This window comes from Scomber japonicus, chromosome 8 (genome assembly GCF_027409825.1).
Source record: "Scomber japonicus isolate fScoJap1 chromosome 8, fScoJap1.pri, whole genome shotgun sequence".
Lineage (NCBI taxonomy): Eukaryota > Metazoa > Chordata > Actinopteri > Scombriformes > Scombridae > Scomber > Scomber japonicus.
In genome coordinates, this window is record NC_070585.1 from 13296006 (window position 1) to 13440184 (window position 144179).

At 41.0% G+C, this 144179-nt stretch overlaps 1 protein-coding gene across 7 annotated transcripts; it reads right to left on the reverse strand.

The window, feature by feature from the left end:
* Positions 1-5400: 5400 nt before the first annotated feature.
* nlgn3a (neuroligin 3a) lies at positions 5401-95878 on the reverse strand. 7 transcript variants are annotated; one of them, XM_053323248.1, is made up of 8 exons: positions 95758-95878; positions 86362-86421; positions 78281-78430; positions 45768-45953; positions 41893-41908; positions 27943-27953; positions 15670-16459; positions 5401-6349 (listed from the first exon to the last, which is right to left on the reverse strand). In XM_053323248.1, the coding sequence occupies exons 1-8, from the start codon at positions 95861-95863 to the stop codon at positions 5491-5493; spliced, it is 2178 nt and encodes a 725-aa protein (XP_053179223.1). In that variant the 5' UTR covers positions 95864-95878; the 3' UTR covers positions 5401-5490. The 7 variants fall into 7 exon arrangements, with proteins under 7 accessions (XP_053179223.1, XP_053179224.1, XP_053179226.1 ...); XM_053323249.1 differs by lacking the exon at positions 86362-86421 and adding an exon at positions 94628-94687; XM_053323251.1 differs by lacking the exon at positions 86362-86421.
* Between the last annotated feature and the right edge of the window lie 48301 nt (positions 95879-144179).

Below are 144179 nucleotides of genomic sequence, written 5' to 3' on the forward strand. Positions count from 1 at the left end.
TCTCATTTTGCAGGATGAAAAATATACAAAACACTATTATCAGCACCAAACGTCTTGGTCTCACACCCACTGAAAATGGATGTCATGTTCTATATTCATGAGAACCACAATAAGATACAGAAAGAATAGATATTTTATTTTGATTACTCCAGTTTGCGCGATTATAAATACATTCTATGGACATAAACATAGAAGTAACAGGGTATCTTTAGTAATCTGTACAATGACACTGAGATTACAGATCTATCATGACGTATTTGGCCTCAAAGACCATTGGTTTTGTTGACTTCAGTCCTAGTTGCTAGTGAAAAATGTGTTACAATATCTGGGTTTGATGCCACCACAAAGCTCCAGTGCATGATGCTCCTCGTTAGGAAAACCTGAAAAATATGCCAGTGATTTGTCTATGCTCTGTGGCTACAAAAGAAAACTATCAAGAATGTTTTGTTCACATGGAAATAATAGATTATTGATGTTTTGACAAAATGCAGTATGATTGCCCTTTGGAGAAAAACAGGCTATTTAAATTTAATGTACAATAATTTTGGTTCAGTAACTGGTTCTACTCTGCTTCACAATAAGTAATATTTATTAGCTCAGTCAGCAGAGAAACACAGTTACTCTAGAAAATTAGACCTTAAATGATGGGTAATGAGTGAGTCGTCCAAATTATGACACTCACAAAGTAGAAGAAAGAGAAAATGGGGTAGTCATGTCTGTGTGAGACAGAGGTAGAGCTGCTCAGATTGCATTTTTTTGTGAGGGAGAAGAGAAGAAAAAACAACTGTGCACAAAACAAGAAAAGAGCAAAGACAAATGAGACACACAGGAAGAGAGAGATGAGGGTGAGGGACAGGGTTAGAAGAAATATGGGTAACAACACATTCACTGTAGTAGAAATCAAATTCTCAATATCTGCACACACATACTGCACACGCACACACACACACACACACACACACACACACACAAACACACAGCTGCAGCTCTCTCCCAGCGGGTGGCACTGTGTAATTTGGCACATCCATTTCCTAGCCTGGGTTTGTCTTCGGTCCTGTCGAGGCAGTCACAAACCCCATCGGGGTATTCCAGCCAACCCTTGAATGATGTCACATTGGAAACACACTCACTGAACTGCAAACAAATCTCGACTGTGGAAGTGTCTCGCTCATAACTGTCCCGTTTTTCTGATGCTGGTGATTCTTGTCATAGGAAGTTTGGACTTATTTCATCGAGCCTTCAGGTGTCTGATTGCAGAAGAAGTTTGACCCCATTTTTCTCTCTTGCTGCACCAAACGACTGCAGTTTCCATGGTCTTTCCCTTTGGTCAGCCACTTAATTATGTGGCTCTTCACAGGCACATATATCCCAAAACGTGTCCCAGGGGCCACCAGGTCTGCCCAAGCCAATACAGTGACATCTGCCCTGCTTTAACAGCATATGGGAAAATTACATGGCAAAAAACAAGTTGCCCTCCCATGACATTTCTTTCCTTTGATAGTTCACTCTCAACTCCACCACTCAATTTTAGCCCTGTGCCACTGATCTGTGTGTGTGTGTGTGTGTGTGTGTGTGTGTGTGTGTGTATGTTGGAGCCAAGGGGAACTGACCTCCCACCACTGCAGACGGATCAGATAAGGGGACAGTCTACTCCGATTCATGAATTAAAGGCTCAGTTCACCCAAAGTACACACACAAAAAAACAAGACTGTGTCAAGCAAACACCTGATGTAATAAATAATGATTCAATCATAATCCATTACCTAATAAACCTAAAGAGACAATGTTTGATTTTGTTTGCCTAGGTTTTGAGACATCTGTCTTTGAGGTTTTTGATGTCTTAAATTTTGTTTGCGGTGACAAAAGTGCCACAAAAGTTATTTTCTGGCCAATTGGAAGCTGCAGAAACAAACTGTGAGTGCAACACTGACATAAGTTGATAAGCCTTTTAAACATCTGGCAGAAAAGTAATTTAGAGTCAAGTTTGTGTTCACCTGATACATGGAAGTCCAATTTTCACTCATCCTTTTAGTTCCGTTTTACTATCCACCAACTGAATATCTGTTTAAATGCTAAATGCTAAATGCTCTGCTATGTTCAACAGCTAGCTGCTAACTGTGCTTGTTGTTTGGTGCTGGGCAGTGCGTTTTTAGAGCTTTTCAGAGCTCCATACACCTGCTATAATCATTTGGGAGTGACCCAAAACAAAAAGCTGAAAAATGCTAAAATGCTCACTTGGGCTGAGGATAACTTCAGAGTATGTGAGTTTGACACTCTCCTGTCATTTAATCTGTTGTTAATATGAAAATAATGATTATAGCAGCTTTAAAGAGTTTAACAGCAACTTATTGTCTGAAAAATGTCCCTGTTTCTTTGAATAATATAGACATTCCTGAGTCTGTAATTTATCCTGAAAAAAATGAAGAATTTTCTGGAAATAGATGTTGAATTCCTTGACTTTTCTTATAACTGACTGTCACATTGAAATGCTTTGAGCACCACAAACAAATCTCCATTGTATTGGGGTGGCAGCTGGAATCTCAAAACCTTGGCAAATAAAATCAGCATGGCTTAATGCCACAAGAGGCCAGTTATAAAATATATTTTAATTTGGGTGAACCAAACCTTTAAGGACATATTCTATTATGAGTCCACATCCGTTCTGCAGTCTGGAGTGTTTAAATATAATATAGTATTTTTGCTCATCGAAATATCATTCAGCCATGTTTATCCATTGTATGCCAGAAAATAAGGTACAGCTGATATTATTGCTACTGGAACAAGTCTGACTATTTACATAGTCAATCCCTTATTTCATTATGAGCACAGAGACATTATTAAATGTTTCTGTATATATGAGACAGTTCCAGGTAGAAACCAACTGCATGTTTCTTTCCTAGTGGCTGCAGCTCAGTTGAAGACTGAGGCTGATTAGGAGGTGAGCCCCATATAAGGCAGATAGAGAAAAAAACAAGATGACTCATATAGATCAGTCTCCAAGCAATTTCCCTGAAATAACCCCTTCTCTCTTTCTGCTACTGGCAGGATCAGTGATGAGCTGACCAGACTGTGATTCTCGCTCTGCTGCGTTTCCTATCATTAAATACGAGGGGAAGTTTAAATGGAATACTTCATAAAAATGTTGAGGTCTATGTGCATGAAGTATCTAAGAACTGCAACACTGATCTAGGATCACTGGTCAGGTCATATTACTGCACTTTGCTGTAACACGAGAGACAATCTGTGCTACGCCAAGATACTTAATGAAAATTGTCACTTTTACTAGCAGAATCAATAACTCTAGTCTTCTCCTCGAGAATAACATATAATAGGATGCTATGTGAGTACATCAAGGCAATCTTTTCACAATCTCCCTTTGCTGCAGCACTACTTTGCATGAATTACAGTAAAAGCTGGAGTTATGCACACAGATAGGCCCCAAGCTGTTAGCCTGTTTTTCTCAAAGGTTTCAGTGAGAGAAAGGAGAGAGGGGAGACAAGGAGGAGGGGAGAGAGAGGGAGAGGAGGTAGAGAGGAAGTCCTGGGGGTAGACTTGCACTTGCTGCAAGAATATTTCTTTTTAACTCATTCAAAATGGAAATAATAAAAAATCATAAAAGGAAGGAAAAGAACTTTGATCAAGAGAGAAGAAAAAGTTTAGTGAAACTTTATATTCTTCATTTTTTACAGTTTTAATTTGGCACATGGCACAATCAGCATGTATGCATCTGGTATACATAAATAAATATTAAATATTTTATACATAAATATACATATAGAGCTCTTACAAAGACACCTCTTGGCTTAGGGTGTTTCCAATGACAACAATAGTAAGTGAAAAATATTTGTGTTGATGCTTTTCAGTCTGAACAGTGTTTTAATCGTTTTGTAAGTGGGAGCGATATCTCCATAGGAGCCCTATACATATATGTATGTATGCCCATATTTATATATATATTCAAAGAAATACAAGTGTGCACTGATGTAGGTTTATTCAGTGCAAACAGGCCACTGTCTGCTTTTGAAGAGGAACTCTTACAAAGTCAATGGAATCATGTCAGTTAGTTCAGTTGAATCTTTAGCTATTTTTTTCTCTTACACGTAAAATAATAGATTTATTTTGTAATCTTTAAGCAAAATTAGACATATATAACTTTGAAAATAACAAAAGTGCTATTTCGCAAAGACAGACACCCAGAGACGCAGCAGAAACACTACTGGTGGTGAAACAAAAATCAACAACATGAGAAAGTACTCAGCCCCAAACACCCCCTCCCCAAAACCACATTATACAACCTACAAACAAAAAAACAGGTGCACGGACACACACACACACACACACACACACACACACACACACACACACACACACACACACACACACACACCCACGCTGACACACACTCTTGCTCATTCGCTGCCTTGCATGTATACCAGACTCACTCACTCACCACCCTTGCTTTTGCACGTTCTGACAATGTGTCTCTTCCTTTATCTCAACCTCTTAACCACGCTTGCACGTTAGGAAACAGAAATCATTTTCACATGCACACAAACACACAGGTGCTCAAAGCAGCATGTGTACGTGCACACTTTGTGGAGATAATATCAGATAGCTTAACAGATAAATTGGCTGTAAAAGATGCACTTTTTTTCTTAACAAAACAATCACAGTAACATAGTATTTATCTCTGCCTTCTCATCTCCCGGCAAGAGCTGTCCCAGACAAATCATTTCTATACGAGCTAAAAAAAGATAACACCATTTGTGTGGCTGTTGTGTTGGTATGCAACAGAAAAAAAATGAGTTGCCCAAAATGGGTTTAAAATCTCTACATCTGCATATCCTCTAGGTTCCCATCCTGGATTCAGTCTCTCGTCTTTGAGTCTCATCGGCTTGTAACACACTCCACTTGGAATAGTCTCAGGGAATAGAAATAATGACAAAAAAGAACAAGCTTTGTAAGGCATTGAAACATAAAACAAAACAAAGAAGCAATTAAAAACATTTTGCGAATATTGACGTAGAGGCCATTGTTCTAGATGTGTCTCCCGCAGGAGGAGGGGATGGGAAATAAAAAGCACTTCTCTTTGTTTTTGTTATGAATTCAAGAAAAAAAGTGTTGATATCTCCTCAGTCTGCTTAAAAAGGCTTTTAAAATGATTATTTTAGAAAAAAACACCGCAGAAAGACCCCCTCCCCGATCAGGAGAAGGGAAGCAGTTTGATTTTGGCAGCTCTGCACAACTTGACATCCATAGAGAGCTCTCAGCAACTCTCCTCGTAGTAAAAGTCTAGTTAAATCTCTTCACGTTTTAATCCGACTCCTGCCCTTCCCCTCCCCTCCCCCTCACAGCCCTCCCCCTCCCTGTGATATTTATAAAACACAATCCTCTCCTCCGTTCAGCCATCCCCCTGCTCTTCTTCATCCACCACCACTACTGGCTTTCCTCCTCCCCCGCCTGCACTGGCTGCCCCTGGCCTCCTTAAAGCTATACGCGGGTGGTTGAGTGGGAGTGTGGCAGGCCGGTTGAGTTGAAGCCGGTTGTGAAGGTGTTGTAGGGGTGCAGGTTGGGCATGCCCACCAGGGAATTTGGGATCATAGTGATGGTGTTGGGGGTCATGAGGGGAATGTCATCCGGAGAGCGCCGCAGTGTGAGCGTGTAGTCTGGCAGGGAGGCTAAGCGGAGTGCCCCCTCGTTGCTGTTCCCCGCCTCGCACTCATGGTGAGTCTGGTTCATCTGCAGCGACATGATCTCCTCCTCGGGCGCGTGGTGGCCAATGTCGTTGGAGGTGCTCTGGCGCTGCGGGCTGGGCTGCCTGTGGCCTGAGTCCTGCCGCCGTTTGTCCTTGCGGTAGTAGAGGGCTGCGAAAGCCAGCACGTTGAGGAACAGTAGCGAAGCCCCCACAGCGATAGTGACGCTGAGCTCTGTGGAGTAATCCCGTGGGTTCTCCACTACTAGAGGCCCCGTCTCCTCCTCGTCGTTCCAAGAGTCTTTGTCTTCACTATTGTAGGCCGGGGACATGGGAGGCCTCTTGGTGTTGAACGGCCAGGAGGTTTTCCCGTTGGGCCTCTTGGTGGACAGGCTGTTCTGAGTGGTCTCCGGCGGGGGCACTTTGGTGGTGGTGGAGGTGTAGTGGAACATGTCATGGAGGTTGTACAGGTGTGGCACTAGGTGTTTCCAGAAGGCCACTTTGGTGGCGCGGTAGTGGTCGCGCACGCGTGGCTTCAGACCGATATGCAGGTACAGCTGGTCCTGGGGATTGTACTTGGACCAGGCCACCTCTTCAAAGCGGTTGGCCTTGGTGTGGATGAACTTGGTGTCTTGAGGAACCGGTTTGTTGGGATCCCTGCAGACAGACAAGACGTGATAGGGTATTAAATAAGATTCTGACAGTATGTTTAATTATTCATGCTTTGACCTTCATGTGGGGATAGGAAGCACATACAAATACTAAAAGGAAAACACAACACTTTCAGACACAGCTTATACTTTGGCGTGAGAAGGGTTTAGTTACTTCTGGAGAATTTATTGATCTTGCTCAGCGAAACCCGCAATGGTGAAATCAAAAACCCTCAAAACCTACCACCTGACTGCAGTTAATAATTGATCAAGGTGTGTATGGTGTGATCACACCTTCAGTAGCTGTACCAACTAGCACAGATGTCTACTATTTACTTATTTTCTCAAGGCATGTACAATCTTATTTATACCACAAGATCTCCACATAGCATTTGTGCCGCCTCTCTGTGGGCACAGTACGCTTGCCTCTCTCACCCCCATTGCCTCTCTCTCCCCAGATGTTGTTCTTAATTCAGTTGATGCAGCCCACCCACAAAAACCAGGGCAGAGGCTTTTAAAGTAAACACATATGAATAAGTCAGCAGGCTTTAGGGCTCGCGTCAGGAGGCATCTTGTTGTTGATAATCCAACACTGGTGGAGCCCCTCTGCTAATTGCTCAGGGAAGGCGGCACAGTGTGCATTGGCATCCAGTGTACTGATGTAAAGTGGACCATATTAATCAAGACACTAAGAGGGAACTGCAGAGCTGTGTGTGTGCATGCACAGATATTAGTATGTATGTGTGTGAGAGACTGAGACAAAAGGAACGTGAGAGAGTGAGAGACTGAGAGTGAGAGAGAGTTTTTTTCTGGATGCAGTACCTCTTTTGATCTACAGAGTTCACTGTTCCACTTTTCAGTGTTCGACACCTTGGCATCAATACTGAATGGCCACCCATTTCAATTATAGTAAAGCTATTGCTTTATTGAATGAATTAACATATCACAGTCTCCCTCAATCACACAACTCCTTGTTGCCTTGTTGCTGTCCAATGTCAAGAGTAGGAGTTCTGTGGTTTAAGCTATTGCTTTTGGTACCAGTGAAATTAAATGACACATAACACAATAATTGATGCTGGAGCAGAGAAGTTAAAACTGTTGTTGTTTCAAGAAAGAAGCAAGGATCTGCGCAACATTTCTCTAAATGTCATGAAATATCCCTTTGCGGGTCTGATTGCCATGTCAGTGGCAGGCAAAGTTCAAATTTAGTTGGGGATTTAGGGATATGGTGGCTACAGTGTTTTTTTGGCACTGGCTTAAAACCTCCAAACACGGCCAAGAGAATTAAAAACCATGCCAGAAGAATTCACCCTCCATCCTCTCTCCTGTTCGTTTCTCTGCTGTCAATTTTTCTTTTTCAGGTCAGTGCTTCTGGGAGAGGTGAGTGAGAGAGAGAGAGAGAGAGAGAGGGAGAGAGAGAGAGAGAGAGAGAGAGAGAGAGAGAGAGAGAGAGAGGGAGAGAGAGATAGAGAGAGGAGAGAGAGAGAGAGAGAGAGAGAGGGGAGGTAAAGCAAATTGAGATGGCTGAAGCTGTATCTCTGGACCTGGGCTGGTGTCAGCCGAGCAGCCCGTAAATAACCTCTTTTATTAGGCCCGTAATGATCCCCAATGAATATTGACAGCCAGACTATGATGACTTTGTAGCTGAATATCAGTAATTAAGTTTCAAAGGAGCGGGTGGTGGAGGTAAGGTCATATTGATCTCCCTGAGTGCAACATGCCAGAGAACAGGATGTCAATGAAGCAGCCTGAGACGTGGTTGTCTGCAGCCTGCGTGCTTCATGAATTCTTGCAGCAGTCTTATGCGTGCAGTCACAAACACACACACACACACACACACACACACACACACACACACACACACACACACACACACACACACACACACACGTAAGCAAGTTTTCTCCCCCTCTCTCCCTCTAACTCTCTCACACGAATATGTTCATACACGCACATGACAACGCTGATGGAGGTCATAGCTATCTCAGTTAATGGGAATTCCGGGCATTTCCATAAAACTGAAAACGCTCTCTTCTCCGTAGGGTCAATTTGCTGAGATGTGATGGCAAAAAAAGGTAAAAGGTACTTGGAGGGATCTCACAAAACAATCAGTGTTTGCACGAAGCAAGGGAGTGGTGGTGCAGAGGAGTTAGAAAAGCTCTTTGGTGGCTGGCTGGTTCAGTGCAAGTGAAGATGAATAATTTAGGGAACACAAAGAAATCAATGTGGCATCTTTAGTTAATTTGATTTGCCGCATTAGAGAACAACTGGCTGCCTTATCTAATTACACACATATGCTTGGGTAATTGTTGCAAAGTCAATAGTAAACAGGCTACATTCCTTTGAACAATTTCTACCACTGCTGCCCCTACTTTGGGCTGTACGCTGGCTTTGAAGTCCCTCTCTGAACTGTAGAGTCAGAGGGAGTGGTCTGTGCTCGGTTGCTGCTATTCAAAGTGTATAGGGCTACTAGGTTACTCTGCTCTATTTGTACTGGGGCATGCTGGGTGCTGGATGATGCAATGTAGTCAGAACATCTTTATAATATTTCATGAGTGCTGTGCTGCTGCATTTTCCAACTTAACTTTGTAATAGAGTGCTGCAATTTTTGCCCCAATTTTATTTTTAACACACAAGTGGCAACATGTATGACTTCTGTAAAGAAAGGGGTGTTCCACTATATAACACATGCAGAATATAATCCTATAAATTATAAAGCCATTCTTGAACTAATGATAAGCACTTTTTGTTCACCCTACTGTATATGCATGAGGATAAAATAACCCAGAAAAAACATAACCAGACATACAGAACCAGTAAAATGTTTGGATACACTTTCCTCTTCACCTGAATGAGATAATGTGTCCAAACCTGTGTATAATGCAGCACAAAACACAGCACAGTGTGTCTGACAGAAACGCAAGAGAAAATTCTAAGCTTGACAAACCATTATCCTTTGTAAATAATAAATAAATAAACTTTTCAGTCTGTATACTTTGCAGGAAGCCTTAATCTCTGCAGTGAGTGCCATGAGTGTCTAAGCAAAGACATTTTTTTTTAAAACTCTGTGCTTTTATTAGTTTGTATGTGAAACAATGTAATGACTATGAAATCAGCTGAGACTAGTCACAGCTGAATACTCTGCGATACAGACAGAACAAAATCAAATTAAAAAGGCTGGAAAGAGAAGATGACTATAAGATATCAACAGTCTGCTTAACTTGATGGGCCCAGCACTTTCAGAAGTCACCTCGCAGTGAGGATTTTTCATTAAAGATAAAAAATGAAAACACTTATTGAACATTATCTTAACCTGTCATAAAAACGTCTTGCAAGTACAAAAAAGGGCTGTGCTGCTTTGTCTGTTCATTTCATGTGTCTTAATAGCTTCAAATTAAAGCTGACACTCTGCACTCAAACCTTGTGGTCACCGTATCATTTCACTTTCAAATATTATAACAATCTGGCATTAAAACGCTGAACAGTGCATTGTTGTCCAAACACTTCCTGAGCTCGTTGTAGGTGTCCATCTCTACAGCAAACGCCTCGTTGTGACTTGTATGAACAGCCTTGGCATAATTTGATGTTTGTGGTCCTGTTGGGCTCTCAGAGCTCCCCTGCATTAGCTGATAGCTTGCCTCCTGTCAGACCTCCCACTTAATCCGGATGGTCATTGGAGCTGTGGCTGGACTCCCAGGCAGAGGAGAGGGATTATTACACCCATAAAAGCAGGCGTTTTAATGGCCTTTCAGATTTCCTCTGATGTGTTCATATGGCTGTGGTACTATAAACCATTGCCTTCATCCACTCCTTAGTTCCACCTCCCCTCTCCATGACCTGCTGACCCTTGCTAACCTTGGTCAGCCATGCGTGTTTAAGTGCTCCCGTGTGTTTGTATCTGTGATTGACTGGGAGTTTGCGTGTGCATGCTTCATCTCTCATCTGTCAGTTTGTGTACCTATGCATCTGCATGTGTGCACGTTTGCACTTGTGATGCATCCTGGTATAATGACCTCTGGGGCAGCACAAGTGCCGCACTTAAACACAAGACATGTCACATTCCACAAAGCCATACATGCCGTGCAGTGGTGACAACGAGCCTCTCCAGGCTGATAAAGGAAAAGCCTTCTGTAAGTGTTAAACAGCTCTTCTATAAGATGTCGTGCCACCTGGATGACAGACACAAGTCCCAGCTCTACCTACACATGTGGCAGAACGGGCGCCCTAGCTCATTACTTATTCCAAGTTCTGTCTTCAAGCACTGATGTAAAAGGTAGATAAGGGGAAAGAATGAATTTCATTTTCTTTCTTTTTTTCATCTCCCATGTACCTCCTTCCCCTTTTCATCCTGATGTAATTTGAAGCGCTTGAATGATCATAGACCTAGCCATCACCAAATCTGAAAAGACACATTTAGGCGCCCTAAGGCAGACGACAAGGATCTATTTTCACTACACTCAAGGTCTCTGAATCCTGCACTGAGAATAGCTTCTCAATATAAAACAAGGAGCACGCATTAATTCAGTGACACTGATGCTCATTTTGCTAAGCTGCTAAAATATGCAAAGTTGAAACCTGTTTTTTTTTTTTTAGTTAGTTATTGTTGTTACTGTTGTGTAACAAATTCATCCCCTGCAGTTGTTTATCTACTTACCAGGTAACACAAAGTAAGCACCTAATTGTAATTTTCTCTTCCACAGAAGGTTTCCAACACCTTTTCCCTGCATTCTGTGTAAATTTTTAATATATACACTCGATCTAACTCTGTTTGTCGACTTTGTCTTGGTGTGGCGTGGGGGGCAACTTCAAGCACTGAGCAGGCAAATTACCAGGCTGTGCTCTTTTACCCTTCATGTGGTTGCACGCTGGGACACAGGGCTGAGTGATGCGTGGTTCATATTTAATGGCAGCCTTCAGTTCAGCAGGCTAAGTGATGCAGGGCGAGGTGCTTTGACTTTGGGGCGTGCAGAAGTGTTGGAGGACACAGCTCCCTGACCACTCCTTAATATGGATACTATTGATTTGTTTGATTAGATGAGTGGGAGCAAAAAACCTCCCCAACACCTTCCCTAAATTCCCCTCTCTTTCTTTTAACCAATTAGCAGCTTTTTAATCGTCTATTTTTATCATGTTGCATCATTATTTTTAGTATTTATCTCCCTCTTTAATAAGACAACCACTTATTTATGGATGTACACATGCAGATCTACTTCCTCTGCTCCTCCTCCCCCTGCTGCCTTCCTCTCATTACATTCAGCCCACAGCATGGACACTGATCAATGGAATCCAGGCCCCTTAACAAGCCACACCACTTCCTTACCTTCTCTAATGCAAATCAGGATATTGGCTACAAATCTCCTATCAAGTGAGTGCCTATTTAATGGAGTAGGTAGGTGGCTGTGCTGGTCCACAATGCCGACCATTCACAGACTCCTGGTACAGGTTGAGTTGGCCTTAATGAAGGAAGCTGAAAGGAACAGAGGATAATCCGGAGAAAGGACAAGGAGGGGGATCAGGGATGAGTGATGTAACTACTAGACAGCTGGGGTAAAAGGAAAAGGCTGAAGCAGTGCGTGAATGAGGTCAGACGGGAGAAAGAGTTGATGTATATGTGTCGTTAACCCAGCAGAGGAGGGTTTCATTGACAAGTGGGAGGAAAACAAAAAAAACCCTGAACAGGGTTGTAAATCAAAGTGCTGGATGTTAAACTGCAATATAGACAGACTGTAGTTGCTTCTATCTACATTTGTTTGGTCGGCAGCCGTTGTCACTAAAGACAAAGCAATCAATACTGCATATTTTAGCTAATGTTGTGACTGTAATACATGAGTAGACCTTTTTTTCTATAGAATAATGAGAGAGAGGAGGGGTGGAGGAGCAGTGAAGGAAGGGAAAAAAAGTCAGCACATGACAGTGCTCTGCTCTTTAACTACCTAGCAAGGCCCTGCACAGCATGTGGCACAGCCTGCACATAGAACAGGGAAAATGAGCACCAGCCGGCAAAAAAAAAAGAAAAAAGAAAAAGAAAAACACAAATAGTGGGAAGATGGACGAAAATATTTATAGCACTAATGATATATAACGATTGATCTTTTTGAGCTTTTCATCATTCTGTCTTTTTCTGAAGTGCTCTGCCAGTTTCTATTGGTGTAGAGTCAGGTTGTGCACGGATGCCGCGCTTGCATTTGTTATTTGAGCAGGGTGTGGAAATTGCAGCGTGTGGACTGGTGGCAAAAGTTTTGGAGGCAATACAACACAGGCCAATTTTGCCTGTCAATAGTAAAACAAATGTTGCAGCCGGAAAAAATAACTCAGAGCTGAGTAAATCCCCAGCTTCTGAAACATCCCTAACTCTCAGGATAGAACAGCCTCATAGTGTAAACACACACACTCTCACAATCACACTCAACACACATGCACACACACACTAAGAAGATTTGACAGCGTGCACTCTCTGTATGCTTTTATGCTTCGCTGACACTGATAGAGGAGAAAAAAAGGCGCATGGGCAGGGATTTGCCCTGTAAAGATGACACATGAGAGCCAGGGACAGGAAGAGCTTTGGGGGCAATGCTGCTATGATACACACTGTTGACATGCAGCCCAAGTGTCTCAACATCATGTCACACATGTTTCAACAGCCGATTTAGAGACGAGGGCAGGAAGTGCAATCTGGGTCAGTTCATTACGAACATCTGGAAGGGGAGAGAGAGCTGCTTTACAGATATAAGGAAGATGGCTGTTGGACAGGCCGGGAAGGCAGAGGGAATTCAACTGGGTCTTAATTAAAAGGATGTCCTCTAACGCTGCATTGGGATTGGTCGGTGTTGGAGGAGAGAGCTATATCCCCCAGTGTGGTGTAAATAAGGGGGACGAACTCCCCCTCACCCTTCCCCCGAAGAGTTGATGGTAGAGTCCGTCACTTGGGCTGGAGTAAAATTACCCTTTGGAACAGCACAGTGAGTTTTTCTATTATCCTGGCATGTAATCCCGGGCTTTTTACCATCTGAGTGCCTTGTGGTCTGCCTGTAATCCCTCTGTCTGGAGTTACGCCAAGGTGACACACCATAGGGTGGATAGTAGCCATAACATGGCGAGGATGGATGTAGGACCAGTTTACCCTCCCACTGCTTTGCTCCTAATCTCAACTACAAAACCTGATACTGGGTCAGCATTAAAGTACAATTTGTTGTTTCGGAATCAGCTGCTTGCTAAGGTGAAGGCCAGGTTAGGGTTGCAGGATTACTGCCAATGGCATTGTGCTGAATCTGGTCGTAGGTAAGCCAGGCAGGCTGTCATCATCCATCAGAATTAATTTCACTGCAAGATCCAAGTTCAGCTGGCACTGTTATCTCCAGGCCTCTAACTTCACTCTTTTAAATAAAACACATCCTCTTTCCTTATAATAACAGATAATATCCTTGGAAGGACAAGTAATAAATGCCATCTGTATCTACAAATTGCCACTTTGTATGTGCCGACACAAGATGGCTGCCAGGCAGAGGAGACAGCTGTTTAGTCCGAGCATCACTGATGGACCTCAGTGCTTTCCTTGAGGAGCCAAAACAGCCGACATCAGTCCATCTGCACTCGTCTGCCATTAGCAGTTCAAGGATCTAGCAGAGCCGGCGGCCTGTGAGCCCAGCCTATCAGCCAGACGGCTGGATGTAAATGCCACCTGATAGGACAGCAGATGATATAGAGGCAGATAAAAAAACAGAACAAGATTTCAGGCTGCAGCCCATTCAGGATGGGATCAATACCTCTCTGGTAACAGCGATTGTCAAATTAAATTTAAGTTGTTAGAAATGATAACTAGTAGTCATACAAAATGACCATGCTTTGTGATGGGTGGGGGTGAAATTGAGCATGGTGGAGAACGGGAGTCACCCAGGGCACAAGTGATCGACTGGGTCCAGGCTGAGGAAATCGATACCGCAGAGGGCAAGAGTTTGATATGCCTCTCTGATAAGTCTCTGTGTCTTTTGGGCATCAGTATAACAGAGCATATATAGTGTTTCCAGTCAAACACACACATGCACACAAACACAACAGTTGTATACAGAAATGCAGGCGACCGTGTACACATACTCAACCCAAACAGTCAGCCAAGCACGAATAGCACAGCACACAATCTGGAGGAACATTTAATCTTCCTCAGATTCAATATGTCTCAGGTTTTCAGACTGAGAACCAGGATGTCCAGGCAAAAAACACCTCTGAAAAAAATGGCTCTGTTGAAAAACGCCTTTTCTGTCCTATACTATCCATTGTCAACCTTTTTCCTGCAGCCTCTTTCATGCAGTACAGAAGTCCTTTTAATAAGACTGAAATAGGATTTCTGTCTCTGCTACTTTCTATTAAAGACAGTAAGTTTGTTATTGTGTGGTTTTACTCATTTACAAGTAGTGTCACCGAACTTGTTTAAAAGACAAATGTTTTGTTGCTACTATTATTAGACCCCTGATGCATCTGTCTGATCTAAATTGGGATTAGCGAATGTCATGCAGACAACTGATCTTGAATTTTCACTGGTTTCTGATTGGTCAGAACTGGAATACTGATAAACTCCTGCAGCTGTTGGTACTGCTCTGTGTATTTGAATGTCATTTATTCATTTAACTGTCAGTATTTTTTGATTGTTTACTGTAAAATAAACTTTTTCTAAATGTGTAGCTGATGTGCTCCTTATGTTGTGGGCTTGTTTACATTCTGTGCATAGTGCAACAGGTAGGCTAAAATGCTATGAAGAATGGAATAGCTGTAGCAAAGTGAAGGAAAAAACCCATAACGAAAGCTACATGTACAGCAGTTCTTGTGTTTAATGAGGCTAACACTGGTGAGCTAATGGGACAATATGCTACAGTACATATTCCCAGTGTTTTGGATTTGCTGAGCAAAGTGGCTCCTGCTCCACTGTCCCTGCAGCCAGTCTCTCAGCATGAGCTGGCAAGCAGTTCTGAGCTGACCTTAAGTCAAGATAACACTTGTTATCAGATAAAACAACTCCACAGTTGTTACTGTAAAGTAAGGGGAAAAAGATTTAACACTAGGTTAGGCGGTGCAGACAAAACAAAGCCACTCTTTGCCCCTAAATATATGCCATTTATTTTCAAATGCTTCCTTACATCTGATGTGTTACCTGTTTTATGAGTGAGCTAACTACCTGAAGAGTTGTTGTTTGTTGTTTTTCCTGTACAAACCATGTGTAAGCTACACAACCAGTCAGTGGTCTAGATTTCACAACCTTCTCATTTTACTAATATTAGTAAAATCCCTAATTGGGATAATGGTTGAAATAAAAGGTCAAACAGTTATTTTACTCACCCAGTCTTGGCAAAGTTGGTCCAGTAGGTCATGACCACAGCACTGAGCATGACATCATTTTTTGAGAAGTTACAGGGGAAAAGATCAGTGGGACCAATCATGGGAATTCCAAAAACATAGGGCACCTCGTCCCCATGAGCGGCGTCAGACCAGGCGGGCTTCATTAGGCTCTGGCAGTGGTGGTAGAAGGCGTAAAAGTAGGTGGGGGAGCCATAGCGAGCGTGGAGATCCGCTGTCAACACTGAAGGCTCTACCCACTGATGGTCGGTGAACAGAGCCACCAGTGTCTTGCGCCTGGTCTCTGGATTGTCCCTGTCTGCCCAGTCTGTGTACATGAACTTAATGGTTTCCCTCAGTGTGTCCTTGCCTTCAGGGTATCCATACAGACTGTCCACAAAGTCCGACACGGAGAAATCAAAGTCATTTCCAGAGACGCCGTCCTCTGAATCTACCACGTTCTCCACAAACCGCAGCCCCTCACCTTGATTGACCCCCAGCATGATATCATAGTTGAGGAACTCGCCCTGCTCCATCAGGATCTCGGGGTCATCAGGGATAACATCACCATCGATTACAGGTCCAAAGGCCACATAGTACCTGGCGGGTTGTATGTCCTGCTCCACTAGCTCCCTGGAACTCTTCTTCCTCAGACAATCCACCATGTCTAAGGTGTCCAAGACATTACAACCCACCTTCTCTGCCAGGAGACGTGTGTACTTGACCGGCTGGTAGTTAACCGCCCAGCTGGAGAGAGCTGACCCACTCTGGATGATGGCTCTGTGGAACAGACCTGCACAAGGACACAGGAAAAAGAGACAGGATCGTGTTTAGTGTGTCACAAGGATAATTCAGTTATGTACTCTACTACGTGATAGTTGTTAATTTTGAAACTGCCATGATCAAAAGGGGACTGTCAGCTACACAGTTGATAAGAATAACAAAGGCCAGACAGAACAAGTCCTTGTTGCCATACAGAACAATAATGGAATCACGGCAGTGATAATGAATGTGCAGATGGCCCGTTCTCACAGACAGCTCGCAGACAGAGGAGGGAATCAGCACTCTGTCTGTCATCTTCTTTCCATCCATTCGGCTCTATATGTTATCCTAGTAATAACATCCATGTTTGTCACAAACAGATGCTGGCAGTATGGCTCTATAGGCTTTGTTACAAATAGAAGATGCATCAAAATTGGCTGTACCATACCTTACAAAATTTTAATTCCTGCCCTAGTATAAGACGCAGAAATGCAGCAGAGTGCAATTTAAGTGTTCCCATTTATATATGAACTCTTTGCCCGTGCCCTCCTCCTGTTAATGTACTTTTCAAGGTAGCTTAAATTGGATGAACCTCAAACATCGCAATTATACACACAGATGTTCCTTTCTGCAGTAATCAGCACACACATACACACACACGCACACACACACACGCACGCACACGCACACACACACACACACACACATATTGATATTAATAAAACTACACTCTTAATCCCTACATTTGTGGTATAGAGCTGCACACATTCACCTGGCAACACAATAAAACATGGCACACACAATGAAATAAGACCAAACTGAACTGAACACCACGGTCTCCTGCATGTCATATACAGAAATAAACTCATGCCGTACGCAGAGTCAACAGATCGCCTATAATGTGAAACTACACAGCAGTTTGATGTATGTATGTGGGTGGATGGGTGGTCTTCAAAGAGGGTGGACGGGGTTTGAAAGCTGAAGAGAACAAATCTACTGTCTCACGGGGTCCTTTCACAAATTACAGTCAATTACATTTTGGTTGCAGTGCAGTATGAATGAAATCTAAAATGACTTGTCAGGAACAGATCCAAAATAACAAACATAATTTCCTCAGAAATAATTGAATTGCGCTCCTTTTGAAAAAGTTCTCCTTACAGACAGTAGAGTGAAAGTGACATGACATCCTTTCTATCTCCGGTAGACCTCCCTCACATCATCGCCTATGCCTCGCAATCTCTGTCTTGACAGCACCACTCATCCGTTCTGATACAGTTTTGAATTCACGAGTGCTATTTTTTTTTCCGACCTCAAAGAAAAACATTAACAAAGCTCCTACCACTTGACCATGTCGCTTTATTGCTTATAGCACTATCACTGCCAGAGTCATTGAATTCCATGTTAAAAGCCACAGCAGATGAAATGCTCCAGAAATGGCATATATTGGAAAATAAAATAAAAAAAATAAATGTCATTAGACAATTCCACATTTAAGCCACGAAGATAAGCAGAGAAACCTACAGGCCCGCAGACTCTGATATTTCAGAGCCAGTGTAGGTGGCTCTGTTGAAGTCTTTGTGTTTATGAGGTTAACAGCAGACTTAAGTGCCAGATATATCACTTTGGTTGTCTTAATCAGAGGCGGCGGGGGGCTTATTTCTTCTTGGCGAAGATAAAGTGTTTATTTACGGAGCTATTTACATTTATTTGTTCACAAGTAGTAAGTAGAATTAATGTGTCTGGGCGAGTGAACTGTGAAATGTTTCTGTGGTGAGTGTGTTTACCAGTATAAACTACCATTTGTGTATTTGACAATGATTTGTAGGTGTGAATGTAAAGATTTCAATACATGTTGGCCAACAAGGTTTTTGATTAAACCTCAGTGCAAGAAGTCATGCTAGTTTTCCTGTTTCTGCACCACGTGCCTCGCTCTACGTGGATGAGACCATCACCTTTCTGTGGCCTTGCCCTGATGCTGCCCTTCGAGCTGTCCTGTGGATGTGTGTCTCTGCAGGACGGTGGCCTGTGCTGTGTCCCAGGGAGCAGAAGCAGATGTCGAGGGTTTCACCCACTTGAAAGCATTAGAGGGGCGGCCGCGAGATGAAAGATGGCTGCTTGGAGGCAGAGAGGGGGGGCTGGGGCTTAATCCTTCCATCCCTCCCTTCTCCTCCTCCTCTCCCCTCCCTTCCCCTCCCCTCGCTCTTTAGTGGTATTGCCTCTCTTCACATCTCGACTCGATTGCGCTGTGCAAACAGAGGCAGTCATGGTGCAGGGAGTCTGTCCTGAATCCCAATGCTGCCAGCCATGCCACAGCCACTTTCTAAATGTCTTTGATCAGAAGTTGCTGTAGGAAAACGTTTGCCAGCAGAGCAGTTCCTATGATTGCCAAGGCGATTTGACAGACATACGTATATCAAATCTGTTTTGCTGTAATTGAGGAGAGCGGCTTGAATGCAACAAGGCTTGGTCTCATATCTGTCAGCGACTAAACCTACAGATGGCCAGCTGCTGAAGAGGAGGATGGAGCCAGGTTGACATTACTAGATTTATCTACTGCTTTGGTTGATGAAAGAGAGGAAGAATGACGGAGGCTCTACTATTGTTTGTCGAGAATCATATAAATCCAGCCCACATGAGCTGTCACTGGACCAATAAATATGTATTAGAGCTGCATGTGATGAGCCCCACTGTGGTAGGAGGCTCGCTGGGGAAGGTCAGAGAGAGAGGGAAGAAAAGCACAGGCTCTATCACCCACTGAGGGAATCCACTAATTATCAACACTGGGAGGTGAACTGTGTGTGTGTGTGTGTCTGTGAGCATGCGCATGTGTGTGTATGTGAATGCATATGTATTTGTGCTGACTTTGATTGATAAGAGGCAGGGATGATGAATAGACTGTCGGACGACAGGCATCATCAAGACGGGGGTTAACCATTTGTGACATTGTTTTGTCTTCAGCATTTATAGTGACGTCTACACAAAGAACGCCTCTTCACTCAGCGTCCTGAGGAATTAAACAGAAAAGAGTATGATGACGATCAACACGTGTGTCACATTCATATCTAGCATGTTTTACTTTGTAAAAGCAACAGATAGCCCTATCGTTATCTGTCTGTGTTTGACATGTGAGAACCCGACACCCAAACTGTGAGCAGATCCATCAAGCCATAGCGTTGCTGGCAGATTGAGGTCACACTGAATTATGACTGGAGCTCTGAGGTAATCACTCATTGGGCCCCAGCTAAAATGCTGTCGCTTAGCTCTGTGCTGCGGTTTGCCGACCTCGACCGTGCTGCCCCCTCACTAGATGCCCGTTAAATGGGCATGTGGTTCAAGCCACAGATTGGTGGAGTGGCTTGTGGAGATAATTCACAGCTGATAGGAAGAGAGAGAGAAAAAAAAAGAAGCTTGACCTTGTGGTTATGATGACCACCGGATAGGTTAGATAGCCATAACCCACACATACACACACACACAATTAAACACATCCACAGGCTTAAACAAACACGCACACACGCGCACACACGCACACACACACACACACACACACACACACACGCACACGCACACACACACATTTAGGCTATGTTTTGACACCAGCAATATGGATGAAATGCTGATTTTAATGAGCCAATGCTGCATCACTGGAGAGAAAGAGAGTAACATGACGTGGCTGTGCTTTGGATCACTGCTGATGTATTACGTGGCTTGTATAGGCATGTGTGAGTGCTCAGTCCACGTTAATGGACAAGGATGTTCTGTCGGTGATGACGGCTGTAAGCACTATAAATGACTGTACTTTGTAATCTGGAACAGCTGGCAAAAGTCACTGAAGCATCAGCGGTGAGTTTTATCAGTCTGGCCCTAAGATATATGCAACTGTAAAATGCATCCTGCGAAAACCACTACAACCTTAAACAATGTCATCCAAAACAACCAATGTTAATGGGACGTCAATCAGATGGCCTTGGAAGTTTTGGACTGTCCAAGTATCATTTTATAGGTCAGTGATTCATTTTCACAACAAAAATCCACATGATGTTAAAAGAGCTAATAGGGGTGAAAAGATGTAAAGCAGTAGTCTTATCAAAATTTTCTCATACACATAAAAGCCATCACAAGGGAGAAATAACACAGCCACAGGGAAATGTCATTTTCTCTCCTCCTGCATCATGTACTTGCTTTTCCCCTCGCCTTCAATCTTCCCTTTGCTGTTTCTCTCTCTCTCTCTCCATAGTACTCTCTCTGTCTCCTTTTCTGAGGGACCACGCTGAGTCCCTTCCTGCTGATTATTAGACATAAGCCTGCGTTCAGCGAAGCCTGAATCCCCTGAGCCATCTTACCTCCACCATCTCTTCACTGTAAGCAAATCTCCACAGACCCGTGGACTATGCAGGGCCCCCTGTGTTGCAAAAACATCCTCTCTGTCTACAGTCAAACTAGGCTAGCACTCAGTTGGACACACTCAATAAATGTTGCTCACCCTCTATTGCAGCATTTCACTCTGGCTCTTGTTTTGTTTCTCATTCTCAGTTCTGTTTTATTTTTCACTCTTCTGAAAACTCTCATCTCCTACCAGAAATTCACAATATTATTGTCCCCCCCCCCCCAAATGATTAAGACATATGAATCATTTAATCCCACCTGAAATATTTAAAGTCTGTTTTGGAGATGAGTACTTTATTTACTTTTTTACTTTCTAAAATTTGCCTAATTGTGGCCTACATCCTTGGCCACTTGCAGTCTAAAAACACAGGGTTAAAGCTGCTGTCTCCATGGCTACAGCCTACAGTACCACAGGCTGCATCCACTTAATCACAAGTGCCTCTGGTCTGATCATGCATTAGTCCATGGATAATTTCACATTGGTCTGGCAGCCCTGAAACAACACCTACATTGTTTCATTTTCCATTAAAAATTCTGTCTAGCATCGAACTTGTCAACTACAAAACGAGTACTGACGGAATCAGGAAAAAGGGAAAGCCTTAGATTTCTGAGATCGTAGTTTCACTGAATACACTTCCTGGATTCCTAGCACAGAAGTATCCAGGCCATCTGTGTGTACGCGTGAGCATTAATCCATGCGAGACTGTTATTTGTAGTACTTGCTTGCTTATACATTAAAAATGAAACATGACATAAAATGGCCCAAATAGGTCTTACTACCCATGATTCACTGCGTGCATTTGCTCTTTTATGGCTGCAACTATTCTTATTACCTGGGTTCACGTGTTTTCCCTCTAAACCAGATTTATTCTGATTTCATAGGAGATTATCCAACAGAAGAGCTGCCAAAGAAAATGCATCTTCCTCTCAGAGACTGACGGATTTGTTTTGCATGGATCAGAACACAAAAGTGTGATGTTGCCTAATTCTGGCACAATTTAAGTCTGTCTCTCATCCTGGGAGGTGCTGTGGCAATATTTAAGTGAAGAGCAGTGGACTTTGAAACAGAAGGACTGCTTGTATTTCATTGTGTCCATATAGAGGCAGTGTCTGAGAGGCCAGCGTTTTCATCTATCAGTGTGAGACATGCTTCATGCCAGCCCTATATAATGTTGTTTGAAGCTGTTGGTCTTCTGCTCCAGCCTCTGTAGAGACTGCCTGCTTGCCTGCAGGCTGTGGCTTAGGCCAGATAAAGAGTTTGATCCATGAGGGCGAATGGAGGGAAGAAGGAGGGAATGGGAATGCAGAACAGAGGAGAGAGAAGAAAAAAAACGATGGGGGACAAGAGGAGGTGAGAGGGTATGAGAGGGGGAGAGGAAATTGGGGAATGACAGAAGGCAAAAAGGGTAGAAGGCAGGAGAGGAGAAGAGAGGATAAAAATGACCCCATTGACAGGCTGTACCCAGGTTCCAGGATCGATGTGCATCTAAGCCCGGTGAGTGTGATATCTCCTACAAATCGCGACGTGACATCCACTGGTCAATACCATACACTCCAGGCCTCATCATCACGCGCATGCTAGCCTCCCTCGGTCTGCACGCAGAGCACAACAGGGCCACTGCTCCTCCTTGAACTCATCAATCTGGCTGCTAATCACAGGCATGCACACCACACCTGAGTCAAACAGTATTTCTGGTCTTTCTCTGAATTAATTTGAGCCTCGGAATCGGCGTGGGTGGGATTTTGCTACATCGGTACATTTTAGATTAGTGCATGTTGTCATTCATAGTAAAGCAGATTAAACTGAAAATTCAAACATGTCTATGTGATTGTCTAAACTTTTTGGGTGCTTCTATGTTATATTGTCCAATACAACAAATTGGATCTGGCACTCTTAGCTGGATAACACTGCTATTTATTTGAAAATCCTATATGATCCAGTTACAGTGCCCACAGACACAGGCACAAGCATAAGGCACATACCCACTCACTTACCACGGACTAAAAAGCATCTTTTGACACTTAAAGGTTACAGCAGCTTTTAAGCACTTTGCTGTTGTTGTTAGAAAAGCGTGTGGCACCGTGCTTGATGGATTAAACAATCACAGGGTGCAAGTAGGCTCTCTTTTCTTTAGCTGACATCTGGTGACTGACTTATGCCTGCTAAAATAAGTAAAAAAAGAAATATTAAAACAAATGAAGATCATACAGAATAATTTTCTATTACTTATATGGTATCCACATGCAAGACTATGCTCTTACAGCATTTAAGATTCATGTTATCTGTAACTTTTCATGACTGCATATGTACGTATACGTGCACACACACACACACACAAACACACACATACACACACACACTCACACACAGGGAATTGATTTCTGTCCCTCTCCTCTGCCCTCACAGCCTCCCTGCCAAACCAAGAGAAACTGAGAGCCTGCATGGTGAATTTTTCCATTTGCACTCATGCATGTGTCACTAATGCTGCAGCCTCTGAAAAGCAAGGAATGCTATCTCCATGTGCCTCTGTTGCTAGCTTTCTTTGTGCTGTGGCATTTGAGGCAGTATTCAGTGAGCTCACTCCACACTGCTGCATTGCCTAGATTGGCCTGATAGCTGTGTACGCACAACAACACGCACTGTCAGCGAGCCTTGACTAGGCGTCAATGTGGAAATGGGAAGAATAATGAGTTATTACAGGGTTATCTGTGTGTATCTTCATGTCATGACTGTGTAAGCGGCTCTGCTAATCTCATTAGATGAAACAAGTTGTTAAAGATGTTTTCTGATTTCCTCCCTCTTCTCCTACTGCGTCCACAAATAGATTTCAGATCAGTGTGCTGAGAGGAAATGATTAGTGCCTATAGCTCCCACAGAAACTGGTTTTCATGGGAGGATTGTGCAACTGGCTGCTGTGTAGTAACAGTGAAAAACATCTGACTCCTGTTTCTAAATATATACACCATGTTTTACACCCAATCTGCATTGTGTAGCAGCCCCCAAAGCATGGCTCATTTTTATATATGCAGTAAGTAGTGAGAGTCAGAGACAAAGAGTTCCCTGACTTAAAGGAAGCAAAGCTCCATAAGTACAAATCTGATGTAAAATATGTCTAGTATGGGAGGGTCAAAGATGTAAGTCACACACAAATATGACAATTCAGCCATGAAATGTGGAAGGATGGGAAGCTTCTATTCTTGGCGACATCTTGCCTGTGACAGCCAGATGGGATAGCTGAAACTCATTTTTGGGCCAAGGAAAGCCACGGAGAGGGTGCAGTTGCATTTGTGACAGACAAATTATCGCAAGGGATGTACACCCCCCTGGGGGGAATCAGAGGGATTCAGAGCAAAGAAGGAAGGAAAGAATGGCAGAGAAAAAGGGGGGAGAGAGAGAGAGAGAGAGAGAGAGAGAGAGAGAGAGAGAGAGAGAGAGAGAGAGAGAGAGAGAGAGAGAGAGAGAGAGAGAGAGAGAGAGAGAGACGTCGGTTTAAGTGAACAAGTCTTGCAGAAACAAATTAGCTGTGAGCTGTAGGGGTACTGGAGGTGAAACTGAGATGGATATGCATATCCCAACTAAAAGCAGGAGGTGGGTGGAAGCTTATTGCTTACCCTGGCCCTTTTCACAGTCTTCCAATACAGCAGATTGGAAGCTTACAAGCCTTTGAGTCTGGTTTATAAAGGGATATGTCCCTGATTACATTTGATTGTAGCGCACATAGAAAGACAAACAATGTGCATGGCGTTAACAGTATTAACACGTTGGGCTTGGCTGCACATGTGCATCCTCAATATCATCATCACAATCATCAATAGTATCTCTAGGGAAGTCCAATCCTTCTCTAGCTTACATGAAGAATACCTGCAGATAACTTGTAATATATTGTATGTATACTATGCAGCCCACCCACATAAATACTACCAGTGTGTATGCACAAACACACACATACACACGCGCACACACACACATTTCAGAAAGCTCATTAGTCATCACTCACAGAGCACCTAGTAGGCAGTAACCTTTTTTCTTTGACCAAGAACATCAACAACTCTTTTAATCTAAACCACCATTAATGAACCAGAACCAAAGGAGACGTTTGAAAAAGAAAAGCTCTCCTGGATGCGCTGTTATTCCTGCACCCCACTTGGAATTAAAGTGCTCTACCTATTAAAAAGAGTCCCCCCAATTACTGATGCCTTTTAGGGTCAGTGGTCACACCAGCAGCGGCGTCTAAGCTGATTAGCTATTGTACCAGGCATGAATGTGCTGGGCTAGCTGAGGTCTCCAACAGTGTAAACATATTCTTCTAGCTGTGCCTATGTCACTCTGTGTGTTTCTCTCTCACAGCGTCTGACACCACTGTTCCTCACTCTTCCCATTGTGCCAGTAGCCCTGCAGTCAGAAGCCACACAAGCTTGGTCTAATTCAAGGCAACACACCATGCAAACAGCGGACAAAAATAGGATGGATATATCGCCCTCATGCCGTCATTGTTGGGCACATATTAAAGACTGAGATCGAAACTCAGGCCCGGGATAGGACGGAGTTCTGAATATGATGCCAGCACCTGACTCTGGAATGACTTGCTCTCAGGAAAGCTACTACGTTTGTGCATGCATTGAGCGAGCGTGTGTGCATTTGTGCATGCACGTGTAGCCAGTAACACGGCAGAGAAATAGCAGCACTGTCACAACAGCCCATCCCTGGAGAGCACCGTCGTATCTGCCTTCCCTGCCTCATGCTTCATACTGTAAACTCCCATTGAGTCAATTACTGTGGCAGACTCTTTAGCCACCGTAGCCACTTACTGTAAGTGGACGTTGAGACAATTGGGTTATGACATGTCCTGCTGTAAAAACGGCTTGGAAAACTTCCATTGGCAGCGGAGGCTCCCAGAAAATACACTCGAACAAATCAAGTCAACTGGAAATCCCAACAATTAAGAGCTATTTGTGCAGCCTTTCTGAACTCAGCATTCGGCCACTGAACATCGATCTGCTACAAAACTAATCTAAATCAATCCATTCAAATGTTTTTATTTTGATTAGGAAATACACTGAGTTGCTGAGATGTTGACTTTGGTAATAGAGATTAAACTGTGTTGACCACTGTGTTCATCAATCTGCGATCCTTCATTTCTGCCTCCTCTGAACAAAAGCGTGCTGACTACACATTTATCTGTGCTACAAACTACAAAATATATCTTAGCAAAACAAACAGACAGATATATGGATGAACTGAGCTGTAGACATCCATTCTCATTGTGTCACAGACAGAGAAAGGAAGGAGGAAAAAATGGGGGAGGTCATGGGAGGATAAGAAGGGAGGAAAAAAGAAAAGAAAAAGAGAAAAGCAAGAAGACTCTTAAAATTCCTCAGTGGGTGCTATTGTCCCCGAAGAGTATTCAAGGCAGGCAAAGGCTCTCTGCATAGGAAAATGGCTCTCCGCATGCTAACTGTGACTTTGCATTCATTGTGAAGAAGACACAGGCATCTCAGTGCACTGAGTGACTCATGCAACCATTTCATCTCAAATGTGCGTTTTTCTTGAGCTCACTACAAAGGCTCTGCAATGATTTCAGAGTCATTTTCTTAAATGAAATCTCTTAACAGCGAGACATTTCTATATAGGTTCAAAATATACCACAGATCGATCAGATCACTTATGATTTTCTGTAAGTGGATTAGTTAATACTGACTTTTGTAATAATCTAAAATAATTGTATTATTTTATTTGGCAGTGGCCTTTTGTCAGTTGTATTTTTTTATGACAGTTTAAGCTCATGTAGGGGAGAAACAACTACATTCTGAGCTAGTCCGTGGCTATGAAGCAGGATGGCATTCGTAACAGTTTGGTCAGAGCATTTTCATTTAACTGTGTTTTGCGAGGCTCTACCAGTCCTCTATAGGGTCATATTGGCTTATGATGCTCTGCAACTGAGTAAATATAAGCTTGTGTATTAGATTTGGGGACCTGAGATGAAATCTAATTTCTGCAAGCTCAGTGAGAGATTGCTTGCTGATACACTTCCACACATCCAAGGCCACATCTGGCAGGCCCTATCAAATATACATGAACCTCAGAAAATCATGATATGGCTGTGCTCCCATTATTTCCTCCACAAATCCACAACACATTCTTGCTCCCTTGTAAGGCGTTTGATACCGACGCTGACATTTCCTTTGATATTTACCAACTTTGTGCAGATAAACATGCCGTGACATCCATCTCTTGCATTGGCGACGTCTTGGTTACTGTCCGATCTCATGAGGATACCATTTAAGAACTGAATATTGTAATGAAGGCAATAAAGCACGAAGATGACTTGGCTGATATTGAGAAGTGACAGTTAATTTCAGTCAGTGGTGTAGCCAGCTGATAACAGATTGATAGTGCCACAAACCGTAATGGACAAGTAATTAATATCTATTGCACTGCCTCCATTTGGAACACTAATGTATCATATTGAATTTCATATGAAACAAAAAATGGAGTGACAGAAAACATCTCAATGTCTGGCGCTGTGTCAACCTCATTTCAGACCAGCCCGGCCTAATAACAAGGACTATATACATTCCCCCTTTCACAGCAGCACTCCAGCCGTTTTCAATTCTGGCAGGACAGAATGCAGTGTATTTTCTACCTCCGGTCCTTTCTGTCAAACTCTGAAAAGGCCAAATGGGTAGTGGTGGACAGTTTATTCACCACCTCAATACCTAAAATTGTGTTGGCTGCTTACAGTGGAGTGGTGGTGCACGGAGTAAAACACAGACTGACAGGCTGAGGTCCCGGCACAAGGGCAGAGAGCTGTGAGCTGAGCTATGGCGAGGAGCAGTGTATCCCTACCCTGGCAGCTTCATTCACTATTTATTTGTGGGTGTGTGTGTGTGTGTGTGTATGTGTGTGAGAAAGAGACAGAGAGAGAGAGAGGGAGAGAGAGGGAGAGGGAGAGGGAGAGAGAGAGAGAGAGAGAGAGAGAGAGAGAGAGAGAGAGAGAGAGAGAGAGAGAGAGAGAAAGAGACACAGAGAGAGAGAGCATGCTGGCTGTGCTCCCTTGTGTCATTCTATTTGCTTATATTCTGTCCTTGTACATACACACACATGCGCGTGTCTGCATTCTGGTGAACTTTTCGTGCTGCTTATGGAGCTGTGCGACTGCCTCACTGAGGTAAAAAAGGCATTCAATAGTTGCCTTTCTGCCTCAACGGTCACACTTCAGATTATCAGTCTTTTACATTCAAACCAGGCTGTAGGCAATGGAGGAAATGAAAGAAAAAAGGAAAAAAAAAATACCACGGTCGTGTGCAAGACTGCACAGTCTCCTTTCTCATGTTTTTGTGCTCTTTTTCATGGTAACATGCCTTTCACTGCAATCTGTCTGTTTCCATATCTTCCCCTATATTCTCTCTTCTCTCTGTTGTGTCTCTTGCTGCCAGTGCCAGTAGGCACACAGCTGTAGCCACATGAAATCCCCTGGAGTGGGAGTGTATGTGGTCTTACATGTACACATGGCCTCTGAGTGTGTGTGTGTGTGTGTGTGTGTGTGTGTGTGTGTGTGTGTGTGAAAATGTTTGTTTGCATTTGTGCGAAGCTGAGCTTAGGTGAGCCGAGCAGAGGGGGAATATTTACACAGGCCAACGACAGTCAATCCCATGGGTCTGGACCTGCCATAGCCAGAGCTGTGTGTGTGTTTGTGTGTGTGTGTGTGTGTATGCGTTTTCTGTGTGTTCAGAATGTGTATCTGTTCTGTATCATGTGTTTGAGCACATAGGCTGATGTTTGTGAAGTATCGATGTGAGTTTTCGGAGTTATGTGCGTGTACAGGCATGCGCGTGTACGCGTGCGACTGAGAGTAATTGTCTATCAGTTAGGCTGCATGCTGGCACGCTCCACTTTCTCAATGTCAAGCTAACACATATTCAACAGCAACTAACGTCACAACACTTGACACATATCTCACCCACAGACATTCTTTTCCAGCACACATTCAGAGTGGCATCGGTAAGCCTATTGCCATTACTAAAGAGTGTGTCATTGTCAGCCTCCATCACCATAAAGAAATGACACATGAGTCTGGTCTGTAAAACACAGATTAGAAATTTACATTTGAGTTGTTGCTATGGTACTCTCAGAAATTCTAAAATATTACGATAAATGATGGTAATTGTGAGCATCATAGCACGTAGGAAGTATATTGCTCTTTATCTATACCACTCACTTCATGGTTAACAATCACAGTTAGCTGTTACATTTTTTGAAATGCTTGAAATACTCCAAAGAGAATATGACAATATTTTCATAATCTGATTATTTATATTTTTGCTGTTATCTTTCTTTACTTGTGCTGACAATTTCTTACAAATGTATGTGGTATACTGTATGTACTGCAATAAATGTATGTTTGAATGTAAAACATTTAATTGTCCCCACCAAATGAAATACAACAATGAAATAATAAATTAGTCACCAAAACATCAATACTGACTGACAGTATATGGCTGTTAATGACATCTGGTTTGTTAATCTTCTATTACCATATTGACCTAAATATAAGACTATGTTTTGCTTTTTTTTTTTTTTTTTTAAAGTGCTGTCTTAGATGTGTGGACTAGACATAAATGTCATTATTCATTTAAACTCTCTGTCAGTTTCTCTTGACTCTGTTCTGTCTGTGTATTTACTGTTTAGCCGTCCCTCCTTCGCTGTCTCCCTTTCTCCCTCCCTCTGCACGCCTGCCTGTTTTTCTTTGTTTGTCGCTGGTTTAGAGAAGATGAGTAGTAACCAGGAGGGAAAATACCTCCACCAGCTGCTCAGTGTTTATGACAGTTAATACATTAATACCTTAATTAATGCTGATTGTCTTTGAAATGGTATAATGCAATCAAAGATAGCAGCAGCCTACAGTTTTATCATAATTTGAATAACTTGATTTTTATTATTATTTTATTTACATGTGAGAGTACATTTTAACAAGATACAATCCTGTCTCATGGTAAATGTTATTTGATATATGTGTTGGAATAGTGCAATATTCTGAAAAGTCACTAAGAAACTGTTATGGGGGTTAAACAACCAAGAATATGCAAATCCTGCATATTTAATACAACACAAAGCAAAGCACTTCTAAAAGAGGTAAAAACTCCAGCAACACTTGTCATATATAGAACTTGGCCATTTGTCTGAGTGTGGGCCTTTATCAAGATAAGCATGAAACACATTACAAACAACATAGGCTAAGTATGTAGCAAAAAAAAAGAAGGTAAAAAATATAAAAGACAATAAATTATATATCTCCACAGACACATCAGCCAATGGTACCTACATTGGATTTAAGGTCACATGGCTTCAGGCCCTGGCACCTGAGTTTGTGTAGAAGATGCCTTAATCCAAAAAGCATTTAATTAATGCGGTTAATGTCACAATACTTTAAAAACACTTAAATTATTACTTTTAAATAAAGTGCTACAAATAAAAAGAGTAAGAAGAGCAACAAGCTACATTGTATTATATGTACTACCATAAAATCCACTACAAAATCACATAAATGAGAGATACCTAAAAACCACTATGAAAACTCATTAAATGAGAAGTGTTCTGCCCCTGGAAATACACTTCTGAGAAAGAAAATCCAAAATGCCTCTCTCTTTTGGGTGGTGAATCAACACTACCACCTCTTTGGCTGGACTTAATCACTTTGATGCCTATAAAAATAAAAAAGACAAAATGTGATGCAACAGGACTGGTTACATCATTCCTCTTAGTAAAGCTCCTATGCTCTTTAAGAAAACAAAATGGCTCACCTGTATATTTTACCACATGGACACTGTCTATGTGGTAAAATGTCCACAAGAAATCTCTACTAAATGATTTCTATTCTTGGGTGGATAAAAATTGCTTTTCATTTTAAAAGTGTTATTTTGGATAGAGTTCTGAGAGAGGGAAACAATCTTTTTGTCTTTGAGAAATTTCTGTAGGTTTAAAAAGAGGTTCAATTTTACTTACAGATGGAGTTGGAACAAAAGAAAGGCCAAGTTCAAGTGCAGAGAGCTGAGTGAAGGTCAGTTCAGTACAGCTCAGGCTGACAACAGTCGATTTCTTCCCTGGCCTTTGGATCTGGCTCATGGACGGGTGAATTGATCTCTTCCTCTTGCACTGTCGTGTTTGTTTGGCTTTGGATGTCTGCTGGTCTGGGGTTTCAGAGGTGGTAACTGACTTTTGTCCAAAAAAAACAAAAAAACAAAAAACAGATGGGCAGCACGGCTTGAGGAGTTATGTTGGACTTTCTTTTTATTTGGGGTGGTGGAAAGAAGTCTCCTCCTTGGATATGAGTCCTGAAACCAGACTGGATGTTGCTCAGGTGCAATAGAGGTTTCAGTGCTTGGACTCTGATTATGTTTGTAGCTGCATCACATGATAGGTGTATCACTTCTTGTAGTCCTTCTCATCTCTTAGGAATTTGTCTTTTTTATCTGCCTTGTTTGGTTGTATTGCTTCTGTAAAGCACTTTGTAATTGTTAAGAAAAGTGCTATACAAATAAAGTTTATTATTATTATTATTATTATTATTATTTGTTGAGGTATTTGATTTTATTCACATTTTAGTTAGTTTCACGTCACTGTCCTCTATTTATTTTAGCATGTTCTTGTTGGACTTTCTTCCTCATTGATGTATTTGATGGTGATGGCCATTAATACAAGAGAAAACTTGTTAAGAACACTGTTTCATGCAGTGATGAATGCTGGACTGTCCTTACCAGAGGAAGATGGCTTAGATCTCATGGGATCATTTCTTTCATGATATACTCAGACAAGGTTTCTTCAGGTAATCCATAGTTTCATTGTTGACATTATGTTCAAAAAGAGAGGTTGTCTTTAAAACCTCTGTGGGATTGAAACCACAGAAAGCTGATGCCCCTTAGTCAGTGGAGTGTTGTTCTTCCATGGTGAGTGCGTCTCAGAGTAATTAGTCACAAGAAATGTCTCAAGAAATTAGTCACTAAAACATGCATAATGAACGACGCTATATGACTGCTAATGCCATAGAGTCCAGTTTGTTTATCTTCTATTGACCTAAATATAGGACAACCATTTTCTTTTTTCCAAAAAAGTGATGTCGCCTTACATTTGTGGACGAGACATAAATGTCATTACTCATTTAATCTCTCTGTCAGTCTCTCTTGACTCTGTACTGCCTGTGTGTTTTTTATCTGTCTCACTCTACCTGTCTGCCTGTTTCCCTTCCCTGTCGCTGGTTTAGAAAAAAAATATAAGTAGTAATCAGGGGGGAAAATACCTCCACCAGCTGCTCGGTGTTATATAGTTAACACACTAATTCAGTTAATTAGTGTGTTAGTTAATACTGTTTGTCTTTGTAATAGTATAATGGAATTAAAATACAGGTGGGCTACAGTTTTATCATGTTTAACCTTTGATTTGAATCATTTGATTTTAAAATGAGTTTATAATATCTGCATGCATTTTGTATTGATGTATTATATATTATTTTAATTTAAATGTATAAAGAACTGTGTCATGGTAAATGTAACTTCAGACTGCAATATTGATATATGTGTTGATATTGAAACTGTTAGAAGTTTAAATAACTAAGAATTTGAAAATTCTGCACATTTATTACCTTCATCACACTGATGCAACAATCATACACAAATCTATTACTGCTCACAATGGTCAAATAACAGTGTGGCAGTATAACATGTCTGCCAGTTGAGAAATTCATATTGTCTCATAGTATTATCATGCTACCCAACCTTAATTTAAAAGATATGTATATTATTGTTCTACTTTTTTTCTTTTTTTGGTTATTCAGTTATCTTCACAAAGTATTCCAAAAACAGATTTTGTAAAAGGGAGACTTATTATCATGGCAGTCTTATATTTGGCCAATTCATTCATTCTTCACAAGCAATATATATATTGTGTGTACACTATCCCAGAGTACATTTCCATATGACAGCCGAGTCTACAGCTATTGTCACTTACTGTAAATAGCTTGGAGCATATCACTTCTACCACACATTGATTTCTGCCAGTCTCCCGCCATGTCGCTGTGTACTTCCTTTCTCTGCAATTCTGCACAGGGAATGGGAATGTTAGAAACTGGCCTGTGTTAATTCAGTGAAGCACTTCCATGGCATCATGTTTTCCTCTTTTGAATTTTAATCAAACATGGGCCACCCTTTTTCAGCCAGAGATGTGTTTTCACTGTGACAGGGGTGCAGGATTTTTGGCTCTGATATGTCGCCGTTCCCATGAACACCATCAGATATTCACATCTCGTGCCATCTCTGATGTCGCAGCTTTCCATCCTCCTTGCCAACTTCATCAGTTTTGACACAGAGAAATAGACTTGTGCTTTTGGGTTCCTGACAAATTACAGCGGCACAATCTACAGTGTTTGAATAATTTAACACCGTACCGCTCAGGGTACATTTGTGAAAAAGGGTAAAAAAAAGAAACCACACACACCAAAGTAGCCCCTACTATCTTCAGGGCTCAGAGCAGAAGGTATCATCTGTCTGTGCTCTGGGATTTTGTAATCTTGTATCTTTCTGTATCTCTGCAAGTGTATGGAACATGTTTTGATTTCACAGAGGCTGGTGGCTGTCTCTGAGCACAACTCAGGTAACCATACACCCCCTGTCTTTCCCAGGGGATCCAGGTCAGAGGTCATAATGGGCTGGGTAGGTAGTTGATCCACAGAGGGAAGGTTTATTTTGTACAGCTCTTTAATAGAGACCAGAGGGAGAGGAGGAGTAGCAGAAGCTGGTAAGGCTGTAGCACAGTAGCGCTGTTTTCCATCTACTCTCCCTCTCCTCTCCTAATGAGCATTCTATTAGCAGCTAGGGGACGGATTTAGGCAGTTAGGCATACGGAGAAGGCTGGCTAACAATGCAAGTGGTTAGCTAAACAGCTGTTCTCTCTCTGCTGCCACCTCCCATCTCTGGCTAATGAAGCCCTCACCGATGAGCAGGAGTCCCGGGACATGTCGGAGAACAGCCACAGATACCCAGACAGGGGATCTCAGCCATTCACAGGCCTTATAAAATGTGTGTGTTGAGGCTTTTTACCAACAGGACAACCGAGGCTCCAATTACATAGTGGCTCTAAGGGGAACCCTAAGAATAGCACATTGGATGAGAGTAGACGTTTTTATGAGCACTCTGAACACTGCTCTGTGTTTTTCAAGAAGTAAACACTCTTTGCATTGTTTTTCTGACTAGAAAACAGCAGTAGGCATTATTACTTTCATAATGTATAATAAACAGATCACTGTGATGATTTTTGTGAAATGTTGCAATGCCACATTTAATTATCTTCTACAGTGTGAGACATGTTCACAGTGGTGGGCATCGATCAATATTAGTGGCATGCCATATGGGTTTGTCAACATATGAAATACTGCAGAGGATGCATGCTCTCCAAACAGCCTTCACTTACACAGGAAGAAATGTTTCACAAAATGATGTCTAGTTTTCATTTTGTAAAAATATGATGCTGCATTATCTTTGGCTGACAAAAAGCACAATTTGTTTGAGTTAAATGTTGCGTCTGACGTTGGCTTGATTGTCTAACGAGGGCCCAGGTTACTTTCAAGTGATGCATGGGTTAAGATTCACTTTGCAGGCATTTCCTTTTTGTTCCTTTGTTCAGCAGTCACTTTAGCTGTCAAGGCTGCTGCACGCTTTCAACGAAGGGCTGTTTTACACAAGGGATACGGTCAGAGCTCAGACAGGAGATGTTGATATTTTGAACGTCTAACACTTCCATTTTGGAGCAATTAGCCAGGTGTGTTTAGGTGTGAAAATAAGCAAGGTTTTGAGTACTCTGCAATTTCTTTTCAGTTCCTTCTTCACACAGCCTATTTCTACTATTGTGTTGAATCCTAAACTGCTCATCATGAACAGCTTTGAGGGAAAACCAGCTTTTTAGTGTTCGCTTTAATCTGAATTTGTTAGTTCATGGATAACGTAGGAGTCGCATTGGGAGTTTTGTTCTATTCCTGCATTCCTTGTAACGTTTCATCTAACAGATAGATGATAGATGCCTTACTTGGTTTCTGATCCACTTCATTGCTGTGCTTCGTCAGCAAAACACTTTCTCAGCACTTCCTGGAGCTGCATCACAATAAAATCCTTCCAGCTGTTCAGGGGGAATAATGAATTTTATAAGCAAAATTATTTTTGTTTTTATTTGACTGCTGTTTGACTTGAGTCAGCCATTATGTTTTATAGTGAGTTCATACGAGGCCCAATACAGCTCAATGAAACTGCCCATACTTTGAAACATCAAAGCAAAGTGTAGACCTTCAATTTTTATGTGATTCTAGAATCTTTAAAATTCCTCTGATGTAACAAGTTTTTTTTAAATATTTTGTTGGCATAGACACCTTTATTTATCAGTAGACCAACAGGAAACATGGGAGAGAGAGGGGTGTGTGACATGCAGCAAAGGACCTCCGACCGGGATTCAAACCGGGGATGGCTGTGTATACGGCATGAGCTCTAACCACTCGACCACCTGTGTTCCCAACAAGCTTTTGTTGGTTGAAAAATGAAATGAGCTTATTGAAAACTGTTGCTGTTGACATGTTATTCTTCATTGTTAGGAACTCTGGAATGGTTCCTGCAAATTTTTAGCTCCTCACACACACTGAAAGGGCTTTAAGGTGCCCCTGGAGGCCTTTTTCTTCTAAGCAGCTCCACCAAGTGTTGCAATTTACGTGGAAGGTTAGCCACTATGGGATAATCTTATTTTTAATACTGTGAAAGTTGTCCATTTTATGTGCTTCTTTGGGGGCAGATGGTAGTGAGATTTCTATTTGACTGAGAAAAACAGCACAAAAAGCTCAGGTAGTAACCCCTGAGCTACACATGTGCTTTTACTGTTTATGATCCAGTGCCTCTCCGTGTCAGACAGCTTCTCACCCCAACTTCAATTTACCTAAAGGTGTGGATATGCTACATTGTTAAAAGCATGTGTAAGCCTTTACCTGTGGCCAAAATAATATTTTATTTGTAACATGCAGGTGCTATTTTTTGTTACAGGGTTATTGTCTTATGGCATTTTCCTTTTTAAGGAGGTTTTCATTTAAAAGTCTGCAGCAACAGGTAGCTTCCCAGCCAGATATTAACCACATATAAACATTTTTTTCTCTTATAGAGGAGATAATTGTCTTGAAGTTGTGAGATAGCAGATTGGCAATATTGTTCTCCAACAGCCCTTTGATTTGGTGAGTCTCTCTCTTTTACCACTGAAAAGGATCTATAGCTTATGTTACTTCTCTAAGCTAAAAATCTATTACAGCCTTGCGGGCCTGAGAGCTAAAGATTTAGTCTTTTTGTCAGGTTGCACAATGTCGGCCTTTTATAGTAGAGGTTTCTGCTTGTCAGCATGTTTGCTGAAGTTCGTCTCATTGGGGATTTCATTGTGCTCAGACTATGCAAATTTCACAGCTAAGGCTAATGCATTTGCATTGCCCAGAATTGAACGTCTTGGTAGGCAGGCTACAGCTTGTGAGTGCATGTGCACATGGTCATACACATGCACACACACCCACCCACACACACACACACACACACACACACATAAAAACAACAGTTAAAGTGTACACTTCCGGCACATTATAGGGATCCAGATGGCACACCATGGATTCCATTCTTTGCATCACATTGTTACAGGCTCTCACCAAGCAAATCACACCAGCTTAGTCCTACAGCAAAGTAATTGGACTGATGTTTTTCCTATATGCGACACTTCTTATCACACACTGAAAAAACAATTTTCCCTCCAAATCGTTTTGTCTGTAAGCACAGACTGTAGCAAGCGGGCTCTATGTAAACAGAATGATGTATTCCAGGACGCCTATAATCATGAAGTAAAGCAGTAAACAAGTACTTTTCCTCTCTGTGCAGATGAAGCAGTTATACCAGAATTAAGTGAGCACAAAACCATACATTTCCCATCTCAAAATGATTCTAAAGTTTCAAAACGTCACCCGAAACAGTTTTAAACACCAGGTAGTGTTCTCTACCTGCTGCAGAAGATCACCGTATGCAAACCTGTGAAACTGATGGTGGCGCTCTCAAGCACAGCATAGTCACTCCTCACAATATGTCTGTTATTCATGCAGAGGAATTGAACCTCTTTCTCTCTGCAGAGATAAACAGATGTATGAACACTGAAGGACTGACCTAGCTAGCCACAGAGGTGAGCTGTCAGTGAAAACAAGCAAACACAAAGTGCTTGTGGTCATCACTGAAGGGCAAAGTTCAGCTAATTACACCGTGGTTGTTCATCTGGCAGACAAACACAGAAACAACAGTCTATTTAACAACACATGGTTCAACATCTAGCCAACCGTGTTGCCTGGTGTGGAATGCCTAATGAATAAACACTTATACAACCATGGATAAAATAAGAAACAAATACAATTGTGCAGTGAAGAAGACAAAAAGGAGAACAGACGGATGAGAAAAAGATGGATGGATATAATGAAATGGAAAAATAGCATAAGGGAAACTAGAGAAAGGTGGCAGAAATTGGGCCAATATGTGTGTAACAACAGGGAATAAAGGGAGAGTGAGAGAGAAAAAGAAAGAGAGAGATAGAGAAGGTGTGAGAGGAGGAGGGAGGTCAGTGGAGATGTGGAGATGGGCGGAGGAGGAGGAGGGGGAGAGATGAGCCCCCAGTGCTCAGCTGTCAGTGCTTCCTCTGCAGGTGGGGCAGGAGGAGTGCCAAGTCCCTCTCTCCCACTCACACAGACACCCATGCATCGCTCTATAATGGATGCTTTACACTGGTGCCAGAGAGAGAAAGACTGAGAGAGAGAGAGAGAGAGAGAGAGAGAGAGAGAGAGAGAGAGAGAGAGAGAGAGAGAGAGAGAGAGAGAGAGAGAGAGAGAGAGAGAGGGAGAGAGGGAGAGATGGTGAGAAGACGAAAGGGAGCTGCTGTAAGAAACAAGGAAGGGAGCTGAAGAAATTGCCTCAGAGATTAAGGTGCTGGACTCCAGGCAAGTGTAGCAGGACAGTGGACAGACAGACAGACATACATATACAGAAACTCTATCAAGTCATTAGACCACTTAAGAGGGGAAACAGACGAGACAGTCTGGTAGCAATATGATGCAGCTATTGGTTTAATTGATCTAAAGACTAACAGGATCAAAGAACACAGGAGCATAGCCAGGAGCTGCAACCACTATTCCCCTTCCACAACTGTCACTGTCCATTAGGATGTGTATGAATGCGCCCTTGACAATGATTTATAAAGAATGATTCATAGATGGCAACTACCAGAACTAATAATCACTTGCCAGCGTCTTCACTGGGGATTGCAGGTCATCAACAGATGACATATTCTGTAGTCCCCTCGTTCATCAGCTGCGATTAGATTCCAAAAGCAATCTCAGCGATACATCACCAGATGGGTCTCATTGTATTGTCTTGGAGAGTATTGCTGAGGCAGCCCATGTGTGCCACATGTCGCTCAAGCTGCTGAAGCCCATCCGTACAGTTGTGAATCTGGGGTATATGCAATGCTCTGAGCTATTACCTTGGTTGATGGAGGCATGGATTTACTAAAGTACTCAATTATCCCCTGCTTCTTTCTCTGACCTGCTGCTGGGCTCTTTAACACCTATAACTCCATGCTTTATAGGCTCAACTACCTGCTGCAAGCAGAGACAGACTGATGGCTGGACTACCTGAATGAACTGCCTTCATCGTTTTCGGGCCATTTGTCAATTCTTCATTCCTCCACTCTCTTTTAGCTAGGGATAGGTAAAGCTGCCTCACTCTGATGGAAAGCCCAATTAGATATTATTTTCTAGACTGTTACCTCAAACTGGCTAGCTGACCTTAGTGGAGTCATCTTTAGCCTAATAACACCCTCCCTCCCACACTGCATTACTCTGTGGTGCCACCTTTTTTGTCCCGCTCAATACAACTTTGGCTTCATTTTCTCTTTGCAACGATGAGTGGTGAAGAGAAAAAACCTATTTGCTGCCTGAATTAGGCCATTTCCAATTTCTTTCAAGTTCAAAAGAGAGCAATACCTTTTAGTTGGTAAGTAATCTTCCATCTTTGTTTAGTAAAAAATAAAGCAATTTTGCTCCGCTACACAAAGTCAAAGGCATTGCTGTTCAAAGAATGACTGAAAAATGCCACATAGGCCACTTGTTAAAAGCAGTTTGCTTTCTCCACACAATGGCAGCCACAGTATATGGCAGACAACAAAGGAGAGTACTCAGCGTAAATAAATACAAGCATTCTTGCTCCGCAGAGATGGCATCCCCCTGGTTTAATTATCGCTCCTGTCAATCGAGGTGGAAGAATACGGCACCTGACAAGTCGCGTCCCCATTCTCTCATCTCGCATAGGCCCTTTTCACACCCTGAGATGCACAGACACCCTTCAGCAAAAACAGCCAAATCAAACCTCGAGATGGAGGCATTCTGTTGCCCCAAACACCCAGGTAACTTTACAGTGTCGACTTGCTGAATGCCTTTGACACCTCAGAAATGGGGTCTATTCAACTTCAACAATTGTTCCTGTTTTTTCTCAAACACGGAGCATTTGCACAACAATGGCAGCTGCATCGTGTATGAATAACATCCCAGGCAGTGGTTATGCAGCTATCTTTCCCGGTGACTCCAGTTCACATTCCAGCTCTTGCAAGGTGCCTTTATTTGATGTTTAAACTCCACAGGCGACGGATGGCTGCCACAGGATGCTTGAGCCCACAGAAATGAACACAGGGTGTGGATGGATCGCACCTCCAGATTGCTACGGTGAGAGCTCAGCGCGTTGCATGGACATTATGGAGTGGGGGTGTGCAGGCCTCTAGGCCATTCCACATGGAGAACCTCCCATGGGTCTTGTTTCAGAGAGGAAACCCACACGTGTTATTTTCAAAGGTCATAGCCGAATGTAACATTGCAGTTAAAGCAGTGATGTACTGCAACATTCACACACTCTTCATCTATATGGCTTGTTGACCTCCTTCTCCACTCTGCTGGATAGGGTAATATGGAGTTGCATTTATATTAGCCTTAGATTACGTGTCGATATCTTGAGATACAGCAATGAATAAGTATACATGTTCTCAAGGCTTAATGCATCCTCACCAGTCCCAGCAGACACAGTAGAACAGTGTTTGTGTTGCTACCTCAAAGGACAACAGGAAGCCTGCATGGACACGGTAAATGATTGTCAGAGCAGAGGTTACGTGCTCATGGGAACGCAGGCTTTGAATCCCAAAGTGGCCGTAGTAGATCAACAAGATTGACAGAGGCAGATTGATTTGAAGTCCAATAAACATTGTTGTCAGTCTTGTTTCCTTCCTATATATGTCCGCAAGTTAAATACATGCCAGGCACAGCACAGCAGTCATTTGCACTGATTTGTGCAGTGAAATCACAAGAGGACCAAGACAAGACCTTACAAAGAGGTCTGTTCCCTGAGGTTCCTCTGCTCTATGTGAAGTCATGCAGATGGAGTCACTCAGAATTTCATTGAACCTTAAAATATTCAGCAATTCAAGCAGAATCAGTAAAATTATAAGAATCAAATGTTATACGTAATGCACACTAATATGCACATAAACTATACTAATGTATGAAACTGCATATTAATTTATAGTATGTACTGTGGTTATCTATAGTTTCATGTATTGAGGATAGTATATAGTATATAGAGTTTAAATAATAATAATAAAAAAAATGAAATGTGGCACATTAGATGTTGCTTCCTAACTAACTGTGTCATTCATGCAGAATTACTAAAAGAAAAAAATCATAAGAATAATGCACCCCTCCATGTGAGTGTCTGCATTGTATTAGCACTGTAAAGATTACATGTATTGCTCACACTAATGCATACTACTATTATATATGAATAATAGTACATTGTTCTATGGATTTATCTGAACACAGCTTGCCAGGAGTTTTAACACGTGTGTGAAGCCAGTAAATGACAGCGAAGCACATGTGGATTATAGATAAGATTAATATGGGAAAAAAAGGTTTTATTTGGAAAACCAAGCAACGTATGAATATTCATACACATGCAAATATTTATCCTTAAGCTGTGATATATTACAAATTATAATTATGATAATAATGATGATGATAAATTATAATTAATATTACAGTTATTGTTGATGGTAATCTACTCGTTATGTGCCTCTGTATTGGTGTCATCAGTGTGTTTTGTTTACAATTGCAGAGGTTGGAGTCTTGCATCGGAGGTGGAGGAGGGAGAAAAAAGGCATGTTGACAGAATAAAACAAAGTGTGATGAGTGTTGCTGAGTGTAGCTTATGATTGAAACAGTCACCAGTGCAGATGTTAAACAAAAGCTCTAGCCTAGCTCAAACTCTGAGGGCTGTTGAAGTGTTGATGGATTTGTGATGAATATTAAGAATTTGATATTGCACTGTTGTACAATTAAATTATTACTAGTTAAACGGTAAGATCAAATGTATTAATTTAATTATATTTTTATGACTAATTATCTCATGTTGCAGCCTTCACATGTGTACAAACTGAATTGTATAATAATCCACAACCATTAGTAGAGTGGAGTACTTCTGGTTATATTTAGGTTATTTTAAAAAAAACAACATTTTTCCATTCATCTTAGCCTCAGATAATTCACTGATAACACTTAATCGTAAAGGACATGGCTATGTGTCCCACTGCAATCATTACATCACACTCAAGTCACTCTAATGGAAGCCCTAGTTTCTCACCCAATCAGCTGCGGGAAATTGTACAGTAATACATCAATTCCTATGACTTCTGAGTCACATCTTTCCCAAGACTGCATGAATCATAAATTCTAGTGAGAAAATCCACATCAAGTAGTTCACTCTGCATATCAGCCATTTATAAAGTTAATATTTCAGATTTGATTTTTTTTTTTAAAAGTGCCACGCCATTTGATATTTTCAATCTGTCAGAACCTCTATTTCTCCACATCCCACGATACATTCCTTGACTTAATCACCTTCTATGCTATTCTTCACACTAAATGGATTCAAAAATTTGTCACAGAGTACCTGTCCCACTGCCCTCCTAATATTCATGGTTCAAGGGGTTTCAGTGTTTGCTAGGTGGCGTCTTGCATTAAAAAGCCTTGGTACTCATTGCACTGCTGTAATAAAACCCAAGTATTTAACATGCACATTTATGGTCCTCAATAACCCAGAAGTCTTAATAAAAATGAAAGCTGACATTGGCATGAAGGATCCTCCACACTAGTTGTCTTTAATGTCCAATACGTTCCATTAAAACGGGAGCACTTCCTCAGAAGCAGAGCTTTTATCTTGATTGCTTACAGGAAGAGAGGAAAAAAAGAAACCAAACGACCTTCAGCGCTTCTACAACTAGCCCTACCCTCCTGTGTGCTCTGCGAAAAGACACGCCTGTGTGCACATATGAGAACAGCTGGACACATGTGCACAGACATACAGTATGATTCCTGTAGGTTGCATAGGGAGAAACATATATAATGGCCTCTAATATGCAAGCATTAAGAGATACATGTACAAATACACATGTCTGAGTCACTGGCTACTTGGTATTCTGTCCGTGTACAGAGAAGCCATCTCACTTTTTATATCATAATGATTATTAGGAGATAGGGAAAAAGCCAAATCTGCATGTTCAATTAGTGCCTGTGCGATGCCAGATAGATAATACATGGGACTGGCTAATGTCCTTGCTTCTGAACTTCTTCAGCCGTTTTCTGTTTGAAGCCAGAGCAAAAGAAGATGAGGACAGAGATTTCCCTCTGTGGGAACACAACTGTTGAGCTACATTTAATAAGCTGGTCAAAAACACTCTCCTACCGAGAGAGACTATGCTTTTAATGACCATTCTGCTTCCAAAGTCTCAGATGTGCTGCTAGATTGCTTGCCACATAGCAGACAAGGCAGCCATCTTATTAATAGCAACGCACCACACATGCTGCAGACTAGGGAACAGAAACCATGAGAGGGAGAAAACTAGAGAGAGAGACACACACACGGACACATGGAGAGAAAGTGTGCGTCCCTCGCATGCATTTACTGTCTGTGAAGGCAGGGAGACAGATGGGTGCAGTGAGAAGGAGATTAGATGGAGGAGGCAGGGCAGGGACTGGGGTCTAAAAAATCCAGCCCTCATGAGAGGACGTCTAGGCCAGCCTTCACGCAGGCCAGAAGGGGGAGGCTTGGTGATGGATGTACACTGTGACTGGAGCCCTCGGCACGCCCACATGGAGACAGTACCAAGGCCAGGCCAGAGGAGCAGGCAATCAAAGAGAGAGGCCGGAGGGCTAGGATGATATAGGAGGATCCAGATTATTAAATAGGCTTCAGGAGGAGCATGGAGCATCTGAAGTAAGTTGTCACCCTGCCACCAACAGGCATAAAAGGAGTCTCTGTTAGATGGAGACTCTATGCACTGTAGGCAGTGATGACAGACTGTGTACAGTAAGAGTGGGAATACTGTCATTAAATACACCAACGCACCAGGGAGCTCCAGAACAGTGTGTCATCGATGATTTACTTTTTCTTTTTTACCTGCACCTCGTTATCCTGCATCTGAGCAGCAGGTGAAAGAAAATGTCTGTGTGCTAGTGTGCTAGTGTGCATGTATGCGTGCGTGCAGACATGTGAATCTTATCCTGTGTTATCATATCCGACCCTATTAAGCTCGAGAATTTGAACAAGTATTCAATGTGACACCACTGCCTCTATTTCTATGAATTGAGTATGATTTTTTATTTGTGAGCAAGTTGGACAACAAAGTCAAATGAAGAGATGAGGGAGGAGCTATGAGGCATTGTTTACAATATTGTTTCTTGACTTAATTTCCATTCAGACTGCAAAGTAGAGAACTCAATATATATATAATAATATATAAGACGCTCTTCCAGAGATGCAACAGTCTGCTAACATGGAAGGAAAATCATTACAGAAATCCATTACTAGAGGCCACCTGAAACCAGGTGTGCTCATGCCACAGTGTATAATTCATTTGATTATAGATTTTTGCATCAATTTTCACCGCTATGTGAATCCAGACGCTTTGATTCCTTTCTTGTTTATTGCGTTGTCTTGGCAACAAGAACATCCTACCAGTTTTCACTTCACCGAAACTGTAGGAAAAGAGGAGAATGGGGAGAGGAGGGGAGAGAGTACAGCTTAGGTTGTGAAAGCAGGTGCAGAAAGACATTTCTTTACTTGGATTTCCTGTCACATCCTGCAGCCCACTCCAGTCCTAAACTTTATATAATTACAACAATCTGTGCTCCGAAAGAGACTGTGTGAAATCTGATTGCCATTGGTAACATTCGCAGCAAGAGTCCTGGCGTGATAGAAGACTTCCTGTTTCAATTTCCTAGGATCCCTCAAGTTTTTACTGGGTCTTTTTTTTATCCCATCAGTGGGGCATACATTTCCATTCAGGGAAAAAACAGACCCGGTAATATCCAATTTACTGGGAGGCAGAGGAGATGGTTTCACTGGCAGTATAATAACATGCTACATGGAGCGTAGCATTATGGAGTATGAATAAAAAAGGCATTTATGGTAAAAATTCAATCCAAAAGCAGTCATCATTCATCGGAGGAAATCAAGGCAATTAGTAACACTTTAATGCAAATTGGAGAATGCAAAACACATCACAAATCCCTGGCACTGTAATGGAGACTGAAGATGAGCAGCTCAAATGACCTCTTTCAAATGCATGTTGGTCTGCTAATCAAAAATCAGAGAACAAAGATTCTACTCTGCCTAGTGATGAGGAAAAGCATTGTGTGTGTATCTGTGTGTTGGGTGGTTGGGTGGTGCCAGTTGTGCTACTTAATAATTCCCTGACAGCAGCATTGCCCAGGACCAACCCTCTAATGCAAGAGTGATTTCTTTAATGTAATTCACTTGCAACATAATGTGCAGTAAAAGCCCTGTGTTACATTTCCAACCATGTGTGGCCAAAGCAGCATGTTTGTGGCTTGTTAACATGTTCACAAGCTGGGAGCACATCTGAATGTAAAGATTTCTCATTTGGAATATTACCACCACATAAACAACGTGTTGAAAAAAACATAAACATTGCTATACAACACAAACACCTTAATGTCATGAAGCCTGTCATGTACAAAGCCCCGCTATCAATTAAACGTGGACATAGTTAGCTTTTAAATAGATGGGTGAATACGTGACTGACTGTAATAATTCCTGGTTACAGATGATGCTGTGTCCATTAAGCTCTGCAGGGTGTAGTCTGAGCAGGACAGTCATGGATGGAGCTCAAAGCAAGCATGAGCTCAAGCACCTCTTGCAAGAACTTACCCACAAGCAGTGGGAGTCCATCTTAATTCAGGGATGCATTAGGGGAACACGGGTATGAGGGATGTTTATCGCATGTCCGGCTCAAGCATGCTTGCTGCATTTAGTATTAAAGACATGGCCAACATGAGCAGTAAATCATCATGAAGCAGCATTAAGGCAGCCAGTAGATAAACAACATTGCTTAGAAAGAAAACAGCAAAGAACCACAACCAATAACTGCCCTTACATGAACAGCCAGCATCATGTCCTTTTTTCATATCCTGCTTACAGGAAAAAAAACCATAATACCTACATATTCAGTTCTGACATACAGTAGGAGGGATACTAGAAAACCAGCAGAGTATCACAAGACCCACATGTAGAGGTTTGAAAGCCACTGTAGAGTTTCAATTTCCCGACGGGAATGAATATCACAATCATTTAAATGCAAACACCTGCTCCTTAAACATTCGTTATGCTGTACGGTAAAGTAGAATACATTACTCAATAACTCGTCCTGCATCGCCAGTTTCTAATATCAAGCAGCCTACACGCCACCAGGCATGAGCTCCACAGCTGTATCACCCATCCCCCACCCACCCTCTACTGTATTGTACCTTCAGAGTGGTGGGAAAGGGTGAGAAGACTGACGCAGGAAGCTCCGATCCCAGAACCGAACACAGTGATGCGATTGGAGTCTCCTCCGAAGAAGCCGATGTTCTCACTGATCCACCTTAAGGCCTGGATCTGGTCCAGGAGCCCATAGTTCCCTTTAGCTGCCTGGTCACCAGTACTGAGGAAGCCTGTAAACACACAGAGATTAAGACATTTAAAATTACAGAAAGCTAATAAAATAAGTCACATTGTTGTACTGGATACTGAAATGTTCACTTGACCATAAAAAACAAAACAAAAACAAAACAAAGTAGGGCTAAAGGTTATCCGCAATGATGAACCCAATCCCAGTTTTGTCAGAGGAACCATCGAGCCGGGTGACAGCAGCGGTGAAATCATGACTTATTAGATGACAGGGTTGTTGGTAAAATAGGAATGCGTGTGACCACATGTCATCTGTACCTTATGGGAAATCAATGACATGTCTCCCTAGGTGAACACCCATCATCAGATATATTGAGCAGGACTGATGAAAACCTTACGGATCTATGAAAACTCGGACAGAGTGAGAAAAAGAGGTGATAATATGATTTACAATAATTTCAATGCAGCAAAAAAGACCATATGGACTTCACCCTTATTACATATCATATCAGGGTTACCATCTTCTGCGGATATATTTCGATTCCCACACATACCTTCAGTTGAAACACTCACAACTATCCTCCATGTCTATGTAATCTGCTATAAGATGTCTGAATTGGACGGTGAGTCTCTATTGGGTACATCAGAGCCCGTGTTAACACACCACCCTCTCCCAGCTGCTCTCAGGGGCCTAAGCCCTGCTGAATGATGGGTAATCGAGAGTCGCGGGAGAAGATCAAAGGCAAGCAATCCCTGAAGTCCCCACGGTGGACTCAGTGTCCATCAAACCTATGAACATGCATGCAAGGAGACAGCTGGGAGACATGCATGGAAAGCAAGACCCCCCTCTTCCCCTCCCCCCCACCTCTCTTTAGTGGCAAAACCGTCGAACATTTCACAAGCTATAAATGTGTTGGTGGTGAATGCTCGCAAGCCTCCAGTGATGGTCCTTGTTTCCAACATCTATTTCATGGTCTATGCCTCCATATAATGATGAGTACACTGTGTTTAAGTCCTAAGGGGGAAAAAAGAATAGTTTTGATATCAGCAATGCAAAACAAAAAGAGAGAGAGAGAGAGAGAAAAAAAAAGATGACTCAGGTCAGCACAGCGATGCTCACTTTAGATAAACACAGATTAGAAAGCAGCTGCTCTGGGCTCATTGGCAGTTTATGGTATATGTACAAAGAACACAAGTCTGATGATCCCTATTTTCTCTCTTTGTGTAAATCAGGGACTATAGAGGGCACAACCTCTTGCCCTACCCCCAACGGCACTCTCGCCTTGCCCCAAGTGCCTGTTGGCAGCAACAAAGAGGGTAGGCAGGGGAAAGGCCGGGCCTGATCATCGATAGGAGAGAGGAGAGGTGGCACAGGAAGCAAAGCAGGAGACAAATGGATCAACAGATGGTCTCCTTCAGATGCATCCCTGAGGATGACAGAGCAGCAGGGCACATGCAGAGAGAGAGTGAGTGAAAGGGACAGGCAGAGGAACAGAGACAGACAGAGAGAAGAGAAGGCAGGGATTGAAGAGCTTTTCCTTTTCTTTTTCCTCATGCGGCTCCTCCTTGTGTTCCGTCATAACTAAAGGACAACAGCTTTTACAAGCCTCTCGTGGGTGCAGGGGAGAGAGGAGACGCGACTCTCCCAGAATAACCCTCATTTGCAAAATGGTTCACACTTCACCAAGTGTATGTCAGATGGGTTATGAAATGTCAGGAGACCGGCATGTAAAAGGGATTTTGTGCAACAGTTAGCCTAATTGAAAAGATATAGTAAACATTATCCATTTGACATTGTAATATGAGGCATTACTAAATAACAAATGTAAACCATTAGAGTTGAATACCCAGCCAGTGGTTTAAAACGCTGTTAGAGGCCCTGATTCTACGGCAACGTTTTGTTTAGGTGAGCCTATTCTTCTGCATCTATAAATGAAACTGGTCATTAAAATGTAGAGGTGGAATCCAATATCTTAGACAACAAGACAGGCTGCAGGCACCATTTAAAAATACATCTAATATAGCTGCTGGTTATGTTTTAATTGGAAAGGTGACAGAAAGTATTTTCTTTGGAAAGCAATTAAGATAGCAAAGTAATTGTTTTTATGCATGGCTATTTCTATTTTTACATTTATAGCAGGCCATTGTCTTTATGTTCGTGCTCTAGAGGTGTTTAGTCTGTTTTGTTTTATGGCTGTTTCTTAATGTCCGTCACCTATGAATCACCTCCAGACTTTCCCTCTGCTTTACTAGAATAATAGGATAGAGAATCATTTACATACTATTACTCCAACACTCAATCTGATTACTTAAATAATGACATCTAATATCTAGCTTTACTTTATCCAATGTTCCCAACCTCTTTACTCGTCGGGGATTGTGTTATAGATTTCAAGATCCAGCAGATGATCCCTGTCTGATCAGCGCTGCGTGGGCTTTGGCTGCACATGAACCGCGATGTGCAGCGCTCACAGCTCACACCTACACAGGACCTTGGGAATCTGCAGCTCAGTGCCTCTGAACTATTTGGTCAGGGTGGTTACGCGCTTGACTGCACTACACTCAAGCTGACACTCAGCTGAGACTTTTAGGTGCAGCTTTAAAATAAGCATTTAATTATAAACTGTAATCACATAATATCCATCTTTGTTAGCTGTCTGTTTTCAAATCAATATGCAAATTCTCTTTTAAATGATCTGGCCAATTAACTCTGGCACAACCGGTACATTGTCTCAGTCAAGTTAATTCAACAAACATAAAATAATCATTAAATAACAAATAGTTCTAGTTGATCTGATACTTTGAAAGTAAAGTGCTCACAAATTAATTTGTACTAATTGAATTATCAGTGACATAATTAAGTGTGCCTGTTGTGAGTTCTGTAGATTAAACATTGGATGCCTTTTCAACTGAGTCTCAATAAGTGAAGCCCAAGTCAATGTCATATATGGTTTGCCTAAAGCCTTCTCTTACAAAACATTGTTTTGTATATACAACTGAATGGTTCAGTGGAAAATATTTTATTTTGACAAACGAAAGAGGAAAATTGAGGAAGGGAAAATGCCCCTCAGTTGAAATGCACTGGAGAAAATAAATCATATACTGTAACTGAACTGAATCATGTATGCCAATTTATTTAATAAGATCTGCAGAGGAAACTAGTTATACATGCATCACTTACAAAAGGTCATGTCCACAAATAACATTTCAAATTGTCTCAAAAACAAAGATTTCCAAATGTGGAGTCTAATCTTTTTACACGTGTCAGCTGGATTAGACATGAAGTTTGCAAGAGAGTTTCTTAATCTCAGCAAACAATGAGTTATTAACAGTTACTGTGTGCTCTCTCTCAGCATGTTACAACTGTAATTTGTTCTGACTGTTTACATGATGTGTTTTTGTATCATGTCTCAAAGCTGTTCTTCCTTGACAGTGATGTGGTTCACGTCTACTGTATGGAGAACTGGTGTTTTCTCCTTGTGGCAGCACAGTCAGAGATTCAGTCCTGATTGCAATTGGAGTGGCAGCGGTGACCGTGGACTGGTCACAGCCAGGTCAGGTCACACCTGTCACCTTGCATCGTCCTTCTCGGACAGAACATTGTGTGTATGTAGCACACCACCCCATGCGAGGAACTTAGCCGCCCTCGTCACTTTAACATGACCTGAGGGTCAGTTAATGTATACAGCATGACAGTGTCCCCTCCCTGCGGTGCTTGAGCTTCAGCAATTGTGCCGGAAGCAATTCATGAGCTGATGTTCAAGGACCAGGAGATCACTGCTCAAATCCACTCCATCTCCACACATTTTCACACACCAGCCACAATCATTGCATCACCTGAATATCAGCAAAACTGTTTACTTTTCTAAGAAGCCAGCACCACGCGTGATGCCTCATAATGCATTTTGTGGCTTGATCGTCTTTTATCAATAAGCGTGTGCCACTATCTCAGTCTGAACTGAGCGTCTCCGTTAACTCCTGAGGCATGGCAGTGATTTCCTTTAGCCATGCCTCTCAGCATTGATATTGCTCTATTGATTATGATTTAAATGTCTGTTTCCTATACGGTGGGCTATAACTCACAGTGTAGCGGAAAGAGGTGATGATAATGATCGCTCCGACCCGAGACATCTCTCTTAGCCTGGTCTCCCAGATAATGGAATGTGTGTAAAGTAATGGCGGAGGGTGAGAAGGGGGCGAGGAATGGGTAAGGGGGAGGGCAAAAGCTTGTTATTGAGCTGAAGAGTGAGCTTTCACAGGGACAGATGGAGGGAACGGATAGGGAGGAGTGGAGGAGAAGAGAGGAGGAGGATGGGAATAACAGCGGTGACGTAACGGAGGGAAAGTTTTTGGGGCTTTTTACTGGATTCATTCTCGCTTTTTTACTTCGTCTTTTCCCTGTTTCTTTCTCTCTCTCTCATCCTCTCCCTCATTGGGGGTGCCAGTTAACAAGGTCGTCTGTGTCCAAACTCTCCTTTGGTACTCCCCCTCCCACCAACTCCCCCTTGCCCTCTCCCTCTATCTTTTCTCCCCTTTTCTTCTCTGGGGAAATAAAGGCCCACACAGTCACAGCCTTGACAGCCTCCCCTAAGAATCCTCCACTACAAAAGAGCTCCAACTTCCCCCCAGCTAGACCCGGGCTGAATGGGAGCCTCTGGGGTGTGGATGAGAAGCAGAGGAGGGAAGGGGCCACCCTCCACACAGCCACATAAAGGGCCTGTGTGTCAGGCTGACGATGAGCAAGGGACATACCCAGTGGTCCATCCTCCACACACAGAGTCATTCCCACCAGATTTTTCATTCTCTCATTTTGGGCACTAGAACGGTTCAGCATGCTGACAAGAAAAAAATGAAAACAGGCTGCGTAAAGGGAAAGGGGCAGGAGGGGGCGTGGGCCTGAATGAAGGTGATTGCCACTTGGATCAGTGTGCAGCTCCTCGCTGCCCAATAGCATAGCTGAAGCACAGTCTGATCTGAGAGCAGGAGAGGGAGAGAGAGATAGAGAAATAGAGAGAGAGAGAGAGTAAGCGAGAGAGAGGGACAGAAGGGCAGCCAAGCACAAGAAAGCCTCTTTATGGCATCCTGAACACTGAAGACCATTTACCCAACACCACATCCTTGTTTCCGGTGGAAGAGAAAATAAAGAGTCGTGAAGGGGGGGGGGGGGCAGGGGGGCAAGCCATACTCTTTTGATTGTCACCCCTACAAATGACTAGTTCCATATGAATGAATATAACATGATAGCAGGATCAAACTAGAAAATGGTGAAAAGGAATTTATGTATGAGCCCCTGATTCCTGCTAGCCTCATCATGGATCAATAATTAAAGGAAATATCAGACTGCCTTGAATGGCAACAAAGTCATCTGATGTTTCAGGGGCCTGCTCCTCAACACTGGACTAGTTCAAACTGAATGATAACGCACTCACTAAACTGCAGGTGTTGAAAATGTGAAGTGACCAAACAGAAACCTAAATGCTTGCGTTTGAATATGACTGTTAGATGCACATAATGACACATAGATGCAGGGTGAATACAGCAGGAACCAACACAGCAACTGCACTCTGCACTGAAGGGGTGGTTGGATTGTCTAATGCATGATGCTGAAGACGGATCATCATGCATACTGTGCTGCTGTATACAGCCTGAGTCACTCAAATGGAAAATGTGGTTTGTGTGCAACAAAGCACTGAGGAAAAAAAAAAACAACAACAAAATGTCAAGAGGGACAATCTTCACCGCACAAACACCAAAGCTCATCTGACACGTATCTGAGCCCCTAAAACCCAGATCTCTTTCAGACAGACAAGAGCCTGTTACAGCAGACAAGGATGAAAAACAGATACTGTAAATCAGAGCTGGTGGTGCACGTGGCAGCTGTTGGTCGTCCTGCATGTGACTTTGGGGCTGCTTAATCTGATTGTGCTATGTGTCCCGGTGGTCAGGTGACACTATTCAAGGGCTCTGGTGAACAGCAGCCCTGGCAGCAACTACAAATGAGCAGTTTGCATATGTATGACCCCTGGCATCGGAACGCCACTCAATCAATCACACATCGGCTACAGCGGCTGTCGACTTTCAGTTTAGTTGCCCTCCTTCGCTTCTCTCCCGCCCACCCTTTTACAAGTCCTCCCTGTGCTCTGTCCCTCTGATGTGTTTCCTGTCTTCCTCTGCTCTCAGTATCTCTCTGTATTCTCTATCTATGCCTCTGTCTTTTTTCCCACTCCCTATCACCTTCTCTCTTTCCTGTATATCTCAACATATTTCCTTTTGGTGAATAGCGGAGACCGTGGCTTGTCAAAGACAGCAAAATGCTTTTACATTAAGTAGAGCTTTGCATCTCACAGCTGGTGCGGAGGCGGGTCTGCATGCTTCCACAGAGTGAGAGGGAGAGACTGGTGTTGGAGAGTCACAACTGCGAGGTTAACCAGTGCTTTGGTTCCACTTGGAGGAACATGCGGCATAGGGAGAAATTTTATGAACAATAATTAGCTTTTACTCAAGTGTGATTTTTAAATGGCTCTTATATTCAAGATCCTTTTTTTTCTATTTTCTCTGTCTCACTTCTTGGCCGGTGGCTTGACATGTTCAAAGGCATGGTGTGAAAAGTGACATCAAACCTGGGTGATGTAATCTGAGGGCGTGGTGAGAAAGTTTAGCGCCACCCAGCTCTGGAAGTCTGGGCCAGTGTGCAGTGATGCACTGTGATACCACAGAGGAGATCAGAGCATGGCTTATCAAAGCACACCAGTGGAGCAGAGTATGAGAGAAAAGGTCATAATTTAGAGGATCTTCAAAGCCCAACTCCTCCTCTCCTCAGGTTGGAGTTGCTCTGATAGCTGGCCATAATGAGCTTGGTTTTTGGTTGACCCTTCCTCACAAGAACTTGTGAAAATAAGCTCAGGCAGCTCGTTCTATAGCTTTTATTCCTGATACTGTTCATTTCTAAAACCATGCCAACTTTAGTTGTAAATCAACGGCAGCAATTTAAATGAACATCTGTTTTCTGGAGGTTTAGCACTGTGGTGTGTGCTGTATGAGTGATGTTGTATTTGTCTTTGGAAGGGCATAATATTTTTGGCTACAAAAAGCCGCGCCGCTGCCAGTTGAGTGGTGTTCTGATTTGGAATCAGCTCGAAATTTACAAGAAGCAAGGATTTGTTAAGAAACATGCTTTTTGATTCGGCTTATCATATTCTGAAAGCAAAGTTTGGATCTGCTCTGCCTTCAACTACAGGCAGTTAAGGTGTTTACAATATTGCACACAATTTTCCAATCTTTCTTACAACTGTCGACAAATCCCATGAAAAGACTAAAATCAACAGTGAATTGATCTTTCTAACAATTATTCCATCCTTCATTACGATGAACATGCGCTCTGTTTAATATGAATCAGTCCCACATACTGTACACCATCCTGCTGCTCTAAATACCTCATAGCATGTCAAATCCACGGCTGGAAATGGTTCCTACAAATACACTATTTACTCCTGTTTTAGTAAGGTTTAATGTTACTAAATCTACAGTGTTTTATTAAATTACTGGACTACTTACAAAAAATAAAACTATGCATTCATGACCTATTTTTAAAGACCTACATCTTCTGTAGGAACAAAAAAGGCTTGGGTTTAGTGCTACACACTAGTTAGTGAAGACAGACAGACACAACAGTAACAAAAATATAGAATTTTGCTATAGCTAGATCCTTCAACTTTATCAAAAGCATTTTTAAAAATCCTCCAGTCACCTAATGCGAACATGGTAGCACATATAGGAGAGATAAAGGTGTTTTTTAATAACAATATGAGAATTTAAACTAGATGATCACGATAACTGAAATCTGTACAGACACCCAAAACATCCAAATCCTTGAAAGAGCAAGGACAGTTTGTATTTGGAACAATTAGGAAGTTTATGTGTGTGACTGCTTGGCTGCTGGGCTCCAGCCATGTGTGCATGGGAGAGTAAATGGGAGTGCCATGGTACAGAGTGTGGGTGAGTGCACAGCCACTGTGTGCATAAGTGAAGAGGAGGGCTTCCAACAGAGTGTGTGTGAGTATTTGTTTGTTTGTGAGTGTGCCTGTGTGGAGCAGGGGCAGTGTGCGAGCACTCGGGGGGTGGGGAGGGGGGGTGTGGTGGTTGTATGCAGTGCGGTGAGGGAGGTATGGATATTAATCACCAAGAGGAGCATGGTTCTGTGGCGCCGGGCGGAGATGGATGGGGTGTGAGTGCAGTGATGTCACCCTGACAAATGGACCGGCCATGTTGGCTGAGACTTGCACATCGCCTCTCATTTCAATTAGTTCCTCACACAGCAACCCACCTAGCCCACAATCTGCAGGTTACACACGCACAAACACAAACACTTAGGCCACAAACACACCCCCTCCGGTGCCCTAACCCATAGCACAGCCCTGATGCACTGATCTGTAAGAATACAGTGTAGCTCCTTTAATTAATCTAACTCAATTATGACAGCATTTTTGCTTTCAATCCCAGCAGCCAGTCACTCATTACCATTCATATTATCAGCCAAACACACTGACTAGGTCTACGGCCAGCATACTAGCCAGTGGGAATTGGCAGAGAGTCTAGGTGTGTTTACGAACTAAAGACTGGGCACTGCCGGTGTGTTTTCCCACAATATCAATTTGATGAAGTGCTGGAACGATGGCAATGTGAGCAGTCGTTTGCTCCAATGGTAATAGCATGCATTTACTCTCTGATGTGGAAAAGGGTACAAGATTTGTACCAGCCATCACTGTGAGCAGCAATTGTGACAAACTGAGTTCAGGTATAAAAGGCCTAACCACCTCGCTAACTGTTTATAGCCTTGTTCTTAACAGCCTGACACCACAAACTAAAGGAGCCAGAGCTGACTTTAAACTGTCTGTCACCTATGAACAAAGTATTAGGCCCTATTTTCAAAGGTCTGGTGCTAACTAGAAGCAGTAAGCCTCGTTTGAAACTCCTGCCTGTCTTCTGTGAACTGTGACACTGGAGGGCTTCACTATTCTTTGGACATTCCTCTGAGTACTCTATGTTAAAGTACCTCTCTATCACCATCTGGACCTTTTCATTTTCTGCTTCCTCTTTCTTTCTTCTCCAGCTGATCTGTCTCTTTGCTGCAATCTTCGCTTTCTTCACACCAAGAGGATAGTGGAATAGGATCACTAGGGTAGGCTGGGCCATGTGAGGCTGAACTAGGCTATGCAGTGCACAACGGAGCGCTAAGTTCGGGATTTGACTGGAGCCTCTTGGGGCTGCAGTTCCAGCTCAGGCTTAACATCAGTGGTTGGTATCTCTTCATCTGCCTTGAAACCATCAGGAGGTTAATACCTACTCTGTAGAGATGACTGAGAAGTGGGAGGAACTTCATTGTGCCACAGCTTTAATTAGACCCCTCCACATCTGCATTTAGCACATTAAAGCCACTTTAAAGGTTCCACAAAATCTGAGGTAAGAGCTAAGCTTTATGATCACAGATAGAGATGATTACCTGTCAATGCAGAGGCCATTCTGTGAACTGTTACAGTTAGTTAGTTTAGTTAGTTAATCTTTATTTTTTTCAAGAGGGACAGTGTACATTAATGAACATTTATATATAAAAAATGTAAATGCACCCAATTGTAGGCACAAGACTAGTTTCCATAAGCAGTCCCTCTGTCACATCAATATAATTTTGTTTATTATACAATCAAAAGAAGGTTTACCACCTACACTAAGAAAAGCAGTTAAGGTGGGTGACATGTGAATGTGAATCTGCAATAATGTGGTTTGTTAATAATACTCGCCAACAACGAACGTATTTGAAATGTCGATATTGGCAGTTGGATGTCTTTCTCCCTCATACAAACTGAAACCGCAAGGTTTTGTACATATGCAGAATTTATTATCTTCCACCTTGTGAGGGTGCTTGGCTTGCTCGCCTTCATATATTCCTTTGTTGATGAAACATGCCTATTCTCTCACCCCAAGAACAGTGAGAAATGAAAAATGGATGAAAAGCTTTTGAAATAGTGTGTATGATTACCATAACACTTTTACAATAGAGGGAGTGTGCCTGTCATGTATTGTTGCATGTAACACAAAGGGCATGCACTATACAAAAGACACTTGTACCAATGTCTTACAAAGGATGACAATATTTGCTTTATTTGCCTCCTTTTCAATTGATATTGAAGTCCTGTTTCCAGTGAGGGTCTCCATGTTCAAACAGCTGAAGTGATTCCTTTTTCATTTCACTTTGCCGTTCTTCCTTTTAATCTAGCAGCACTAAAGAACTAGGTTCCAGCAACAACAAAAAGGTTAGATCTCGCTTTCTGTTTCATCTTGGCCTCCTGCGATCCCCAGGGATGTCTCTCTGTGCTCGTCTGCACTGTTTGGTGATGGGAGATTTTTGCCAGGGCTCTGTTTGTTTGGCTTTCTTCCCCCTCCTCATCGCGCTGAAATCTGCCTGACAGTTCAGCAGCATGGCTCAGGCCCCACAGGAGCTACCGTCAGATAAAATGTCACCGTGGCTTTGTTCCACGCACCCTATAGGCTGGCCAGATGCACTGTATACCTGAAAGCCTGAAGGCCAAAGCACGGAGCGAGAGAAGGGCGAAAGACGTGGTGTGGAGACAGAGAAGCATCCAGTCTTGTTAATTTTGCTGCCTGTGTCGTTGTCGCATTTTGTTAACTGCCTGCATTTTATCTTCATTGCAAAATCAGCTTTGATGGACAATTAGATTAGACGTTCGGACCTTAGAGCTATATGATTAAACTGCAAATAAGTTACAGAAACATGTGATTCACCTCACCATCACTTAACAGCTTCTGAGGCTCCAACTCTTGACATCTACAGTCAAAGCTGATCCATTTTCCTCTGAACAGCGGCAGCACCAGACCCATCTCTGAGCCTCAGATATCTCTTCTCACTGTTTCTCTAACGAGGCACAAGCGAAAAAGCCGACTGGTTCTCTCACAGTCGAGCACTAGGGCGGTTGCCACTGTCAGCTCCTGTTAAGTCAGCCCTCTCTGGTTCACGTTTCAAAGAGCGCCAAACACACTCATCCCAAAGGAGCTCATCCATGCTCCTTCACTCACCCCCTGACTCCCCTCACCCCCCCTCAATAAATTAATAAAAGAAGGAGCAGCTCTCGCAGGTAATTTGATTAAATACGACATCCCTGCTTTAAAGAGTGTGCTGACGGAGCAAAAAGAAGACGGGACGTTGTCGGAAGAAATTGTCACTGTACTTGTACATGACCCCCACCCCCGCAGCTCTGCTCCACTCCCTCTCTATCAGCTGAGCATCACCACATACTCCATTTTCCAAGGACATCTCAGAGTGTTATTAGATGAAAAATGCTATATGCTCCAGATTACTAGGCTTGTCAGTCACCTAATTTGATGCAATCCCCACCAGATCTCTTCCCTTAATTGAGTTTCTTTTGCTTTATTTGATAGCAGACGTTTATGAGTTCATATGTCTGAACCATGGCTGCATGCTGCATAAGCCTATGGGCTTATCTGGGGCACATGCTCATACTTTTCAAAACAGACATAGTGTAAACAACAACATGAGCTCAGACATTTGTTATACACCAAGGACATAAATGAGTGTAACCAATTTCTGCCAAATGTGCTGAGGGAATAGTATTAGCATTTTAGAGAAGAAAAAAAAACAACAACTTAATACAAGGATCCAAACACTAAATTTTCATATTTTAGTTAACACAGTTACTCGGTAATTGCAATATTGTTATCAAAGCAACTGAATCAGCGTGTACATTTATTTAACTGAATATACAGTATCTATGTTATATTCCCATTTTCATCTGGAGAATAGTTCATCTCTTTCTGTGTTTATGTCATCCCTACTGTCTTCTCTTTCTCCCTCAGGCTTGAGAGGGCTGACTAGAGTTAGGAAGGATGTATCGAGCTAAGACTTATGAATGGAATGACAAGCTATGTCAGTCAGAGGGGAAACCACTCATTATACAGATTGCTTTGTGGTGGTTCTGGGTAGTCAAGGCCAATGTCACCTCTCCTCAGTCTGGCCTCAGCCTTTACTGGCATCACTGCCTGTCTCGCAGCCCCTACTCGCCATATCCGAGCTGACACACTTTGTTGTTAACTCTGTATCCGTCAGAGTCAGTTTGCCTAGAGGTTACAAGGGTGGATTACCCAACAACAATGCCAATAATGGGAGGAAAACAGACACGTTTTAATGGAAGCGAGGATTCGGAATCTTATTAGATGGACATCTTGTTTCAGTCAATGCTCCAGTAGCCCCTCTGGCTCTATGATAGCATCAGCAGCAAACAGCTAGCAGGTGCAGAACAGAAATAAAGCCAATTGCGTTGATCAAATCATCCCCCCGTTCTACCACCCCACATCTATTCCTTCACTTGAGCGTCCACTAACTGGCTGTGCTATGGATAATGCTCTCTAATGTCTATTAATGCTCTCTGCGGTGCTATCAAGGCATATGCTGATGACAATACTTTCCCCTTGTCTCCGACAGGTTAACTACATTGCAATGGCTCCCACGTTGGAGAACAGGTGGTTAACTGCTCTTCCTGTCTCTCGCTTAGGATAACTGGACCAGACTGTGTGGTGTGTTGTTGCTCACTGTTAGTGACATCCCTACCTGTAGCTGCTGAAAATCATGCTGCTACCTGCAGCTGCCTGTGTAGTGAAGGTAAGTTTGTACCATACTGAGCTCCTGTGTTAAACCTTATCTCGCAGCCTGAAAATCCCTGATTCTGCCCTCTGGATTGGCATGGGGAGCAGCTCTGAGTGGCAGGCTCCTGCTCTAATTAAACCAGCAGAAGCTTTAGTCCCGCGTGTGAGCAGTTTTCATAATTACCCGCGCAATTCATTCATTATTTAAGTTAACGAGATAGCTCGGCGGCTAAACATACAGTGGATTGGAGGCCTAATTTGGGAAAATGCCATAAAGATATTGGATACCTGAAGTTTTTTGCCCCAGCCACCTGTAAAGCTTCTGGATGATGAGGGATCAGAAATAATGACTGGATACGTGGTCTTATTAAGTTAAAAGTGTCTGCTGGTGATGTAGGCAAACACAGAAAAGCACTCTTATTGCAATGTCTATTAAGTTCAAATGAAATGTAAGTATGACCTTTCTAAGCTGCTTAATTCAGCTAAATTGGCTCCAGAGGAGGCTAATTTAGCCTTTTACAAGATGGGCAGAGCAGTGGTGCCACCAGCAAATGGCACTGGGCCCTGACTTGTTTGCACAGAAAAATGTGTAAGCTTTATATCTAAAAACTTTCCTTTTTCTAAAAGCCCCGCTCTCCATTCCGCCACCCCAACCCCCAAACTACTTATCCTCACCCAATTGCTGATATTACCATTATAATTTTGACCACAGCGGTATTGTTAGTAAATGTAAATAGGTGTTTACATTAAAATGCAAATGCAGCGCGTGAAAGCATGCAGTCAGCATTTTATAATCCTGCATGAAAAATGTAACCTTAAGACGTGCATATATTTAGATGCCAGAACTGGGATACCAAATCATAATGGGCTGTACTCAGAACTGAGGCTGGGGAGATAATTGATACTCAATTCATATTTAAAATGACGGGGGTGGATGATCAAGTTAGACTGGTGTGATACAACTCTGCAAAATTATTGAGTCAGAAGATAATCTGTTTTGATGCAGCCTTTATACCACTTATGATAATTCATATCGCTCCATATTCTCACTCATACATAACAGCTGGATCCACTGATCACAGGCACAGCTTGAGTCATCCCGCCTATGCCCTTCCATATTTAATGAAGAAAAATACAAAGGTGAAACACCCTCCATGTGTGTCGTTGTTGTCGGGTGAAAGTCTTTTGAATCCAGCTCTTGTGATTTTGATGTTAGTCAAAGAATGACATGGTTCCGGTATGAGTCAGGAATAACAGTTAGGTTTTATTTTAAGTTGCATAACACCATTTAAAGTTGCATATCACTATTTTTTAAGTTGCATATCACGTATCAGTTTTTAAGTTGCGTATCACTATTTTTAATGGCCTGACACTTTTAACAGTTCAACTAATATGATCTGTGTCATTGAGTTACTGTCGCTCAGGAATCCATATCCATTTTAATCCCTGTCATGCATTGTTAACTTGTTTACTGCTATATTAAGCACCAGATATGCTGCCTCAGAGAGAAGTATACAGCCTGTGGCAATTTTGCTCCAATGAAAGCATTAGGCTCACAGCAGTCTTACAGGAACAATGAATTCAATTACACATGTGTTTTTGTGCACGCTGTGGACTCTGTATTTTTGATTTCATCAAATATTTATGGAATACTGAGGTCTACTCTCATGGGTATATTTCTTACATTTGTACATGCTGCACTGTACATATGTGAAATCATGGCCATGTTTGCATTAGGCTTAGCTTACTTGTAGCAGGTTTACTGTTCATGCATTTGTATTGTCAGTGCTATGTTTGCAGCGCGGCTTGCTGTTGACTTAAGGACTACTCAGTTTGGGAGAGCAAGATTAGAATATACTGTATAAAGTAAAAGACTGAAAATCTACATCACTGTTGCAAGTGTAAAGCAGTTCAAACAAAGCAGCATGCATGGTGCTTCCAGCACAAAGATATCACATCAAGAATCAGACAAAAGCCAGAGTAAAGCCACTTCTTCTCCCTCCACTGTCAGGAAATAGAAATAGCATTACCACACTTGTAACTGTGCTCCAGTGACCCAGAAACACATATTTCTAATTGTTCTAGCTGGCCTCTGGGGCTTCCTTCACAAAGCTATGACCTCTTTACAATCAGACCCCAGCGCATGGCCCATCAGGATCCAAAGGAGAGCCCGATTGAGTATGATCCCCTCAGGCACAGGAGCTCTCCCCTGAGCAGGCAACTCCAAATGCCACCTCCATGTCTGTCTGCGACTCATGTTTTATGAGGCTTAACAGACACAAGAGCCTGTATGCACGCAAACATCCGACTCAAAAACACACAAGCACACATTTGCACCCACACGCACAAAAGTCAAACACCCTCAGACAGCTCTATTTGTTCTCCCTATCCCCTTGAAAGTGCACCGAAGACCAAACGAAAGGAAAAATGGACTGCGTATGCTTTTTCAACCCTTCTCCTTCCTGGACAATCTAATAACATCAGACCGCGGTGATGCAGCAAGGTCGCCCCTGGTCCAAGGTCACTCTCTGCTAGGTCCACAGTTGAGGAAGTGCGCTGAGAGGAGGGGAGGGGAGCGGTAAGCACACAGCCAACTAGATGAGATCAGATTCCAGATCCGCGAGCCCTTCTGATTACAGTCTAATACATTTATAATTGAGAGTGATAAGGTCTCTGCCATTTAAAATGTTGCAAGTGTGCTGCTGATAATTAGTGACCCAGGAGAACAGGCAGCTCTTTTCCCCACTGAACAGCGAGGAGCGGGTGGTGCTTGTGATGAGAGTCATGCTGATGTTGCCAAAATAAAAGCCACCTAAACAGTTGAGAGATGAAGAGTTAGGCACTTATCAACTCTGATCTTATCAGCGAGTATGATTTGAAAACAGACACAACTTCTGCGCCAATGCTGTTTGGGCCTTTGAAACAATAATCTCTATATTTTGAGTTATATATTATATCTATATTATCCACTAGAGTCCTCTCTATCTGTTTTCTGGGGGACATGTCAGGGGCTAATTGTTAAGAATTGAGTTATTGAGCTGTATGCCCTTCTACAGCCCCTGAAGGACTAACACCAATACAAATAGCTTCCAAACACTATTGGAATTCCACTGGAGTACCCCTGACTTACCCCAGCCATAATATTGTTCTAATAATTGGAGCTCACAGGCCATCAAATATCATGCCGGTTTGTTCAATTGATTCAGACAGGGTACGAAAGGGGGAAAAAAACACGCATTTGCAATTTTCCCATTTGTAATACGAAGAGCATTTCTCCGCAATGTTTTTAATGATGGAAAATTCTGCGAGGCAAAAGCATTTTGTAATTTGTCCTCTGGCTAACTTTTATGTAATATGGTATGCAGAGCTGTTAGGGCTTTGACAGGACTACAAACAAGTACACACGCAAACAGTATGCACAACTAAGCTGTATAATTTGGCTCAAAGTATAATTCTGATATTTCACCTCCCTACAAATGGAAATGCCTTGGTAAGAGCGGTACCAAAACATTGTAATTGGCTGTATGATATAATCAGGTAATTTGATAGGATTAATTTTGATAGTGCTCTATTCAAATTGAATAGTTGACAGAGCAGAAGTGGGGTGTCAACTGCCTGTTTGCCACATTCCGCGGCTGTCGCCGCAGCACTGAAATGATGAGAGCTATATCACAGCCCATCACTAAAGGCAGTGGATTACTTTTGTGGGAGACTGCTGACTTGGCACGCAGCAGAATGTGGTTGAGTGAAGTCAAGTGGCAGAGCCGGGTGATAATGAAAATAGTTGTGATAAAGATGTAATGGATGTGGGATAGGGGTAAAAAAACATTCATGAATAATATCATAGGGAAGGTGTGAGACGTGGGTTGACTTGGTCTGATTACACACAGACAATCTGCACCTGAAAAATACATCCCTACCGACTCACTTTGCATACGCTGCGCTTATCACCTTCCAACAGGACGGAGGCAGCAATGTGTCCTATCAGACAGTTGTCGTTCAGAAGTGTTTGAACATGTTTTAAAGCATTTCAAGTGCAAACTGAGTTTAATTAGAATGGCTGCTGATTAACGCTGCTGCGGATAAAGATGAGTGTCCATAGACTATCAACAGCGGCTCAGCCACAGTGTGTGCCTCTAGTCTGCCTCAGCTGTAAACGTCAAATTCAAGAAAAGAAATGGAACAAATGTTGTTGTATGAAAGACAGTGTGGCTATGGGGAGTAGATGAGACTAATCAATAGAAAAGAAAATAGTTGACTGTTCAGTTGTTGTATTTTTCTCAAAGCATGGTACATTGCATTGTGGGTGTGCAGCAGTGCAGCACTAAAGAGGGATATCTGAACCTTTTTTTGTTGTTGCTGCATTCATGAGAAATGTCAGTGGATAGAAGATGCACACATTTTTGTATTTTATTGTTGTGTGTTCTTCAGCAGTAGCTAAGTACTATAATTGCTGCGTATAAATGTGCTAACTAGCTCTGCATCCTTCCTCCGTGCTTACCGGTATACAATATACCCAAAGGGAAGCATGAATAATAAAGACTTCAAATGACAGGCACACAGCAGGGTTAATGATAAAGGTCAACTTGCCAGCATGCAGCCAGTGAGTGTAAAGGACAAGTGACATGCAGTCACAGCTCACATGGGCTCTTGGCCAATATAAGTGAGCAGGACCCACAATTCTCCGGAACCAGATGAGAGTTGCTGCTCTACAGCGACCGTTCCCAGACCGGCTGCCATGTGCCACACACTTCACTGATGCTTTTATTAGCCTGCTACGTTGTGTTAGTGATGACAGAAACTAATACAGTTTGATATGGGAAAGCACAGCAAGGCTCATATCTGTGTAAACAAAACAGGAACAGATGAGACCTCAGAATATGAGGGGAGAAGTCCTGGTACAGTATGCTAGTGAGGTTGTGGATTTTCACTAATAGTCTCACACTGCAAAAGAGAAGCAGGATATTCAAGAGCAGTGACTGTGCTATTGAAAAATATCACAGAGAAAGACAGAGACAGTGCTCCAGAGGCCCAGCGTTGGTTTGACAGGCAGCTCCGCAGAGAGAATGTCAGCCAACACCTGAAGCCATGCAACTCCAACAAGACATTCAGGATTTATCAACACATTCACTGCTATTATTCATGAGAAACTGGCATTCGGCAGCACCTGACGCTCACATCAGTCCCGCATGATATTTACAAGAATCCCTTGAACTTCTTTTGCCTGAGAGGAACAAAGCCTCTTTCTGTTCTATGGACTAATCTCAATTAAGCCTTGCTGTTGATTACCTTGTTCACGGTTTCTGAGAATCTATAGAGAATGGACACTGTGAAAAATACAACACTGTAAGCCAAATCCAATAGCACAAGTTCTAAACAAAATAATTATTTTTATCTCGTCTTTATTTTAATAACCATTAAATTGAATTATAGTGTCTGTAGCATACTATATAAAAATCACTTTGTGCATTTTATTTCTGTTATATTATAAGCTCAGTATGTATGTGGCTGCTGTGAGCATATATTTCATGTCGATAGGTGGCGCAGAAGAGAAGTGGTGCAGCACATTTGGAACCCATTCAGAAGAATGGAAGTGGACCTGTTCACCCTCAAAGCAACATCCACTGCCTGCTCTGTTTCTCTGTCATGATTCACTCTTTTGGGTGGATGCATTTGCACATGCGCCATGATCAAGGAGGCTGCTTTACGCCTTTCCTTCTCTTTGTCTCATTCCCTTCTGCTGGAGAAAATGAGGACTTTGGTGACAGACCTGAGGTTCGGCTGTGATTTCACCCAGTTCATGTTCATGTTAACAGGGCTGGTATGGACCTCTACTCCACATAGCTGGGATCATAAAGAGGGTCGAGGCAACTAACCTATAGCCGGTTGGGCTCAGTGAGGCAGTCTGATGATGTGTCATCGGACTATGCCTACTGTAACCATCAGGTCCAGTAGAAGGCAGGGCCTGTATAAGATAGAATGAAGGTTATGATATTGTAACCCTAATTCTATAAGCACAGGTAGCTATGGACCATACAACTCCTACACCATCGACTGAAGTGATTTGAGGACGAGAACAGCAGCTAGATGCTGCTTTTATACAGTATGAGGCATACTCAATTGGTAGTTGTGTCCTGAACGGCTGGCTACGTACAAATTTCAGTAGGCTAATGCGTGCGTGTGAGGAGAGTATTACCCATAGAGTCCAGCAGAGAGCTCCATCTGTGCTTATCGAACTAGGGTTATAATATTGTAACCTTCTGTATCAACCATCTGTACTACTTCCCATCTGTAAGCTGCTTTGCCATGCTGTAATTTCATTTCTCTCCTTCAGGCTGCTGTTACATACATAATTTCTTTTGTTGTTGCTGCTGTTTGCCTACATAGGAATCAAAACAAATCAATCCTCAGCAATACACTGATGGGAAGATCTGAATTCTGGGCATGAAGCACCGAAGGCAGGTCAGTCAAGATGAGATTCAAGTGTGTAGCTGTGTGCTGCTATCAGACCTCTCTGTACTGTCATAAGGATTTTCTACGTGAACTGAAAATGTGCAGCACCAGAGCCTTAAAACTGATATTTAATATTTTCACATTGAAGAAATAGATATGGGACTTGCTCGTTATTTCATGGTTAGAATTTCAAATAGACAACTGTCTGAACATCATTTAACAAATACCTAATTCAAGAAATCAAAAATGCAGGTAACTTGCAGGTCTGTCCTTCTCTATAGACGAAGGTGCATTTGACCTCTGAATGCTTAATGATGCTGTGAAATCTACATTTTCAATGTGATCTTGAAGTCTAAGTAATTATTAAGGAAACAAACAGATATTCTATTTATATGGTGTTTTTGGTTATTTTTTACAAGGTTACATTTTCAATTATACCTAAAGGTTGGTTGTGCCTCTGTTCATACTGGGTGAATAGTTTTTCTTACTTATTCTCCTTCAGTAGCCACCATTCATCTCTTCTACACATTGACCTCTGAGTCACATATTAAACTATCTGACTTTTTTAAACAACCTCTTGCAACATGCATATCACCTCTCTCAGTAGCAAAAGTGGAACTATCGTGACTTTGTTGCTCTCTTCCATAAAGATCATGGTGGACAATTCAGCTACAAAAATGTGACTTTAATACTGCAGACCAGAGTTTCCATTCTGTCTCCTATCAACAGTAAACACTATTCTCTTTTAACCATGGCTACATTTTTCCCGTACCGTATTTTTCGGACTATAAAGCGCATCGGACTATAAGGCGCAATATCAATGAACGTGTCTATTTTCATACATAAGGCGCACCGGATTATAAGACGCATTAAGCGAAACAAAACGTGTGTCAGATAAATCAAACTTTATTCATCTCCAGTGTCTGAGTGTAACAGCTGGGCGATTTCAAGCATCAAGCATGCCCGGATCCCTCTCGTCGTTATCCGAGTCAGTCTCGTTGCTGTTACCGGTACTTGGCTGTTGTTCAGTGATGATTCCGGCCTTCATCCATTGGCACATAGTGGCGTAACTCGCCTGGCGTTGCCTCCCTGTCTTGGTGAATGTGTGTTCACCTTCTGTCAGCTACTGCTCCCACGCAGCTCGCAATTTAACTTTGAACTCCGCGCGGCTCCTGACTACGGCAGCCTTAATGCGTAATTTTGACAGATTTTTGAGCGCCGTGTACCACACAAAATAGGTTCGAGGTCAGTAAACACAACCAGAATTAATATATAAGGCGCACCAGACTATAAGGCGCACTGTCGATTTTTGAGAAAATTAAATGATTTTAAGTGCGCCTTATAGTCCGAAAAATACGGTACCTTAAAAGTTTTAGTTGCCTTAAGTCAACCACACATTAATTGATTTATCAGTCACAACGGCAATCATAACCTTATTCAAGCAGTTTAGTGTGGATTTGACCAACCAACATTTTCATAAAAGAGAAAACTAATCAGATTCATAGTATTTGAATGACTATAGACAACCACAAAGTTAAGAGTACACTTCCCTTCTACTAGCTGAAATGACTGAAAAAGTTAGATAAACAGAAGGCAGAGAGGTAAAGGTAGTGCCCGCAGGATTCCTTGTACGCTGGCTTACAACAACAAAGCTCTTCTTCGTGTGCTCTAATACTCTACATTCCTCCAGAGTGTTTCCTCCTTCATGTGCATGAAAAGAATGGACGAGCAAAGAAGATATTGGAAAATCCCACTTGGATCAATTTTATACCAATCAAGGCCTCTAAATAGTGAGAGAAGATGTGGTTGAACTAAGTTGGACTACAGCCATGGCTCCTTTTAGCTACTGTAAGGATATATTGCACCTCTGTTTCATAATGCAGCAGAGAATTATTGTATTTTCTTCATGCGGTTGAGAGGAAATGCCCTCTCACACATTTGATAGACCTCCTTGGGGTTATGATACATTCAAAACCACATATGACCCTATAAAATTAGCTCTCCTAGGAGAAGAAGAGTACTTTCCTGATGTGTAATATAGACTGTCATGGTTATATTGCCACTTATTTGCTTACTACTGTTCTTTTGTGGATACTTTACTTTAATGATAAGCACTACACTGAATATCTGCCTTTGTATTCTGCTAAATTAACAGCACCTTTATCATTTGGCATCTTTCTCCAAGCTCCAAGCTGTCACGAACAAACTGTCTGAACAGCTATATTTCTCACCTCTGTCCTATATTAATAATACTAAACTCCTACATGAGAGGTGTGATTAAAAGCATTGTGACCAGACCTTGTTCACATGCTGTCCTGCCGAACCTTCCTCCCTCTAATTTGTGCAGTTCCACCCACTGTACCAGTGCACCATACGCTGTTATTTTGTCCCCCTTAGCTGGGCTGCCCACTTTAATCCATTATCCCAAAATGTCCACCTACCTTTACTTAGCAATCTCCTTCACTACCACCTCAAGTGCCACTCTTTACCGACCACGCCCCCAGGGGTCGTCACTAATCCAACCTTATTCTCTTTCCCGTTCCTCTCCTCCTACTTTCATCAACAACCTGCTCCTCACCCTCTTCACACTCCAGGCTCCTGCTTCTGTTAGCCCCTCTGCAGCAGCACTTTGTGGTGGCAGCTTTGGAAAGTACCTCCTACACATGTGAGGATTGCTGACCTTGGTGGTTAGGCTTGGCCGCTGCTATGATTAATGCCTCTACAAGACAAGAAGCAAGTACCTCTACTTGCCCGGCCAATATATATCTTCTTACACACATCATTCCTGTCACAGGATACACCCCATGATGGACAAATCTCAACCCCCATCCTTGCTTTTGCTGTACCGGCTCTAATCGTTCCTTTCCATCCTTCACAACACTACTGCAAAGGAGTATAAAACTGAAAATGGGGGCAGAGGGGTTCAGATTCATACACTTTTTTTTCCTTCTCTGAATGATCAAACATGCCGCACTGGATAGGTGTACATGCTGGCTTCTGTTCGATAAGGCTGTACGTATTTTGCCCTAAGGAAGAAGAAGCGCCTGTGTGTTTTTGGTTGTGAAGTTAAAAATCCCTCAAGGACAAATGCACTAAGAAGAAAAGCTGTGGTGCCATTAGGAGCCTCATACTCCTCCTAGAGCAGAGTATAAAGCAAAACAAAGCATTCAAGCAATGAATCACCACAGATAGATCTTTCAGGCACCATAAACAAGAAGCCCGATACGAATTGGGAATAGACTGAAGTTATAAAAAGTCTCAGAAATACAAATATTCACCTTTGAGTATACAATACATCTTGCCGATGTCATCCTCTGACAGAGTGATATTTGTTCAAAGACCTAATACAATGATATGTACTGTTTTCAATTAATTGATTTTCAGCCCCTGTGTCAATATCTTGGTGGAGAAACAAAACAGTAATTTGCAGTTCCTATTACCCAGACTGCATTGTTTTTTTCTCTGGCATTTTGTGCCCCTCAATATATATTAGTTTGGTAACACTAATGATTTTGCATTATTTAGTTCCACAGTCTAATCCATTTACTGTTTTATTAGCATCTTCAACTTTTCTGACATGTCCAGAAAATCCTATAGTTTAGTACTTATGTAGTTTAGTTTGACCCAGCCAGCACAATAATACATCCATTCTACAGCCTCAATGTTATATAGCTGATATGTCATGCAATGACACATTTAAGGTTGAGAGGACCTTCAATTTATGTCCTTGAGAAAACAAGATAATTTTGCAATTGCTGGGCAATAAAACAATCCAAATAGGACTAAGTATAGCAGATCATACAAAATCCCCTGTTGGTGTGAATATATTTTGGGATTTAGTGGTGTGACTGCTAAAAGGGCATCTGGCTCAGGAAGCAAAGGGGAAGACCAGCCAGGGATTCACACGAAACTGTGAAACATCTATTTGTGCAAGTTAATAGCCCCTACCACAAAAACTAAAGGTGAAAGAATACCTTAATCACTGCATTGGCAACACCTGCCACTGTGCATGCACTGCATTTTGAGTTGCCTATTGGGGCTCTATTTGAGTCTCACACTCAAATACACTCAATTTAAGGGCCACTTGAAAAAATGAAAGAAAAAAAAAAAGTTTACCAGGAAATGGCAGCTCTGCCCCTGAATGAGTACTGGGTCAGATTTTGCTGAGGTGGAAATGGAAATGCTTTCTCTTGTTGCTGTTAGAGTGTGTGAGATAGCTGCTTGGTAAACATTAGTCTTCTGTCTTTGAGGGGCCACTTAGATATTTACCCAAAAAACTCAAATTTTTGAGCTCCACAAGGCTGAATAGAAATAATGTTTATGGATGCTTAGGATGCAAATGAAAGCTTCACAAGACGCACATCCTCCATCTCTAACAATAAAGGTCAAAACATCCAGCAATAAAGCGTGTCAACCACAAACACTGACACAAGGTTGACATTTTCTTTCAGTGAACCGCCGTTCCATCTGTGCACTTGGTATTGCCATATTCGGGGTGAAGTGTTCCACTTTTACATGAGATGCTACAGTGGACCCCTTGACCAGATGAAAGCAATTGTCGGGTTAGCTCTTTGATGTCTTTGTAATGCATATTTACTGTTTTGGTGAAAGTACTGCGATCATCTAAACATGTTTTCATCTCTGGGCAGTGCTACAGCAAAGTGTGTTTTGCATAGAGGAAAGCACTACTGTACCGTGGAAATTGATTTCTTAATGGCACAGTTTTCTGAAATGTCATGCTTATGAAATATAATGAGCTTTGTTCCTGTATCCATTAGCTGTAAGATGAAAAAAGAAGGACGCATTCTCATTAACAATACATCAGCAATCTGAGTTGGAGTCATAGCAGTGAGGATGAAATGTGTTGTTCATTCAGTGTAGAACATCTTTATACAACACTGCTGTGACCGTGATCCTGAGCAGGTGGTTATATTTCAAGAGAGAGAAGCACAACACGTAAAGGTGATGCTTTATATACCACTGAATGTATCTAAAAAGACATGCTGATGCTGAATTGTCATACGTTGATGATAAGTGGAAAAGTTAATTATGTATTGTGTGTCAGAAGTAGAGTTGGGCTGACCATGTCTTAGTGGAAATTGGGTTCATACTCATAAAAAGGTCCAAAATCTTGTGACCAAAGGTGAAAGAAACAGAAGTGAACTAACTGAGAATTTTATTTCTGCTGCTTTTTATATTTCACTTCCTTATTTGATTTTTTTTTTTTTTCTCTCCAGATGTCGGTGACAACAAATGAAAACAAACTTCACAGCTGCGAGCAAAGAAAATGATGATGGTTCTTATAAAAATTCCATTGTGAAACATTTAGATTGCCCTATTACCTGACTATATTTAAAGCTGAGTTCCTGTCAAACATTTCAGACCTTGTCTTGTTGAAGTAGTTCTCATAAATGATCACTGCCTGTGTAACCTCAGTGACAATTATATTGCATTTCCTGTGGCTGCTTTGCAATAAAAGTGGCACAGAGTTTCACCAGTTAAATGCGTATAATGTGAAGCAGGAAATATTGTGTCTGCAACTTTTTACTACAGTCATGTGAGTTTGTAGTGTGTGGGTAGGTAGATTCAATCCTGCACAGGAATGGCAGACTGTAATAATGACACTAATAATAATAATGATGATGTAAGTACACTTTCATTCAACCATTCATTAAAAAAAACATCAAGAATGGTTTGATTTCATAAAAGCCTCTAAAATATTATAATTGTATTATTATAACAAACAATTTGTATGGCACGTTTCATTCAGGTAATTCCAATTCCAATTCCAATATATGCCTGTAAAGCTACAGCATTTCAGTCTCTGGGTATCTCGTGCCTTGGCTCGATTTTCCAACAAAATACTAAATAAGGGCAACACTGCAAGGAAACTCAGTTGGAGGTTCCAGATTTTGGACTTTTCCCATCAGCGTGTGAAAACACAATTAGTCTTGATTGGTTCCCCTCTCTCAACAACTGAGTAAATTCTTTCAATCAGCAAGGTCTCCAGCATTTGAAATGGCAAACTCTCAGGGTGTGGTGCACATTGTGCTGTCTGCCAATCAAAGCCTGGTGCAACGACTGCAACTGAGAATTTACTTTTGTAATGAAGAAATGCATGAATAATTATTCTAAAGCACAATATGCATCTCCAGAGACAACACAATCAAAAAGAAATTAATGAAAAGTTCATAACTTTAAATGTAAGGACTCTTTGCCTGCTGTGTAAGTGCTGTTTAACAGCAATTGTTCCATTATTTCCAGGGCTCAGTCCCACTATGCATTATCCTCCTTTTCAGTTTTAATCAATACTTTTCAACAGTTTCAAGCTAAACAGGAAACATCTTCTTGGGGACGGTGAGCTGAGCACTGAGAAACAATAGGTTCCATCTCAGTGTTGTCTTGCAGAGCCAGGCGTTTGTTGCACTGCGTCTGGCAAGAGGAGCTTAAGAGTTAATTCTCTGGCAGTGATGTGTAGGAGAGCAGCTTCAACAAGCTGCTGCAGACTGGAGCATGAAAACCATTACTTCAATCCCTCACTCCCTGACATTAATAGGATGAATAAATGTTTTTGTTCTCTGCTTAATTTGGATGAATTCATCCAAATGGCAATGAAAACAAGTAAATATCCATCTCAGCTCCCCTCCCGATAATAGAAGACAAAGAGAAGTCACTCTGCCTTCGCTTTTTCTTCCACCTACTGTTTGAGAATTCTTCTTCTCGGCGCCAAGCTCATATATCAGATGATAACCAAAATGACTGAGACTGGGAACACTTACTGAGGGAGGCTCGTGTGAGAGGAAGAGTTTATTTTAAGTCGATTCACCCTCGCCACACAGGAGGCTGTCATGTCGAATTTTATTTTGCACTAACTCAGAGTGATTTTTGGGATCTCAGACATTCAATGTGAAAAATGAGCTGCACACAGACAGATCATATCTAGCACATGGACTTTAGGTAAACAAATGTAATTTTAAAAGCTGGTTTATACATACAATGCTTGTGTTGGTTTATTAGTGTTCATTAGTTTGCTAGCTTATTGCTAACTGTTGTGCACAATTCATTCTTCTTATGGTGCCTTTGGCAGTCACCAAACACGTTTATATATATATTGTATAAAATTGTGTTTTATATTAAACTGGTCCTATAGTGCCACCATGTAGAAATGTACCTTGTTATTGTGCATTCAATACTAAGATATTCAAATAATACCAGACATCCAGATTTGATCTCATTTGCTATCAATATGCGGGAGACTCCATGAACGTCTGGGAGAGTTGGGATGTCTGTAATACACAGGTTCATATATTCATGTTTTTATTTTAAACATGTGCAAGGTACGGCCTTTGTGATTGGCACAGCAGCGATAGGGGCGGGTCCTCCTCGTTGGTGGGACAGGTGTTATGAGTGAAGCCAGCTTGAAAGAGCTCCTGTGTGTCGCTGAATGTGTGCACTGCTGACTGAAAGACGTCTTCTGCCTCCATTTATCTGTTCACTACAGTGTGTTGGATTCATGTTAATGTGTATTTAAATACATTTCAATTTGTGGAAAAAATTGCGAGGGGGAATATAAAAAAAATGTCAACCAAAACTTTCGCGACCTCCCTTCAGTACCTCCGAGGACCCCCTGTTGAAGACCTCTGTCTTAGAGTAATACTATTTAACCAACATCCAGCAGGATACAGCATCTAGGTCAAGAGGCCATGAGCACACTGGGTCCTGCTCAGCGCCTGGTGAGCACACTGCACACTGTAGTCAGAAACAACTCTACTGTAGCAATTTGTGTGATATATTTTTCTGCACAATTCACAAACAACGACCAATATCAGCTGTTCCCATAATTCTTGGCTAAATGAACATATATCACCATCTTTAGTTCAGGAGAGTTACTTACCACACAGAGTATAACAGGCAATTCAACAAATCAATGCTAAGTCACCCGCCACTTACACTCACACAGTAGGTTGAGGTTATTTTGATTGGATCGAAAACTATTCTTTTGAAGGCTTGAATAACGTGGGTGTTCTGAGGTGACAGTCCTCAGCGGCGAAGTTCCCCCCATAAAATGGCTGTGATTAGAGAGATATGGCAGATAGACATCAAAGGTCACAAATAAACCCTGTCAGGGGTGAAAACTCTCCATAAGTACAGACTGTACTTGACCAGTCTCCTTTCAGAACAGTTGGCTGAGAGGAAGTCTCACCTTGGGTTTTGGAAAGAGAGGCAGCCTTTGTTAATTTTTAATGCATTTGGAAACTAGTAATTAAGCCCCCCCCCCCCCTATTGGACTGGGAAATTGACATACTCTGGAGAGCCGGTGAGTAATTATATTTGTAAAGAGCAGTGATACAAGATACTCCCCTCTGACTGGGACTCATTACACATCATTAGAGAGGCGCGGCAACTAGGCACATGCACGTGCACCATGTGCACAGACCACACACACACACACACACAGACACATATGCACCCGCATGAGGGTAGAGGGTAGACAAGTCACACACTTTGAGACTCACAGTGTCTCTTTCTCACACACAGATCAATGAGCAGTAATCCAAACACTTTCTCTTTGGTAAACAAACTCTGCTCTTCAGGTCCCTGACCCTGAGCAGAGCGTGACGACGACTTCTAACGGGACAGTCTGGAAGGTGTAAAACTCTATTCTCCATATCTCATCTGCTGATAATCATACTGCAGTGGGTCAATAAGTAATTAAAGATTAAATCTGAAATGAATTCCCATTCATCTAAATAGGGAAAGGTTGAGATATGAAAGTTTCCAAATGGGGCCTCAGGAGAATTGTGGTCCACCCTTTGAAGCAATAATTACCATTACAGCAGCGCAGGGCTAAAAGCTGCAGGGGGATGATAGAACAGCACTAGAAACTTAGTGGACTCCTCTTTAATTGGAACAGGAGTGGCAGCGACTCGACACATCATAGTCTCAGAATAGAATTTGTACAGCTCTCCTCTGTGTTACCTCTTCTTTCTACAGTATTTCTCCTCTCTCCCCCTCAGCTCTTTTCTCTCTGTACTCACAGTTTGTGTTTCACAGTAGAATGTGTAACTGCCATGCACACATTAGAAAAGCATGCTGAAATATCGATTAAACCCACTATGGCCTGTCTTTTGGAAACACTAAACAAATGCTAAATGTATATTTTATAACGCTGCGAGCACCGTCTCTCAACATGTTTACACCGTTGGATTGAAGCGTTGAAAAGTGGGAAATGGCGTAACTGCAAATATGATGTAATGGAAATGAAATAAATGAATAAAGCAGCCATCACAGAGGTTAGGAAAGATTTGGTGCTGTCCAATTTGTTGACATTTGCTGTTGAACATGTTTTTCATTCTGCATATTAAAAATGCTTTTCAGTACACATTTGTTAGTGAGGGCTGTTGTTGCCTAAAAGTTTAGGCCTATTGTTTTGGGTGAAATGAGTTAAACATTCAGATTGTTGTGTGTATTTCAAAGGTGTTTACTGCATTATTAATGCTATATTCAGATTGCCCAGGGACGGTGAGAGAGCTATATTAGTGTCAGAAAGTGTAGTTTGAGTTGACTTGTCTGCTTTCACTTTAAACTCATTATCTTGTCTAATTCTCTGTCTCCATTATTCCCTCATCCCTTTAAGCAGCCTAATTAAAAGAGCTTTCATTTTTTCATTAATATGTATTTATTTATTTATTTATTTTGCATTTCTACATGAAACTGTTTCACCCTGCACACACACCCCCCCTCCACCCCCCTTTCTTTTCATTATTTAAATGAAGGCAGTCCTGCTGCTGCTGCTGCACAGTACTTGAGTTGAAGCCACAGAAGAAGAGAAGTAAAATCTGGAGTATTTGCTTTTGGCTTTGCTTTCAAATGACCTGATCTTATGCAGCGAGTGCGAAGCTTTCAACTATGAGTGCTGTAGTTAATGTACTGTACTGTGTGTCCACAATAAAAACAGCTAATCTACTCCACTTAATGCTGTTTAGACTACATTATCACCCATATTCAATAAAAAACTGCAAACAAAAATAAAATGAAGACATGTAATTACAATTTCTCATGTTCTGAGTTTTGCAATCCGCACTTTATGACTGAAAATCTTCAGACAGCTTAGTGTTAATTGGCCCATCATGGTCTGATTTCTCTCTGGCCTTGGTTTTATTTGGTTTATATGAGTGTGTCTGTAATAACAGTTTAAAGCCGTACCATGGGGAGATTATCAGACCAAGCTACAGCAATGGACATTATCGCTCAACTACATGCATCACTTCTTCTCTGCTCATTTCTCAGAATGGCTGCTGGGGAGCTCACCAAGAGAGCTGCTTTATGAGCTGCATGTGTGTATGGCAGTTCATGTTTTCATGTGTGTGTGTGTGTGTGTGTGTGTTTGTGCATGTGGGCCAATCGTGGTCTATATGTGTGTCTGGGTTGTTTTTGTGTCTTGCTGTCTCGTACGTGGTGTTTGAGGGTGTGTGTGCATGCATGGAGAATGACATTTAGCGAAATGTGGCAGCGAGAGAAGAAACATCTGACTCATAATTGAAGTGCCATGAAAGAAATATGATCATGAATCTGTATTAGGCTTACGTGCTCAGCTTTAAACCAGCGGCAGGAGGAGGAGGAGGAGGAGGAAGCTGCATGTTCAGCCAGTGCTCTACCTTACCACCCAGAAGGCTGATTACTATACTCAAAATGATGCTCCACAAAAATGACAGAGGAAAACACAAAGCATTCAAGGTGAGCATTCCTTATAACAAAATCGATAGGCCATAGCACTCCCATCTCCATCAAAAAGAGAGTCTCAGGACGAATGTAGTTGTATCTCTGTGATTCAACCGCAGTCATCTCAATGTCCTGAAGGATAAAGCAGCACTCTTCCTCAGTCGTACTCCTGCTCTTGACATGTGGAGCCCTCTGAGCAGCAAGGTGAGGCAAACCACTCAATCAAGGATAAAGCCATATACATATTTATATTCTTTGCAAGACATAATATTTTTCCATCAATGATTACTGAATCTTTCTTATGCAGCCTGATATAGGTCAGTGGTCCTCAACCTTTTGACCCTTTAACAAAAAGTCAATTCTGAACCATTCTCTCCTCTTAAACTATTTCATTTGAATACATTTCTGTGAAAAGGTAAAAAATGACCAACAGGGAAATAGAAAAGATTTGAGGAAAACAGCAGATACATTTTTCTCCTTTCCCATGTGGTTAATCATCCTGTGACGTACGGCTGGGCGATATGGGAAAAAATCCTGATACAATAATTTTTTTCATATCAGTCGATATCGATATATATCACGATATAAATCAAATTACTATTTTTGTCAAGCTTAAATGTTCCGTTACTCGTGAGTTGTGAAGACATCAGAAGGTTATTTATGATTTAAATATTATTTATTTTCTGTCAGAAGTTGATCATGACAGATGAAACAGTTGTATAAACAGGCAGTGTTGGGCAATGACTTATAGTTACTCATTACTTCTACCAAAAAGTAACTGAGTTAGTAACTGAGTTACATCAATGTCAAAGTAATTCATTACGTTACTTTTTTGTGTTGGATGTTTCATTAGGTTTGAATTACTTGCTGCTGACGTGGAGAGGGTCTTTTGTCCGGTGCACAGGTTGCAAGTGACACAGACATGTTTCCCTTTCACCTCTACAAACGTATCATCATTATTATCATTATTATTATAATGCCTATTTGTCCAATTGGTGAAGGCCACCTTCAAACTCGCCCAAGTCATCATTGTTTTGATTACAACCCAGTTAATCAGAGGGGGGATGTGTGTGTGTGCTGTCTTTTCTCGGACCCTTCCTTTCTACCCAAACAATAGCACGTGTGCCGTGTGCTTCAACCTGACTTGACTGGCTCTATTCCAGCATGATTGGTTCGGTGCGGCGCTACTTAATTATTCTTATGTCTATCGAAATTGTATCACCCGTGTCTCATATTTCTATTGAGGAAAAGTTATTTTGCGATATGTATCGTTATCGTTTTATCACCCAGCCCTACTGTGACCTCTCAGATTTATCAAGTGAGCCTCAGGAGGTCGCCATCTCACAGGTTGATTACCATAGATACTTTCTATCTGCTGTGACATAGGCCTCCATGTCAGTTGAAAAACCATTAAAAACATATCAGCGAGGCACACTGTTGGACTGTATGACATGCTCCTTTATTGCTTTGAATATAGATATTGCTGTGTACCTATTTCTGAGTCAGTAGTTTGACTTAACGCTACAGGTTTGCTTTTAATATTATTCCTCAATTCCTTCTTGCGACCACAGTGTTTGCTCTTCATCAAATAGGCTTGCTTTAATCCACTGGTGTACTGTCTCCAACAAATGCAATATGTACCTCTCTTTGAATAACATTTGTTGAAAACTACAATTCCCATTTTTCCTGGCTTTTACAAAATGACTTGAGTTTTTTGTGACCCTGCTTTTAAAGATTCATACATACAGCTGCAGCCAGATTTCTGCAGACAAAGTTGACGGACAGACTGGTTGACAATAAGAAACATAAAGAATAACACCTGCATCATCCTTAATGTTAACAGGTAATATTTTCAACAAATGCAAACAACTTGGAAATTTCATTTTATATTCAAAGTTTTTGTAGTCAGCACACAACCACTCTAAATGCAAAATAAATGTGTGAGGAGGGAAATCAGCTGTGTCAGAGAGATGGATGGAATAGGTACAAAGCTCTGGTAGTGTGCTAACAAACTCCATTTTGTATTGCTGCAGCTGTTTCCATGGAGCTCTCTCTCCCTCTCTTTCTTTCTCTCTCTTTCTCTTCTCTCTCTCACACTCACACACGTGTCTGAAAGAGGATTCAGCTGTGTGAGTCAATCTGCAACCAACGGCAACTCAGAGAGAGAACCCCTCGTTCTCTCCAGCACTCTTCTCATCGTCTCTGTCTCTCCAGCATCTCATCGTTCCCCCCCTCCCCCCCCCCCACCTTATTACAATAATTTCTTAATTTATTCCAAACCCCAGTCACAACAAACTAACCCACATTCAGCACTTTCAATTACTGTGATTTTGATACATGAGTGCCAGCATCAACAACAAGCACAGGAACCAGTGTGTATTTACAGTGCAGCATTACTCTTCGCCTTATTTCAAGTGTATGTGGCAATCAGCAGTGCTCATTACACCTAGCTGCCCTACAAAGATGCCCCAGAAAAATGTCCTTGAAGGAGAAAGAAAAAAAAAAAGAAGACAAAGATGCTTACCAAGGACTCCGACGCGGTAGTTGAGAGTGATAACGATGACATTTCCGTAGCTGGCCAGGACGCTCCCATCGATCATGTTGCCCGTCCCCTCCATGTAGGATCCTCCATGGATGTAGACCATCACAGGCTTGGCCCCAGTATCTCGTATGTCTGCAAGAGCGGCCATCATTAACACATTCACATTGTCGTCCGCCCACTCCGATCATGGGTCAGCTCAGATTCAGATACAGCAGATATAGCACATGGTGGCCAACATACAGACAAGCTGACGCTCACCTCCCAGATACCAGCTGCAAGGATACAGTCTGCTGGCCTACTAATGGAAATGGAGGCAATATTCTATCGTATCTGTTCCATGAGAAACAAATTAATGTCCACTCATTATGTCGAGTTCAACTCTATCACAGTAATTGGCCATCTCAGCTGAAAATGTGACTTGTCATTTACCTAGAAATGAAACTATTAGGGTTGTATTTGGTTTTGTGTTGCCTTCCAGGAGGCAGACCCACTTCCCAATATAGACACGCAGGAAGCCATTAGGGAGAATAAAGAGAGAGGTACTCTGACACATCTCCTAACCAGGGAGGAGGCTAATCTGGCTTGACAGTGATAGGGAAAACGTACCAGCTAATTACACAATACTACCATGCACCTCCTTTTTACACAGGCCTATCTCTGTGCAACAATGTATTTGCACAGTCCTGCTTGGCATTGCAGGCAGTTAAGTTTGTGCTTCAGTTTTGGTAAAATGTTGTTTATTTTATTCCTGAACCAGGGCTTGATACCCAGCTGTAGCAACACTCCAGCCAGATAAAGCGCATCCAGAGGTAGAGGGAAGAAAAAAGCCTCTGTCTGAGGAATAGACTGAATTACTGACTGGCTAGCTAGAGCTGAGAGACAAGACAAGAAACTCTCTCTCATTTTCACTCCTGCTCCCATCCACCCTCCCCAACCCCGCTTTCTGTGTAGCTTCTCGCCTTCCCCTCCCTCACTTTGTATCGCTTTCACTCACAGACTCTCCCCTGTCTCTCTCCCGCCTCACCCCCCCCCCCCCCCCACCCCCCATCTCTGTCCAACTCCCTGCATGTTTTTTCCTCCTAAGCCCTGAGAGTGGTGTGAATGAGAAGGGGGTGGGAGAGCAAAGAGTGAGTAAGATAGAAGGAAGGAAGGAAGGAAGGAAGGAGGGAAGGAAGGTAGGAAGGTAGGAAGGAAGGAAGGAAGGAAGGAGGGGAAAAAAACAAAAGAGCGAGAAAAGGAGAGAAATGAATAAAGATGGAAAAAAAGGAAGAAAAAAAGAATGAAACAGAAAGAAAGAAAGCAAAGGGCTCAGATTTAAAAGGGTGGTATTGTATTCTGGTTGCTATGGAGACTGAGAGCCAAAATTCAAAATCCTCAAGAACAGCTAATCGCAGACCACATCCTGCACAGCCCAATCTGCATCCATCTGCAGGCACTGCTCGTCGTTATGCACCCCATCACATTAGCATGCTCAACACCGAGGACAACTACTTAAATGCATTTTGTAGCGACACGGTTTTTCTTTAACTCCTATAGTAGAGCTCAGCCTGGATTCACAATTTTTTTTATTTTTTTTTTATTATTCCCTTGGTTATTCATGGCCCTGTTACATTTAAAAGCAAAGCAATAACTTGTATATGATGTGGCCTTATTTATGGCGTTCTTTATCTTGCTGGTATCTGAGAAGGCTACACAGTGAAATGTGATTTATAGTTGACACTTCTCTATGCACACACTTATCTTAGACAAGAGGAGGAGGGGATGCATGGGGTGAGGAAGCATGAAAAGGTACAGTCAGAGAGGGGAAAGGGGGTGGGGGGGGGGGGGGGGGTAGAGGAGGGGTAGGGGTGGGGGGAGAACAGCAAAACGATATCCTACACAAGCTACTCAAACAAATGGGCCACAGATACAAAAAGAATGGCAAAGAGGAAGAAGGAACAGGGGGCAGAAATAAGAAAAAGAGATTAGTCATGTCAATGTTATCAGTCACCTCTTTTGTTGATTCACATCATGTCTCCATGACGACAGTTAAATCCCTTTGGGAGTGTGATTCAAGACAGTGAAGCTCCACTTGTTCTAATCTATTTATTGACTTGATCCGATGTGGGAAGTGTCACACAGATGTGATATACAGTACTCTCTGACAGTGATTTGTGTCAGAGGAAAATATACATGCGACAGATCCCAATTGGAGTTTGGCTTACAGTGAAAAATAATAATGCTTTCTGGTTAAATCCACATCTTGGCTGCAGCATGGTATGACTGGGAGCTAATGATGTGAGTAGCTCTGTTTTAACCAATCAGATCAGAGCTTTAACAGTTGCTGTGGACAGTTTAATCTGGGTGAAACAGGTGACTAACTGGCTACCTTGAGAAAGCTGCTTAGTGATTCACTAGTTCTCCAGGGCAAACACATTATTACATCAACACATATATCCATACAGTAGCATCACAAGGTCCAAAATGTAGCACAGAGCTCTGTGCTAGAAAAGAAACAGATATGTTCATTAATGCACGCAGCAATACATTTGCAATAGAACTCCATGCATAATGAGATACAATTAAAAAATACAAATAAACTTATGATCTGGAGAAGAACAAAAAAAAAATCGGTTCATGACAGAAATGTTGATGACAGCTGATGTGTGATGAAAAGTGAGCTGAACAGAAACATCATTTGAATAACAGATAGTTTCTCACATTCCTCTCAACCACACAAGTGAGATCATGCATCATCTACTGTACAGTCACATATACTCTCAGTATCTTATTAAAACAGTAGAAAGTAGAGAAAAGATATTTCAATAAATAATCAAATAGTTTAAAGTTTGCTGTACTTCACTCCTAGACAGAAGGGTTGAGGATGGTCCCAAAAACAAATACATCCCAGAGGATGGATTTTAGCAGGACCCGAGGAGCATAACCTCTCACAGGTGCATCACAGTAGCTCTAGACTGATTGGAGTGTCAGTGGGAGGCATAACTCAGTCCTGAGCCGAGCCTGTAAGTGTTGCTGCTGCAAGTGAAACTCACCAGGAGGGCTGAGAGGACTCCTTCCTTCCTCCTCTATCTTATTTTCTCTCTTTTGCTCAGCAACTGTAAGCCCGTACCTTTGTCCTTTGCCTCTCAGTCCATTGAGAACAGTCAGTCATATGTCTGACGTTAAGCGCCCCAGAACCGGACTTGACACTCCGGAGTGGGACGGGACAAAAGCGAGTGGAGATGAGTGTCGATGGCATTCACTGTGTCAACACTTGGTGAAACATGGTGGCTGTCAGCGGCTATCAGTGAGGTCTGAGGTGGGGGGGGGACGGGTGACAATGTCCTGATGTGGCAGGACATGACATGCACCCTACTGTAGTGCTCTTGTCAGGCCGAGCTTCACGCTTCACTCATGACAAGTCCATTACTGGTCATGTTCACATTTAAGAACGGCATATAGTTTATCTGGGGAGCTGCTTGACAAAACAGGCAACGTAATTACCCCAAATTAAACAGCTGCTTGTGCGGCTGTACAAGTTGCTGACAGTATTCTGAATGTCACTGAATGTCTGCTTAATATTCCCTTTATGCAGAATCAAATGAAATAGCACTGTGTGTGACTAGGCCTGGGAGGGATAAAGGCTAAAGTGAAGGAACACACAGTAACACATTTTCTATTTTTGACTCAGAGAAGACAGTAGAAGGAGGACCACAGGGGTAAAAAAAAAAAAAAAAAAAAAAAAGCTGTTGCATAGCTGTTGCTATTTTAAGCCAGTTGACTTTCAGAGCCTGCACATCATCAGGAGTGATGTGGTGGGCAGAAAAAAGGAGCACCTTATAGTTGCAGTATGTCAAAATCACGGTGTTCCCTACAACACTTGACATTTCTGAGAGTAACTGAAGTGTGTCGTATGTATCTAAAGGCAACCTTGGCATTGCGTATATGAAAGGGAGACGTGTTTGCCTATATTATGAATTCTGACATCGCTACAGTAAATGTAATGTGAGGAATGACCTTTGTGTGAAGGTGACCTCTTGCTCCCTGGCTGGCTGGTGTGTTTGTGCGTTAAATATGATGTTGGCAACAGGGCAGACAGTGTGCGGCATGTATATGTAAAAGGATAGAAAGAAAACAGAGACATGGACAGATGCAGGCTGAGGAAAATAAAAGGGAAGACACAGTGAGAAGCCTACAAGGCTATTAGCCAAAGCCCCCTACATCTGGCCTGGATCTAGAAAAGAGGAAGAAGCTGTTGAGGTGCTGTCATCCCTAAGACTCACAGAATGATAGAAGACCAACCCTTTTGTCTTTCAGGAAAGTCCGCTTGTCCTTGGTACAAGCCACAAAAGCCGTGGTTATACTGTACAAACTCACTGAAGGGTTGATGACGGCACAACAATAAACACATTTCAAAATTGCACATAGCAAACAGCCGTTCAGTGGCATTGCATAAGGATAGAGTCAAAGTGCCTCACTGAACTAATTCAAAGCCTATCTCCACTCTTGTTCCATTCTTTTCAAAAGCAGAATATTTTTGCATGTTTTTGCCGTGCCAATTATTCTGTGCCACTCAAGAGTAAAGGACAAACGAAAAAAGAAAAGAAAAAGAAAAGATCACAGTAACAGTCTGGTTCTCCGATCCTTTGAAATGGCTCAAATGATGCCCTTGTGGATCAGCCATTAGCAGCAATGCTTATCTTGGAAGGAAGCTAAGAAGCAGCATTCCAAATATCTCTGCATAAATGGGCTTCAAGGGGCATGATTCCTCATCCCTGCAACATCAGAGAGAATAGGATAGTGGCAGAATGGGGAGAATGGTGTGTGAATTGCCCCCACTGTCGATTCACCACTCTCCAGGCTGGCTGAGCTGAGCTGAGGGCTTTGCTGGATGGGGATCCAGTCAGGCCTGTGCAATGGAATTAATGGTAATACCCAGGCAGGTGGAGCTCAGCTCTGCTCCCTGGCACAGCAACGATGGAGAGCTTCTGCGGGGGTTGTGGTATATGTGTGAGAGTGTGTGTGTGTATAGTCTTCTTCACTGCCTGCTTCTAAAGCTTGGAAGCAAGCATTGTTTATGTGTATGTGCATGTGTGTACGCTTCACTGATTTAATGGACGTGAGTGTACATGTCTGGGTGTGTGCACACTCTTGCAGGGTGGAAGCATTCCTCCTGATTAGAGCTGGAGTCTCAGAGTGCCAAACGACAGACAGACAAACACACACACACAAACACACACACTTATTTTTCATCAGTGGGAGAGGGCCGAGGTAGCATTGGTGCGAGACACTCTAGTGGTGGAGTGGGGACGGCTGCTTCACTCTGCCTAACACTGGGCACAGTACCTCAGCACTGCTGCCATGTTCCACCTGGGAGATTTAGCTCCTACACAGCCTCACTTCCTCTATTTACATGCCCACCTTTATCTAACAACAGCAGGTAGTTGATTGAAAGCTTGCACTCCCTTATACAGTGCTATAACAGCCTCTGTAAAATTGAGTCTTGATTGTGGGACGGTGTAAATCACAGTAACTTGGCCCACACACTTGTGTTGCTGGAGGGAGTGAGGCATAGAATTTGAATAGAGTTTGGGGAAAGCCAGGGGGCTGACTGTTGCTCCGACAGACAGGCGGTCACACAAAGGGACAGATGGAAAGACGCAGGAAGAGATAAACAGACAGAAAGGCTAAGAGGGAGAGGCTCAGTGGACAGATAAATATATAGTGCGTATATAAATGTCATTATATTATATATTTCATTTAACTCATCTGCTCGTCTCAGCTGAATGTTTTTATTGGCTGTTTCACAATCTTTTTATTGTAAATTTATGTATTACTATTCCATTGCATATGTTGCTTTCATCTCTTTAGTAATGTGAGAAACTCTTTATTGTTCCAGTACAATATATTTGAATTAGAAGTTAGGAGCGTGTCTAGAGGGTTATAACAGGGAGGAGGGCAGCTCAAATATAGTGGAGGGAGGGGAGGAATTAGCCCAGGATAGACAGAATGCCAACTGAGACAGCATGGTAATGCTGGGATGAACAGACTGAGAGATGGAGGGGGTTAGACAGAGAAGCCAGACAAGACAGCAGCTCCCAGGAATGAATGAGAATATGTGGATGAGAGGTGCATCACTTAAAGAGTGAGAGAGTGGGAGTTCTGCTTGTTTTCTGATTCTACTTGCCCTTTAACTTGAATACAACTGTTTGATTTTCATTGGTAATATATGCAGCGCATTTATTGTAGGCAATTATCTGCAATAGTAGTGCAGCCACTTGTGAGAGCGGTAGTATGCAAGACAGTTTACAAGGACTTTGTGGTTTGTGCTGTATACTCAAACATCCTTCAGTGAGGAAACTTTTTTTATTCACAGAGGTAACTGTTCTCTTTGGAGGGAATATAGAAGAACAGAAGGGAGTCTCTGAACACAGGTTTCATGTGTCAAGCTACGACACTTCAAAAAAAAACAGACACATCCGCCAGAACAATGAAAATCTTCTGGATCATGTTTAGGGATTGATGGCCAACTCTGTCACACATTAGTTACAGTGCTGTAGCAGAGATTCTGCGGGGACCGTATTGTGCTTCTACGGTGATGCTCTGTAAATAGTATTAGTTGCGCTCTGTAAAGAATAGACTTGTCACATTTTCAGTGAGGCTAGTCTTGCACAACAGCTTGGAGACCAAGCCACTGTGTATGCATGCAAAGACTTGCCAGACAAAGGGATCGGCACTTGTCAGCAATTTTGAACGGACTTAGGGTTACATACACTGACGCATGTGGGCTCGCTTGAAGGAAGGCAAACATCCACACGCACACACGTATACACACAGTCAAGCCTCAGACTGAAGGCAATTTGGTTTCAGTTGCAACAGCTTGCCCTGGGCTTGAATGAGGAAACACCTGTGTGTCAAAGTGGTGCCATGGCAACGCTTCCTGTTCTGTGATCAAGGCCAGCATGAGGCTTCTTTTTGAGAGGAGAGCCCACTGGCATATAGGAAGGCGCTTCACTACAAACCCTTCAACATCTGGAGAGATCCCTGGCCAGCAAGCCTCAGCTGGGTTTAAAACCCAATGCAGGACCCACAGCAAAATCAGCATTCATAGTGCCAACATAAAAAAAGAGTGATGTATATGTGAAAGGATATTGCAACTAAGTGTCTCAATTTCTCGCCAAGTAGAAAGTCCATATGCCCTAAACATGTGTTGAGGTCCAAAACAACCACACTCCAGACATACAGTTAAACTGTGTTCAGATAATATACACACAATGTGCAAAAATCCAGTCTGTTCATGGCAAACAAATGCAGTATAAATCAACAGCTTTAACTTGATACCCAACATCATGCTTGCATCACCTGTGCTATAGTGGCAAATGAAGACAAGGGCGGGGCGATATCAAGGGGTTTGATTTAGATTCAGAGACTTAAGCCGTTTCTGTTGCAGCACAAGAATCGTCTCTCATTCTAATCTCGGCAGAGATCCACCCAGAGCCAGGAATATCCCAAGATAAATATGGAAAGTGAACAATGCGATTGCTGAGCAGCAACTTCCCATTTTCTACACCTCTTGCCTCTAATCCTCTCCAGCAGCACTCCTGAACTGCCGCTCCTCATCTAAATCTGCTGGCAGACCTGGTGAACAGTCTGATATTACACTGCTGCTTCACTTTCCCTCTGCCATTATCGCCACAAATACAGCTGCTAGCCACACCTTAAGAAGGGGCTCTCACCACTGCTGCTGCCCTTACAATAACAGTTGCTCCAGTCGCTATGTGAGATATTAAAATATCTCGACCTGGGCTTGGTTATCTAGACAGTGACTAGATCTCACCTGACTCTGAAGCCAAACACTCTACTCATCAGTTGAATTCAGATGCTTAGGAACAGGAGACCTCACATTATCTCACACATACACTGACATTTGTTCAATCTCTACAGACTGTAATGAGACAGGGGTGCTTGATGATTGCATTTGCAATTAGAAGTAAAAACAAAGATAAAAAAAAGCATAAATGATCATAAAAGAGTGACGTTTTTCAGAAGAAATCATGCACCATCTTTGTTCACCATGGAAATACCTTCATCTTCATCACCGTCGTTATCCGATAAATCCTCGCCCTGTTTTTTTGCATGGGCCCCTATTAATGAAGCAGGAAGAGACATAGAGAGGCACAGGGAAATTCAAAATAGCATGTTTGGCAACACAGATATGGGTAAAGAGGCAGTTCAATAAAAAGCCACAGCAGTAATTGACACCACATATGAATAATAGCAATGTTAATGTAAATACACAATCTCCATTAGGCATTTCTTTTTAATACACCATACAATAACAGAAAAAATACATATTGTAATGGAATACAAATCTAATTGAAAAAAGGCACTAAAAAACTAAAAAAAACCATCATCACATCACCTTGCAGAGGGAAGCTTTGAAACACACATATTTGGGGCAGAGTCATACACCACTGGCATTTTCAGAGAAACCTTTTGTTTGTAGATTGGTAGATTAGATTTGTTTGTAGATTTATCAGGACAACGTTCTGAGGCCAATCCTGTTTAGTTAACAACATTATTAACTGAAAGCATTGCTGAAAAACAACTACAGTAGATTGTGCAATTTTAATTGTATTAATTATAACTTTTTTAACAGGGTTTTAGTGACTTTCTAGTCTCTCTATTTATTAAATTAAATTCAATAGGATTTGCACCTATCAACAATAAAATGACAACAACATACCATACAAGTAGTTACTCACTAGCTGAATAACAAAAACTGGGATGCAGAAAATTGCTGAAAGAAGAGGTTTTAAACTGCAAGTGCATGATTCCAACTTCCCTAGAGGAGATAGGATTTGAATAAATCACAAGATTGCGTGTATCATGTACACTCACTGATGTGTGCAGCTTGTCTCTTTCCTCTAAACAGTAGGTAATGTTGTCCTTGTGCTACATGTAAGTTTGAAAATTGAGCCCCCTAGGGCGCCTGTGCACCATGTACAGATAACTTACACAGTAGTATTCTGAATTGGTTAGAGTTTGATATCCATTTACTGCAATTTGGTCTTGCCTGCTACAGCAGAGCCTGAGGATAGCAATGTCATTTAGTGTGTCAGTCAATCAATTCAATAGTAAAGCCTTCAAAATCCAGAATCTTTGCTATTATTAACATTACAAAATGTTTTTGGTGATGAACATCCCCACTAATGCCATCACTAGAACATTTCCACAACAAATAAGTAACAAGAATACTAATTAATATCATAATCTAATGGTGTGATTATCATTGATTGGATTTTTTCCATCCTTCATCAGTAACATTTTTTCCTGGTGATATTCTTGGTTCCAAGCTGCCAGAAATAGGTCTATTCTGTTTGTTAATTTTAGTGAGACACCGTGTTTTTGTCATGGTGGAACTAAGTCACATGTTGCCCTCAGGCACAGACCCCATTTATGGTTAAAACCCACCAAGAGTCTTATCAAGATAATATTTTTGTGTCAGTCAGGTGGAGTCAGTGAAAGACACTGTAATGCACCTACATTGTGGACACAAAAGTAATAACAATATAAAGCACTTTGGCGGAGCGCCATGGTAGCTGTATAGTTCTGTTGTGTGTCTGCAACATTTCTGGTTTGAGTCCACCTGAGGACCATTGTTGCATATATCATGCACCTCTCTCTCCTTGTTGTATCCTGTCTGCTTCTGCACTGTCAGCTGTAAATAAAGGCAACAAAAAAAAAGCCCAAAGACACATCTTAAAAAAACAACCTCTTTGGTAAAAGGCGCTTGTTAAATAACTTCTATTTAAATGAATGGTTGGCTGTGTTAGAATATCTCATCCATTGTTAATTGAGAGTTGCAATACATTGCATAATATAATAGATTGAGGGTCATGACATTTACTGAGTACATACGTGCTCTTAAGTGGAGGAGTCTTTTGAATTGGTTAATTCCACGGTCGGCACAATGACCTTGTTCAGTACGTCCATCTTTTTTGTGCTATGGGCTGTAATGAACGTGTCAGTCTGTATTTGCTGTTGTATGGGCTTTAGACATCCAAACATAATCATATCACTACGACCTAGATGCGTCACTGGGCGGCAGACTTTTAACTTCCATAAGCCACCGGATATACAATGAAAGGTGTAACAAGTCTGAGAGGCCACATACTTCACACTGGCTAATTGAAATATATGAAATCCTTTATGAATCCATTATCATATCATATCCATTAAGTATCAGTATATAATCTAGGTTGTCGAAGTAACCAGTGATAATGAATATGACCGTAGTCTATTGTTTGGCAGATACAGCAAGTGTCATAGTAACATCAGGCCAGCTAGGAGCATCTTCTTTGTGTAGGAAGTGACTGCCATTGACTTTTCATGCTTCATGTCTCTATTAAGTAGGACCAACAGCTAGCACCCAAACAAAGAGGTTTCACCTGGTTCAACAGCTTTCTTTATGGCCTGTTAGCATTTACTGTTATTCTAGCATTCGCTGTGTTGTTGACATGGTAAAACAGTGAGGTTATTGAGTGATAGTGCTTCAGACAGGCATAGATTGGATGGCAGGTGTCAACAGGGAAGCTCTGTCACTTTGAATCGTGTTGTCTGCGAGCCTGAGTTTGTCAAATGCCGGATCTATAATAGGAACTGCAAACATGTGACATCTGCAGTGACTCAGCAAGAGAGCCTATATTTGACCTTCAATCTTTTAAAGTGATGCCACAGTGAAAAGAGTGTGACATTAAAGGAAAACTAAAATAAATTGAAGAGTTTCTTTGTACGGCCAGCCTCCAGGAGTCGACATTTGCATCGCTTGGAAACAGGCGTCATCTCTAGAACAACAGCTATTATTCATGTTCCTTGACAAGCAAAATAGAAACCTGTCGCATTTATCAAATCAGATTAAAAGAAAACATATTTGATGGGCTTACTTGTTAGATGAAGGGTACTGAAATTTATCATCGTAACAGGATGGATTGAAGACAAAAGACACTCTAGAGCTTGGTATACATGATAGAAACCCATGCATGCACACACACACACACACACACACACACACACACACACACACACACACACACACACACACACACACACACACACACACACAGACACTCACACACACACAAACACACAAACACACAGATATAGAGTGCTCTCGGACTCCAGAGACTTCTTGACTGAATCCACAATTCACTCAATACATTGTGGAAGGGCTGAATGTTAACTGCCTTTCCTTTGCTGGAAAAAGGTTCGCTGACAATAGATTGGCCTTGGAGTTAAATATCAGAAAGGTCAGAATGTGGAAAGGGACTTAGTGAAATGTGAAATGTTGCAGCCTTGACAATTTAGAGCAGTTATATCCAGTCTCTAATCCTCAGGCGGCCATTTTTCTCTTTCAGAGGGCCTGGATCTGTCTTTCCTCCTGTCTTTCCTCCTGTCCTGTCCTGTCTGCTCTCTCTCTCTCTCTCTCTCTCTCTCTTTCTCTCTGTGTGTCTGTCTATCTCCATCTCTCTCAATCTGTCTCCCAGTGTAGAGGTTAAGGAACAGCTTGGGAGGGACACATAAGAGAGAATGATGGAGAATGCAGCTGAAAGGTTAAGGAGGCTGTAATCCTGCAGTAAAGGACAGCCAAAACTCACACTGCGCTTCAGCTGTTCCCAAAATAAAAAAAACAACAACAAAACAAAACAAAAAAATATCCAAATAAAAGGCAAGCCAAGTAGTCTTTCTGTCTGTCTACAGCCTGATAATGGAAAGAGACATGTTGAACAGACACCACAGGGTTCTGAGTATGAAAGCAACCTAAGGTAACACACACTGGGGTAACTTGCCTCCATTCTGGAGTCCTAATGAACCATTTATTCCCAATATTATGTGAACAAAGACTACACTGCACCAACATCTTACAAAAACAATCACCAGGCTTTAAGTTTGTTTCGCCTCACATGCTTAAAAGTCATTTGCTCCACCATATGCATCACTGCTGATTTCAGACTCATTCAAAGCCTTTGAAAGCAATGAGAATGTCAGTATGTAGCCTTCAGAACTGAAACCGGAAGAATGATTTTTAATAATTTGTCTTTTTATTTCTAGAAATAATACTGCACTGACTGATTTTGCAGTTTTTGGATTCTGGTTAAAAGGTACCCCTGTAGAGGTTTTGACCACTGGTAGCAATAGTTTGGAGCAATACTTCACATCCCTTTTTTATCAAGCTATTTTGCTGATTGACAGTTGATAATGGTAATGAACCAACAAACAGCAAAAAAGCAATTTATAAAATAAAGAAGAAAATCCACTTTTTTATGAGTAAGGAGAATTTTGACACATGAGTTATTTACAAGGACACTCCACAGGATTCACTGTCAAATGCACTGTAAGGTTCATCATTACAAATGCATGATGTGTGGGAAAGCATTGCTCAAAAATCACAAAACTCTAAATTGAACTGTTTCCAGTAATATTAAAAGTGTCAAGCTGAATTGCAGGAAAAAGTGTATAAAATTGTGCAATTGAGGGAAAATCAGGGCTCAAGCTAACAGATATACCAGCAGCAAAATATTGTGTTTTCCTCTTTAAAATGGGCTTTAGAACTCCACCGACTGTGTTCTCTATTGGGGTAAACAAAGAAGAGAACAGAGATATTGAGCCTTGGGTTGACTGTGGAAGCTGGACAGCACAGCAGCAGGAGGCCTCTGAATAGGAACTTCCTGCTTAGGTTGTGTCTTGCATCTCAAGTCAGAGTGACTGTTTCTGCCTCTGGCTGGCAACAGCTTTCACTCACAGGGTTCATCAACTGTCCCAAATAGATGATTGCAGGAGATCACAGAAGTAATTTATTTGTCAAACAAAAAAAGGGGGGGGGACATCTGTTCTGTTTTCAAATCACACAGGCCAATATTTGTTCTTGTCTTCTTGGAAAGTTTTTGCCCTGTCTGCTTGGCGTACAGATTTCCTCAGCAGCACTCAGAGACTAGCCCCTCCTTCCCCAAGGCTGGGTTGAGTCGGCCAACCAACAGGATTACCATGGTGTGTTACTGTCTGCCATGGCCCAGAAGTAGTCAAACCAGGATTGGGGCTCTTTCGCAGTTTTCACAGCTCTCTAGCATCTGGAGGTCATCTGGTAAGTGGAAAAGATGTCCAATGTTTCTGCTGGGGTAGTTAATCTACAGGTTTGGCAACTGATTGGGCTGTTCAGTCCTGGCACTAGACTGTGTAACACACGGCAGCCTGCTGCCTGTGAGGCCTGCATAGGAATGATAGTGGAGTGGTCCAAATCAAGCAGAAATGTACAACAGATTTCACTGCACTTATCTCAAATAGACTCATGATGAAGGTTGAATTTAGGAGTCAGAAAGGATGATCTCAGTGTCTCTCAAAAACACTGTTATTCAGAGAGACCAGTGTGAAGGACTCTAAGGGGGTTACAAGCAATGACAGAGACATGCTGTAAAAACACTGCAGAATATAATGTGAATATTCTATAAACAGGCAGCGTGAAGCACAGTGAATGCACCTTATCACCACACATCTGCCTCAATGAAGATCTCATCAATATTATAAATCTATTTTAAAGATTGTCAATCAATATAACAATGTAAACCTTTTTTAAAGATAAACATTGACCTCATCAGGGTCCGTCCTCTCAGAATTAACCCATCTCCAGGCAATCTAGGGACACTAAAACTGAATAGTGCTTAGCTGTGCCCCACGCACATCATTACCCCTCTCTTCATTCCATTCACTCTGAATCAGAGCAGAGAAAATGACAGTGATATAACAAGGGCTCCAATGTCTCTGGCTCCGTCACTGCTCTGTGTGCCAGTTGAGAGAGACCAGGGGGGCTACGGTTCTGATCTTGCACATTGGACCACCTCCACATGACCTCGGTGACTACCTGCTCGGACATCTGGGACATGCAGTGCTGCAATGGAACAGTAAAATAATGGACAGTTGTTGTTCTCTGAATGATATTTCAGTCAGTGTAAACAAAGATGAACAAAGATGACTACACTGTTGGTTTTGCTAAATTAGCTTCACAGCAGCTCTAGCCCAGAACACCAATGGATAATACGTTCTACATCTATAATTTTGCCTTACATTTTGTGAATGAGTCTGTCTTTGATCTTTCGTCAGGGCATTTCTATGTGCTCTAAGGGCATTGCTATGTGCTCTAAGGGCATTTTATGGGAGAAATTAGCCACATTTTTAATATCAGCACAAGCAAATAGTTTCCTTAAAGAGTGCCCACTAGGATCCCAACAGTACGGGATCGATAGGATAGACTTTCTCAATTGTAAAATTAGATATTCTCTTACCATCACTCGTCTAGCTCATAGTGAAGATCGTTTTCTGTATTTACACATGTTCTACACTCTACAAATCATCAAATACTAACATCCTGTCTCATAAAACTGAAGAAAGATCTCATGCTATGCTTTACAAGGTTCACAGGTGATGCATTTTTCACTTGATAGGCATCACCATTGCCTATCTAGTGCTTCACGCTAGGTAAGAGGGCCATTTACTGTGCTCCTGTCACAACTGCATACTGTTGCTTGGCAACAATCACACAACCATTTCATTAAGAGTCAAATATACTTCTCCTCCAGAGGAACCTTAGTCAGAGATACAGATTGTAAATTTGTGGTGAAGGTGTTATTAGTACTGAATATGCACAGTGTGTATGACTCTACTGCATTATACAGGTCTCTACTGAAAGCTTTGCAAATTTTGAAACAGAAAACATGTAACGCTGTTGGTGTTGGCAGCTTTATGTAACAGATCTTACTATTTCAATAACACTAATTAAAAGCTTTAATAAGGGAACTGATGAACTGTTAAAACTGTTTACCCAGTTCACGCCTTCCTTGTTGGAAATATTTAACCAAAACCAAGAACGCTTCAGAGCTTGCTTTCTACATTGCCTAAGACGGATAAATTATGCTTTATTTGCACTGTTCAATTCAACATAAGCAAAGATTAGCAGAAGCAGTTTTTTTAAAAGGTGCAATTGAAATAAAGAATTTCCAGACGGACTGAAAATTACAACCTTGATGTTTATGGCAACAGAGGAGCTATGCAACAATCACCCCTCTGCACAATAATGTGTCACAAAACCAACATATGAAACTTATGATAAACCATTTTCTCATTACCAAACATGGGGAAGATAATTGAAAAATTTCAAGAGGAAGGGGAATATTAAAGAGATATTTCTGTGTATATTCCACAACTGGGACTAATTCAGAAGCAGAAGTGCCTGGAGGGCCAGTCTGTCTCTAACAAAATTGGTTTACCAAAGCAGAATGTACAAGTGCACAGAGTGAGGCCAATAGCTGCCTCCTGCCTCCCATGGAAATCAACAGCAGAGGTCTTGCAGCTGAAAGTGAATCTTTACTGTGGAGCGTGATATGCTCAGGATCACAGTCTTAAGGCTAGTTGCTAGGTCCTCCGGTGCCTTTGGGCAACCTTCGAAAATTAGAGATTTCAGCTGTTGCTAATGGAATTGCACTGTGTTTCTTTGTGGCACTGTGTTTGAGCATCTGCCTCATGGATAGATGAAAGCTGTCCAATAAAATACCCCACCACCCCTATTTTGAACAACTGTGAATAATACACTTAAGAGAGAGGTGGGCCCTCCACTTTTTAGTGTAAATTTAATCAACGGCTTTCAGGTGTCGTGTTTGACAAATACTTGCAATAAGCCAGTGTCTTAAGTGCTGTCAGTGCAATCTGAAACATGACTAAAATTCTTTGCATAACAAGTCACATTTTATGTTCGAATATTTCACAATCGCACTCTTGCCTCTGACTTAATCAACAGTTGTGTTTAAGTTACACATCTTGCACTTTGAACATAAACAAGCCATAAAACAACATTAAAAAAAAAAAATACAGGTTATTCTTATACATCATGATCTATTGATTGACAACACTCCATTATTTATTAAGGGACCTGGATTTTCACTGCTTCCCCCACACACACACACACACACACACACCCACACATACTCACACACTCTCATAGTAAAACTACATTAAAGCATGCACACGGCCACACGCACGCACACGCACACGCACACGCACACGCACACGCACACACATACACATGCAATACAACACAAGCATTTACTCATCTCTCACACTTAAGGATGATCTGAGTCACTAGTCCCATGTTCATCCCAATTAGCACTTTGATTTGGGAGTTGATAGGTGGTGATATTGGCAGCTTTGGAAGGACGCAACCATCACTCTCCTCTCTCTTTCATTCAATTCCTCTTTCGTTCCGTGTTGGCTTTTTTTTCTTTTTCTTTTTTTTTTTTTACATACCTCCTTTTCTACACATTTTCTTGTTGGGTTTCCTGGCACATTCCTTGGATATTCTTTTGACTGTAAAATGAATGGAAAAACTACAAAATAACAGAGTGCTCTGGAAAAGATCGCATGTGACATGCAAAAACTCAGACTGAGTCAGACCCCCTCTTCACCCTCTTCCCTCCTCCCACCCTCCTCCCAGTCATCAACAACAAGAACAACAGAGGACCTGTTGAGAAAGTAACCGGGGTGCTGCTGCAGAAATATTCCAAAATGGTGGAATGAATTTGCTGCATCCTGGGACACAGGAAGCCCATATTCACATGCACTTCTATTTAAGACCCATTACAGCCACACAGAACTGTGTGTCACCTCAGCTGAGAAGCTAGATTTCCAAAGTTGCAGTACATTTTAATCTGATATTTGACATTATCCATTTTGATGTCAGAGCACTTAACATTTCAAGCCCATTTTCCTGTGTGGGTCTCTTTCAAGTGGTGAAATAGTAGGGGCCATTTGGGAGTCAAGATGAGGATATGTAAACCTTTTAAGACTTTCAGTCATGGTGGAGCCCAATGTGTGTTTGCCTTTTGCACAACAACTGCTGCATTTAGCTTTGTGCAGGGACAAACTGTGGATGAAGCGAGGAGAGTAAAGGGTCTTACATAGGTCAGGCTGATGCCACAGGCCTCTCGTGTACCAGACAAAATATTTCACCAACCCTACAGTAGATCATTCACTTATGAGGCAAGCTACTGATCACTAATGGCTAATAATCCCCAGAACAGTCAAGACAGTGAGGGTAGGAAGGTGCACCAAGTTTTTCCAATCTCTTCCTTGAATGATTAGATTTTTTAAAAAATTATTCAGTCATTTTAATAAGTCATTTAGTCATCAAAAGAGGAACCTCTAACAGTGGCATGGAAGGGGAGAGTTGATGAAAAAGACTAAATGAAAGTTCAAGTCAAGATGAGAGGTTGAGATGATGGACACAGACACAGCATGCGCCAGACAACAGGTCATGCTCCGCGCAAAATACAGAGGTGACAAGGTTTTTTTAGAGAAAAGACAGTAAGAGAGAGGGGAAGGCAGAGACAGGAGAGAGGAGGAGAGGTTTTGGTTTCCTGTACACTCGACACACTCACCATCCTCTGTTGGAACATAGATGTTTAGATAAAGACAATCCTCGTGTTGATCCTGTATGTACGTGGTAACTATATCCAGGTTGAAGGTGAACCATATTGGCATCATGATGTCTGGCACGGCGTTGTGAATATTTTGGGGGCAGACAGGAGCAAAGTGGGTGGCATTCTTGATCCCTGACCAGGAAGAAGGAGGCTCGGGGGGCATGAAACGTTTTTCCCCCACTGGGGAGGCAGCGTACGGAACCCCCAGATACTGGTCCACCGGTCCCAGAATCTCACTAGGCAGGGGCACCCTGACCCCTCTGAGTTTCCCATACTGTGTGTTCACAGTGGGGTGGTAGTTCTGACCTCTCACATCTGCAAAGCACCAACAAAAACTTAAGACCCACAAGGACACGCTGAAATGATTGGTGCAACTGTAGGCACCGTGCCAGTTCTGCGAGGGGAGACGACTTCTCCTTGGAGAAAACCACATGGTCCTTGTGAGCGAGTGCGACTGCAAATGACCAACATACAAGCCGGGGCAGCCCCTCAGCAAACACGCAGGCTTCCCGTGCCTTTGCTCAGCGCTGCAGTCCAGCCACCTGAGGGACAGTCATCAGCTGTGATAGTGCAGCCTGGCGGCTTACAGATGAGGAGAAACAGTCGTAGTTGTGCAGCTCCTCTCTGCAGCGACGTCCTTATTCACTGTCCTCTCGCCACTGATCTTCTATCCCGTACTGCAAGAGAAGAGGACAGGAAAATTAATGACAGTTCCCTGACAGCCCACCAGTTTGTTCCCATTTTTAGTCAGTCATTTTTATTGACTTGTAGAGTCCTTTTCTGCCATGACATAAAACAGCTCACATAAACATGACAGAGCTCTTAGTGATACCATCAATCCACATAATCAAGAACCTGCCTATGACTAGGATATTGCAATTAACTTGTCTAATAATGCTAATAGGGCATTTGAAATGTGAAAGGCATACTGTCCATAGGTAATTACTCTTTACTTTATAGTTTAAGAATAACAGTATTTACAGGACAACCCAGCAGTAGTAGTTACACACAAGAACATAATATGATAACATTTCCATGTCCTGCTTAATGTCATGTAGCATTTTCCCTACATCTCCCTTTGGTATAGATATGTACATGGTAGAATTTAAATCTCAACACCCTGTTTTCCTCTGACAAGAAGTCCCGTTTTGGGAGGAAGAAGAAAGAAAGGGGCAGAGGAGGACGTAGCTACCGGCAACACAGGCTCTTCCAGTGACAGCCCTGTAAATGCTAATCAACAGTCCCAGGGAGAACCACAGTGGTGCCAGCGACAACACCTTCCCACACTGCCTGATCAATTTTCAATTTCTGTTGGCTTAGGGTGCCCCTCTGCCTTGGGCACCCACTGCAGCGTTCGCTCTAATAACAATGGAGAAGAAAAGCCAGCATTTAGAGGAGGATATTGCATTCCAAAATGACTGTGTAAATGATTTATAATGTATCAGCAGCCGTTGGAGGGCCAGTAACCAGTGAGAGAAAGCAATCCTGACGTTCCTGGAGGTGCTGTTATCGCTAGGAAGCTATTCCCATCTGCTGCAGCCGCGGATCAGCGGAACGGCTGGCGGAGGATTCTGCACGCGTAGTTGTACAAGGAAGCCCTCACTTCATATCAAAAACACACATACATTTTGTAAATACAGCTGATGAGCCCACCGCCATCGATACTTGTATAAATGAATGCGTGTGTTGGATGATTCCGCTCAGGGACTCCGGCACATCGAGCACCTTCTATGTGATAATACATAAAAAATCATCCGTATCCAATCTGGGGACTAAGAGGCATGCATTGCTGGGGGCCAAGAGGGGCAAAGGCTTCAAAATTCTCAAAAAGTCACACTGGCACAAGTTCCTTCTCTGCTCACTAGGGTAACACAAGCAGAAAACCTAGAAGATATTATAGCCATATTGAAAGACTGTATTATATATATTGTTATTTGTAACATTATAATTTCACTCCTGTTTATTTTTATTCAAACAAACCGTAGCACCGATCAATACTACAACATTTATAGCTTCATCTAGTTTAAAACCTTATAAAAAAATAAACACAGCTCCACAAAAAAACACTTACAAATAACATAAAACACAAGCTGTGATATAATACACTCAGTTGCTTGTTTATTAGGTGCGCCTATCTAAACCTAGCGCTGTGTTTAATACAACAAGCCTGCATTCCATTAAACCTTCAGCAGGGTTATAATGTTCAGTTTTCTGTGAGCTGTTTTACATTTTATTTAATTTTATTTTATTTTTTGGTCAATTTGGAGACTTTACTTTGTGCGGTTATATCAATGAGTATTTTATCCACCCCATTTATCTCAGTGAGGAAAGGCTAGATATTAGAGATGCATCACAATATAACACCATTACAGCCTCCAACATGACTAAAAGTTGAATTAACACCTGTTGTTTAATAGTAACTAGACATAATAAGCTTCATTAATGTAGGACTGATGTAGTTAAGTGCTCCTAATAAACTGGCAAAAACCTAGAGGACATCACTTCCCCCATATCTGCATGTCTGATCCTCTTCAAAAACTGTTGTAATTGAACTTGAATTAAATTCTGTTTAGATCCATTTTGAGCTATGTGTATAAGGACCTTCAAATATTGAATCCTCCAAATCAAAGCCAAAGATAATAATAATAACTTTAATAACTGTTCAGAGGAGGTTTTATAAAAAATGCATGTCTCATTTAAGGCTGCAGGTACCACTTATTTTCATTACTGACTAATTTGCTGATTTTGTACATAAACAAACAGTAAAAAATCACCTGTAGGTAGATTTTCACTTTCCTGTCACATTTGACAAAGACAGATATTAAATGATCATATTTGAGGAGCTGAATCCAGAAACTATTTGACATTTTTGGTTAAAGATACAAACAATTATTTGATTATCAAAATAGCCTCAATTAACTTTCTACCGATCGACTAATTGATTAATCAGCCAATTGCTGCAGGTGTAGTATAAATCCCATTACAGTAGATACACCCACATTTAGATTTTTAATTTCATCCAAAGCTATTTGTGTTTACATCTGCACAAACAGCCGCAGAATAAGTGTGATAACACTAATTCTAGTTGAGATAAAATACATCAGGTCAAACTTTTTAATCAGGACATAGCAAGGACATAGGACAGTGTGATTGAGTGTGTGTGTTTAGAGGACACACAGCACAGAGGACTTCATCAGTCTCCCCTCCAACAGCATCTCAGAGGTCCTCCCGGCTTTGATCTCTCTACCTGCTGAAGCACTGCCAAGGGAGGAACAGAGGGAAAGAGAGAGATTGCATGAGTTCTCCCTCATCATCCCAGAAATATTGATCGTCTCATCACCGTGGCCTTGCAGCCCGTAATAAATACAACTGGGCTGATGGAGGCGGGGGGAGGAGGGGAGGAGGAGGAGGTGGGTGAGGTGGGTGAGGTGGGTGGAGGGGGGGGGGTGGTTTGCAGTGCTGATGCTCTTATTAGCCCTTAATGCAAGACGGCACTCCACCGAGTACACGCTGTTAAACACCCGCCTCCCCATTTCTCCGATCCGTGATTAATAAGACATGTAAGATTCATCCGGTCCAATCCCTTTTCATTATTATTCAACAGCACAACATATGAGTTGTCCCCACACAGATCCCGTATCTAGAAGGAAAAACATAGACTTTATTCCTCTTTATTCTGGTCCGAGCCCACAGCCATGTACACTTACTGTAGAACACCCTTTGTTCTCCTACAGCAGAGAGATCTCTGCATCGCAATAAAAGTCTGAGCACAGAGCCAAATGTACTCCTACGCCCCGACATCCCTTAGAGAGAGGCTGAATGGACTCTGATAAAAAAGGAACCAATAAGAGTTCTGAGTAGATGGAGTTCTGACTCTCTCCACTCTGTTATTATAGTAGCTAGTCTGCAACAAAGGCATTCACAAAGCTGCATTAGTCCTCTGGAACATCTAACTTCAAATAAAGTGAGCTATCCTGACCTGAGAGAGTGTAATCACTGATTACAATTGCTCCTGCTGCTGTAACAGTATAAGCAAGACTGCATGTGTCATTATAGAAACAATAAGAGACAAGCAACAAGACAGGAAGCAGATGACAGAAACTTATGTATCCGCGCTGTTACCTCAGCTGAACTCATTAAAATGTGAGTGGCAATGGCAGAAACTCAATTTAGTGTCTTTACCTTCCATTTGTGCTCCAGAAAGACACACGTCTACATCAGTGTGAAAGCCTCATTTTGAGACCAGTTTAGCTTAAGATGACAGGATTGCTCTTTGGCCTCCGTGCATCAATGATGTAGGAAGTATATCTGTAAATGATCTGTTTACACGTGTTTATTTCAGATAGGCAAACAACGATTTCAACACAGCAAAATCAATAATGAATGTATACACATACAGCATCTCCTCTCGCTGGCACACACTTTATATAAGCTCCTCGGCTTGATGAACAACAGCATGCCATATCAAATCAAGGAGATTGGCATGTTTCAGAAACAACGTTCACAAAATGTCAAAACCAAAGTGTGGCTTCATAAGACTCCTGCTGAGAATCAATGCTGCTATAACAGTGAGGGATGAGGGCCCACCATTCCATTTCCTTTGCTTTTTTTTCATCAGACACAGAGCCTGTGCAGTCATTATTACTTAGGAGATTTGGCATTAAATCAAGGACAAAGACGCAGCGCATTCTGACTGCTAATCACCGCGGTGATGCTGACATATTTTTAAAGAAGCAAAAGGGAGACGTGAGGAATGAAAGTGCTGCTGTCGCTGTGGCCGCCTGCACCACCCCTTCTCCTGGCTGGTGGATAAATGCTGCCATGAGTATCATTACTAGCCAAACGGCCCAGGAAGCATAGAGAGATGAGCCTGGCGGGCCAAATAAAGACAGATTCCAGGTGAGTACATGTAGAGATGAATCGAGTGGTAGCACAGCAAATAAATAATGGCCATTCTGTTAACTGCTGACAGTGGCTGAAACAACTGTTTGGTCTGTGTGACTTAAATGATAGGGACAGATTTGATCTAGAAGTCCTAAAATGGCAAGTAGAAGCAGTCTATGCTGCCTCTCTCTTCTCATGACTGGGTGTTATGTACAGTTGAGGCAGTGATATGATATGATGAAACAATATGTGTGGCTGCAGGGATATTAATCACAACTCGCTGACTCAATTAGACGGGAAAGGAATGAGGAGCTTACATTTAATGAAAATGATAAATAATGAAATTTCCCCAACAGGTCATCATCCTAACTCCTATTGATCAGCTGAAGAGTCCCACTAGACACTCCTACTGAAAAAAACTCAAAGTAGCTAATCACTCAAGTAGCCCACAGGGATCCTGCGAGAAACCGCAGGGGCAAGTATTGGGTCCGTCTCTAATCTAGCCGTATGTAAACACATTAAGGCTTTACACATGGCATACTCATTATCCTGGCTCCCACAGATGCCGTTTGCAGGGTGGGATATGTTCTCTTGACGAAAATGTTTTGTGTGCAATTTCTATCACCGTGCCAACACAGCTCCAAACTGCTGCTAAAGAGAGAGCTCAAGACGATTTCCTTTGCCGTGTCTTCAGAAATGGCCAAATCACTGACAATAAACAAGTCACATCTAATTAAAGTCTGGCATCCATCCATCCATCCATTACAATCTCTCATTGGATGTTGTTGCATTATAGGGGTTCACAGCCATAGTATTACTGTGCACATACAAACAACATGCCATTCATTTTGGAGAATGTTTAGCCATGTGAGCAGCTCTGGAGATGGCAATGTTATTTTGTCAGTCAGTGCAACACTTTGATATTCATGGTACACAGAAGATGAATCTTAATGACTTTGGAGATTCCCTGAGTTTTTACAGTATGTAGTGTCATCATTTGGTCAATATTTCAGTTTGTCTGATACTTTGGTTCAAACAGACATAGTTCTAATTAGCAAATGTTAGCATGGTAGCACACTAAACTAAGCTGGTGAATATAGTAAATATTATACCTGCTGAATATTAGCATATTAGCATTGCCACTGAAAGCATGTTAGTAAGCTGAAATCAGCATTTAGCTCAAGGCACCACTTTGCTTCTTTACAGTGCCATTACTAGCATGGCTGTAGACTTAGTGCTGTTCCTTCACTTCTTTGACACAACTTTTACAAGAATATTACTGAACATCCAGAGAAAAAAGTCTCCTGTGTGTTTCAGCATTATGACTTGATAAATATCTACTACAATTAGCATTTTCATGTGTCATGCTGGATGTTCAGCTATAGTATATATTACTAATATACACCATTATGAATGCTGCATTCATTGGTTGTTGGTCAAATCATCCTACATCTGTGAAGAGGCAACACATTTGATTGGACTTAGCGAGCACATGTGAAACATGATTGAATTCCTAGAGAGGATATACTCGAGCATACCAAGGAGAATTCAGCAGATATTTCAAGCAGCTCGTCTCATCTCCTCTACTGTGAGGATAGCACGTATAACATGGCAGCACTAACATCAATTTCTGGCTTACAGTGAAAAGGAGGATGGATTTTTAGCCTTCTGGGATGCATCCCTAATAAAATTCAGGCAAGTGCAAGGAACCTGAACAGCGCTGGCATGGCGCCACATATATATATATATATATATATATATATATATATATATATATATATATTTATAAAGCAAATCAAAGTTTATGACAATCACTTCAAATGTGAACTGCTGTGTATTACTGCTGCTGCACTCTTTGGTCTAAATACTGTCATGGAGCTCCCTGCCAGTTATCAGAGTTACTGCCTGAAATCAGAACTCACTTAAATTTATTGATTGCTTACGGTTCTGAGATTAATGAGGGTATCATTTGGGATAAATGGGTTATATCCAATTTAAACTCTTTATTGGATGTTTAAAATGTGTCATGTATCTAATGTGTGTAATGTATCTACAGATATGCAGTGCATTGAACATTGATCTGAGTGGATCAGCGGTACCAAAGAATTGACAGGGATGTGTGTGGGGGGGGGGGGGGGCATTTTTCTTTAAGCAGCTATTAACACTTCATAAACATATAGAGTTGAACTGGGGGTTTGCTGTGAGTTAATTGAGGTCTGGCCGGTAATTACAACAGGGAGTTGATCTCCCACAATCAGGGTTCCAAGTTCATTGGCACTGCTTTATAAAATCTTAGATGGATCAGCTCCTATGGCTACTATTGACTCTTCTCCTCAGTGTTAAAGAGGCCATGCAGTTGTCCTTGGCCTGAATAAGCATTTGAAAAGACAGAATCAAGTGCAGATATGCAACTAACACAATAGCACATTGGTGAGCCATTATTTACAAAGAACAAAACAGTTCCTCTGGGCCAGAAGGACACTTCTAGTGAAAATATAATTTAGACCATCTTAGAAATGAATTGCTTACAAAATGTATCTAAAAATGGGATTATGCGGGTAATTTGCAATGTAGTAACATCTGCAATTTGGTGGACATTTCCTGCTAGGAACAGAGAAAATTAATTCTTGCGGTTAGAATGCCACTGCCACTGCCATGCAATCCCCCCCCCCCCCCCACCCTCCCCCAAACACACATACATCCTCCATTACAGAAACTAAAACACAAACAGAAGTATCCTCATAAACCATACAGTACAAAGCCAGGCCTTTGAAGAGCTGATCATCCTGAGGACAACACTTAGCTATGCACCATTTCAAAAAGCAGTGAAGCCCTGCACTGAGCGCATGTAATTCACCGCTTTCATCCACTGCATTTTGAATTATGTTTTCTCCAGACAAAGATTAAAAATTCAGATCAACTTGTCCAGAAGAATGTGAAATTTAATTTTACAATAAAACGAAAGCTGTTGGGGCTGCACTGTGAAATGTAATAGCTTTGTGCATGTGTGTGTGTGTGTGTGTGCATGTGTGGGCACGTACAAAATATACTGTCAGTATACTGAGAAAATGAATCTTTTCATGGCCTAATAAGCTAAATAACAGCTTTAATTTAAGGTAAGTAGGCTGCAGTTCTCAGGGAAAATTGAAAGATCAGCTTTATCATGTGGTGTGAAGGGGCTCCACAGAATCATACATATACCAAGCAGAGACATGACCCAGATGCTGCCTGTAAAATTAATGAGCTAATAATGCATTAGCTGCCTTATATGCATTTGCAGCAGTTACAGTAACATGCAAACAGAGAGATATTTCACATTTAGGTAATATATGGTGTTAGACTCCAGACTTCATGTAAGAACATGAATTAATTAATTTGTTTTGATCTAAAAGCATCGCAGTGTGAACTCAGTTGCATCATATATCCTCAGCTTCAGGCATGCACTTCCTTACTCTGCACATGCTTTAAAAAAATATCCTGCATGATAATTGTGATTGTTGATCAATTAAACCATGATGGGGTTTGAGAAAATAATGTGTTAATGAACGCACAATGTATTGCTCTGATGTTTCTTTTCAAAGACCTCGACTACTTGGCTTCCTCACAGAGTATTCACAAATGCCAAAAGCGCAGTGGTAGAATGATGCTATTGACATGCAAATGCATGGTAGTTGCAAAGAAGTGAGAGGTGCCAAAGTGTATTGTTGTGTGACAAGCAGGATTTCTGAATACATAGTTGAAAGCTGAGATGTACACGAGTGCGCTTGACACAGCTAAACCCGCAGCATCTTTTCTTTCTTTTTTTTTTTAAATTTTATGACAAGAAAAAAAAAACCCAGCATAATAGATTCATGAGCATTATGGCGCGGGTCCTATTTACACAGGAAGCACCGGGTTACTGTAGCCTAATGACAGCAGATTAAATGAGGTCTGTCCACCGTACATGATGCCTGGAGTTTTATGGGAGCATAATTAAGTTTCGAGGCAACCCAACAGTGATGTGCTTTTAACTAAAGGTCAACAGTAAACAGCTATTTGAGCCACACTTGATTATGTATATCACAACATCAAAAAAGATACTGCTGCACTAATGAGGGGGTGACCTTCATCGTCGGCGTAAACAAAGACCAAACAAACACATGCTGCACTGCGTGGCCTCTCTAAGCCATTAATAAGACATGTTTAAGAAATTAATAATGTTTTAATATTCATTATGGGACACAGTATTTGACATTTCAGAGAAGGCCTAGTTTGCAGTGGAATGCTTTCAAATGATGAAAAGAGGACATACTTTATTTGCAGCATCAGGAGAGCCTAAATGCTGCAAATAAGACCTATAAATAGCATTAAGAAATAAAATAGACGCTTTAGTTTTTTTCATTTTTCATACTGTACTGTATTAAGAATGAAAAATTGGAAATGCAAATGAGGTTTGAGCATTTAAATCTTAATTCATCACATTACAGGCTCATTCAGAGCTACATCCAGGTGGATTTACAGGAGATGTAGGAGGATTAGTGAGGTGATATCAATCACCACAGTTGAACCGTCCTTATCCAGCACCATCACAGTCCCTGGCTGCTTTTTCCATTGATCTCACTCAGGCTAAAGGGCCTGAGCTGGAGCCAAGGATTTCCCTTTAGAGGACCCTAAAGCATTAGAAAATAGATCATTTTTATTTTTTTTAAAAAAGTGGATACACTCAGATTTATCCTGAAATTTAGAAAAAAAGCTAATCAGTAATTCAACAAAGTTTCCAGCGCACCAGAAAGATGTCCTAGAGGGGGAACAAAAGCAGCTGTTTTTCCTCCAGTGTCTCTCCCGGTTATCTGTATATGAAAACACGCCGCATGCTCACATTGATATTCTAGATATTATTAGTCAGGCCAGAGCATCCAGATGATGATGAGCTCTGGGGGACATTTTAAATGACAGTGCCCTTTCTTGAAGGGAGAGAGTAAAGAATAGAGACGACCCAGGCTGTCTTGTTACTAGTACTCATCTGAATTTGCTGAAAAAACACAACAAAACAAAACACAAGTGTAACTGAGGGCCAAAGCCGGGAAGACAGAATATGTGTGTGTGGGGGGTGGGTGGGTGGGTGGGTGAGGCAGACACATGCTTCAATATCACACATGGAGTAGGGAACACTGTCCCTTGACAACAGTCCTTTCGGCTCGCCCTGGAAGATATGTCTACTCTCCATTCACTATTTCTAATCCTGTCTGAAAGCCTATCTTGAATGTCAGGCTTCTTCCTAAATTGGCTCGTGTTCTTAGTGATTGATTAAAGTACTGTAACCCAGCTTTATCAGACCACCCTGAACTCTGTATTTCTGCCAAATCTATTAGGTAATGCATCCTTTGTTATTGCACTGGTTGGTCTTTTCTCTCTTTTTTTTTTCTTTCTTTCCCCCCCTCCACCCCCTCCAATCTCTCTTTGAGAAATGCACAGATCCATTTACTATGACACAGAATACTCATCATACCTGGCTCTATGTTAGCACAGCAGCCTTCAGATCAAACAGTGGAGCGGCCTTAAGCTCACGACAGTTTTGTGACAAATGTGGCATCCTAATTCAATATAGCATTATTCAGTGAAATTGGCTTACATTTATCACCAGAGTCCAAAACAGTCTGTGCAGGAAAATACTTAAAATACATTTCATAATCCCTATTTCTCCCTTTTTCTAGCTTTTGACTGATGCCATGGTGCAACCAGAAACATGTCAAAGTCCCCTGACATTGAGCTAACAATATGGCCATAATTCATGCACTCTAATGCTGTAATATCCCCCATGCCATTGCACACAGAGGAGAGGAGAGGTTGCCCTGATATTACTGCTGACGCCTGAGTCCTAGACGTTGCACTTAGAGTGTCTCCTGCAGGACATTATTCAAACACACACACACACAGGCACTACAAAGTCCATGAGACAAGAGTGGGCCACAACAGCACCACAACTGCACACATCCTCAGACACTGCAGCTTACTGAGGGTACTCAAGGTCATACAGCGAGGCGCCACACATACTAGGATGTCATCACTTTGTGAAATCTGTAATATTTTATCAAGATATCCCAATTACTTTTAAACTACGGCTCTGAATTGCAGTGGAACAGCGGAAAGAAAAGACACAGTGCAGACGCTCGCTCTGCATACGGAACTCTGAGTATGAATTAAAATCCCATTTGTGTACTTTAAACAGAGTAGAAGACCACATTAATGACGCTTAGAAGTAGGCCATGTCCAAACACTGCAGGCGAATCTGGCCTCGGGTTGTCTGCACTTCCTCAAAAACTGCACACAACACGCACTCTATCTCTCTTCCTATTATATGCCTACTTAGCAGCAAAAAAGCCCAGAGCGATTCCAACACATACTGTAGTTACTCACATTGTGTAATTGTGATCGCGCATACAGATTTTTACACACAGCGCAGCGCAGCGCAGCCGGATCAATACAATTTTGGTTTTATGTGAAAACAATTCCACCCATCTGCCTCTTTCCAACCTCCTTCCTAATGTTTTTGTCGTTGAACACATTCCCTGTTCCATGTTTCATTAGCAACCTGAGGGGAGGGGAGAAAAAAAAAAAGAAAAAAAAAAAAAAAGGTTTTCCTCTAACATCTGGATGTTAGCTAGCTTGAGTGAAAAGTCATAACAGATCAGATCCCGCTACATCAAATGCAACTTGAGGGCACATTATTTATTCATTTAGCTGCTGACATCCAAACCATGCCCTAAACGGTGACACTTTGAAAACTATTCCTCTGTGCCTGAACTGTGCCGATACAAGAGCAACTAGCAGGGGCTCGCAGAGAGAAGGGAGTTTTATGTTCCCTTTTTTTTTTTTTTTTTACCAGGCATGAATGTAGAAGAGACAGAACAACGGGGGCCATTGTTGTTTTCTAGCTGAAGAGCCTCGGAGCTTCAGCGAGGAGCAAACACAACAATGAGAGTGCCTCCATGCCCGCTGTACAATTTCATGTGACTACAAGGCATTTCTGCAATTTTCATAGACACTAAAAGCAAAGCCCCCACAGCCAAAATGGCACGTCACCTATTACCAATATTTACCCCCGCGGTGGACGGAAAAGACCAGCCCCCCATAAATACTGGCTTGTGTAGGTGTGTGTCTGTGCGGGCGTAGTGTATGTTTGTGTGTGTGTAGGGTGTGTGTGTGTGTGTGTGTGGTGGTGGGGGTGGTGGTGGTGGTGATTTGTATTGTCCTTTTCATGTTTTATGAGTTGGCAGTGAAAAAATGTGGAGATAAATCAAAGAGAAAATTTTCACTCAGCAGGAATAAAAAATCCTGCTTTAATTCAAAGCTCGTTTGCACAATGTGATAGCACCAAACTGCCATGCTTTAACTTTTCAGGAACAAAAGCATTTGGTGTAATAACAAATGCCCTCTCTTCTATCTCTGTGCAAGACTTCTTTCCACCGCTGTAATCTGTAAATCATTTTTTTTTAATCTTTACTTTTATCTTGCGAATAATTTCAAAAGTATCTGTTTCTGCACCCTAGGGGGGTAACCTAAAGAGTGGGGAGGTGGGGGGGAGAGGGGGTATGATGGTGAAGATTGGCCTCTTCTGCCTCCTGAGGTTAGCATGAGCAACTTGGTATGCGCGCAAACGCCACAAAGGAAATCCATATGCGATGGATACAAAGAAAAAAAAGGTTTTTAAGTGGAAAGAGAGGAGCGGCCTCTGCGCAGGATTAAGTTCTTTAGATCTAATGATGAGAGAGGCCCTGTTTTTATTTGTTTTCAAAAGGCATTTTCTTGTTGATGGAATAGCGGCTGTGTTCTGTCTCATCGGGTACAAATGCTCATCAAAGAACCGCGCTGTGTCAAACAATCCATAAAGCCTTAATGTCGCATACCACGCGATACTTGCTAGACAAGTTCAGAGAAAGAGCAAAAATCAATGAGAGACAATTTATCCCAATTTACAATGTGATTATACAGTTTTATATCTAACGCTTTTGGTGTGTGTGTGTGTGTGTGTGTGTATGTGTGTGTGATTCCAGGCTACATTGAGGGGACAAGCTCATGTGTTGGGAACTTAGGCCCCTCCAGCTCAGAATTCCTTGGTGGGATTCTCACGCTCCCTATCAATATCTGCGGCGGTGGCTGCCAGAAGATTTGGTAGCTCTGGATGCCCGGGGCTGTAAATCTGGGCCAGGGGTTGTGTGGGATGCTCAGATAAATGGGTTGGGCTTTGTTTTATTGCAACACTGCTTGTCTTAACTTTCTGTGTCTACCAGGGATTTAGAAAATTTGCTACTGTCCTTGGGCCTCTCCGTGCAACAGCAGCTCTGAGTCGGGTTTGAGTCAGCCCTGGTGCCCTAAGATTACATAAATATCCTCTATGAGCCATTCACCACTATATCCATGCTCTACTGTTTTGGTCGCTTTTTATCTGTAGCAGCGTTTTTTGTTTTTTTATGCGTGGGTATGGGGGTGCAAGTCTCAGATTAAAAGGGAAACCGAGGATCCACATTTAACCCAATTGGACAAGTCCTTTCACACTGCGCCGAACAATTAAATGCAAAGAGTAAACATTTCCCTCAATGGAGGGATATGATGCCTCTCTGCTCTGGACCTTTGCTAATGGATTTGACTTGAGAGACCTTTACATGTGATGCTGCTGTTTGTCATTCATGTGTAGCAAAGCATCAATATGAAGGAAAAGTGGGCCACAGAGACACAAAGCGCAATTGTCCCCCTGAGGATATATGTCACATTTCAGACATCTTTTGTGATAAGGTTTTCCTCATTCGTGCTTCCCTAACATCGTCTTTTAAAAAAAAGCACAGTAGGAAACAAAAGGCAAAGATAGGGCTTCTTCGGTCGGGTCCTGGATTCCCTGTTTGCACACTGATCATGGATCTGCTGGAGAAATCACATGGGTATCATTAGAATCAACCCCGAGGAGTCATAGGGTGCAGCGTGGAAGTGTGTGTGAGTGTGTGAGTGTGTATGCTAGCTAATGACATTCCTTTAGGTACATTTTCAATAGAGTAAAACTGTGTGTAGCAGTGTGGTACTGTAGTCTCCCCTTAAAATATATATATATTGTGCAGTTCTGATGCCTTTTGCACTGTAAAATTCACAATGCTTCCCCATTTTAATAATTTATTTCGGATGTAGACTTGGGAGATAGCTTGGTCATACAAATCAAGAGGAGATTCAGAGAATGTAAATTCAATATCCTGTTTGGTTGAATTGTTATTCTTCAGCAGCAAAGGCAAATAACTCCATTCGACATCCCATTAGTTAACATATTACTGGGTGCCAGGCTACCAAAAAAAAAAAAAGCTTCAACAATAAATGCCAATTGCCACTGTTTGCTTTAGAGTTAGGGGTTCTGTAGAATTTTAAATGCATGAAATGTGTGTGCAGCAGGTTTTGGACTGAAAGAGGATGTGATTAAAGAGAATAAGAGATGAGAATGCCAGTAAATTCTGGGGTGTCAGAAAAACGTTGAATCATTTAGTAATTTTCAACATGGCAGGCGAATCTGGCTCAATCAAAAATCTTCACATGAAAGATGGGGGGGGGGGGGGGGGGGGGGACGTAGGATAAACTCCAGGATACAATTCAGTAGCATTTGTATTCTGCTTGTTGTTTGTGTATTGCTGTAAATAAACAACAATAACAATATCAAAAAAAAAGAAAAAGAAAAAAAAGGTAGTAAAAGCTATAGTTGTCCACAGCATAAATAAAACAAACATGGCAGATTTTTGTTTGACTGGCTTTCTCCAGCCCACAGCTCACTTGTCAAAAGGCTTATCCAGGCTTACCTTTCTCCAACCTAACCATTTTCCTCTTGTTTCGTTTCAATCTCACCTCTTCCTTCTGTCCTTGCTCTTATCCTCTCTGATCCCCTCTCCATTCCTGCTACTCTCACCGAACCATTTCTATCCAACAGTATCATTTCACTCTTCAGCTTCAGGACTGAACTGCCCACTACTATTATGTCATTCAACACCTGTACTTAAAATCGGTTGAAATTCACTGTGGATGCAGGCCAAAAAAAAAAAAAAAAAAGCACCTATGACACCATACTACAACTACTGCAGTCTCTTGTCACAATTCTGCCTTTCCGGTTGGTGGTTGGTAGTCCCATGAGAGATTTAATACACGTGTCAGTTTCCAGGTTTTCACAGGACAAGACAAACATCAAGATTTGTTCAAATGTCTCACAGTGTATTAATATTCGAGGTTCAAATAGCGTCCCACATACAGTAGGTACAGCACATTCTACAAATCATATGCGATTATGGATTTTGGAGCATATCATCTGGGCAGTTACAGCAAAACCCTCAAATCTGTGCTACTTAAAGGATCAGAAAAGTGCCTAGAGGATGCCTTTAGTCTTATGTTTTTCGCCCACATCGCTAAACTCCTCAAAAACAGAACTTTTCAAGTCAACAAGACACTCAACAAACTGTCAAAATCCAGAGCCCTTCCCCTCACTTTTTCACTCTAACCATTGTCATAGTGACCTACAGCCACCAATTCATCAGAGCTGCCATCTTGGGAGAGTCAGCCACAAGGCTATTTCTGTAATGACCCAGATTTTCAGGTGAATCTGGATCCGTATCAATGTAATGAGCTGCAGCAAGTCAAAGAGAACACATTAGGTGAAATAAACTCGGTGTTACATGGGGGTTTTTTTTTAGAGCCTGACATGTTACAGAATATTTTCAATAAGCTAAATGTTTGATTATTAAAACCCAGACAGCAAGGCAAAGTGTGCATCTTGCATTTAAGACACAATCAACGCCAGAAAATTTCCCAGTCTAATTTCCTTTCTTGGTAATTTTATCAGATTAATATCAAGTCAATTTCCTGGAGCCTGTTCTTTCACTAAATGATGGCATGATGATGGTATCATTGGAAGAAAGCTATAATTGTGGAGGATGGCTCCTTTTGGGAGGAATATGGGCACAGATGGGCCTTGAGTTTGATGGAGGAATTTCTCTGTCCTCAAAGGCTATCAGGAAGCATTGCCAAGCTGGCAAGAGATATAAATAGACTACAGTGAAAAGCAGGTCTACATGTAAGCACCAAAATAAACCAATCCCAAAGCGGGTATTCTATTAAGGTAGAGGGTTTACAATGTCATTAAGTTACATTTAAAAAGCATCCACATTGTAAAACATAATACTATCAGATTTGGTTTGCTGATCCCTTCTTATTCAGGTTAGTGACAGACTACAACCACAACAGGACACACTGGACACCAATGAAAGGGCTAACATATAACACAGACATCCACTCACTCAATTCATACCTGGAGGCATTCAGAGTCTCCAGTCTACCTGATTTGCATGTGTGTGTAATGTGGGAGGAAATGTGAGTAAAGATGGAAAGGTAGCGACCACTGAAGACACCTAGGACACATACTCAGTGTCGTTTGGGGGAATTTGGGATTGAGGAATATGAGGAATTACACAAAAAAATGACACATGGTGAGCTTTTAGGTCTTGTACTGAAAAAGTAAAAATACAACAAATGTGGCAGAGCAGATATTTTGAGGGGGGAATTATTTCTTATTTTGAGGGACTATAGTCAAATGTATGTGAGGGATTTTGAACTCTTGACCCCAGTACTCATAAAATCCTGGCTGCAGCCATGAGCACAAAAAGCCTGTGAATGTCAGTAGAATACAGGAACACACCGAGGGCCCTTTTGCTGAGAAGCAACAACAACTGAGCCATCACACTCTGGTGCTTCAGGTTTATGACACACATAATATTTTATATGTTCATCAGGTTCCTCAGTGGCCAAAATAGTGAAATGAATAATACAAGCTAAACAGGCAAGGTCTCTGGCTGCTAGAGCTCTAGCTAAGCCCTTGTGCCTTCTCTGTGTGCGGTCACAATCACAGGTAGAGAGTGTGTGGTGCTCAGTCTGCCTGAAAACAGAAAACACCTCTACATTATTTACCACATGCCTTAAGAGAGACAGAGAGATGGAGCAGCATGACAGTGATGCTTGACTCATTGTCATCACTGATTTGGATAAAGATAAAGTATAATAATAATTAAAAAAAAAAACTTCAATATTTGTTTTCCAGTGTATCAGATGTGTGTGTTTGTGTGGAGACGAAACAAGCTAAATTAGAGTGAAAAGAAGACGATAAAGTTGTGACTCAGGGGTCTATGAGTATATGACAGTCCCACCAGTGACAGTGGAGAGTTTGCGTGTGTGTGTGTGTGTGTGTGTGTGTGTGTGTGTGTGTGTGGGAGAGTGAGGAAAGATCTCAATTAATCTCTTGCATTACTGCAGTCATTTCCACTCTCTTCATCACCAGCAGCATGTGCTCTGTAAGATTTAAAATATTTAAATCTGTAATCTGTCAGCATTATGAGGTTAACACACACCCGCAAGACTGGTGTCCTATCAGTCACCATGCTTTCCACTTCACATGACTCCACATATATCACAGGGACCTGACGTGGCCTTTTGTAGTTCTTGCAGGAAAAAGACTTTGCGGCCGGTATCTGTAATTTCTCAACAGCAGCGCAGACATGCTGCTGGACCCCAGAGGAAAATTAAGGCAAATGCGTGTAGCTATAAAAAAAAAAAGAAAAGAAAAGAAAAAAGAAAAAAGCTGTGGTACCGTGAAGCGAAAGGAAGCCTCTAATTGTTTCCCCAGTGTATGTGACCCAGTGACTCTGGAGGAGTTCTGGGTAAACCAGCATTCATTATTGATTTGGTGGCACAGACTCACAGTCTTACACAACATGGTCTTATGAGTGGGCCTAAGTGTTTTGTCAGTTTGGTGTGCAGCTGCATTAGAGTCTTGCTAATACACCCTCTTTCACCTTTCTTACACATAGTGCTGCCTTTTCCTAAAACTCTGAATTAATAACCGAGAATGAATAAATTGAATGGGATTAAAGCCTGAACGACAGTGACCCATATATGAATATTAGGTTGATGGAAGACACTCCAACGTAGCCCATTTAGCCAGCTCCATGTCATGTCTTCATACGACAGGCTTTTACTAAGCTCCTTAAGAGCCTGCCCCAGGGGATCTATGGTAGGCTGGAGGTACTGACTCAGGCCTTATCTCCACTAATTTACCCCATGAATTAGACGGGCCCTCGCCTCTGTGTCCTGCCAGACCCACACAATACTCACTCCATGTTAAGAAAATGAGGAGAGAAAGGGGCTTAGCGATTGCTTAGTTGGATAAGAAGCTGGTGAATTGACAGGGGAAAGGCACACTCTGCCACATCAACTTTACCTGGACAGTAACGTTCATCCCCAGGATTTAAAAGTGTTGATTCCACATCACTTGTCTGTATATTCTCAGGGTGGATTAAGCGGAATAAAATGCAATTTGAATCATGCGGATTAAGGTGAACTTTTTGGAAACAAACAGGCAGGACTTCACCTCTGTCAGCCACAACATGAGCATAGAATTACTGATTTTTTTTTGTGTGTTCATTTTAGACTTAAGATTTGAAAATTTAAATGAGCCAGTAAGCTCCAGATGTGGACTTTTAGAGGAGAGAAAGTGCAGAAATGTAGACATAAATTTGAGTTAGTTAGTTGTCTTAAAAGTAAAAGTGGAAAGCATTGCAGTATGCAAATCAAATGACTGCGACAGTCTCACAAAATAAAATCATTGGAATGTAAACAAACTTGCATACTCTGCTTCAGTGGATTGATTTCTGTACGCCAGACTTGGAAAAAAAAAAAAAAAAAAAAGGTCATTCATGTCGTTGGCATGTTCCACATGAATGAACGAACTGAACTCCATCCCGGTCTAATCTTATGTAAGTCTAAATTACAGCTTTGAATCTGAGAACCCTCTCTCCCCTATCATGACAGCCCCCCTCCCGCCCCCCAAAATCCCATCCCTACCTCTTGCTGTGTCTCTCCATGTGATGCATTTTTAAAAAGTCTTCTTTAAGAAAAGGAAAAACAATCAAAAATAGCTCCTCGCTGCTGCTGCTGCATATCAAGTCGTATCTCTGATTTGAACTCAGTAGGCTTCCTCCGTGGTCCGTGTGTTATTGAGTGTAAACCATCTAATTAATAGATAAATAATAAATAGATAACTTCTGGCAGACAGCGAGTGGAGACATACTGTGTGACATCTGCTTTGTAGTTAGAATGCCGATGTCCAAAAGCATCTTGTTTACTAAGCAGACATTGGTCTTTGGCAGGGAAACCTGTTAGTTAGGGGAGATGTGATGTTTTTGGGCCATCAGCAATGTAAAATCTCTGTTAAATATGTTATGTGCATTAGACTTGAGGCGCATCTTTGTGCCTAAGGCCAAAAGCATTTTGTTAGTCAAACAAAGCCTCTTTCATCTTCTCACTGATTTGTCTTATCCATTATTAAAAACGACTGTGACACAAACCTATCTAAGCGAATTGTGGCTCATTTCTAGAAATATCTTTTTTTTTTTAAACAATCAGGGTATTTTTGTGGTAATTCTGTCACAAAAGGTGTGATTTAATGATGATGAAAGCGCATCCTCGTGAGAAAATATGAAGCGACAAGTTTATCCTCCTTCATTAGTCACTGTACATCTATGTCTGTGAATGGATTATGGAGCTCAGTCATCATGCACAGTTTGATTTGAGTTGAAAAGATTTTGCTGTTTTTTTGCCTCTAATGCATCATTGTTATTGTTAAGGGAAATTAAAATCCCTTAACTTTCTTTAAATCTTTTACATTTTAAGTAACTGAATGATTCTCTTCACTAGTGCCAACAGTGATGATGTGAGTTTGGGGAGATGTTTCTACACTGACTCTTAAGAAGCATCAGCCATCAAGGCCAATTTGGTAGCTTGCTGTTTGCTTGGTAATTTAATGAAAACTAATCTGCATTAAATGCAAATACTTCACAATTACCTTTTTTCTTTATGCGTGCATGACATTGCAAAGTTGTGAAAATCCTGCTAGAACAATGACAGGCTTTTTTCCTCGAGTGTAGGATAGCGAGAGGACGTATTTTCAGAAGGTCAGAGGTATCCATTTGGGAAAATATTCAGCTACTGCTTCCTGCTGCTTCAAGACAACACGTCAAACACAATGAAGAATATTAGAAAATACAAATAACCTTCCACAGCCTCTGTCATATGTGTAACAACACACCTCTGCATACACACGGAGGAGCACACACCTTGGTCCAGGCGTCCGGATGTGAGAGCAATAACGAGAGCACGCTGAAAGAGAAACTGAAGGCTAAAGAACAAGAGGCCTCTTGGGCCAGATACCAATGAGTGGCTCATCCATGTTAAGTCAGGCCAAGATGGACTCAGGTGTATTCACATTAGGTCAGGACGAAGCCTTGCTGACCTTTGCAGCAGACAGCAGAGTCTCATGGAGCTTTCCTTGAGCAGTCCTCAGAATCGGGGTAAACAACAGACTCAATGCTGCACTATGAAACACTGCTTAAAGTGTATATGTGTGAGTGATCACATGTTGACCACTTCTGAATGGCCATGCCCCGCCAGTCCAATCTATTGAGCACGTTCTGTGAGAACTGTTCTAGGTAATTACGCTTACAAACATCTAAAAACCCCAAAAGCTTCAATTTTTTTGTCGTGGAAATGAAGCTGCCACGATTACTACACACAGCTCGAGCACAGCGCCGAATAATTCAGCAAAAGAGTGAATAATGGATAGTAAAACAGCAGGGAACTTGAAAAATAGCACATTTTGCTGGACTGGAATACAAACACCGAAGGGCCAGAGAGAGAATTCACAAGCAGCAGCAGCAACAGCAGAATGCATAATCCTCCACACGATATTGAAGACACACATTTAATATAAATGAGCACAATTTGCCTCCAAATCGAAACAGAAATCCAAAGAGTCCTAATCAAATTTCATAGGTTGGTTTTTTAAAGGCATCCAACAAGAACTAAGAATTCTATGTCTGTGTTATTATTATCCATTAAGGGCTTCTTTCATCAACAACGTGGTATGCATGCCAAATAAAAGGCTGGATCACTTCCTAAATGCTTATGTTTCAGGGACACATTGCTTATTCAACCAATCACCATGACAACTCTTGCTTGACATTTTCAGTGCCTTCTTCCCTTTTAAGGAATTCACCTCTCACAGTTCATTACTCTGTCTACTCATTGACTACAATGAGACTATTTATCTCTGTAAGCTTGCACCATGTGTCCGGGAATTTCAGCATGTGAGAAAGTAGACATATGAGGCCTGCAGGGATCATTATGGTGCTTTAGAACAAGCACCTCTCCTTACATATGCAATCTGTTCTTGTGGTGGATTAACTAAGATGAGAGGCTGCTTACTACAAAAAAAAAAAAAAAAAGAAGAAGAAGGAAACAAAAAAAAAAGGAAAAAATTAGCAGACTCATGGGACAAGTCTTAAAGATCAATGCCTTTGATATATGAAGAGAGGGAGATTTCAATGCTACTATCAGAGAGCATGTCAGAGATATGTAGGCATGACAATAGTACCTATATGCATCACATTAATAAAATAATCCGTGTTCAAGTGGCTGTCACTCAAAATGACACCGATCTCTCTTTGGACCTCCTAGTCATTTAACTTGAGTAGATATATTCGCCAATGAACTTTAATGAAAGTCAATTCATATGCATAATTTTAAAAAAATAAATAAGATTTGGACATTTGGGGTTCCCCACATACGCCTGTGGCAGATTATTCCTTATGTGCATTTACCACAAACTAGTGCCAGATCCCACTCGCCTTATAAAATGTTAGATCTGATGTCATCCTGCGCGATTTGAATTTTTCGTTTCATTTCATCTTTGTAGCTTTTTTTTTGTTGTTGTTGCTATTTTCCGTTCCCCCCCCTTCCCTCCAGCGGGTCACCTGGCTATTTCATTTCTGCTGGAGGGGGGGGGTGAGAGAGAGCTTGCGCGTCACTGCTCCATCACGCACACAAGATGTCTTTATGGCCAAGTAACAAGTGCTCTGAACAATTATCACACACGTTTATTTTCTGCATTGACGTGTGCAGCTCAGGGTGCTAGAGCATGTTACATGTGCCAGTGTGTGTGTGTGTGTGTGGGGGGGGGGCACGAGGCGCAGTTATATCCCTGCCTCTCATAAAGACTCCGGGTAGTCCGTTCAAGTCACAAAATCCAAATGCGTTTTTTTGGAAGTAGCCTGTCTATACGTGCTTTAGTGCCGGTTTACAGCGCTGCGTCGAGGTTGCATTGCAAAAAACAGCCTGACACTTTCTTTTTTTCCCCCAGAAAAAAAAAATAGAAATGCAAGTCATGTAATTTTAATCCAAGTAGCCCGATGTGCCAAATTATCCTGCATCCTTTTAAGTCACTCACCAAGCAGCCTTAAGATTATTTTTATTCCTTAGCTGCTCATCAAGTACCATGAAATGACTCACCTGCCTTGCCGAGATGTAAATCCCCCCATGCCTTGCTTTCTGAAAAATAAAAAGCCGCGGAAATGTTTCACTGTTTCAGGGTCTTCACTTGCAGTCGGGTACGTATACTCCAAATATCCGTATAGTCTGTGCGCTGCTTATGTTTTTCGGGAATGACCTTCCTGTGAAGATGTAAAGGCTCTCATTATCCTCACTCCGATGTCCTTTTTAATGGATTTCTCCCGTGTTTAGTTGAGGTTTTTTTTCAGCGGGAAGCGCTCCTCCTATAGTCCTGGTGCATTTTGATGCTTTTGCCTTCACTCTTAGGCTCAACGCGAGCTTCGCGAGAGCGCGCGGCGCGATCCCGGCCCTGGATGTTGGGAGCGCCGATTGGAGATGGAGAGGAGAGTTACTAGGTAACCAAGGGCACACGCATCATACATGAAAAGGAGCGGAGGAAATATGCCTTCTAACTCTGCCCTCCTGCTCTGCCTTCTTTGACAGCTCATCAAAACGGAGATTTGTTTTTTTTCATATTTCACAAAAAACAAAACAACAACAATTTCATCCAAATAAAGGAATACATCTTTCTGCTGCTATAAACTGGTCCTATGGGGGAATTCTTACACAGTTATCACGTTTCCAAGGATCCTCCTTTTAAATCAAGATAAAATGCTCTTTAGAGTATAGAGAAGACTTTGCAGGTTGGATATAATAAATGAATGAAAAGGAGGCAAATCCAATGTCTCCTCTTGTTGAATAGTTTAGTTAGAGGCCAAATAAGCTACATAATATATATTTTTCAGGGGTGAAGTTTGTAGTTGTTATTCTTCTAGCCTTCACCTAACACTTCACAATCTCAAGATATTCCATTCACTATCATAAACAGCTAAAGAAAAACCAGAAAGTATTCAAGTATTTGAGACTGGATGCAGTGTTTAATCAATTATTAACATTTTTGAAGATTAATTATCAGTGGATCAACTAATCAATGAATCGACTAATTGTTTCAGCTCTACAGAAGCATTAATAACTCTTCAACCACCATTTAATACTACTAATGAGTCTAAATACAGAGCCACTGACAGAAACTCAAGGCAAAGTGAAGGGAACACAAAGGCATTTACACATCAGCATGTGGGTGATAATTTGGGCTTGGGTAACACCACAATTATGTAAAAGAGGGCTTTCACTTTTGACCGTATCTGTAGCCTACACTTGACATAGAATAGACTGTGTGATTATATGCAGTGTGGTTCCCTTTTTGCATTCAAAATGACTACAACAGGTGCTGATTTTCATTTGGCTTTGACCAGTGATTCAATCCAGAGTCAATTCAATATAATACAAATCACTCATTTACTGCAGTCATCTGTTCTTAGGTTACTTCTACTCTATAAAGAATGTTAAAAATCTTTTTCTATGTAAAGTTGTCTAAAATGATAGCTTCTGGGATGTGCAGTGCGTTTATGAAAATACTCGTTTGAGGGATAAAAGTCTAAATGATATGGCTGCGAAGGATTTGAATGGCCACATGATAATATGAAACAGTTTAGCCCTCTACATAAGTCTGCTCCCTCCGTTGACATTTTAAAATCTTGGTTGAAAAGCCATCTCTTCTCCTTGGCCTTTAAATCCAATTGAGATCAATACTGTATCATCAGTGTTTTGTCATTTCAGTGTCACTCCTCTATATTGTCATTGTGTCAGTCTGTTATGTGTTTTATTCATTTATGTATTTAGATTTGGATTTTTTTTCTCATCTGTTGTGCAGTACTCCATGTTTTTAAATGTCCTGTTTAAGTCAAGTTAAACAGAAAGAGAAACAGGCTTTTCTTATGAATCTTATGAATCTGAATAGCAGTCTTTTACATTTCCTGCAGCATTATAGGGAGATGAAATCAAGCTCTTTATACATCAAACTAAAATATGTATTGAATAAAATAACAGTACTGCTCTTGAGGTTTAAACAGACAAACAATGCTAGAGTTGACATTCAACAATCACAGAGTAAAAAATTCTCTTTTGAAAAGAAAATCCATCATAGAAGTAAAGACACCCTATTCACATTTCTTTTAGCCGGACTTGTCTTAATGCGACCCACAGCATACAAAAATGGACAAAATGCATCTTTTAAAACATTTTGTGCATTCTTATTTATACACATTAATACAAGTTTGACCTAAACTTATTAAAAAAAATCAGCATTCAAACTTGTTGTATTTATCATATTCTACAAAATGTTCTACTAGACCATAAAATAGTGATTGTGAATTTATTTTTTTCCCCATAAAATTAATCAAAGTTGAATTAATGACTGATGGGGAATGTATGAATGTGAATTGGTGTAGAAACTAATTATGAGTCAGAGTATGAACAGTAAGGGTTAAGCATAGGAGGTAATAGTTGGGAGGTTTCAGGTGCTGACCATGACTCACAACGTGGTCCAAATCTGAACAGGATCCCCATCTCCCCTATGAGTTATTGACAGTCATCAACACCACATACACAACACTAGTGCAAGAGAGGGGGCTTGGACTGTAATACCCCATGTTGAGGTTGTGTTGGGGCATAAGTTTTACAGGTGGGTACAGAAGAGTCATTCATACTCATAGGGACCATTTTTCTCTCATGGAGTGTCAGCTCAGTCACAAACAGATGAATGTTGTGCCTGAGGCGACTGGATGGGTTAGTTCAAAGGCATGCCAGAGACTAATATCTATGCCTTAGGTGTCAGTGTGAGCATCACAGTGTCAGAATGCAAGCAAATTAGCTCTTCACTCACTGCCCCAAAATATTTTTCCAAACAGGTTTGAAATGTTATGTATCAAAACTACTAAATATCTAGAGTTATTATTATGTAATGTTGATTCAAATTCATTTGCCCACATGTGGTAAGTTAGGGAAAAGAAGGGCAAATCTAATTATTTCACCATCCACATCCCTATCTCCCATAGTTGAACAAGAATATTGAACATTGAACTATTGAAGGGTTATCAATATTATTGCATACAACACCTATAGTATATTAGATATTGTGGACTATTGAAAAAGGAGAGAAAGAAAGAAAGAAAGAAAGAAAGAAAGACAGAAAGACAGAAAGAAAGAAAGAAAGAAAGAAAGAAAGGGTTATCAATATTATTGCATACAACACCTATAGTATATTAGATATTGTGGACTATTGAAAAAGGAGAGAAAGAAAAAGAAAGAAAGAAAGAAAGAAAGAAAGAAAGGGTTATCAATATTATTGCATACAACACCTATAGTATATTAGATATTGTGGACTATTGAAAAAGGAGAGAAAGAAAAAGAAAGAAAGAAAGAAAGAAAGAAAGAAAGAAAGAAAGACAGAAAGAAAGGGTTATCAATATTATTGCATACAACACCTATAGTATATTAGATATTGTGGACTATTGAAAAAGGAGAGAAAGAAAGAAAGAAAGAAAGAAAGAAAGAAAGAAAGAAAGGGTTATCAATATTATTGCGTACAACACCTATAGTATATTAGATATTGTGGACTATTGAAAAAGGAGAGAAAGAAAGAAAGAAAGAAAGAAAGAAAGAAAGAAAGAAAGAAAGAAAGAAAGAAAGAAAGAAAGAAAGAAAGAAAGAAAGAAAGAAAGAAAGAAAGAAAGAAAGAAAGAAAGAAAGAAAGGGTTATCAATATTATTGCGTACAACACCTATAGTATATTAGATATTGTGGACTATTGAAAAAGGAGAGAAAGAAAGAAAGAAAGAAAGAAAGAAAGAAAGAAAGAAAGAAAGAAAGACAGACAGAAAAGGTTATCAATATTATTGCATACAACACCTATAGTATATTAGATATTGTGGACTATTGAAAAAGGAGAGAACGAAAGAAAGACAGACAGACAGACAGACAGACAGACAGACAGACAGACAGACAGACAGACAGACAGACAGACAGACAGACAGAGAAAGAAAGAAAGAAAGAAAGAAAGAAAGAAAGAAAGAAAGAAAGAAAGAAAGAAAGAAAGAAAGAAAGAAAGAAAGAAAGAAAGAAAGAAAGAAAGAAAGAAAGAAAGAAAGAAAGGGTTATCAATATTATTGCATACAACACCTATAGTATATTATATATTGTGGACTATTGGAAAAGGAGAGAAAGAAAGAAAGAAAGAAAGAAAGAAAGAAAGAAAGAAAGGGTTATCAATATTATTGCGTACAACACCTATAGTATATTAGATATTGTGGACTATTGAAAAAGGAGAGAAAGAAAGAAAGAAAGAAAGAAAGAAAGAAAGAAAGAAAGAAAGAAAGAAAGAAAGAAAGAAAGAAAGAAAGAAAGACAGACAGAAAAGGTTATCAATATTATTGCATACAACACCTATAGTATATTAGATATTGTGGACTATTGAAAAAGGAGAGAACGAAAGACAGACAGACAGACAGACAGACAGACAGACAGACAGACAGACAGACAGACAGACAGACAGACAGACAGACAGACAGACAGACAGACAGACAGACAGACAGACAGACAGACAGACAGACAGACAGACAGAAAGAAAGAAAGAAAGAAAGAAAGAAAGAAAGAAAGAAAGAAAGAAAGGGTTATCAATATTATTGCATACAACACCTATAGTATATTAGATATTGTGGACTATTGAAAAAGGAGAGAAAGAAAGAAAGAAAGAAAGAAAGAAAGAAAGAAAGAAAGAAAGAAAGAAAGAAAGAAAGAAAGAAAGAAAGAAAGAAAGAAAGAAAGAAAGAAAGAAAGAAAGAAAGAAAGAAAGAAAGAAAGAAAGAAAGGGTTATCAATATTATTGCATACAACACCTATAGTATATTATATATTGTGGACTATTGGAAAAGGAGAGAAAGAAAGAAAGAAAGAAAGAAAGAAAGAAAGAAAGAAAGAAAGAAAGAAAGAAAGAAAGAAAGAAAGAAAGAAAGAAAGAAAGAAAGAAAGAAAGAAAGAAAGAAAGAAAGAAAGAAAGAAAAAGAAAGAATGAAAGACAGACAGAAAGGGTTATCAATATTATTGCATACAACATATGTAGTCTATTTGAACATGATTTAGCCTTCTGATTGGTTGGAGGTTGAAGTAGTTTCATCTCCTAGTCATTTACAAACAGCACACAGAGCTTATAAGGACACACTGCCAGGAGAATCATTTGTGCTACTATCCTTATTGTAATAAAATATATGTCTACTAATGGAGAATTCCACCATTAGATACCATTTATTAGATTTATTCCTGAGCTTGTTTATCATTAATGGACAATAAAAATGCAAATGAGTGGAAATTTCCTCAGTCCTAAATGGCACATCTTTTCATTTATCTGCAGCCGGATGTTACAAAATACCTAACATTCCATCCATAAAACTAGAAAAATTGCCATTGCTAGTCAAGAAACATGAAGTGGAATAGCAACAGACTGCACAGAACAGTAAAAAAAAGCAAAAAGGCGGAGAAAAAAAAACGTACATGGGACAACAAAGCACAGATGTGTCAAATACAGTCAAGATTAAGGACGAAAAACGTCAAGCAGGAGATGCGAAGAGAAGAGAAATAAATAAGACAGGAAAACAAGACAAGACAGTAAGACAGTCAGCAGAACAGTGGAGACGACAACTGACAGTCTGATGACCAAAACTGAATATCAATTAAGAATTTCAGCTCAGAAAATAAGCAGTAAGTACTTAAAGTATTAAGATTCTGCTGTCCTTGTATGAATAAGAGAACTATAAATTCCATCTGTGTAGCACTTTGAATATTGTCTTAAAGGGGACCATGCATTTATATTGTCCTCTGTAGTAAAATATCATATCTGGGCAATAATCCAATGCAGTAATATTATATAGTACTATTATATTCCCTGTTTTGGTTAGTTAGTGATTCCTTTAAAAAAAATATTCAATTCTCCTGACTCTAAGGTTATAAAAAGCTAAATGGTAACATCAATATGTGATGCAGGTTGTCCAGTACTGAACAAAACATGGAGAGCTTTCAGGCCTTTTTTTTATTTAGGCCACACATTCTCTCTGTCTGCAGTATTTCACCAGTAACTGTCTGCTGTCTGCTACTGCACCACTGATGCTGTTTCTTTTAATGTCTTTTTTCTCAAAACCCAACTTAATCATATCATTTCTATAGTTGTTGGAACAGCATCATTTCCACTGGAAGATCAATAGTTATTTCACTGAGCATTCCTCCTCAACTGTTGGTTAGGCTACACCTTTATTGGTGAGTAAGTAGATAAGTATAGCAACTTTTTAAAAGCAGACGTCACTAGGGCTGCTCGATTATGAAAAAAAAATCATAATCACGATTATTTGGGTCAAAATTGAAATCACAATTATTAAAACGATTTTTTTTTTAACTTTAGAAACATGCTGCATTTATTGGACATTCATCTTAATTAATTTTCTCTCCCAGCAGCAGCCTTTTATTTGCCGCTTAACGCAACACACAGCAGAACATGTGCAGAGATATTAGAGCTGAGCTGGTTACCATGACGATAGTTCACACAACACTTCCTGGTTTTTAATAATTAGTCAGTAAACTCAGCATCGTCTGACGCAGGCTGGAAACTTTAAACTTTTATTTACAGTTAAAACATTTCACCGTGTCTTTCAGCCTCTATGCTAACGATGCTGCGGTGGCTTCCGGTATAAGCTTTTCAAAATAAAACCTTTGTTATTGTTATTAATATTTTATTTATTAAAAATAATTTCCCCTCGATTTTATTAGTTGTGAAATCGTTTGGCCCCTAAATCGCAATCACGATCAAATTTCGATTAATTGAGCAGCCTTATAGACGTCACACAAAGGGCTTCACAGTAAATAACAATAAAAGACAGAACAACAGTCATAAAAAGGAAAAACACTAGAAACATAAGCACCCGTCATTATGGCACTGCAGGGACAAACACAATCTTCTACAAGCTGTCTATAAAAAGTTCCTCTATTTCCATCCATATAGTCTCCTCATGGTGCACAGTGATAGCGACACAGCAGCTACTGTACTGTGCACTAATCACTGTTGAGAAAACTGTAATTATAACAGGCTGTAGTCAACTATCTGCATTTGTTAAAGGCATGTTTTATGGTAAGAACGGGCCTGTTCATCTGACATTTATTACACCCCTGATAAATGATCATGGAAAGCAAAGTGAACAGTGGGTTTTACGGGTGCCCAGTGCTCTAGGCCTCTTGTCTCTTTAATGTGAACGCAGTCCTCTCCATCCTCAGTTTTTCTAAGAGCTGATTAGTTAGGTAATTAGATATTTGGATCTCTGCTCTGAACTTGAGATGCAGCACATGTTACAATGGTTAATGCACCTCAGTTGAAGTAAAAGTAGGTCAGCTTCAATGTGACATGAAACCAAAACCTGAGATTACCTCAAAGTTAGCAAGTTAACTCATGAAACTTCACTTTCAGCTTAGTTTGTGTGGAGTTATGCTTGTGCATGTATTTAAAGGCTGTTCTTTATCATCTGTTTTTTTTTCAATCTACTTAAGTTCCTCTGTTCATTCCTTCACTTGGTGATAGATGTTCAGCGTTTTATTGTAACCTGCTAATTTAGCAATAGAGTTTATTGTTTGGTGCTGTGCCTCGTGCCTGGGTCTTGTGACGCATGTGGCTTCGAGGAAGACCTTTGAAACATACATCTGCCTCTGTGTTACTCTGTGCTCATGTCCTCAGTCCACATTCTTGGCATTTACTTGACTAGTTAATGGCGTATTTGGGGTGATTTGTGGTGATATGACTAGTATGTTTTTTATGTTCTAAATTCTAGCAATTCTAAAATAGCTTTGAAAAAAAAAAAATCTGAAATTGAATCATAAAACAAGGAAGACAGCCGCTAGTGTTTTAAACCTGTGGAACTCCTTTTTCCCCTAGAGGCCCATAAATTTACTTGTGCTTGTAATAGAATCATTTAAATCCATATCTTGTGTGAAATGATTAATATGTTTGATAAGTAGCCACATAATGAGCAGGATAATACAGTTTCAAATTGCTAGTGATCACAGATAAAGCTCTCGGGCTCATGCTGCTGCGTGGTGGTCAGGTGTTCTCAGAAGACTTTCGCTTTTAAAAAAATTCATTAATACGTTTCAAGATCCCCGAAGATGTCAAGAGGCGCGGACGATAGAAGAAGATGGCACACACACACATTTACATCATTATGCACAAACTTCTAAAAAGTGATCAGATCTTGATGGTGGTGTAGCCTAGTGTTTGTCTAGTTTACTACAAGCCTGCATCAACACATGATTTCTTTGATCATAGATGCAAGTACACAATGATCAGATGAGAGTTGTACTGTGTTTTCATGTGCTTCCAACACACTTAAACATTTCTTAGGTGCAAGGCAATTCTTTTAAAAAACAGGTGCAGTGCAGTAAACACTGACCTGGAATATGGATCTCACATATGAAACTCCCTTCCCTTCCCTGCCCAGTGTTACTTAAAAGCAAATATTATAGTATCACGTAAGCTATATCCCATACACACCACATCTTCCTTTATAAAATAAAACTATAAAAAAATCTAGCCAACAATGGTTGCTCCAGCATCTTGGATGAATTCAGGTAAGCTCATAAAAATAAAATCTGACACCTAGACCAACTAGATTTATTTATACTCCCAAAACCCCCCCTCCATAAACCGACCCTCGTCTCACCCACCTGCCCCACCATCATAATCCTTCCCGCAGCCTCCACTCCCTCTGCCTCCATCACTCAGAAGCAAACACTGGACTTGGAGTGGACAGAGCCTTCTCCATAGCCTGCCCCTTCAAAATCAGTAGTCAAACCTCACTGTTACAGAAGTGCTTTTAATGTGTGTTAATATTGTTGTATATTAATATGGGTGTGCTTTTTTATTCGATTATTTTAACTTATGTAAAGTATCTCTAAGTACCCTGAAAAGTGCTCTATGAATAGAATGTATTAGTATTCACAATGCACCAATTTCAGTTATCCATCAACTCCAGAGGATCAAACTTAAGTGTGGCTCAAAAGACAGATGACAACAAATCTTATGTTACTATTCTAAGTGCTATAATATTACACTATACATAAGTATAGTATTACTATCATCGTCACCATATTAAGTAAGTATAGTATATACCCCCTCGGACCAAGCACCGAACTTGGGGGGACAGAGCCTTCTCCACTGTCGCCTCCCACCCTCTGGAATTCACTCCCCAAACCCATCAGAGACTGTACAGACCCCCATACCTTCAAATCACTCTTAAAAACACACCTTTTTAAACTGGTTTTTGACCTGTAAACTGTTTTTTTGTCTTTTTAACCTTCTACATTGTATGCTCTTTTCATTTCATGTTGTTTTAACCTTCTATATTGTTTGTTCTTTTCATTTTATGTTTTTACTTGTAAGCGTCTTTGAGCACCTGTAAAAGCACGTTATAAATAAAATGTATTATTAGTATACTCAAATTACAAGACAGCATACACACACACACAAACATATATGTAGCTGGATTAAGCATTGCACACATCCTAAAAAGCAATCACTGAACCCAAAGTGGATTTTGAGTTTAAAGTCACCAAAATATATTTTTAGTTGAACATGCTACAGATTAATCAGGCTCTGCTGTTCTTCACTGTTGTTTACAATAAACTAAATCAACTGCATTTGTCACATACATTTGTGTAACAGATGTCCAGTGCAGAGGATTACACATTTCTCATATGAGCACTATTAAACACTTCCTGCTTTGCACCGAGTCATTTGCGTCCTCTTTATGTCACTTACAGTAGCTTTACCCCAGCGCCCGACACAGTAATCTCTCTCAGACCTTGACACTCTCAGTCAGCACCTTTCATGCCCTTCCACCTTTGATTTGCAGATTGAATTTTAAAGACAGAAAGCAAAAGAGCAGGGGCAGATGTAACCGTGGCATGAATGTGAACCCGTAGGACTTATTACACTGTTATCTCACTGTGAAATGATGCCAGCTGTAAATAAACACAAGTATTAAAGTGTAAGATTTCCACTTTAAACCGCAATCTCCTCATCTTACAGCTGAACATGATAGAATGATAACCTTGTAATACATTGCTTCCCCATTTAGATTGTTGTTTGTATGTTTATTCACCTCAGCTGCCATCGAGAAGCTCAGAGCACACACACATACATACACACACACACATACACACACACACACACATACACATGCTCTGACACAAATACAAAAAAGCCACAAAAATGTTCAACGGTCCTCAGGATGAGTCCCTAATTCAAAGTGTGGTGGAGAAGCTGTCAGTCATGAGGCCATGAAACCCCCAAATTATCTTAAAGATAGCGAAGTCAAAAAGAAAAATAAACATTGGCCAAATTCATACAATCCAATGTTGCTTTTTGCACTTCCAAATTGCATGAAGGGTTTGTTTTGCTTGGTAGAAAATTCATATTTTCACTCTTCAGACTTTTTTGGGGAATGTTGATGGCTGTTGTAATACTTTCATGGTTTTACTCGCCCTTCATGTCCAGTCAACACACATTAATCCCCCTGTAAATTTGTACATACTCTGATCATTTCGCCTTGTAAACATCCATTTTCAGCTTGGTTGAACTGCTTTTTTTGTGGTTTAAAAACACATTTTTCTCAGGAAAAGGCTGATGTCTTTCCCAGGTAGCCTTGCAAATCAGGAGACCTTCCTATAGGACCCCCATTAGCTGAAGAAACAAACTGTCATAATCAGGCTCTTAATAGTAATATTTTCATCAGATGACAGTTTAATGTTTACTACCATACTGTATTTATTAGGATACGCTTCTCTGTGTAATAATCTGAACAGCATTATCGTGAAAAAAGGGTTAGTCACAGCATGTGTCACTGCCCAGGGTGGGAGAGGGGATTTTAGGGATATTTTTGTGCCAAGCGCTCAGGGCTCTGCTGGTCTTTCCCTTAATACAAGTCTTTAAAAAAAAAAAAAAAAAAGGCTAAATCTAACATGCAAAATCTAATGCACACAAATGATTCAATATCTCTTCTACCCATTATCACATCAGCAAAGTGTACTTAAGTATAATTACTTGCACAAACTGGTAGAGGTACCCAGGAAAGCCAGAAATGTTTAATGTTTAATTCTGCAGTGTAAAATGTTTTCTGAGGGATCATGTTGAAGTAAATAGTTGCCAGTTGAGAAACTTCAAATCTTACTGTTTGCTATCAGTCTGTTTATGCTGAAGTGATACTTGACTAAACTGTGCAATAGGCAAAAAGCAGCTAGACAAGAGCTTGGCTCTCATGCTCAGATTTCCATATTTATTGCTTGAAATCCTGCAGGGAGTTCAACTGAATGCCAATCGTAGTGCTGAATCACTGAGACAAATATGCATCTGCAGCTTGCATATTATAACAGTGACCCCATAATGTATGACGCCTGATTGATTCAAATATACCTTTTCAAGCTAAATGTTATGGTATTAGCAAACTGTGATACAGATGACTGACAGATTGTTTGACTACATTAAACAATGAGAGCAATGTTTGTGTTGAAGACATGACACATACTGTATCAGTAAGACAGAAACTGAGCGGGAGTTGAAATACTACACTGGGTGTTTTTATAGGGCAGGGCTGATATGCTTTTGTGCCGATTCGATTCTCTAATGATTTTTGGGTCCCAATTCGATTTAAATTGTGATTCTGATTAAACAAGTATTGTGATTTTCTATTTCAATTATTGTGATTTCCTTTCCTTTAAACAAGAACAGGTTGAACCAAACACTTGATAATACATCATAAGTCATATTTACAAAAACCAATACACACATCACATCAGTTTGTGAGATTTACTTTTAAAACTGTGCACCTGCCCTCACAAAAAACATTCTCATCCGCCAACATCTTACAATAAACTAAACTGCTACATTTAGCTGGTCTTTAGAAAATAATAATAAAAAAAAAAATAGTAAAAATCTCCAGAAAAAAAAATCACGATTAATATAAAAATCGATTTTTTGGCACAGACCTAGTGTTTAAATGGTTCTGCTTCTGTGTCAAGTTATATTTATTACTTTTTTTCCCATATAATCCCTGATCTCCTGAAGGATTTACTTTACAATGGAGAAAAATACTAAATGGAATGGAAAAAAAAGAAAAAAAAGAAAATGTAAAAACAAATCAAACAGCTGCAGGACAAAATGAACTAACAGACCTGTTGAACCTTGTCAGGAGAAGCAGCATCGCCACACTTCCATCCTAAAGCACAGAACTAAGGATGCATCTCCATACCTGCACACTCCACACATACTCTCACACACACCTAAGAGCACAGAAATGTCTAATTATGTCTAATGCAAATGTATGCATTGCCATTGTGAACTACGAGTTAATTATAACTCCATGGTTATTCTGAACGGGCTGAAGGTGGAGGCACCTCAAGACATTAGTATGCCAATGTGTTTAAAGGCCAATTTCACCCTGCATGCCTCTGGAACAAAACCCTCAAAGAATTTGCATTTCAACAGAATATCACTTTTCTCTGCCTGTTTATGAATCTGCGTCCCATTGGTGCTCCTATTTCACATTTTCTAGCCTGGATGCATAATCACTTTTGTGTCAAATTGTCTTCATTGAGTTGTAATAGGCAGAAAAAGATGCTAGTGGAGAATAGTTTTTTGTGTTTTTTTTTTTTTTCTATTATATTACCTAGAATTTTTTGTGAGATTTCATGTCCTTATTTCCTGTGGGGATTTCCTGTGTGCATGATGTGTTTTTATGCAATACATTAATGTTCAAACACAAGATAATGGTAATGAATGGGCGGCATTCATCGCTCTTAGGTCCATAAATGGATGTCATAGTGCTGTACAAGGAATTATTGTAATGTTCAATCAGATGTTTCACAGACATGTACCGATTCTAATCCAAATGGATTCTCGACTCTCCTCATATGAAAAGGACAAATTAGTGCATCGTATCCCCTGTGCAGCCGTATCTCTTCCCCCTTTATCATTGCTAGTAATGACAGCTGGAGACTCCTGGCGCCCCGCCCCTTTACAGAGGAAACTAATTAGCAGGTTTTCTCCTGTCACTGCTGCCACCCGATGAGCACAAGCAAGGTCTCACAGGTGGAGAAGAAAGCAAAATAATCATACCTTCTTTTTTATTGGTCTCTCACATTTTTGCTTCCCCCAACTACTTTGTTTATCTCAACGGTTTGTTCATTTAAATGGCCTGCTCCTTAAAACAGTGAGTCACGACTATCCATAGCAATTAACATCACAATAAACACATATAACTATGCTGGTGCCCTTGTGCAAAAATTGATCTAGAGCGTAGCCTAACTGAATAATACTGAATAATTCCGGACTTAGAAATTAATTGAATAATAGATAGAAATGGTTCCTCCCAAGACTTTGAAACCTTAATGTGATCTTAAAATGAGAAAATCACAACATTTCAAAGGCTGCACTCCAACTGTTTTGAAACTGTTTTGAGTGTATGCGGTGTGTATGTCAAGCAATTCTATTAAAAATACAGCACTTGCCAGAGCAAAAATGTTTCTCAAAGACAATTTCTCACTTTGAAATATTTTCTTGCCTGGAGCATACAATAAATGAGGCTCCGGTGAGCAGGCAATAACTTTTGTCAACAATACACTAAATGTTATGAGCTGTAGATGTGCAGTATGAGTTTAACAACATCCTACTGTACGAAGCAACCACATAAAAAAAAAAAAAAAGCCTTTGTAGTGACATAATGCAATGTACCAGGTACAAATGCAAGTGAAAAGAAAGGCACTTAACCCACTGTTGTTATTGTAAATTAGCAATACTTGTGTCACACTAGGCACACAATTTTTGTTTTGCATGTTTATCTTTTTCCTTCAGAAAATAAAAAAGGATTGAACTATATATGAATATTAAATTAAAGAGGCTGTCACCATGAAATCAGCGACTGTGTAGAGGTGCACTCTAAACTCAGCGGGAAAGGAGCACTTTTACAAGGTTGGTGTAAAAAGCATTAAAAGTACATATCAAAGGAGAAGAGCATGTCAATTATTTATCGAGTGAGGAAAAATCATAAGGGCAGATGCATAAACAAAGGTAAGGGTCTACAGGTTAGTGCTGGGAACAGATAAGGAAAGCTATCAAAAATATGATCTGAATACATGACATGATGAAAATAATCAAACTTCAAGTGATACTGTAACCAAGCTAATGTTATATTCATTTTTCCTTTTGTTTGTTTAACAACACACCATTGCCAAAGGCATTAGTGTTTCTACATGTGTATTCAGATTCAAGTATCCTCTGTGACCCGTGAAAGCTGCAGGGTGTAGAAAACCAGTATGAGTAGCATTGTTTATTTGTGGTAAAAGGTCAGCTTCTGCTCAGTTACAACGTCTCTGCTATTTACCTCAATTTGCAAACATGTAAGCATATGCGCACAGTCGGTCAAACTTGATTGCATTTTTTTTCCTGTAATGTATTACAAACATGCACAATCATGTGTTTGTGTTCGTAAATCCAATTATGTACACAAGCGCACCCACACGCTAGAATTTGTAAGGTCCGGTTTGATGAGGATCCTTGAAGAATTATTATCTATTCTGTTGAAATGTGTACAAGAGAAGCAAAAAAAAAAAATGTGGGTGACCAAATCACTGAACCATGAACTTGGTTAGTGTCGCCTTTGCAGGTCCATTTATCACCCTCAATACTGTGATATTAGGAACCCTGGAGAGACTGGGATATAAGCAGCAGACATACTGCTCCTCCGCTCCCTGCTTAACCAAGAACAGAAGTCTGATTCTCCCACCTGCAAAGTCTCCATCTGCTCCCCCTGCACAGCACAACAACAAAAAGCTCCATAACCCAATACACAGTCAAGCCAACCTTGACTGTAATACCCTATGACAGTTTCTATTTGACAAAGGCACATATCCGCTTGATGCTTTGCAGTTATTTTCAGCGGCTACAATTGTCTTCTGAATAAATACATTCAACGGTGCTCAAAGATATTTTTCTGTCTTTCCAAATTACATTCTGCCCGTGTTTTATATTATATCTCAACTCTAGAAGCTGGTGGTCCGCTGGTGCATTCAGTAAGAGATGGTGCAGCACACAGGACTAGAGAGGAAACAGGGTGAATGTGGGGGCTTCTGTATGGTATTAGTTATTCATGTGTGTCTGGCCTAAAGACCAAAAAACCTTCCCCACAATCCCACAATAAAGCAAATGCGTAGTAAAAAGCAGCAACATAGACCCCAACAACCTCTAGAGAGGAGATTTATGGGACCTCCATGAAGTGAATCTTCCAGAGGTGATGGAGGAATGAGGGCACTTTAAATCCCATTACTATGTGATCAAAAGTCGTTTCTCACTCTAGATTATCCAGTGAAAGCACAGTGGGATCCTGTAAAGACGGACCTGAAATCCTGAGAGGTAAAGTATTGGCGGGTAACAATGGTGAGAGCGTGAGGGGCACATATTTCTCTTCATTAAGTGATAAATAATGCAGGGGAATCATATGAATAATTTTCTCCCTAATGGATATTGCATGCTAAGAAAGGATTTCCAGTTCCAGTTTTTAAAAATTTAGCATGTGAAATGATGCGTCGCTATGTGACAAAGTGATTTTTCGGGGCAAGAAGAGAGTAGCGCAAATGCATCAGAAAGCTGTAGAAAAAAGAAAAAGTGAGACTGAGAGAAGAGAGAGAAAGATAGAGCGGCTGGGACTTTTCCCATTGAGTTCCACAAGACCAAACTACTTAACCTTTCATGCCTCACCCCAGATATGCTGATAAACAACAATATATTTGATAATTGTTTAACATTATGGGTATTATAAATCATTTTTATACTGCTCAGCTTTTCTTTTATACTGGCAAGCCTGGAAGTCTGCACTTTTTTTGGTGTGTTACCGATATGTTACCAATCAGCTATAACTTTGTTCAGGAAGCTGAAGCCGGCAGGTTGTGACCAATGGATTAAACACGGAGGTGATAACACACAGGTGAATCCTGTTTCACAAGACCCATAAAATTCCAGTTGAGTCTTTGATTAGAAATCAATAAGGAAAACACTGAACATATGGTTGTCGAGCGTGGAAATTGCATTTCCCATCTGTCTGAATATAGAGCTCCTCATACTTTATTCTCTTCATCAAAACTCTCAGATGGCATATCACAGATTGCGTGTGCATTGTAAATACAACCTGCCATCGCTGCATGACAACCTATGGAAATTCAAATAGCCTATTCGATAACACACGCAGACTCTCATAACGGTGTGATCGGTTGGATGAATGAGTTTCAACATCACAATAAAATGCCTCTTCTGGCTGTCAAAGTGTTTCGTAACTTGAAATGACACATCTGAAAAGATATGAGGGAAACAGCAGAAGCATATGACAGTTTACAAAGCCTCAGTATGAAGGATGTGGACTTCTTTCAGACTTTTTCAGCCTCTGTGATGCATCTACCTGCATCTAGCAGCATGACATACAATATGCATATGTTATCAAAGTAAAAAATCTGGCATGAAATTTTAATGAACAGAGGAACAGAGAGCAGTGCAAAAGAGAAGCTGATTCGCTGAAGGCAATGTGGAATTGTTTTAGCCAAGCGTAACGGACAAGAAGCAGGAAACCTGGGAGAAGAAGAACAATCGCTATAGGCATTTGCATTTCACATGTGAATGTAAGAGCCACCACTGCAATTATACATACCATAGAGTAAGGACATGGCTGCAATCCACAAAGCAAATTTCCATGCTTTGAACAGAGCTATAGCTTGCCTGGGGACTTGGCAGCTCAGGTGGCAAGCATGGTTAATTTCACTATTTGGGAGAACTTGTAAACTTGAGCCTACATGGTCAGCAGCTGAACGTTACTTTCCCATCACTAGATGCTATCTGATTTGTTGTCCTTGGACTAAAGTCTCTTAATCTTATTTTAATTGCAGCACACCTCCTCTATTCCTTTTTATTTACGGCAAACAGCACAACAATCCAGCACCGATTGGGAAAACTGTCCTAGAGCAACGGCAAAGTTTGACCCCCGCCTACATGGAACCTATTTTGAAATCAGATTGCCCCCCGATTTACCTCCACACACCAGACAGCATTAGTCCGCACCAAGGCTGGAGTTGCTAGGCAACTGAAGACACTTGCTGCAGACTGAAATGATTTTTTGACTCAAGGAAAGATCTTATATAATGCCTTACAGGGGATACATTTTATACAATTGCATAAAAATGCCATGCTGCTGTAATTAGAATTAATATAATGGTAGTTGGCACAACATGCTGAATAATAACATAATATGACTCCATATGAAACAGTCGTCACTGAAATTTCTCCTCTTCGAGTTACTTTACACAAAGCTGTTTTGCTGTTCTGAATGGAAATTGTAAAAAAAAACAACAAAAAAAACATATAGCACGTGCACATAGACATTAGTATAATGATATACTCAATGTTGTGCAAACTGAAAGAGTCATTAGCATACAATTTAAACAGAATATGTTCATACATTTTAAGGGAAACACATTAAAATGAGTTCGCGTGTGACTGTTTAAGGTCAGGGAAAAATCAATGCATTGTGAGGCCCAAGTGTCCTTTTCTAACTAAGCTCTCTTTCTATTCATATAGTTTTCATTGTAAAATCATAGCACTGTAAAAATGATTTGATAAATACGTGATCATTTCTTGTCATATTAGTTGGATTGTGTTCACAGATGCTGCAATGCTGCACTGCACCAGTCATTGACTGTGCAAAACATGGAACTATTTCAGTAATATGTTAATTGTGGTTCATCTACTTAACATAATATGTGGGTAGTCCGAGACACCGGTAATTACCATTTTCTATATGCTTCTCTGTGCTGCGGGGACCCATGGGAAATTACCAGGGTTAAAGGTCAAGTAGTGGGAGCTCCATGCTGTAGGTGACCTACAGAAGCTTCCAGGAAATGAAGGCAAACTGGCTGCAGGGTAAATCGTAACTTGTATGTGCTTGGATTATCTAAGTCATGAGTGAAGAAGCTCATACATATGCATATTCATTATCCAATGCTGCATCCCTTTCATTGAATCTATCATGAAGATTAATGAATATTATTCAGTCATTCATGATTTACTGAGAGCAGATTGGTTTTTAAATGTGGGCAGACAGCACCACCTACTGACTTAGAGCAGTGCTCAGCAGCAGAAATGTGCATGCTGGAAAACACTCACATCACTGAAGTCATGCAGGTTATTTTGTGAAGTGTTTAATGCCCTGTTTAACTTTGTTATAATGCTTTAGTGATCACAGTTCAAACTTTTTATATCCTCAAAGTATGTAAGTCTAATTTTATCACAGGCTGGAAGCATTTATATTAAAGTTGACATTGCTGCAATCCGTGCAAATACCAGAAATCTGTGCAAAATGTATACTGGAATGAAGAAAAGTATGGTCTTGAAAGTGGATTGTGGATTTTGTAATATGTTTAAACTGATCTATATGATCAAACTGCTGTTTTATGTGATTGTTACTTCAGTTGGATGGTTGAGCTTCACACTGCAGAATAATGAATGTGCAGAGTTTGACACTAGAGGGCTTTTCTCACATTCATCTGTTGAAAGTGAGAAGTTTCTGTGTGCTCACCAAAAAATCTTAGTTTAAGGTGTGAACCTACAGTCCTGATTTATGACATCACAACTAGTCTGGATTTAATAGTGGTCTCATATTCAACTTAGTATTTTAAATCATGTAGTAAATCTTTTGAGAAGAACAATATTTGCATTTTCATAGATTCTGGATTTTTAATGAGTCAGAGATGAGGAGATGTCATTCTAAAGAGGCAATTTTTAAGCTAATTTATTTTTGTTTGTGTAAAAACCACATTAGACACAATTTATTATTCCCAGCAGCTGATTTTTATATATCAATCAACAAGGATTGTGACTGTGTGAGTAAATGTTATCCATCAATCCACCACTAGATGTCCCTGTATAACCACTGGTCAAGACTGAGCAGAGTTTAAGTTATGTGGCTGCAAAACCAAATCATGAATAAATAATGATGTTGAACAACTGCATATGAAGCAGAGTCAGACATATTGATCCCATACTCTAGAGATGAATTTACAATCTGACCTCCATGCACCGCAAAGCACACACACACACAACATAACACAATGTCTTGTTTACTTGTTCTTTGGTATATTCATTTGTTGTTTGAATGTGTTTTCTATTTGAGCATTTATCCATTTCAAGGAGAATGCGGACAATAAATTTCACGGGGGACAACAAAATCTCAATCTCTTTTTAATCAGCTCCAGTTCATGTCTGTACACAGTCTGAAACATGAGGTTGCACAAATAAACACACAGTGTAAGCATATCACGACAAGTTTAGCTTCATAATCTTATAAATTAGTGGTGGATTGTGTCCGTTTCTCCTGTCATCAGGTTCTCTCGCTGCTCATCTGTCTTAGTGATAGATTTCTTTTTTCCATGTAGTGGTTGGCAGGGTTGCGCTGTAGCAGTAACAGACACTGGTTTCTCAGCGCTTTATTCATACAGAGCAGGATTATGGGGCTGGAGAGTAAAGGCAGTTCCAGCAGCAAATCTCTGAACATCTCTTGGCACACAGAGGTGTGCTCCGTCAGTGCAAACACAGCACCTAAAGTACATAAAAAGTAGTATAAAAAATATTACAAATGGTTGAACAGTAATGTAATTAAATGAGAAAGTCATTCAGTTACATTTTGTGCTTATCTGTATGTAGGTACAGACACTGCTAAGTCTTTAATCTTTTTTATTCTCAGATGTATATGGATATGCACTGTATGAGCCAGTGAATCATCAGTGAATCATCTTCTCTTTTATTACAATTTTTAAAACAGAAACAGAACAAATGAAAGTGTGTGTATCTCTTCCAGCTGCTGTTTGTTGATGTTTGGATTTACCAAGCCAGCAAAAATAAGTAGAACATGTATTAAATGAAAAGCATAAATGGTTATTTTATTAATGAATATGATTAGATAGTAATGGAAAGTTCTTTTCCTGAGTAAAACTAGTTAAAGTAAGTGTACTATACATATAATTCAACGTTTTCCTATTACTCATTGCTGTTCAAATGATGCTAAAGACGGATTGTTTATTTATTCATTTAGAAAAAAGACATCTGTACTGATGACTGAAACTGCAGTATTGAATCCAAAACTCCAAATAGCAAATTCAGTTCTCAGAATACAGCCTTTATACTTTTAAAACAACACTGCACTGTACAAACACAGCTCTGAGGCTCATACAGACATACAGTACAGTTTATTCACTTCCCTCAAACAAGCTCATGTGTCTATTTGTGGACTTGTGTTGTCTCCTTTGCACATTTTACATTGCGTCTTTTATACATTTTGTACTTACAAATGCATTCTGGTTTATTTTTAGTGTTAATGCTTACTTTCAGTATTCAAAATATGTAATAGCTTAATGAAAGATTGGCATGTCAATGATATATCGTGAATGTTCCCTAAACAATACTCACATGTCCTTATGTATGTTGGCAGAAATATGGGTTGCTGAAATTATCCCTCTTCATACTTGCAGCAAAGAAATCCCTTCCTAATGTAATTCCAGCGGAAGTGACGCAAGACAAAATCCAGTTTTCTTTCAGTGCCAAAATGCTTTCAAAAGTTTACTGAAGCTAATATGTGGCTTAAGCTGTCTCAATTAGTAAAATCAAGAGGGCATTACAGTGTTAAAGACTTTTTGGTATGAAATTCCCTCTTTATGCTTTCACAGAGGCTGCTTCTTTGCTGGGAGGTGGGATTGTATCATAAAGAGGTAATTTAGTAATTAAGCCTGAACATTTCAAAGATATCCACATCATTTGGCTGACAAAACAGCTGAAATCTCCTATTAGCTTCAGCTGAATTTGGGTAGAATTTAAGAGCTGTGGATTCATCTCATATATCAGTTAAATTGTGATCATGTTAGAAAGGGATCACTTCATGGCCCTTACTGACAAGAGGAACAACTAAAGCAATTAATAATCTTTTAATGTACAATATGGGCATGTGTAAGTATAAGTTTAAATAAAACCTTTAAGAAATTCTAAAAAGCTACAAAGTAACATATACATACTTACCAGGTATATGAGCTGTAAAGGTAATCAGAGATATGAGGCTGAACATCTTTGCCAGGTGCATGTTGACTTTCTGGCTCCTGTGCATCAGCTTAGCACTCTGGACGATAGTGTGTAGGATGTGAGCGTAGAAATACAGGTTCAATGGCAGAAATACGACAGTCTTCACAAGTAGGAACACCCTCATAATTTCATCATTGATGAAGGAGAAGCAAGTGAGGTTGACACGATCCAGGTGATTTACGCGTCTGCCTAAGAGCCACAGGCTGAGCTCCTTCAGCCCCACAGGGAGCAGAGGAAACAGAAGCTGCAGGGCCAAGTAAAGCTTGCTGTTTACCAAGTGCCTGCAGCCACACACCACCGTCAGGTAAATAGAGAAAGTAATAAAGGAGACGTATTGGAAGGAAGCAGAGCTTGTCAGGTGTTTGGCGCTCACCATGACTTCACACAAATGATAGCCCAGCAGCCAGCGGCCGTGCTGCTTCCAGTGAATGGTCAAGGGCCACAGGCTCAGGCTGATGAGGTTGCAGCTGGTGCTGCAGAGGATGAACATCGCCACATTGCTCCTTATCTTGCTTCGCTGGCTGAGCAGACAGGACACAAGGGAGACCAGGATGAAGCTGTTCAAAGTAAAACCAGGGACCAGAAGCAAGACTTTAGAGGAGGCACAAAGGCTCAAGTAGACAGAGACAGTGCACAGGGAGGAAGACGTCTCATTCATGGCAGACGGCAGGTAGTAAGGATAGCGTTGTCCACAAAGTTAGATGGGAGGACTGATTTTCTTCTACGTTACAAGATATTATAAAAGATAAGCCTGAGATACTCTTGGGAATTACAGTAACACGGGTAGAAATGTAGTATGTGCTACATGTGAAATGCAGACTCATCTCTCCATCATGTAAACATGTTTTCTTCTCTGTCTTAACTCTACACCCAATCACCGACTTCTACTTCCTCTGAAGTTGATTGTTTCTAAGACTTTCACCCAGTGGACCTAATTACAAAGGATTCAGTTCATAATCCCTTTCCTCTAGTTATAAGCCTATAATAAAACTGAAAATCTTTAGCTGTGCACCAACTTGACAAATGGATGGGGCGTAACCTCATATTCTTTGAGAGATTCTCACAGTGATTTTACAGTGTTTTCTTCTGCTTCTATCAGACATCAATGACAAACTCAAAGCACTATTTTTTAATATACTATAACACTGTTTGTTTTAAAGTATATTTGCTTTTCCCAGCCTCATAAGGCATTTATCTTTTTTTTCTTTTAGTGGTGATTACTCATCAATTATCCCCAGCCCTTATCGCTATTCTTCTTATTCATTCCTCATTACATACAAGGTGCTTTTGCTCAAGTACCCTGATGAGACTGGGATATGCATTCACCCTTAAGTCATAATATTCTGTCCATGAAATATCGGGGTTTGTTAATTCTAGGTTGTGTCTAATTTATTACCTTGTGATCTACACATCATTACCCAGCAAGCTTCCTCTCGCTCTACCAGCTCGGAAATAGTCCTAATGAGAGTGGGAAACGTATTTGTTTACTTCTCTGGGGCTTTATTAATGTGACACACAGTCTGGTTGATTAAGTAGCTAACTACTCTGACATTAGCTAAAAGCAACATATAAAAATCACCTCCTTTACAAGAGTATAGTGATATTTAAATGTGTGATTTAATGTTGAATTCAAAGCATATAGTTTCTTTCCTGTGTGAGGTGCTTAAATAATTTACTGTAAATGTTATACTTCATCCTTGGTAGTTGAACACGTACAGGTAATTTGAGAGTCAAGTATTCATACACCAATCATTAATGCCTGCATGTGAAAAAAAAGGCAGTTTATTTGAAATTGTCAATACTTTTTAAGGTCTCATCAGGGTCTGCTTGTTTCAGGGGATTCACTGGCCTGAGTTATTCCAGCAGGCGATCTGGTAATTGGTCAGCATGAACAGGCCTGTCTAATGCATCAAGAGCCACTGTGCTGTTCACATGGCATCCGATCAGACTGCAGGAGAACTGTAATCACTAAGCAGACAGGGCTGGACACTGCTAGAACTTCCTATCACATGCAGTCAAAGATACTAACTGAAGACAGAATAGGACCAGTTCCCCTTACAAAATGAATACTCTAGCTTGCTTGAATGTTATTCACTTTGCTTTTCAGTTATTTTTCTACCAGCTTGGATAATGGGTAAACAGTATACTCAAAATAGTATTGAGGAGGAGGAGGAGGTATGACAGTGGATTCAGACCTGTATGTAAAGGGGTGAACACTATTGAGCTGTGTCCCTGATGTATTCAGCTTCCCCTCCATCCAGCACTGGATCCTCTGAAGACTGACAAGATAGGCAGACATCAGTGAGATGTGCTGCTACTGAAATATATTGATTGAAAATCAGAGATGCTTGCAAGAGCAGTTTGATCTAAACAGACTGCAGAGCAAGGGGTTGGAGATGGAGGAATAGAGACAAACAGAGCGGGGGAGGGGGGAGAGGGGGAGAGCGGGAATGCTGTCAGTCAGTCGTGAGAACAAATCGGCCTCAAGGTGACAACTCCTTCCATGAGATGGTTTTCCACAGAGGGTAATGGAGCTTGGGTCTTGTCTCACAAAAAGCAATTTATAGCTAGGCCAACTGAGATCTGAGCGATACAGTCTCATCGAGTGTCAAATATTTTCTGCAACAAATTGTGCTGTGTCAGGCCAGTAGATTTCTACCTGAGGCCCATAATGCTCTCTGCTAAAAACAAGCTGGCTTGCATAAGGAGTTCAGGTCCTTAGAAACTGGAAACTGGGCACACGGTGGTAAACAAATGCTTAAAGACTAACACATTCCTCTAAAAGTCAATATAGCCACAGGCTCTATTAATCACTCTTCTCCAAGAACATCATTTTAAATACCATAGGCTCATTAATCACAGGCCGAGTGGCTGCTATCACATTACTACTCTGTTCCACAGTTGCAGTAAACTTAAGAGGAAAGTTAATTTAATCAGAGTGCTGTTAGGTATGAATATCTCATGAATTAATCCCTACTCTAAATCAACCCAAAAGACACAGACTCCAAAAGGCAAAATGGGCTTCAGGTGAAAAACACAATGCATCGCTGATGTAAGAATCTAGCACTGTATGCATTTAATGCCGTCTGGGATGTCTGGAACCATGAATTTAATTTTGATGAGAAGATTATAATTTTGCACCTTAAAACTGTATGGCAACGAGCCAACAAATACTGATGAGGGTTACAACTGGGCTGTTTCCAAATTCTTGTTTAGACGAAAATCCAAAAAATATGGCTGGCCTGGCTGAATAGGATTTAATGTTGCTTCGAGGGAAATGAAGAGACTTGTGTGGAAATCTCTCAAGCATACACACCACTCTCCAAATCACAGACTTCATTCTTTGATCTCCTTGCCAATTTCCTAAGCTTTTGTTTTTGAAAACAGACAATGTTGTATGAAATCTCACTCAAGCAGAAGATGGCAGTAAACTCGCAAGAAAGCTCTGATAAACAAAAAAGTTAGCTGCATCAAACTAATGACCGCTTTTAAATGAGTAGATCTCATGGTGTAGGTAACAAGTGCATTTTCTATGTATATATATGTATATGTTGTAGAGATACACAACATTGAATTGTGTGTGTGTGTGTAGAGTATATACATCATCACTGTATACACTGGAGCCAGATACCCCCGCTGAACCTTTATCTCCTGTCCCAGTGGAGGAAGTAATTATCAGACAGAGGAGTCTACGCTTTGTCTGACGGCAATTACCTGACACAGTAATATGTATCGGTCCAATTGCAAATGGTGGATTTCACCGTTGGTTGAAATGTTCACAACTGTCTGGCAACTCTTAAAGCAGATTCACTGCAGCACAGTTCTCATTCGACCTTCAGTCTCTTTTCATCAATGTCTCTACGGTCGCCTAAGCCTGGCATGTAAATTCTTATGGATTCAGGCTCTAGGGTATCTGCCTGTGTGGGCTGGCATTCAAACCAGCGGAAAAACTCAAGGACAAAGGCAGGTAGAAGAAACTGAGACCTCTCACACATTTTAATAATCATCTCTCTAGCGTACCGAGTGTGGAAAGAGAATTTGTGCGCCGTGAAGATCAGGTCGAAGACAAACGGGAGCAGGAGGCTAAACTCTCTTCTGATTAAACCATCATCTCTGATTTGAGATGGCCCCAACCGATTGTTATGGTTACTGTATACTGTGAGAGGAGAATGCTGTATGATAATGGACCTTAATGCAGCAGTAATGGGAAAATTATCACATTGAGCTCGTCATAGTGTTAAGCCTCTTTTTAAAGTAAAGGGAACAGATTAATGATCTGTCTAGGTTTATGTTCATATGTGCAAGCATTTGTCTCAGTCCCTCTCCTTTTATGGTATAAGAACAACACATTATGAATTTCAACAGCTCTCTCACATTTTAGCTTTGGTTTTAAATTGAACAAATCTTCTTTATACTTAACATACAATAAAATAATAATAATAATGGGTTGTTTGCCAAGTGAGTATTTTCTGATGTGTTAACTCTGGTTAACTTTGGACAACTGGAACTTTGTGGTTGATGGTCTGGAAGGTAGAAAAAGGGATGGAGACATGGTTTAATCAAATTCACAGACAATCCCAACCAAACCATCCACAACTGCCCCAAGAGTTTTGTGGTGGTAAAACAATGACATGCCATTCCTGCTTTTGTTATGAGATAAACACACAACGTCGACAAGAGGGCGGTAATTATCTGCAGAACGTAACTAGTCAGGAAAGAGCAAACATGTGTGGTATTACAATAAAAACCAAAGACACGTTGATTTCCCAAGGATGGTCTCTTAAAAAGTGACTTAACATTCTGTTGAGCCTCTTGTAGTTTAACTTCTCAGCTTGCTGTAGTGATGTAGAGGTGTACTCCTGGATACTATGACATCACTGTTGGGTCCAGCATATATGGACGTTAGTAAAACTGTAACTTTGTTTCCAACCTCTGAATCGACATACAGTATCTCCAACTTGTGTTATATGGTAGTTCT

Coding starts and splice junctions, on each gene's coding strand:
- nlgn3a (XM_053323245.1), bottom strand. CDS start 95,863: ATGATGCCAATATGGTTCACCTTCAACCTGGATATAGTTACCACGTAC. Junction 78,431..86,361: donor CGACGGTGATGAAGATGAAG/GTATTTCCATGG, acceptor CCGCTCTTGCAG/ACATACGAGATACTGGGGCC. Junction 16,460..45,767: donor CCTTTCCCACCACTCTGAAG/GTACAATACAGT, acceptor GTCCTTGTGCAG/GTCTGTTCCACAGAGCCATC.